The 112586-nt window shown below is 44.3% G+C and overlaps 5 protein-coding genes and 1 non-coding gene across 8 annotated transcripts; 2 read left to right on the top strand and 4 right to left on the bottom strand.

The window, feature by feature from the left end:
• Positions 1-4676: 4676 nt before the first annotated feature.
• On the bottom strand, positions 4677-4749 carry TRNAM-CAU (transfer RNA methionine (anticodon CAU)). Its single transcript has one exon. It is a non-coding gene; the product is annotated as a tRNA-Met (tRNA).
• Positions 4750-9278: 4529 nt separating this feature from the next.
• On the top strand, positions 9279-21049 carry FAM83A (family with sequence similarity 83 member A). Its single transcript, XM_053395369.1, has 4 exons — positions 9279-10119; positions 12582-12749; positions 15630-15754; positions 18917-21049. The coding sequence occupies exons 1-4, from the start codon at positions 9637-9639 to the stop codon at positions 19464-19466; spliced, it is 1326 nt and encodes a 441-aa protein (XP_053251344.1). The 5' UTR covers positions 9279-9636; the 3' UTR covers positions 19467-21049.
• A 3212-nt stretch (positions 21050-24261) lies between these two features.
• Positions 24262-33325, bottom strand: C7H8orf76 (chromosome 7 C8orf76 homolog). The gene is made up of 6 exons (XM_053395353.1): positions 33145-33325; positions 31693-31788; positions 30734-30877; positions 27841-28349; positions 26312-26444; positions 24262-25460 (listed from the first exon to the last, which is right to left on the bottom strand). Exons 1-6 carry the CDS (start codon positions 33259-33261, stop codon positions 25287-25289), a joined length of 1173 nt encoding a protein of 390 aa, XP_053251328.1. The 5' UTR covers positions 33262-33325; the 3' UTR covers positions 24262-25286.
• Positions 33326-44698: 11373 nt separating this feature from the next.
• ZHX1 (zinc fingers and homeoboxes 1) lies at positions 44699-55124 on the bottom strand. Its single transcript, XM_053395331.1, has 2 exons — positions 54664-55124; positions 44699-47847 (listed from the first exon to the last, which is right to left on the bottom strand). The coding sequence occupies exon 2, from the start codon at positions 47609-47611 to the stop codon at positions 45017-45019; it is 2595 nt and encodes an 864-aa protein (XP_053251306.1). The 5' UTR covers positions 47612-47847; positions 54664-55124; the 3' UTR covers positions 44699-45016.
• A 1771-nt stretch (positions 55125-56895) lies between these two features.
• ATAD2 (ATPase family AAA domain containing 2) lies at positions 56896-87073 on the bottom strand. 2 transcript variants are annotated; one of them, XM_053395326.1, is made up of 28 exons: positions 86658-87072; positions 84223-84365; positions 80893-80942; positions 80049-80217; positions 79215-79317; positions 78869-78959; positions 78090-78194; positions 77619-77736; positions 77080-77187; positions 75732-75840; positions 75405-75520; positions 74816-74990; positions 74648-74736; positions 73575-73734; positions 72570-72660; positions 71433-71741; positions 69829-69955; positions 68923-69109; positions 67819-68004; positions 67259-67394; positions 66930-67126; positions 65804-65963; positions 65428-65550; positions 64577-64729; positions 63002-63382; positions 62126-62259; positions 58741-58869; positions 56896-57545 (listed from the first exon to the last, which is right to left on the bottom strand). In XM_053395326.1, exons 1-28 carry the CDS (start codon positions 86868-86870, stop codon positions 57513-57515), a joined length of 4095 nt encoding a protein of 1364 aa, XP_053251301.1. In that variant the 5' UTR covers positions 86871-87072; the 3' UTR covers positions 56896-57512. The 2 variants fall into 2 exon arrangements, with proteins under 2 accessions (XP_053251301.1, XP_053251303.1); XM_053395328.1 differs by lacking the exons at positions 56896-57545; positions 58741-58869 and adding an exon at positions 58890-59293 and having other exon boundaries at positions 62044-62259; positions 86658-87073.
• Positions 87074-93074: 6001 nt separating this feature from the next.
• Positions 93075-103526, top strand: NTAQ1 (N-terminal glutamine amidase 1). Of its 2 annotated transcripts, XM_053395365.1 has the most exons (6): positions 93075-93489; positions 95505-95604; positions 97719-97769; positions 99159-99307; positions 101322-101446; positions 103277-103526. In XM_053395365.1, the coding sequence occupies exons 1-6, from the start codon at positions 93383-93385 to the stop codon at positions 103381-103383; spliced, it is 639 nt and encodes a 212-aa protein (XP_053251340.1). In that variant the 5' UTR covers positions 93075-93382; the 3' UTR covers positions 103384-103526. The 2 variants fall into 2 exon arrangements, with proteins under 2 accessions (XP_053251340.1, XP_053251341.1); XM_053395366.1 differs by lacking the exon at positions 95505-95604 and having other exon boundaries at positions 93436-93489.
• Positions 103527-112586: the final 9060 nt, after the last annotated feature.

Here is a 112586-nt window from a genome sequence, read left to right as displayed (position 1 = left end):
TGCATGCCATGGAAGATAAAACCAGATTGGAAAATACAATTTGTTGTTGTTTAGTCGTTTAGTCGTGTCCGACTCCTCGTGACCCCATGGACCAGAGCACGCCAGGCACTCCTGTCTTCCACTGCCTCCCGCAGTTTGGTCAAACTCATGCTGGTAGCTTCGAGAACACTATCCAACCATCTCGTCCTGTGTCGTCCCCTTCTCCTTCTGCCCTCCATCCTTCCCAACATCAGGGTCTTTTCCAGGGAGTCTTCTCTTCTCATGAGGTGGCCAAAGTATTGGAGTCTCAGCTTCAGGAACTGTCCTTCCAGTGAGCACTCAGGGCTGATTTCCTTCAGAATGGAGAGGTTGGATCATCTTGCAGTCCATGGGACTCTCAAGAGTCTCCTCCAGCACCAGAATTCAAAAGCATCAATTCTTCGGCGATCAGCCTTCTTTATGGTCCAGCTTTCACTTCCATATATCACTACTGGGAAAACCATAGCTTTTACTATACGGACCTTTATTGGCAAGGTCATGTCTCTGCTTTTTAAGATGCTGTCTAGGTTTGCCATCGCCTTCTTCCCAAGAAGCAGGCGTCTTTTAATTTCGTGGCTGCTGTCACCATCTGCAGTGATCATGGAGCCCAAGAAAGCAAAATCTCTCACTGCCTCCATTTCTTCCCCTTCTATTTGCCAGGAGGTGATGGGACCAGTGGGCATGATCTTCGTTTTTTTGATGTTGAGCTTCAGACCATATTTTGCGCTCTCCTCTTTCACCCTCATTAAAAGGTTCCTCCTCACTTTCTGCCATCAAGGTTGTGTCATCTGCATATCTGAGGTTGTTGATATTTCTTCCAGCAATCTTAATTCCCACTAGGGATTCATCCAGCCCAGCCTTTCGCATGATGAATTCTGCATATAAGTTAAATAAGCAGGGAGACAATATACAGCCTTGTCGTACTCCTTTCCCAATGTTGAACCAATCAGTTGTTCCATATCCAGTTCTAACTGTAGCTTCTTGTCCCACATAGATATTTCTCAGGAGACAGATGAGGTGATCAGGCACTCCCATTTCTTTAAGAACTTGCCATAGTTTGCTGTGGTCGACACAGTCAAAGGCTTTTGCATAGTCAATGAAGCAGAAGTAAATGTCTTTCTGGAACTCTAGCTTTCTCCATAATCCAGCGCATGTTTGCAATTTGGTCTCTGGTTCCTCTGCCCTTTCGAAATCCAGCTTGCACTTCTGGGAGTTCTCGGTCCACATACTGCTTAAGCCTGTCTTGTAGAATTTTAAGCATAACCTTGCTAGCGTGTGAAATGAGTGCAATTGTGTGGTAGTTGGAGCATTATTTGGCACTGCCCTTCTTTGGGATTGGGATGTAGACTGATCTTCTCCAATCCTCTGGCCACTGCTGAGTTTTCCAAACTTGCTGGCATATTGAGTGTAGCACCTTAACAGCATCATCTTTTAAAATTTTAAATAGTTCAGCTGGAATACCATCACTTCCACTGGCCTTGTTATTTGCAGTGCTTTCTAAGGCCCATTTGACTTCACTCTTCAGGATGTCTGGCTCAAGGTCAGCAACCACACTACCTGGGGTGTACGAGACATCCATATCTTTCTGGTATAATTCCTCTATGTATTCTTGCCACCTCTTCTTGATGTCTTCTGCTTTTGTTAGGTCCTTACCATTTCTGTCCTTTATTATGGTAATCTTTGTACGAAATGTTCCTTTCATATCTCCAATTTTCTTGAACAGATCTCTGGTTCTTCCCATTCTGTTGTTTTCCTCTATTTCTTTGCATTGCTCATTTAAGAAGGCCTTCTTGTCTCTCCTTGCTATTTTTTGGAAATCTGCATTCAATTTCCTGTATCTTTCACTATCTCCCTCGCATTTTGCTTGCCTTCTCTCTCCCGCTATTTGCAAGGCCTCATTGGACAGCCACTTTGCTTTCTTGCATTTCTTTTTCATTGGGATGGTTTTCGTTGCTGCCTCCTGTATAATGTTGCGAGCCTCCATCCATAGTTCTTCAGGCACTCTGTCCAGCAAATCTAAATCCTTAAACCTGTTCCTCACTTCCACTGTGTATTCATAAGGGATTTGGTTTAGATTGTATCTTACCGGCCCAGTGGTTTTTCCTACTTTCTTCAGTTTGAGCTTGAATTTTGCTATAAGAAGCTGATGATCTGAGCCACAGTCAGCAATTTGGTCTCTGGTTCCTCTGCCCTTTCGAAATCCAATACAATACTCACTGCTTAAAAACAAGAAATATAGACTGCACTGCCCCCATACAAAGCCATTTATAAATTTATTTTCTGGCCAGCTTTTAAGGCACAGCCTACCTAAGAGGGGCAGATTTAGGGCTGCCATATTTCAAACTGAAAATCCGAACAGAAAAGTTGTTGAGCTGCTTTTTTTTCTTTTTAAAAAATGGAACTGCCAACATGGGCTGCCATGTATCCGGACTGTCCTGATTTCCACCTGCACACTGCTGCCAATTGCAGTTTTCCAAATATACAGTATGGCAACCCTAGGCAGCTTACATTTAATAAAAGCAAACTGATTTTGAAAACTAACCATTTAAAACACAGCAATGCCACAAGTTTATTAAAACAGAAAAGCCAGCTTAAAATGACTAGAAACTGCAAATAGATGGGTTCAAAGAACAGGTTAACAGAGGTGGCTCAAACTCAAAAAGTTTTCTGGGTGTATTTTTTTTAACCTCACTTAAAAATTTGAAGAGTTTGGGCCACCCACACCTCAATAGGGAGGCGATTCCTTACTCTTGAAGGAGGGAGGGGACACAGCAGAAAAGGCCCCGTTTCTCCTGCCCATCAACATGCAGGGGAGGGGGAATTCTAAATGCATGGCTTGGTTTTGTGTTTTGAGAGGGTTGGTGCAAGGGTGTGTGGAAGGCGAATGAGAAAAGTTTAGGAGCTGCTTGTCTGAAGGATTGATGAGCAGTGGGTGCTTAAACCGTGGGCAGTGTGGCATTTTAAATTATGCTGATTTCTCTCCAAAGCAAAAGAAGGCAGTATCCAATACACCTAGGAAGCAGCAGGGTTCTTACTCATCAGATGCATGGGGCTTACTTTTGAGCAGGGTGGATAAAAATAAATGTATATGTATATATGTATATGTATATGTATATATATATATATATATATATATATATATATATATATATATATATAGTTTTTTAAATTTTAATCATATTTTTAAATTTTAAATTGGATTTTTAAAATAAAATGCTTTTGGAGGGAAAATCTTCCTAAAGATCATTTTCTATTTAAGTTACATTATGTTCAGTTTCTGTTAATTGATTCTCATTAAAACTTACAGATTCTGGCCTCACACAATTAACTCAAGGCAGTGTCAATCTACTCTTGGCAGAAAGCCAAGGTCTGCTTGACCTAGAAACTACTTACTCTGATTGGTTAACAACCAGCACTCAACTCTGTTATCTAGGAATGCTAGTTCAGTTTGGGTTAGGTGTGTTAGGAGTAGGAGTGCTGTGTATGGTTAAGAGAGAGAGAGAGAGAAAGAAAGAATTTATTTTGCTTTGTTTTGTATGCAGAAACTCTGCTGGTTTTATTTTTCCTTTTAATAAATCCTGTAAATAGTTATTCTGAGTCTAGCTGACTAGTCATTTCCACCTCAACTAGCTTCTTCACTGTGCAGGAAAACTCTGCTACGTTTGGGCTAAAGCCATTAGAGCTATGCCTGACACTTCAAAGTTCCATGACATTATAGTCCAAAGGCTATTCATCAGTAAATAAGGATTTGTTTTAAGTTTTTCATGTGTGCTAATTCAGTCTAAGTTTTTTTTAAAAAAAACCTTTTAAAACATTGTTTAACCACATCAGTTAACAAACATGGATACATATGCTATAATGTTACTGTTTTAGTTAAATAAGTTGTTCAAATTGTTATTAATGAAATGTTTTTTCTCTTTCCAATAAAGTACAGCAGAAAAGTTGTCCAAATATAAGCAGTTAACTTATTAAACCTCACCATAATTTCATAATTATCTGTATGTATTTCTAATAGTATAACCAAATCAGTAATTTTTGATATAACTGTAAAAACGACTTTGAAAATTTATTATTCCAAAAATGAAACCTTCATCTGGTTGTAAATATTAAGATCATACCAGCAAGGAGGAGTCTTTCTGTAGAAAAAAAAAAGATTTAAATCAAGCCTTACTGACTAGTGATTTAAATCGATTTGATTTAAATCAAATCCACCCTGCTTTTGAGTTAGCATGCATAAAGCGGCTGACATATTGCAAGAGAGGATCCTGCACATGTCTACTCGGAAGTAAGCAGAGGGGCTGCAAACTTCGATTTTAAATGCATCCTCCATAATGAATACTTTCTGGGGAGTCCCGTTGTACTCAGTGGGATTTACTTCTTCCGTGCACGTGCCCAGGATCCGGCCTGCAGGGATCCAACCAAATGCGAGCTGATTAAATAAACGAGTGGGGGGGGGGGGAGAGAGACATGCTCTCGCCTAAAACCGTCCAAGCAGTTTGCTTGGATTTCCGCCCCTGTAATTTGGATACCGTGCAATCTAGGTCAGTTTTGGTGCAGGTGAGGAGCTTCAGGAAATTTGGGGAGCAAAGTGCTGCAGCGAAGGTGTTTTGCAAGGGTTGGTAGTTGTTTTAAGGGTTCAGGAAAAAAAGTGCTGCCATTGCCCCGTGTGAGGCTCGAACTCACGACCTTCAGATTATGAGACTGACGCGCTGCCTACTGCGCTAACGAGGCGCTCGGAGCGGTGTTTCTGCAAAGGTCCATGTGAAACGGGGAAACACCCTCGACGTCAGCTGATCCTTCCTGCCCTGTAAGGTGGGGAGGGGGCGGAGACAGTGAGGTTTGCAGCTCCTGATCTTTGCAAGCTACAAAGAGTAGGGCTCTCTCCCTTCCCAGCCCAAAACCCTCTCTCTCTCCCCCACTGGTTTCAGATAAAATAAAATGCAAAACTAAAAGGATGGCCCTGAAATAAACAAATGCATTATGTTGCAAAAGAGCTGCCAATTCCTTGCTGCTCCAAATCGTTGCTTAGCAAAAATACTTCCAGATCAGGCAGATCTGCAAAGGAGCATGCTGCTGTTGTTTAATCCTGTCCGACTCTTTGTGACCCCATGGACCAGAGCACGCCAGGCACTCCTGTCTTCCACTGCCTCCCGCAGTTTGGTCAAACTCATGCTGGTAGCTTCGAGAACACTGTCCAACCATCTCGTCCTCTGTCGTCCCCTTCTCCTTGTGCCCTCCATCTTTCCCAATATCAGGGTCTTTTCCAGGGAGTCTTCTCTTCTCATGAGGTGGCCAAAGTATTGGAGCCTCAGCTTCAGGATCTGTCCTTCCAGTGAGCACTCAGGGCTGATTTCCTTCAGAATAGATAGGTTTGATCTTCTTGCAGTCCACGGGACTCTCAAGAGTCTCCTCCAGCACCAGAATTCAAAAGCATCAATTCTTCAGCGATCAGCCTTCTTTATGGTCCAGCTCTCACTTCCATACATCACTACTGGGAAAACCATAGCTTTAACTATACGGACCTTTGTTGGCAAGGTGATGTCTCTGCTCGGTTTAAGTACATAATTCGTTCCGGGGGTCCGTTCTTAACCTGAAACTGTTCTTAACCTGAAACTGTTCTTAACCTGAAGCACCACTTTAGCTAATGGGGCCTCATGCTGCTGCCGCACCGCCAGAGCACAATTCCTGTTCTCATCCTGAAGCAAAGTTCTTAACCCGAGGTACTATTTCTGGGTTAGCGGAGTCTGTAACCTAAAGCATCTTTAACCTGAGGTACCACTGTAATTCAAAAGCATCAATTCTTCGGCAATCAGCCTTCTTTATGGTCCAGCTCTCACTTCCATACATCACTACTGGGGAAACCATAGCTTTAACCGTACAGAACTTTGTCGGCAAGGTAATGTCAGCATACCTAATGGCTTTGTATCCATGACCAGAAGCTGCTAGGAAGTCCACGAGCCAGGATGTGCTTTTCCTCCCTCTCCCCATTGGAATCCGGAGGTAGACTGCTCCTGAGCGGGAGGCTCCATTGATCCAAGAGTCAGGGACAAGCTTCTCTTCCACGGCTTTGCTCTTCGCCTCCCCCCCTCCCTTTTAAAGCCAGCTACATACCTTGTGAGAATGAGCGACTTGCACCTTGTGTAGAATATTTTATTTTGCTGGTTCTGAATGCATAGTGGATGGAGCCCAGTTCTTGTAGGATATATGCAAGAGAAAGGATTCCACTATCCAATTATGTCAAATGCTTTCAGAAGATCTCAATGATTTGCATGGCTTTAGATGTCCTTAATGTTTTAAAAATTAAGGGGGGGGGGTGATTGCATTTTTAAATTTCGTTTTTGTTTAATTGCATTTTTATTTTTATTTTTCTCTTTTGGGAAGAAGCGCTAGGATAGATACTTAATATAACTACATCAGCAATAATAATCCTGCTTCCCCTGTCCTTTTGCAAGCCCCCAAGGCTGCTGGCCGTTAATGCATTAATGCAGGAGAGGAACTTTTGAAAAGCTTTTGTAGGATCTGTGGGAGACACTCAGTGCTGGATTTATGTGTAAGCTAAGCAAGCTATAGCTTAGGGCCCCACTCTCTTGGGGGCCCCAAAAAAATTTAAAGGGGGAAAGCTGGATGTACATTTCCAAAATATAAGATAAAAAACAAAATAAAACCTACATACAGCAACAGTGTTTTGTGTTGTGTAGGCTCCTATGATGTAAGTAATGGGCCCCGCCGGCTCCCTAAAATATCACTGGTTTGCTCATTTCTATATATAGGGTGCCTACATTCTGCATGGACTGGTTGCATGGCAACATGTGCAAATGGCTTTAGATACCTATTAGGTCCATATATTACCATATAGCATATATTCAACACAAAAAACGGCGACAATTTGTTGATGGCAAAGGACAGCTGGACATATCAAGGGCCCCATTCCCTTCAGTAGCTTAGGGCCTCATCAAACCTAAATCCGATCTTAATGACACTAATTGGAAAAGGACCACCCCCAGACCTTCAAGCAAGGGAAGGGGGAATTCAAATGTTCCTGAACTCAGAGCCGCATCATTGCTGAATAAAGGGGAAAGATTATGGGTCAGTGGGTGTGTGGAGAGCCTGTTTATAACAGTGCTGAGTTTTTGTTGTTGTTGTTGCTGTTTTACTAACGTTAAAATTGTTTAATAGATTATCAATGCTGTATTGATTAGTTAATATGATATTTGCTTTAATTGTGATGTTTAGCTTATTTTTTCAATTGCTGCTTTGTTAGCAGTGTCTTATATATTGAAATTGCTTCATTGGTGATTTATTGATTATTCTGTATTATTTATGCTGTATTGATGTTGTACTGAAACTAAGTTAGCATTGTACTATTGCTGACTATTTCCACACACGCAACTTTTCGTTCTTCTTCAGGACAAAATTCCATTTTCTATGCAGCTGGGGGTGGGGAGAAGCATTTGCTAACACAGCAGCTTTCTAGTCTCATGTCTTTTTTCCAATAGGTTTGCAACCTTCGAAGCATTTTTATGTATTTATCACAGACAGAGCCTCTAGGCTTTCCTTCAACAGCTGCATTACAGACAGCAATTGAACAGGCAAAGCATTTCCACCCCTGCCTTTCCATGCTGGGAAAATATTTAGCATTTGAATATTTGCCTTTCAAGCTCCTCTTAGGTGTAGGAAATGAGGGGAGCACGCCTAGAAATTCATATCTACTCATGGCTTTTCATTGCTGAGTAATTCATGATAATACAGCCTGCATAATACAAAAGCATTTTAAAAGACCAAACAAGAAAAGGCCCCAGTAATTTAGGCATATGTCATACACTTTCATATTTCAGCTGGTCTGATACGAGCCGACAGGCCGCTATTTACCCGTCCAGTTAATGATGCCAAATGACTCTCTCTCATGTAATTGCCTTTAGCAGGTTGCTGGCTAATTGCTTTTTTTGTTGTTCCTGGTGCAGCTGCAAGCAGATGTTCAGGGCAAAACTGTGGTTCGTTAATGTCAAGTTAACTAACTGGACCTTAAAGGCTGGTGCATGATTGAAAATGGCAGGGAAAGGATCTTCGTATATTGCTCCTCACATACACTTCTGCGCTGGGACTTTATGCTCAACGGTTTACAGCAGGCTGTGATAATTAGAATTGCTAAATGCCTTTCCTGTTTAAAACTGGCCTGCTCAAGTTGTGACTCAACAAGCCCACCCCAACCCTGTGTTGCTATTAATTACAATAACAATAAACTACTGACATATGTCAAACATAAATGCTCTTTATTAGAGAATAGACACATTTTCCTATAGTTTTATCCCTCCATGTGGTATAAAGGTAAAGGTAAAGGGACCCCTGACCATTAGACTCTGGGGTTGCGATGCTCATTTATTGGCTGAGGGAGCCGGCGTACAGCTTCCAGGTCATGTGGCCAGCATGACTAAGCCACTTCTGGCGAACCAGAGCAGCGCACGGAAACGCCGTTTACCTTCCCACCGGAGTGGCACCTATTTATCTACTTGCACTTTGACGTACTTTTGAACTGCTAGGAGCAGAGACCAAGCAACGTGAGCTCACCCCGTCGCGGGGATTCGAACCGCCGACCTTCTGATTGGCAAGTCCAAGGCTCTGTGGTTTAACCCACAGCGCCACCCGCGTCCTTTCCATGTGGTATAACCTTGTTTAAAAAATAAAATCAAACCAGATCCCCTATAACCTTAATACCAAGCTTTTATGTGTATGTGTGGAATAAACTTGCAACCTTCGGTGATTTAGTCTGGCCGTCCCCAAACTGGTACCCTCCAGATATTTTGGATGATGTTGCTGTTGGATCCCTAGCAATTGGTTATGCTGACTGAGCGAGCTGTTATGGTCCAACACATCTGAAGAGCAGAAAGGCAAACACTGGATGAATCGAGAAGGCAGTGAGTAGTCTTCAAAGTTTTGCTTTTCAGGAAACAAGTTTCCACATCTCTTGGTGATTCTCTAGCTGTGAACATCTTGCAAGGGAGCTGGACTAAACATGACCTGCACCACACCTCTTTAAATCTGTAGGTGTCTGTCAAGACTGAGCTATTTCAATTTTATTCAGAAAGGCTGCTTCTGCTTTCGCCTGAGCTCTGCCTTGCCTTGCCTGACTGAGTGACAGGAGAAAAGGAAATCAGTTGATGAAATCATAATTGGATAATGAGCATCTGGTGGGTTGTGGTTTTCCCCCCTCCTTTCTTTCTTGGTCCACCCACCACCCACTTTCTTGGGCCCCGAGGAGAAGGTGTAGCTTTCTCAGATGAGCAGACTCATCAGCTTGGGACACCTGGAGCATAATTGTTACCGAAGTGCATCTGCTAAGCTTGCTCGACTTCTTCTCTTTAGAGAAACACCCGCACTGTGGAATCGAGAAGAGAGGTGGTTAGGACAATTCGCCTTAGGCGCTGAGGGTTTGTATGTTTCTTCGCTAACAAATTATGCTCTTGACAAAAGAGAGTTTGCAACCTGGCACCTCCAGGTGTTGGATGTGGGACCCTACGCAGCTTGCAAGGGGTGTGTTGTTGTTGTTTGCCTAAGCCAGTACCACGCCAGGCCAGACCGGATCCAGCCCTCTGTTTGAGCGCATGGGCCTGGTGAAGAACCATGAATCGATCAAGGCACATGGGCAAGATCCGGAGGCGGCTGGAGGACGTCAAAAACTGGTCCTTCCGGCTGGCGAAACTGGATTTCAGTCACAACGAAAGTGTCCGGCTTGCCACGGACGCCCTCTTAGATGGGGGGCTCCAGTCTTATCTCAAGGCCTTGGACGAAGAAGGAGAAGTGGACTTCTTGTCCACAGTGGAAGCTCAGTACATCAAGAGGAATGCGAGGGAGCCTTACTACGCCAGCGACACGCACCCCGATGGCGAAGCCGGGCCGAGGCAGAATAATGACACCAGGTCCCTCCAGTCAGGGACGTACTTCCCTCTCGTCTCAGAGAGCAGCGAACCAGCTCTTCTCCACACATGGAGTGCGTCTGAGAAGCCCTACCTGAAGGAGAAGTCCAGCGCCACAGTGTATTTCCAGACAGATAAGAACAGCAATATCCGGGACCTCATACGCCGCTGTATCAACAAGACCAGTCAGGTATGGCGGGTGGGATTTGGGTGGGCAAATGGGCGAGCTTCAATATGCAGGCAGGCTAGGCCTGGAGAGGCAAGGATCAAGGGCTGTGGTGGGCAGGCAAGGAGACCCGGGTTCAAAGGTGCACTCAAGCTGTGAAGCTCACTGGGTGACTTTGGGTCAGCCACCAACTCTAAGCCCAAGCTGTCTCGTAGGGTTGTTGGGAAGATGATATGGAGAAAGGGAGAGCCATGTACGTCATCTCGGAGGAAAGGTGGGATAGGAATGCAATAATAAAACATTAAATGAGCCGAATGAAATAATAACAAATAAGCCAGAAGCTGTGTCAGAGTCCAGAGCTATTGTATGGTTTCTGATGTTGTGAGAAGGACGGCAGATAGCTCAGTCGGTAGAGCACGAGACTCTTAATATCAGAGCTGTGGGTTTGAGCCCCATGTTGGGTGAAAGATTCCTGCATTGCAGGGGGTTGGACTAGATGACCCTCAGGGTCCCTTCCAACTTTACAATTTTTATGAGCACAACATGTCAGCAGCACAGTGGACATTGTACCCTCTGCAATGCTGCAGGTCATTTGGGATATTAACTTATGGTCTCTGTGTGTGGTTTGGGAGCTGCATGGTCAGGGGAAAAACAATGCTGTCCAGGGTTGTAAAGACTGCGGAGAGCATAATTGGGTGTACTCTTCCCACCTTGTATCAAATCTATGCTTCCAGGTGTCATAAGAAAGCTGCAGAGATAGCGCAGGATAGTGCGCACCCCGGAAATGATCTCTTTCAGCTTCTGCCTTCTGGAAGAAGGTACAGGGTTATAAAGACCAAGACTAGCCGCCTGAGAAACAGTTTCTATCCAAATGCGATTTTGGTTTTAAACGCAGTGTAAGGTAGTCTCTATGGCATAGCTGTCAACTTTTCCCTTTTCTTGCGAGGAATCCTATTTGGAATAAGGGAATTTCCCTTTAAAAAAGGGAAACGTTGACAGCTATGCTCTATGGGAGTATATTGTATTTAATTATGGGGTATCAGAGTTTTTAGGGGGTTAACCAGGCTGGGATAGCAGGCATGTTGGTTTTTGAATGTCTGATGTAGATTTTTCAATTTCGTTGTTCTGTATGGGACACTGACAATAGAGATTATCGTATTGTATATAGGAAGAACCTTAAAATGAATCATTGTCTACACTGACGGACAGCAGCTCTCCAGGGTTTAAGGGAGGGGATGGTCCCAGCTGTACCTAGAGATGTTGGGGATTGAATTTGGGACCTTCAGCTGCAAGGCAAACGCTCTACCTCTGAACTCCAGTGTGCTCTGTTTGCATGGAAGCAGCGAAGTCCCCAGCCTTCCTTGCTTAATATGTGGCAGGAGGGGACAGATGACAATAATCTTTGGGAAAATCTTGCTTTCAGATTTATGGTTATCTCCTCTTACATTTTAACCTGAATGAATACAGAGCTTCCTTTTGGCAGAGAAGGACCTGGTATTTGCCTTTTCAGGAGCTAGCTAGAAAGGCAGTGGGGAGAGCATTCTCTGCTATAGCATTTTGCAAGGATTTTGCAGAGAATACACATGATACCTTTGAAGCACATCCAGAGCACGTTATTTCCGTCCAATAATTATGGGAGCTGTAGATCATATCACAGAGTTACACCTCCCAGAAGACCCTACAGTGCCCAGTATGTGCTTTATGATACCCATTCAAGCCATGGGTTTTGGTTTCGTGTGCTTCTTTGAGTTTACTGCGGCACCCATATGGATGGAAAAAGAGAAGGACGATCCTTTGCCATCTCTGGCCTCTGCGGTTTAAGCAGGACGCTATCCGCAGGCACTTGGACTTACAATATTGACCCACTTTGCAGGGCTGCTGGGAGGATGGCTGAGTTAAAGCTTGCTTCGAACGCCCAGCAAGTTCTGAATAAATACACTGGTACCTTGGTTCTCAAATGCCTTGGTACTCAAACAACTTGGAACCCAAACACTGCAAACCCGGAAATAAGTGTTCCGGTTTGCAAACTTTTCCTGGGAGCCGAGCGTTCTCTGTTTTGAGTGTTACACTTCCGATCTGAATGCCACACTTCCATTTTGAGTGTTACCCTGAGGTCTGTCTGTTTTTGCTTATTTATTTAATTTACGTTTTTGTTTTTGCGGCTCTTCTTTTGTGTGAATGTGTGGAACTCAAACTCAGTTCAGCTACTGATTGATTGCTTGTGTGATTGCAGTACATTGCTTATTGCTTTCATTTTATGTATCAATGGTCTTGTTAGATAGTAAAATTCATTTTGCATTACTTTCTATGGGAAAGCGCGCCTTGGCTTTGGAACGCTTTGGTTTTGGAACGGACTTCCAGAACCAAGGTACCACTGTACTGCCACTGGTCTGCTTGGCAGGTACGATGTTCCCAGGTCCTCAGAGTGTATTTCGGCTTGGCCTTCATCTGCCTCCCTCCCTTCCTCCTTCTGGACCCCATCCCAGGTCCTGGCTATCCTGATGGATGTGTTCACTGACACTGAGATATTCTGCGATGTCTTGGAAGCTGCAAACAAGCGGAGGGTGTTTGTCTACCTGCTGCTCGACCACAGCAACCTAAAGCTCTTCACCGAAATGTGCGACAAGCTCCATGTGGCCGAGGGTCACTTCAAGGTACTATTGCAGTCTCTTGTCCATCCTCCTCTCCAAGCCCAAACCAGCTTGAATCAAAACACAGCAATATAAAGGTTGTTCTGGTGCATGTGTGTTGTCTTGGCTTAGCTTGTTTTAAGTAAAGGAGTGGGGGGGGGGAACCTCGTCCTCGTTATTTTCTGACGGCCGCCAGCTTAGATGTCTTTAAAAGAGGACTTTTTCCCCTCCAATTCATGGAGAATCAGTGCAGATCCACATCATGCTTTTAAAAACACATGTTTAAAGCCAAATAATCCTGGGAACCACAGTTTTCCCCTCGTGGAACTACAATTCCCAGCACCCTTAACAAACTGCCGTTTCCAGGATTCTCTGGGGGTTGCCATGTGCTGGCAAACATTTCTGACAGTAAGAGCTGTTTGACAGTTGAACGGACTCCCTCAGTAGGTTGTGGACTTCATTGTAGTTTTTTTTTTTTTACGGAGGTTGGATGTCTACCTGTTGGGGATGCTTTGGTTGAGATTCCTGCATTGCAGGGGGTTGGAGTAGATGATCCTTGAGGTCCCTTCCAATTCAACAATTCTATGTGCTTTAAAAGGGACATGGGTGGCGCTGTGGGTTAAACCACAGAGCCTAGGGCTTGCCGATCAGGTCGGCGGTTCGAATCCCCGCGACGGAGTGAGCTCCCGTTGCTCGGTCCCTGCTCCTGCCAACCTAGCAGTTTGAAAGCACGTCAAAGTGCAAGTAGATAAATAGGTACCGTTCCAGAGGGAAGGTAAACAGTGTTTCCGTGCGCTGCTCTGGTTCGCCAGAAGCGGCTTAGTCATGCTGGCCACATGACCCGGAAGCTGTATGCCGGCTCTCTCGGCCAATAAAGCAAGTTGAGCGCCGCAACCCCAGAGTCGGCCACGACTGGACCTAATGGTCAGGGGTCCCTTTACCTTTACCTTTATGTGCTTTAAAGGTATGGTGCAGATCTGCCCTGAGGCTATCGGTGGTTGCCAACCCTGGTGGCTTGATACTGACATGGCTTTGTTCTACCTCTGCTGTCAGAGACAGTACACTTCTTGAAGGTGTACTCTCCAAAACCAAAGTCCTGCCTTATGCTGGTTCTGTTTCCCCCAGAAACCAACTTTAAAACAGAACTATGCTATCCAAGCTAGTGCCCATCAGCCAATCATGAGACAGTACACTTCTGATCACCAGCTGATGGAAACCACAGGAGGGGAAAACCCTCTTGAGCTCTGGTCCTGCTTGTAGTCTTCCTCTGGGTATCTGGTTGTAGTTAGGGCTGGTCCTATATCTGATGACGTGGCCAATTCAAGGTAGCAAATTATTTTGATGGGATCTAATCTTCCTTCGGCTGAAGGGCTGCGGTTCACCCTTGGCCAACCCTCAGAGCTGAAGGAACATAGCCACAGTGGGTGTGACCCAAAGCAGGTGTGGACCTTGGCACAAAACATGCCACGCAGATACAAACAGGACACGCGGCTGCCCAGATCAACTGCTGCTCATCGAGCGACCCATCTGCTGACTAGGAGGGGGCAATAAAGATACATGGCTCCCCCCTCCAGTTTTTGGACCATTGGCACAATTGCTGGGTTGGGTGGGCCTTGGGAGTAAACCACACCTGGATTAAAGGATGGCAAATCATCAGCTCTTGGGTTGTCTGTTTTTGTAGGAGCAAGGAGATAATATGTCAGGGAATTTGGCTAGTGAATAGATCAAGCCCTAAAATCTGCATCAGCAACATTCTGTACCCCTGGTTCCCACTTGTGCTTAACGTGGGGGAGAAACAAACCCTTGAGGAGGAGCTTGGAAAGCAGATCGATGGGAGAGAGCAATAGATGAGGTCAAATGCATACTTTATGGCAGAAGTGGGTTGTATGGAGAGATTTCCAGCCTGCAACCCATCAAGCTTCATATTGGATGCTTGTACCTTATATTAGGGATGCGGGTGGCGCTGTGGGTTAAACCACAGAGCCTAGGACTTGCCGATCAGAAGGTCAGCGGTTCGAATCCCCCACGACGGGGTGAGCTCCCGTTGCTCAGTCCCTGCTCCTGCCAACCTAGCAGTTCGAAAGCATGTCAAAGTGCAAGTAGATAAATAGGTACCGCTCCGGCGGGAAGGTAAACGGCATTTCCGTGCGCTGCTCTGGTTCACCAGAAACAGCTTAGTCATGCTGGCCACATGACCCGGAAGCTGTATGCTTGGTCCCTCAGCCAATAAGGCGAGTTGAGCGCCGCAACCCCAGAGTCGGCCACGACTGGACCTAATGGTCAGGGGTCCCTTTACCTTTACCTTACCTTATATTACAAACCCATTATATGTGTGCCGAAAGCCTGGGATGACCCGGCGTTTTGCTGCAGATCCCACTTGAAGGATAAAGCGTCAGGAGCTGGAATTTCACCTTCATACACCTGAAGGAATGTCAGATTTGTCGGGGAGATGGACTGTAGTGAGGTAGCAGAGGCAACTTGGAAAATATCTGAGGGGCTCCACATACTTTCATAATCCTCTGGCAGGAATGGGGCAGGTTTCTAGTGGAACTCAGAAGTGCATCAGAATGCAAGTGGTATTATTTACAAGTATCTATACAAGAGCACAAATAAATAATGGAAAAAAATAACAGCTTCCAGGGAAACAGACACGCTAGTCCTTTCACAGCAAAACCAACCAAGAATCTTGTGGCACCTTAACAATTTTTTTTAAGAAAAATGCATAAGTTTTTGTGGACTTTAGTCTGATTCGTGAGATGCACAATAACCATCAATATTTATGTGTCGATATTTTCCTCCAAGGAGCTGGTGGCTTTGTGTCATTTTAACCACACAACAACCCTGTGTGGTAGATCAGGCCGAGAGATTGTGACTAACTTGTAGCATTCTTTGATAACTTCCCAGAATATTTCCGTGCGGAGCGTCACAGGGGAGGTTTACTGCGCCAAATCGGGACGAAAATTCTCCGGGCAAATCCAAGAAAAATTCATCATCTCTGACTGGAGATACGTTCTGTCTGGATCATACAGGTAAGCTCACCTGCTACATCCATTCACCCCATTGCAATAGGGTTGTGCTCACAGCTGTCTTCTGCGCTGAAGCTTGTAGGAAAAATAACTTGACAGTTCATTTGCGCCGCTTGGCTGGTGAGAGGAACAATTTAAGCAGATGAGCAGCAGCAACTGCTGCCAGGCTACTACGCCTCCCTTGCTGCTATATACATTTTTTTTTAAAAAAAAGGATCTTCTATGTGACTATATCACAGGCATAAATATCTCTAATAAACATTAACTTACTAGGCTGCCAAATGCACAAGTTGGCCCGAGTGCTTCTACGTATTTGGGTTGCCAACTTATTAAAATAATGTTTGTTTACAAGATGCATTTTAATCATGACAGTTTTCAGTCCACTTCATGGGCAATCTTTCAGGAGAGCCCCCACCCCCCACCAAAAAGGATATGCTGTATCAAACAAGTAGCCCCATCATATTCCTAAATGCATACTTGAAGTAATAGCACAAAAACAGTTTAACACGTTGTTTAGTCGTGTCCGACTCTTCGTGACCCCATGGACCAGAGCATGCCAGGCACTCCTGTCTTCCACTGCCTCCCGCAGTTTGGTCAAACTCATGCTGGTAGCTTCGAGAACACTGTCCAACCATCTCGTCCTCTGTCGTCCCCTTCTCCCTGTGCCCTCCATCTTTCCCAGCATCAGGGTCTTTTCCAGAGAGTCTTCTCTTCTCATCAGGTGGCCAAAGTATTGGAGCCTCAGCTTCACGATCTGTCCTTCCAGTGAGCACTCAGGGCTGATTTCCTTCAGAATGGAGAGGTTTGATCTTCTTGCAGTCCATGGGACTCTCAAGAGTCTCCTCCAGCACCATAATTCAAAAGCATCAATTCTTCGGCGATCAGCCTTCTTTATGGTCCAGCTCTCACTTCCATACATCACTACTGGGAAAACCATAGCTTTAGCTATATGAACCTTTGTTGGCAAGGTGATGTCTCTGCTTTTTAAGATGTTGTTTAAGATACGATATTAAATTTGAACAGTTAACCCTCTGTTCCGACAGCCTTCATACTGGTGTCATTGTTTGTGCCTAAACTTTTGCAATCACTGCTTTTTTTGGGTAAAATAATAATAATGCAGTGCCAGTACTCATATATTGCTGAAAATGAGAGAGGTACTGGTAGTCTGTACCAGTGAGCACTGATGATGATGATGATAATAATAATAATAATTCCTGCTTGCAACCATAGAGGAGCGTAATTTAGAGGTGTACTCTCCAAAACCAAGTCCCACCTTATGCTGGTTCTTCTTTTCTCCAGAAACCAACTTTAAACAGAACTATGCTAGCTTTGGGCTAGAAGAGATCTTCACACCCAATTAATTTTCTTACAAACACACACAAATGCATGTGCCTCGTCATGACATTCATATGCGGCATTAAGCAATATCTGGCACACCTGCCTGTGTTTTAGCTATGCAAAGCTAAATTATGCAGAAACCTAAAATCTCCCCTCAAGCCCCCAAACGGTGCATGTTGAAAAACAGCTGGTGACAGTAAGAAAACAAGCTGAAATCGGGATTTTCCTCCTTTGGTTAAGAATGGGCAGAGCCGGTTAGGGGACGGGAAGCAGGCGGAAAAACCCTCAAGCTCTTGGGGATATTCCAGATCCCTTACAATTCTAGCCCGTTTTACTTGCAGAGGGGGTAAAGAAAGCAACTTTTATAAACCCATGCAAGCCATTTTCCACCCAGTTGCTCAACAAGAAGAAAACCTGGACACATGGAACTTCTTTAGTAAAATTGCAAGTCAAAACACTTTTTCTTATATAGCCTGGGCTAGCTCAACTGGTAGAGCACGAGACTCTTGATCTCAGGGACGTGGGTTCAAGCCTCGCCTTGGGCAAAAAATTCCTGCATTTCAGTGGGTTGGACAAGATGAACCTCGTGGTCCCTCCCAAATCTATAAGTCTATGACTTGACCGCTTTCCTACAGGCATCTGGTTGGCCATGGTGAGGGTAGAATGCTGAACTAGATGGGCTTACGTTCTTAAGTCCACATCAGTCCCTTGAGTTATGTGTAGAAGAGGCTATGTGTTGGTGCTGACCATTAAAGTGTTGGTAAGGTAAAGGGACCCCTGACCATTAGGTCCAGTCGTGGCCGACTCTGGGGTTGTGGCGCTCATCTCGCTTTATTGGCCGAGGGAGCCGGCGTACAGCTTTTGTGTCATGTGGCCAGCATGACTAAGTTGCTTCTGGCGAACCAGAGCAGCGCATGGAAACGCCGTTTATCTTCCCGCCGGAGCAGTACCTGTTATCTACTTGCACTTTGACGTGCTTTTGAACTGCTAGGTTGGCAGGAGCAGGGACTGAGCAACAGGAGCTCACCCCGTCATGGGGATTCGAACCGCCGACTTTCTGATTGGCAAGCCCTAGTCTCTGTGGTTTAACCCACAGCGCCACCCGTGTCCCTAAAGTGTTGGTATTGACCTGTAAAACCCTAAATGACAACAGCCCAGTATACCTGAAGGAGCTTCTCCACCCCCATTATTCTGCCCAGACACTGAGGTCCAGCTCCGAGGGCCTTCTGGCTGTTCCTTCACTGCGAGAAGTGAGGTTACAGGGAACCAGACAGAGAGCCTTATCGGTAGTGGCGCCGGTCCTGTGGAACGCCCTCCCATCAAATGTCAAGGAATAAACAACTACAGTGGTACCTCTGGTTGAGAACAGGACCCGTTCCGGAGGCCCGTTCACAACATGAAAAGAACGCAACCCGCAGCGGCACATCTGCGCATGCGCGGGTTGCCATTCGCCACTTTTTGCGCTTCTGTGCATGTACGAGTGGCAATACCTGGAAGTAACCCTTTCCGGTACTTCCAGGACGCCGCGGGATGTAACCTGAAAGAACGTAACATGAAACGGATGTAACATGAGGTATGACTGTATCTGACTTTTAGAAGACACCTGAAGGCAGCCCTGTTTAGGGAAGTTTTTAATGTTTGATGTTTTATCATGTTTTTAATATTCCGTTGGGAGCTGCCCAGAGTGGCTGGGGAAACCCAGCCAGATGAGCGGGGTATAAATAATAATAATTATTATTGCTATGCCTTTCCAAGTTGTTAACCTGGATATTTTCCCCATCTTTCCCCCGCTTTGCACCCAACCACCCACCTCCTCTTGCCTCCCAGCTTCACGTGGTTGTGTGGCCAAGTCCACCGCAACTTCCTCTCCAAGTTCACGGGCCAAGTGGTGGAGCTGTTCGACGAGGAGTTCCGGCACCTCTACGCCTTATCCAAGCCTGTGGCTGGGTTGAGACCTCCATCGCACACGTCCCTCTTCCTGCTCAACAAGAGCACGGCGGCCACCCAAGGCAGCCTCACCAACAGCAGCAACCAGGGCAGCCTCCGCACCCCATCAGACCCCTTCAGCTGCCCGTCGAACCACAGCGGCTCGCGAAGCAGGCAACCTCCCAAGGCTCCTGTCCGCAGCAGCCACCCAGCGTCACCATCGCCTCTCAGCAGGGTCCATTCTTTCCACGGTTACACCACCTACATGAACCCGCAGCCAAACGGCATCCAGGTCAACTACTACCACCGGCAATACATCAGCGACTCGCCGGCGGTCCTTTACAACAAAGTCAACATCTACAGGCCTATGAGGATGAGGCAAGAGGATGTCAAAAGGGCACAGATGAACCCAGTCTGGAGGTGCCTTCACAATGCCAAGCTGATTGGATGACTTGACTGGGGCCAGGGGTTTGCCGTCTTTGTGGGAATGTTTAGGGATGCGGGGGAGGATATATTGTCTAAGGTATCCTATCCCAACTTGTCTTTACAAGTTCAACAAAATCAGCAGAGTTAACATTCCCCCCTTTTTTTTAAACACACGCACAGCAGATAGCTTGCTCAGACTCGTTAGAGTCTCTGTAAATATTTCCTGGTATCTTCCCCGTTTAATCCCTCCTAAAATAAGACGCTACACAGACTTCGGTAAAGTATAAAACGTTTACTCAAAAGTAATCATCTGTTCACACAAAGGTTCCCAGAAGGCAGACTTAAAAGGTTAGAACATAGTTTAAATGTGGTGACTATCTCCTTATGGGAGAAACCTCCCCTTTTCTTCTCTTGGACTGGAGCTAAGGGTGCATCTTAGTAGTGCTGTTGTTAAGATGGCATCGATAGAGACAAGATGGCGCCAGCCTGTGGTTCTGGTTCTTTCTACTTCTTGAGAGGCCACACCCATCTCAAGTTACACATAGGAAGTTTCCTCTCAGTCCTGGAAAGCAGGACGTTCCAGCTGGAGGACTGAGACAGCCTTCATGTCTACTCTAGCAGTGTTGTGTTTGACTGCACCTGATTTTTACATCCCACAGTCTTTTCATCGCGATGAGCGTGAATGGTTTGAATACGGCGGAACAGTAGCCCGAAAGTGTGACTCGGTTGCTCTTTCCACAGGTTGAGAATCTCTGTTGTCTTTTTTTCCTTTAAGGTGAAAAGTGACAATCTCCTGGGTGGCTAAGCAACATGAGAAATACATCACAGAATTGCATTAGATGCCTTAGAAATGGAAATCTAGGGTGTGGGGGGTTGTGGATAAAAATAATCCTAAAACTATACAGTGGTACCTCGGTTCTCAAACGTCTCCGTTGACAAATGTTTCGGAACCCGAATGCTGAAAACCCGGAAGTAAATGCTTCTGTTTTTGAACGCGCCTCAGAAGTCGAACGGCTTCCGTTGTGTGTTTTTCAGTTTTCTCAATTGAATTTGTAGACAGTCCTTTGCGCCTCAATTTCCGAACTCGAATGGTCTTCCAGAATGGATTACGTTTGAGAACCGAGGTACCACTGTAGTAGAAAGCTGATCAGGAAGAGTATGCAGTTCATGATTTTGAGGAGTCTGTGAAACCAAACGCTGAGTTCAGTTAGATGTAAACAGACTCCATATTCATCAGTGGAGAATGAAATGCACCCTAAGAAAAAACCCCAGAGTAGACCTTATTCTTGCCAAACCCTGAAGATCAGTGTACAGGTCTAATTCGTGCACACACAAACAACTCCGTGCATGTGTGTGTGAGAAAGAATACAAGACCTTAAGATTGCATTTGAAAATAATCTTGAAGTCTAAAGTTTGTATTCAACTAAGTTATACTCAGAGCGGAGCTATTTAAAATTAACGGATCCAAGTTTGTTGTGCCCACCACTTTCAATGGGTCTACTCTGAGTAGGACTAACACTGGATGCAAATCACTGAGAACACATGAAATCTTAGAACTGCTCATGGACTGCACCACTTCAGATCAATGATGAGAGAATCAAATGAACGAATGCTCCTCAGTTTAATTTAAAAAATAATAATAATCCGTCTTTATAAACCAGTTGTCAGGGACTTCTAAACCTAGTCCTCTCCTGAATGTGTTAGCTTTGTAAAGGCCCCAGGCACCCCCAGCTCTGGTAACCCAGAGAAACGTTTCAGCACCTCTTTAGACATCTGTGTGAACTAGGCCAGATCACTGTAAATACAATCAGATGCCTTTTTATTCAGAAGTCCTACACCTGGGTAAATACACTTAGGGTTGCAGGATTAAGACTTCTTTACACAAAACCTAGGCTGAAGACGGTGCATTTTCTGCCCCTACGTATTCATCTATTCTGGGGGCTAGAGAAAAACATTGGGGAGGGGAAGCAGGGAGAACCTTGTTGCATTTCTAAGTGATGCTAATTTAGGCAAAACACCCACTCGCAAGATCTTTTTTCACCCACTCAAAAACCTGCAATCCCTGGTGCCGTATCCTTCTAGGTCGCTGGGGCTATGTATCCATGGCCTCTTCCTCATGTATATTGCTTTCATGTATATCTGCTCATTTGTACTTCATGTTTCAGCATATGCAAAATTAAAAAACCTTGCAGGAAACATTTCCGCCCAGCAAGCTGGAAATTTTTGCTCAGATGGAACATTCGGCATTGAATTCCACCCTATATATGTTGTTGGCACCTGTCTGTCTTGAGAGATAATCGAGTGCACCTCCGGGGGTGAGGTCAAACTGCTGTATTAGCAGCACTGAAGTGACCCCCTGGGGCGCAAGCCTGGGCATGTGTGTGTATGGAGGTCCTGGGCTGCCCAAACGACAAGACCCCCCTCTCCTTCTTGCTGATGTGGTCCAAAGATGTCTGGCACCAGCTTGGCTGCAGGAGTTGGATGGCATACACGGTGCCATCCAACCATCTTAAGCAGGGGTCAGCAACTTAAGGCCCATGGGAGGTTGTTTGACTGGTCCACGAGCCGCCCCCAAACTGAGCCGCCCGCTCGCACGCTGTGCTAAACCGGCGCAGCGCAGCGACTTGCTTCTGCGGCGCCAGAATTCATGTCTGCACATGCACAGACACCAGAAATCGCGGGTGCGCACACAATCCGACCCACGGAGGGATCTCTGCAGGACCGATCCGGCCCAGGGTAGATAAACCTTGCTGACACCTAGTCTTAAGAGACTCCTTTCCAGATTTGTGTAGGGTTTAATCCTTAGCCGTTTCTTCTCCCAAAGATACCCCACAAAAGCAGCGGAGGTTTAGGATCAGAGTTTTCTTTCTCCTAAATGGGCTCCTTTTCCAGGTTGACAAGCCCCAGCTGCCCCACATTTCCCTCTGCCTTTATGTAATAATAATATAAAATCATTAAAAACAGTGTCCACTAGCTGATAGGGAAACAAATTTTGGACGGCAGCTTTTTGAGCCACAGCCCTCAACCACGCCTGTTTTTACACTTCAGCTGCAGCCATGTTGGCACGTGGTCCCATACCTACCCTGAAAAAAAGTGAACTGTCCCTATTATTTTATTAGTATTATTTATTAAATTTGTATACCACCCTATACCTGTAGATCTCAGGGTGGTTACAACATAAAATCACAATATAAAGACACAAAATACATAATACAAAACAAAAACAACCCAATAACCCCCTTTTCCACAACACATTTAAAAGGGCATTAGATGTCAATCAGCCAAAGGCCTGGTTAAAGAGGAACGTTTTTGCCCGATGCCTAATATATGAAAAGTTGTGATGTAGAATGTCAAGGTAACTGGATCTCCCAGTCACCTGTTACCTGACTGTTTAGCTGGAAAATAGGAGGGACTGAACTATTAACTATCTTGAATGTGGACTATTCTGAGATGGGAAGCATAATACCGTATTGGCCCAGATATAAGCTGCACCTGAATATAAGCCGCACCTTTAAAATTGGGGAGAGAGAAATTAACAGAATATAAGCCACTCGCTTTCCTTGCTCTCTCCCTTCCCAGCCTTGGGGGAGAGGACAGGGGACTACGCATGAGGAGGGCGCCACTTTGATGCGCTCTTGGTTGCTTACCGTAAGGTTGCGAATATAAGCCGCACTTTAATTTTCCATGATCAAAATTTGAGGGGGAAAGTGAGGCTTATATTCAGGCCAATACGGTAAGGTACCCCTGCCCGTACGGGCCAGTCATGTCTGACTCTAGGGTTGTGCGCCCATCTCACTTAAGAGGCCGGGGGCCAGTGCTGTCCGGAGACACTTCCGAGTCACGTGGCCAGCATGACGAAGCTGCTCTGGCGAGCCAGCACCAGCGCAGCACACGGAAACGCCGTTTACCTTCCCGCTATAAAGCGGTACCTATTTATCTACTTGCACTTAGGGGTGCTGTCGAACTGCTAGGTGGGCAGGAGCTGGGACCGAAAGACGGGAGCTCACTCATTCAAACCGCCGACCATACGATCGGCAAGTCCTAGGCACTGAGGTGTTACCCACAGCGCCACCTGCGTCCCGCCAATACAGTAGATGTTGTTATTAGCCTGCTCTGATCTGGGGAATGACATGAAGCTGCTCACAAGAAGTTATACTTACAGAGAACCAACCTCTAAGAAGAGGATCGTAGCACATGCAAGAGACAAATGGGAGACAGGCCCCTGTTCAAGATCCCCCAGGGTTACTTTCCCACATGGACATCCCTTTTGCAAATGGGCAGGGAAGTTTGTCAAACCTTATTTGAGGCCCGTGCTGCTCTGCTATCGTTTCACGAAGCAGATCCATGTACTGGGAGACACAAAAGTGAATGGGTCATTGTAATGGTTATATGGGGTTGCTCGTGCGTAAGTTGCCGCCACTCCTGGCTAGGTTGCCTGGTTAAACCTTTTCCTGGCTGGACAGCCCTTCACTTCGTGGCTGTTTCAGTCGCTAGCATAATCCGTCAGTGGGCGTTTCTTGAACTTCTTCCAGCAAAGAAGTTCTTTGACGCCAATTCTACGCCTACTTTCCCTGCGCAGAAGTCTTCTGCGCAGGGTGGGTGTGGGTAGCGGAGGACCTGTGCTCTCCCCGCTGGTCTCCGGCGAAGAGTCCTGGAGCCCCCTCTCCGATTCCCCCATCCGCCCCCCTTTATCCCTGGTGTTACGCTGATTTCCTTCCCCAGCTGATGAGTTCCCTCTCTCCCTGCTGGGCCCTTCTCCGGCATCACTTGGGAGCCTTGCCTCCACTTCTGGCTCCGATGTCAGTTCCCTGACAGTCATGAACCAGCAGCATGGGAAATGGCTTGCTATGTTAGAATTCCTGCTCCATGATTGCAGTCATGGGATTGTTGTCTATCACACGACGGTGTATGTTTTGACTCCACAAAGTGGGAAGTGACGGAGACAGGATGTTTGGGTCACTGTGTTCCATGAAGTGGGACTATTCTCCTTTGTTCTTTTCTCTCTTTGCTGTCTGATGCTAGACAGAGAGGGAGCCATGTTGCAGTGCTCCATGTGTGTTTATACATAAATAAAGTAGATTAGCCAAAATGCTGAGTTGCTGAGGTCTGTCACGCAAGTTGTGCAAACTCTGCGGATCCCTAAGTGTGCTGATGTCTGTTGGCATCACTCGCTGTGGTGTTCAGGCTGAAGAAAGCTTATGAAGCTCCCGAACGAAAGACCAGAAGGGAGAGAACATGCCAGTCGGGCAAGTGTAGGCTGAACTCCTGACATGCCATTCATCAATCGCCTTGCCAAAAACAAGTTCATAACCTTCCCCATGCTGGCCAAGCCACTCTCATGTAACATTGAAGAGGGCAACCATCCCAGGCTCAGACAGATGGAATCAGTTTCAGGAGTGGAATTCTTCTCTGGCCAGCACAATCCTCTAGGCCAGGGGTCTGCAACCTTTAAGACAAAAAGAGCCACTTGGACCCGTTTCCGAAGGGAAAAAACTGGGAGCCGCAAAACCATTGCGACATTTAAAACAAATATATCTCCGGAGCCGCAACCTGACAGCGGGTGGGAAGGTGACGTCGGGACGGTGCGTGACTAACGCACGCACCGCCCCCATGTGACGTCACAGCCAGTACAGCGCCCGCCACAGTGGGGAGTGTCGGGGCGCACAATGCACCTCCTCCCCTCGCTAGTATCCGCCCCGGAGCCGCGGCAAAGGTGTAAAAGAGCCACATGCGGCTCCGGAGCCGCGGGTTGCAGACCACTGCTCTAGGCACTTACATACAAATCATCTTGATAACCAGGAAAAACCAAAAATGCATCCAAGAGTGTCCGTGCAGGCACACTGCGCTATGTGTGACAGTCCAAGTGTGGCAACTGGTCTCTGAGCTTCTGAAACCACTTCCTTTCAAATTCCACGGCAGTCACAGTCATCATGGATGCCAAGGTTGAAGCACCTAAGCATTTCACCTCTCCCTGAGCATCCTCCTTGAGCTTTTCTGGGACAAGGTCCTCTCCCATGACCTGCAGGGAAGGGAGGGAAAGGCGGGGTACATTAGCATGTAAGAAGAACCTGCTAGATCAGGCCAATGGTCCATCTAGTCCAGCATCTTGTCTTCACAGTGGACAACCAGGTGTCCATCAGAAACCTGCAAGCAGGACCTGAACACAAGAGCGCCCTCCCCTCCTGTGGTTTCCAGCAACTGGTATTCAGAAGGAAATGTGGTCCTCAGGCTGAATAGGGTTCCCTGGTCCTGAAATATCTTCAGTGGCTCCCAGTACGTTTCCGAGCACAATTCAAAGTGTTGGTGCTGACCTCTAAAGCCCTAAATGGCCTCAGTCCTGTATACCTGAAGGAGCGTCTCTACCCCCATCATCCAGCCCGGACACTGAGGTCCAGCGCCGAGGGCCTTCTGGCAGTTCCCTTGCTGCGAGAAGTGAGGTTACAGGGAACCAGGCAGAGGGCCTTCTCGGTAGTGGCACCTGCCCTGTGGAACGCCCTCCCAGTAGATGTCAAAGAGAACAACAAGTACCAGACTTTTAGAAGACATCTGAAGGGAGCCCTGTTTAGGGAAGTTTTTAATGTCTGATGCTGTATTGTTTTTAATATTCAGTTGGGAGCCGCCCAGAGTGGCTGGGGAAACCCAGCCAGACGGGCATGGTATAAATAATAAATTATTATTATTATTATTCTATATATTCAGCATGGCTTCTGACATTTTCTGGCAGGGGTGGGGAACCTGTGGCCCTCCGGATCTTGTTAGATCTTGAACTCTTATCCGTTCCAGCTACCATGGCAGGGGTTATAGAAGCTGCCGTCTAGCCATAGCTGGAGGGCCACAGGTTCCCTAACCTGGCAAAGAACTTCCACTCACCTCAGTCATCAAAAACAAGGCGTCGCCTTTCACGCCAAAGGATGTGATTTTGTCTTCAATTTCCTGCTGAGCCTTCAAGTTACGCTCTAACGCAAAGGAAGACTGATTCGACTGCATGAGCTGCAACAAGAGCCTGGAGGAAAAGGAAAACTAAAGCTGAGTGAACACAGCGGAGTCGTAAAGAGTTTTGACAGCCAAAATGAATACATGACAACGTTGTTGAATTTAAAGATTTCACAGGATGAGTTCCCAATATGGGAAGTTTGAGTGTTTTGCAGCGGAGCGATTTCTTTACAAATGTCCAAGTTGAAAAGAGTGTTAAAGAAAAGGTTCAAATGTAACACCCAAACACGGTTTAACACAATATCAAAACCATAAAAGAAAGATAAAAGATTTCCAGGGTCATGTCTCTTTCACCCCTAAGATAGCAATATGGATGATTTCTCCTGTGAACAATGTAGAAACCTGGACCAAAATTTATCAGCCAGGGTCATATGTATCCCAGTATCATAAGGTGCTCTTGCTAATACTACATGATTTTGAGCCAGTTGAGGCTTTGATTATTATTTTTTTAACTAATCACGTAAACCTTGTGTCTGTCGCAGAAGAAGTCAAGAGATGGCTTCACTCAACACCAACATATTTTTTTTAAAGTAGGTGACCTTTAGAAACCTTTCAGCTGATTGCAGTGCCCCCCTTGGTTTCAAGTGTAGCTTGTTTCTATGGTGTGCGATTTCCAGTGTGTATTTTAATAGGTTTCAGTTTCTAGTCTGACGTGTTTTCCTTTTATTGTGAGCCACCCTGAGCAATCTTCTGTTGGGAAGGTGGGATATAAATATTATTAATAAATATATGTCAAGAGGAGAACTGTATGTATTCTGCTAGAATGGGAAACAAAAGACGAGGAGGTCAAATCAGTCATGATCAAATGGGCACAAGATATAGGACATAATATACAATTTGAGAACTGGGAAAAACTGTGGAAGGTAGGTCTGAAATTTACAGAATGTTCTTTTTTGAAAGAAAATTACATGAAAATGATGTACAGATGGTATACTACACCAGTACAAATAGCAAAAATGTACAAAACCGAGTCAAACATATGCTGGAAATGTAAAGAAAAAGAAGGTACTTTTTATCATATGTGATGGGAATGTAGAGAAGTTTTTAAAAAAAGGGAAATGATACATAACAAACTGGAAAAAATGTTTAAAATGACTTTTGTAAAAAAAACCCAGAAGTATTTCTATTAGGGATTGTAAGACAAGACCTGCCAAAAAAAACAAAGAACTTACTTATAACATGCAGAGAATATGTGCAAAGAAACCAGAGAGGGGAGCTGAGGGAAGTCCTGGGTGGGGCGGAGAGGGAGGGGGGGAAAGGGAAAAAATATAATGTAACTGATTATTTGGATTGATAATTTGCTATGTTGAAATTGTCTAATTTTATTTTTTTTAAAAAAGAGGAGAACTGTATGGAATATTTTGTACGCACACAGTGATAATTTTACAGACAGTGTTGCACATTACCTTGCTCTGATGAAGGAAGCGCAAGCATATATCCAAAAATCTTTAGACCCTTCTTGTCCCGAGGAATCAGGCACAGCCGCCTTCGTCGCATGCAATGCCCCTGTCCTTCCCAAGGCACCAAAATGCCCCTTTTCTGTTTGGCGTTCCTCACAAGATCCAAAGCTGTTGTTTGTCCAGGGAGAAAACTGCAAAGAGGAACCCTTCCTTGAGCTGTCTTTTTTGCAGCACTGGGATCTGGATTCCTCTGCCGAAGCTTTGAGACCGTTGCCTGCAGTCAAGCCATCGGGGTGCAAGAGATCTGCCTCTGACAGAGACAACGGAGCTGGAAACTGTAGAAGTTTCGCATAAGCTTCAGCAAGCAGCTTCCAGTTCCCTGGGTGAAAGGGGTGCAACAAAATCAGCGGCTGTAAGCACCCAATTATTTCCTCGACACGCTCCAGAGTCTGGTAAATGGCAAGCTGTAGCCCTAGTACGGTTGTTATGTGGTCGGTGTTTGTTGCTCCTAGTCTCTGGCAAGAAAGAAAAGAAATTCGAGGATTAAAAGGATGCAGTATTGACTTTTTTTATTAGAATCTGGAAAGGGGGGAGGACATATTTTCTTGAATAAAGAAGCACCCACTCGGACGGCTTAAAAATAATATCCAAATTTAACAGGGCAAGAAGAAGCAATAGAGCTAACACCATGGCCATGATAGCACATAACGAAAAGCCAAAATTACTGCCTGAACAAGCTATTAGCTCACAGTGCCTCCATTTCACTTGCTGCCTGGCAGAAGCATGGGAACAAACCAGAAGGCCTTGCCTGATGAAATCTCTCCCCTCACTCTCCCCCTCCTGTGGTTTTCAGCAACATTGCTGCCTCCAACTGTGGAGGCAAGAGCACAGCCATGATGGCTAGTAGCCACTGATAGCTTTTACCTCCATGAGTGTGTCCAATCCTCTTTTAAAGCCACCCAAGTTAGTTGCCATAAGTGCCTCTTGTGGGAGTGAGTTCCACAGTTTACTACTACTACTACTAATAAATTTTTATTTATACCCCACCCTTCCCGGCTCAAAAACCGGGCTCAGGACGGTTAACAACAAATTTAAAACACTTAATTGTAAAAGCAGCATAAAATACAATATAAAAACATGAATAACAATAAAATTCAAAATTCAGAGATCAATTTAGGGGAAATAAGCATTAGATAATCCCCAGGGCTAGCTGGCTGAATTGGTCCTACTTGGGCCAGCGAGGAGACCGGGGCGAATTAGCTGTGGGGTCTCAGAGCGGGTAATCTGCATGAAGAAGTACCGTATTTTTCGCTCTATAAGACACACATTTTCCCCTCCAAAAATTAAGGGGAAATGTGTGTGCGTCTTATGGAGCGAATGCAGGCTCCTTGGCTTAAGCAATAGCAACGCGAAGCCTCCGAAGCGCAGTGGGAGCGCTCCCACCGTGCTCCTTAGCTTCGCGTTGCTTTCGCTGAAGCCTGGAGAGCGAGAGGGGTTGGTGCGCACCAACCCCTCTTGCTCTCCAGGCTTCAGGGATAGCCGCCTGAAGCCTCTGAAGCGCAGTGGGAGCGCTCCCACCGCGCTCTGGAGGCTTCGGGTTCCTTTCGCTGAAGCCTGGAGAGAGGGGTCGGTGCACACCGACCCCTCTCGCTCTCCAGATAGCCGCCTAAAGCTTCCGGAGCGCAGCGGGAGCTTCTGCTGCGCTCCGGAGGCTTCGGGTTCCTTTTGCTGAAGGGTAGGTGCCCCTTCAGCTAAGGTGCAGCGCCCCTTCAGCTAAGCAGGAGGAGAAATGGAAGGGGCTCGGTTTCTTCTGCCGCTTTGCTGAAGGGCCACTGCGCAGAGAGGGGGAGAATTTTTTTCTTGTTCTCCCCCACTAAAACAAGGTGCGTCCTATGGTTGGGTGCGTCCTATAGAGCAAGAAATACGGTATTTGCCCTGCACCTTCCAATATTCAGCTTCACTGGGTGTCCACAAGTTGTGGTGTTATGAGAGAGGGAGAAAAGCTGTTATATGTCCACTTTTCTCCATGCTATGCATAAACGTCTATCGTGTCATTTCTTCCTCACCTTTTCTATAGACTAAAAGGTTCCAAATGCTGCAACTTTTCCTCATGGCGGAGTCACTCCTTTTTGAGGTGAGATGACTTGCACTGTACACAGTACAGTGGTACCTCAAGTTACAGATGCTTCTGGGAAGTGTAGTTTACCCCTCAGAGAGCTACAACCCCCAAGCTACACTTCCCACAATTCCTTCAGGGAAGTCATGAGCTTTAAATATATTGTGTGTATACCGCCTCAGTCTCCCTCGCAGCCTAACCTACCTCACAGGGTCGCTGTGATGATGAAAGCAGGGAGAGGGATAACAAGGTAGACCACCTTGAGCTCCTCGGAGGAAAGATGGAATAGAATATATAATAATTTATAATAATTTATAGCCCGCCCATCTGGCTGGGTTTCCCCAGCCACTCTGGGCGGCTTCCAAGAAAATATTAAAATACAATAGTCTATTAAACATTAAAAGCTTCCCTAAACAGGGCTGCTTTCAGGTGTCTTCTAAAAGTCTGGTAGTTGTTTATTTCCTTGACATCTGGTGGGAGGGTGTTCCACAGGGTGGGCACCACTACCGAGAAGGCCCTCTGCCTGGTTCCCTGTAGCTTTGCTTCTTGCAATGAGGGAACCGCCAGAAGGCCCTCAGCACTGGACCTCAGCGTCCGGGCAGAATGATGGGGGTGGAGATGCTCCTTCAGGTATACTGGGCCGAGGCCAATTAAGGCTTTCAAGGTCAGCACCAGCACTTTGAATTGTGCTTGGAAACATACTGGGAGCCAATGTAGGTCTTTCAAGACCAGTGTTATGTGCAACAATTAAAAAAAGAGGGGGGAAATGGGGAAACTACCAACCAGCGTTTCTGCGATCTCCAAGGCTTCCTTGTGTCTCCCCAGGTGAGCAAAGCAACGAGCCTGGCTCTCTTGCACATCTCTCCGCATGGCGGCGTTGCTGGGAGGCAGCAGCGTGAGGCAGCCGGAATATTCGCACAGAGCCTTCTGAAACGAGATTTTGCAAATACCGAGCTTGAACTTAGTGCGACTCGGGAAGACTGAGTGGCCTGAGGTCTGTGCGCAACCATTAGGCATAAAGCAAGATCAAGGCCCAAGCTCTAGGGTAAGAAATAATCTTACTGCTGAAAAGGGGGACGGGGAACTTTTCCGTTCAGCCTGAGAGCCACATTCAATTCTAGGTAACCTTCTGGGGGCCACATGGCAGCGGTGGGTGTGGCCAGACGCACACCACTTTACTGTCTTCCATCAAGGCGTTGTCACAGTTCAAGGAAGAGGCGTTGTCACAGTTCAAGGAAGCGTTCCAGCCAGGGAAGATTGCTTGGGGGGGGGGGGACAGACCTTTTTTAAGGGCCATTAAGACTTGAGGGTTAGACAGAAAAGTGTGGAGTGTGGCATTTGGCCTCTGAGGTTCCTTGTTTAAATTCTAAAGTGTGCAGTCCTATACACCCTTACTTAGGTGCAAGTCCCACTGATGCGCACAGGATGTTGCTGTAGCACCAGGCTAGCACCCAGCAGGCATTCTGCCATCTCCCTGTCACCTTGCCCTTTACCAAATTCCTGGGACCAATTGCAGTAACACCAAAATATAAAAATGAAAGTGGGCAAGATGCAAAATTTAAACGTACAATTTTAAAAAAAATCAAAGAAAAACAGTGAGGGGAACCCTCTGATTTGAGTATTTATTTTATTTATTCATTCAAAAAAATGTCATGGGGATAAACGATATAAGCATGCTCTCATGTGCAAGATTTTATCATGTGCCTGAAACATACACATTCAAATAATAGTATCCAGAATACCTTAAATTCTCGCTGCTTGTATGCCAAATCTCCTCTGAATTTTTTAATGTTGACACATTCGGCATCATCCTCCCAGTCTGTTTCCTCACAAAACCACTGCAGGGAGGAAAAGGGGAGAAAAATCAGTTGTGTTGCTTGGGTTGTCAATCGATTCCATAAATATCAATTGACTCTTGCATGCTGGATACACCCATCCATCAGAATGACAAAGCAGGCTCTTAGTTATGAAAACTCATGCCAAAAGAATAAACTGCCTACATTTTCAAAGTAGGGATTGGGAGACTGTGGCCTTCATTCCCATCAGCTCCAGCCAGCAATAATCTGGTGAGCCACAGGTTCCACCATTCCTGCTGCAAAGAATTACAAGACTCTGATTTTACTCCCCCGCCCCCCACAACAGGCATACAAGGCTCTTTAAACAATTAGGAAGAGTCGAACGTTTTGCAAGAACTTTCTGAAGGCAAGAGCCGTCTGATGGACTGTTAGACTCTCCTTCATTGGAGTTTTTTAAACAGTCATCTCTTGGGGATTCTTTGGCTACAATTCCTGCATTGCAGGGGTTGGACTAGATGACTCTTGGGGGTCCCTTTACAATTCTGTGACACTGAGTTCCCCTCTACCTCATAAATCAGCCTTCCCCAACCTGGTCCTCTCCAGATAGGATTGCCACCTGTCCTGTATAATGCAGCATTGTCCCGTATTTCAATGTAAAATGCTATGTCCTGTATTGATAACAGTTTTGTCCTGTATTTCAGGTCCTCTTTCTCTCTCTCATTCTCTCTCTCTCTTCCTACCCTCCCCACCCCAAAAAAAGTTAGGGATCCTCTCCACATGCATATGTTTGAAAGGATGTGTGAAAGATCACACACGTAAGCTCTGGGTAGCCACAGGCAGGTTTACAAATGTGTGTGTGTGACAAATTCCAGAGAGGCCATCCTGTTAGGCTGCAATAAGTTGTAATGGATTGCTTTGAAGTCCCTGTGTTTTTAATATTTTGTTGGGAGCTGCCCAGAGTGGCTGGGGCAACCAGTCAGATGGGCGGCATAATAATAATAATAATAATAATAATAATATAATAATAATAATACAATAATAAATGATTGCAATAATAATTTTTTTAAAAAAATAACCAAATGGGGAGAAATCACCCCTCAAATGCCTTGCCCCACATTTTGTCAGAACAAAGGCAGCAATCTCCAGATGTTTCGGCTTACAATTCCAACCAGCTTCAGTCTGTTGGGAGTTTCAGTCCAAAGGTCAGGGAAGGCAGAAGCATGGACAGAACCTGCCCTGGGAGCTGCGTGGTTGGACTACCACCCATTTAAGGCCCATTTATAGCTTCCCCCAATGAATCCTGGGAAATGTATCTCGGGGGGAAGGGGTTAAAAACCACATTTCCCAGGATTCTATGGGGCCTCCTCCCAGCCTTTGCGCTCTCTCTCTCTTCCTCACCTCGGGCTCACAGCACCGGGGGCTGTAGCCGAGGGAAGGAGAGGCGGAGCCACGTCCCTTCCCCTCCCGGCAGCGCCCCTCGAAGACCGACTCCTCGAAGTCGAAAGGCAGCGCCATGCCGCCTTGGGAAGAGAGGCGAGCGAGCGCGCCGGAAGCCCATGCTCCTAGAGAGGGTCCCGTTTCCGGATCACAGAGGACGGCGCTGCGCCGCAAGCTAGACAGGCCTGAGTCTCGGGGCGGGCTTACGGAGACAACTCATAGACTTGTAAATGAAGTAGAGGCGTACGCATGGTGCGAGCTTCCGGGTCGGCTTGGGAAGGCATTCCTCGTCCGCTAGCGCTTGGAACGCGGCGCGGGCAAACGGAGGCGGGACTTGCGCAGCACCGATTGCACAGCATCTGTGCCGCCCTCGCCGCACTTACACACCACTCTCTTTTTGGTGTTTCAGCAGTTGAAACGTCAAGTGCGGATGGAGGAAGCCGGCTTGCATGCAAAACCAAACTCTGGATTTAGTCCTCGCTGCCATCTGGAGGGTGTTTTGCATCTCCTCCTCCGCTCTCTTGGGGTAGCCTCGACTTTCCTTGACACGGCCGGGCTGTTGTGAACTGTGGTCCACCCTAATCTGGAATATAGGGGGAAGAGCATTAGGATAGCATTGCTTACCAGTGGCCCATTTAGTCCGGCATCCTGTTCACATCGGCTGACCAGGTGCTTGTGGGAAGCCTGCTGCAAGCAGCGCATGAGTGCCAAGCCACTCTGCTGTGGGGGTTTTAAAGATGTTTCGTACACTGCCCTGACCTTTTATGACACGAGGGTACAGAAATAGTTTTACAACTTGTTGTTGTTTAGTTGTGTCTGACTCTTCGTGACCCCATGGACCAGAGCACGCCAGGCACTCCTGTCTTCCACTGCCTCCCGCAGTTTGGTCAAACTCATGCTGGTAGCTTCAAGAACACTGTCCAACCATCTTGTCCTCTGTCATCCCCTTCTCCTTGTGCCCTCAATCTTTCCCAACATCAGGGTCTTTTCCAGGGAGTCTTCTCTTCTCATGAGGTGGCCAAAGTATTGGAGTTTCAGCTTCAGGATCTGTCCTTCCAGTGAGCACTCAGGGCTGATTTCCTTCAGAATGGATAGGTTTGATCTTCTTGCAGTCCATGGGACTCTCAAGAGTCTCCTCCAGCACCATAATTCAAAAGCATCAATTCTTTGGCGATCAGCCTTCTTTATGGTCCAGCTCTCACTTCCATACATCACTACTAGGAAAACCTTAGCTTTAACTACACAGACCTTTGTTGGCAAGGTGACAGCTCTGCTTTTTAAGATGCTGTCTAGGTTTGTCATTGCTTTTTACAACTTATATATATTAAATTGAAATATTGAAATTGAAATACTTTATTGTCACTTGCACAACTTGTATACAGTGAGATTACACAAGCACCCCCCACTCAGCTCTCTTATTCTTAATTCCCCTCGTTTACTGACGCACACCCACCAAACCCGAAAGTCAGTTGCCCTGTTGTTATCTTTTCATTCAGCAGCCTAACAGCCCACGGATAGAAGCTGTTCTTTACCCTGTTGGTGCCACTAATCATGCTTCTATATCTTCTGCCCGAGGGCAGGAGATCAAGAAAGTGCCGGCCAGGGTGTGAATCATCCCTGAGAATTTTCCTCACTCTCCTGAGGCAACGTTCTTCCGCTATTTCATCCAGCGGATTCACAGGACAGCCCATATCATCTTGTGCTGTATTCACCACCCTCTGTAGGCACTTCCTATCCGTTGATGTCAAACCAGCGTACCACACCGTGATGCAGCATGAAAGGACACTTTCTATTGTTGACCAGTAGAAGATCATCAGATGTTGATTGACATTGTTCTTCTGCAACACTCTGAGGAGATATATTTGCTGCAGATCATACCTGAGTATTGGGCAAGCTGACAGGTGGAGGACATCCAGTGAAGCTGAACATGGCAAGATTCAGGACACACAAGTCAGACTATGGAACTCAGTGCCCCAGGAAGCAGTGATGGCCACCAGCGCAGATGACTTTAAGAGAGGATTCAATAAATTCCTGGAGGAGAGGGCTGTCAGTGGTGGCTATGCTCTGCCTACGTAGCAATGCTTCTAAATACCACTTGCTAGAAAACCACAGGTGACAGCAGACACAAAATTAAAAGATGCCTGCTTCTTGGGAGAAAAGCAATGACAAACCTAGACAGCATCTTAAAAAGCAGAGACATCATCTTGCCAACAAAGGTCTGTATAGTTAAAGCTATGTTTTTCCAAGTAGCGATGAATGGAAGTCAGAGCTGGACTATAAAGAAGGCTGATCGCCAAAGAATTGATGCTTTTGAATTATGGTGCTGGAGGAGACTCTTGAGAGTCCCATGGACTGCAAGATCAAACCTCTCCATTCTGAAGGAAATCAGCCCTGAGTGCCCACTGGAAGGACAGATCGTGAAGCTGAGGCTCCAATACTTTGGCCACCTCATGAGAAGAGAAGACTCCCTGGAAAAGACCCTGATGTTGGGAAAGATGGAGGGCACAAGGAGAAGGGGACGACAGAGGACAAGATGGTTGGATAGTGTTCTCGAAGCCACGAACATGAGTTTGACCAAACTGCGGGAGGCAGTGGAAGACAGAAGTGCCTGGCGTGCTCTGGTCCATGGGGTCACGAAGAGTCAGACACAACTAAACGACTAAACAACAACAAGAAAACCACAGGACGGAGAGTGCTCTTGTGCTTGAATCCTGCTTGCTGCTTTCCCACAGGCAGCTGGTTGGCCACTGTGAGAACAGGATGCTGGACTAGATGGGGCATTGGCCTCATCTAGCAGGGCTGTTCTTATCTTCTTGGTGGTGGTTCTGTGCATCGCAGCTGCGGCTCATCAGATTGTTGGGTACCAAGCATAGCAGTTATCAGCCACTAAGGACTTCCTGTGAACCAGTTTGCCAAGGGCTGAGACCACTTTCTCAAGTGGCTTCAAGATTTGCTTTGCTGCTGTGGATTTCTAATTCCCACTGGCACTCAGCAAATGATAGCAGCTGCTCAACAGCACCGTGGATATTTGAAGCATATGCAATCTTCATGTGACACCCCCCCCTCATTATCTTCTCTCCCTGTTCCTATCCCAGCAGAGTAGTGAAAGTTGGAATGATTGTAGAAGTGAGGAATTAGGGGAAGAAGAGTTTGGATTTGATATCCTGCTTTATCACTACCCGAAGGAGTCTCAAAGCGGCTAACATTCTCCTTCCCCTTCCTCCCCCACAACAAACACTCTGTGAGGTGTGTGGGGCTGAGAGACTTCAAAGAAGTGTGACTAGCCCAAGGTCACCCAGCAGCTGCATGTGGAGGAGCGGAGACATGAACCTGGTTCACCAGATTACGAGTCTACCACTCTTAACCACTACATCTGGTAACAAAAGCTAAGTGCCTACTGTGAGTTCTCTTATACCAGGCTTCCTCAACCTCGGCCCTCCAGATGTTTTTGGCCTACAACTCCCATGATCCCTAACTAGCAGGACCAGCGGTCAGGGATGATGGGAATTGTAGTCTCGAGACTTCTGGAGGACAGAGGTTGAGGAAGCTTGTCTTATACAGTGAGACACACAAGCGAGAAGCCTGGCCTTCAAAAAAAAATTAATACCAACCTATCACCCATATAGCTGTCGCAGGAACATCACAGGTACTGACTCCATACTGTGATGTGTGTCAAAAGTGTAAAGGCAGTTCCTGATAGTGAAAATGCCAGCAGGGATCCATAGCTAAGGAATGTCCAAGGCAACAGATTTGGATGGTAAAAAAGGTAAAGGGACCCCTGACCATTAGGTCCAGTTGTGGCCGACTCTGGGGTTGCGGCGCTCATCTCGCTTTATTGGCCGAGGGAGCCAGTGTATAGCTTCCAGGTCATGGGGCCAGCATGACTAAGCCGCTTCTGGCAAACCAGAGCAGCGCACGGAAACACCGTTTACCTTCCCGCCAGAGCGGTACCTATTTATCTATTTGCACTTTGACGTGCTTTCGAACTGCTAGGTGGGCAGGAGCAGGGACCGAGCAACGGGAGCTCACCCTGTCGCAGGGATTCAAACCACTGACCTTCTGATCAGCAAGTCCTAGGCTCTGTGGTTTAACCCACAGCGTCACCCGCGTCGCATGATTTGGATGGTAGTGATGTTATATTCTGAGGACTGGCCACTTTAGATGTCATTTGCATGGGAAGTGAGGAGCAGATGGGTCTCGTCCACCTGAGAAGGTAGCCCATCTAGGAGAAGGTAAAACCACCTAAACCTCCAGTCTTGAAGGATAACTTTGAGAAAAGAAAAGGCGAAGGAGTGAACCCTACACAAACCCAGAGTGGAGTCCCTTAGATGGTTGGATGGTGCCTTGTACCAGCCTCCTTCTGGCAACTCCTACAGCCAAGCTGGTGCCAAACGTATTGCTCTGCTTTCCTTTGGACCACATTAGCAAGGCCAAAAGGGAGTCTTCTCAGGTGGGCACCCCAGGACCTCTATACACACTACCCAGGCTTGCACCCCAGGGAGGTCACTTTGGTGCTAACAGAGTTTTGGCTTCACCCCTGGAGGTCCACTCCATTGTCTCTCGAGACAGAGGCCTACAATGTTTTGCATCAACCGACCTACAGAATTGCCGCCTGAAGTCTTTAATATAATGTGTTCCCTTCTGGATAGGCAATGTGATTTTGCTGGTCTATTAAGGCATTCGTTGCTGCAATTATGTTTCATTTTTCACTTAGAAGTAAGTGGAAAATCAGTGGAAGAGAATTGCTACAGGGTGCTCACCTTTATTATGAAAAGACGCAAATAAAATATGGACTGATTCCCCTCCCCAATTATCTCATAGCTAGCAAATGTCAGCTCAGCTCCCTGTAAAAAGAAATGCAGATGCAAAACTCTTTATAATGGCAGGTGGCTATTACAGCAGTGGAAATGGGTAATAATATATGTGTTAAAGGGCCTCATTTTGCAGTATATGAAAACATGTTAAACAAACTTTTGAAGTACAGTGGTACCTTGGGTTAAGAACTTAATTCGTTCTGGAGGTCCGTTCTTAACCTGAAGCTGTTCTTAACCTGAGGTACCACTTTAGTTAATGGGGCCTCTCGCTGCCACGCGATTTCTGTTCTCATCCTGAAGCAAAGTTCTTAACCTGAGGTACTATTTCTGGGTTAGCGGAGTCTGTAACCTGAAACATCTGTAACCTGAGGTACCACTGTACGGAAAATGTTAAGAATTACAGACTGATAGAAGATCACAATTGGCCAAAAGAAAAAAAGAAAATCCAAACACATTAAGATTATAAGAGGAGCAATCATAGCTCATGGGGGAGTTTTTGTTTTAATTACAAGTATTCAATAGAACCTACCTGCCACCCTATTGTAAACATACACAAAAACCAACTCAACCACCGAATAACAATTCAGTAGATAGCCTGATCCTTAAAACATGTTGCTGAAACATATTCTCATTGTTGAAACAATGGGGCCAGCACTAAACATATGAACAGTTTAGGGGGTGCAGCTTAACTCAGGAGGTGCTGGACTTCAACTCCCAACAAGACTTGTGGCAATGCTGGCTGAGGCTGATGGGCAGTTGAAGTCTAACAACATCTGGGCAGTTACAGGTCTTTCCCCCCTGATTTAGTGGCAGAATTTTGAGAAAACGCTGGTTAATGTTACAATGATAGAAGGTACAGTGGTACCTCGAGTTAAGTACTTAATTCGTTCTGGAGGTCCGTACTTAACCTGAAACTGTTCTTAACCTGAAGCACCACTTTAGCCAATGGGGCCTCCTGCTGCAGCAGCGCCGCCGGAGCACGATTTCTGTTCTCATCCTGAAGCAAAGTTCTTAACTTGAAGCACTATTTCTGGGTTAGCGGAGTCTGTAACCTGAAGCGTATGGAACCTGAAGCGTCTGTAACCCGAGGTACCACTGTATTCAGTGTGCCTTGCTAGGAAGACCATTCAATGGGCGGTCAATTTCACCAGCCCTTAGGCAATGGCTCCATTAAGAAACACATACCCCCAGTTAAAAATCAGTTGGCTGCAAGGCATGTACGAGTTTGTACATCCCAAGAACATGCTGGGAGGAACGTAAGGCTATCTGTTTGTATGAACATGCTTTCTGGCTCCGTCCTGCTTCCATCTTGGAGGGGGGACACACCACCAGCAAGCAGATATTATTTCTTTGTTGACATATTTGGCGCAGACTTTTTATTATTCCTGCAGCTGCCTCTGGGCACTTCTTCCTGGGTTGCCAGCCCTGTCGTGTTTTCTTCAGCTGTGTGGATAAAGAGAGGGTCCAGGTCTTTCCGAAATAATACAAATCTCTTAAAGCGACAGACATCTGCTCTAGAAGACAAGCCGTACCTACATACCAATTCATTGCACTGCAGATGCTTGTGTATGGAAGTCCATTGCAACTTCCACCATTTTTAAAAAAAGAAAAACTGCAAATCCTGATAAATAAGACACAGAAAATAGCCATTAAGTTTACTTGTTTCTAAGAACTTTTACTCTGTAAAATGTTTGGTCACTCAAAGCTATAAGCTTAAATCACATTATCAAAGAACACAGGCAGTTAAAGCCCATCTTTATATACCAAGAACATAGTTTATCGGTAGAAGCCAGATGAAAAATGGGTCACCAACTCTCCTCTCAATTAAATGTCTTCAAAACATTAAACTTCCCCTCCGCGTAGCAGAATAAAAACGGTCTGTATTAAAACCAGATTTTCCCCACCCTCCTTTGTACAAGTTGTCATTGAACCAGTCATATTACAGTGCAGAACCTTTGCCGTCTGAAGAAGTGTTTATTTTTAAAAAACTTTGGCACATCGTGGACAATCCAATCATTGTGGCATATTCCAGTCCTGGGGTTAGGTCTGTCCAGTTCTTTTCTTGCTTTCACAAAAGGACCACCATCATTCACAGTAAACCATAGATGAGCAAGCCTGCCTCTCCCGCCCCCCCAAAAAACTTGTTTTCACCTTCATCACTTTGGGAAGCAAGGAAGGGTGAAAACTGTGCACCAGTCAAGTAAAAATCCCAAAACTTTTGTAACAGCAGTGGGTCACCTGCTACTACAATAAACCAGGAAAAACAGATTTAGCAACTTGCTTAAATCTTTACTGGCAATTACCAAAGCACCATTCTCGTATCCCGAATAAATCGCAACACAGTAATTGCAAACTGCAAATCAGGATAAATAATATGCTTAGTGTACGTGCAGGAAAAGCGGCAGCCTTTCCATGGAAGAAAAATATGGGGACCCTTGAGGAGCTCAGTGCAATTCTCTCACCCTGTATTACACCCCAAAACATTTCCTAGGAAAAATAGCAAATTGCTGAGCAGAGTTTTTCCAGAAATTAGGAAGGAAGCCACTTTGAAAAAGAGCAACATAACAGGCAGCCCCACGCTTCATCTCGTCACAGTGCTGGTCGTCACCTCGCAACCTTGTGCTTGCAACGCTATCATTTTTCAATATTTTCCTTTTTAAGCGGAGTTGGGGAAAGCTGGGCTGTAAACATATGCAAGCTGAAACAACATCCTACGGGTATCGTCAGGCCAAAGAAGCTTTGCAAAACAAAACAAAACAAAACACCACCCCCATTTAAAAAACAGGAACGCAAACAGAAACGGCATCACTACATTGGAGGGCTTATTTAATCAGTGCTAAAATGCTTTTGCTGCTGGAAAGGGAAGCTGCTTGGGTCCCACACAACACACTTGAACAAAAATAGCAAACAAAAGAGATCTAGTATGAGCAGCCTCAGGCAACAGATCTCAAATACATGGAGTTGATCTCTCTAGTGCAGAGTGGACAGTTCTTTGCGAGTTCCCCATTGACCTCCAAGCCCTCTCCAGTTTTGGTTGATGAAAGAAGCGAAGACATGGACCTCTCTACGTGGCATTTTTTAAATCCATGTGCCCCTCTGTTAAACTTGCTCTTAAATTGGTGGTGATGCTTGGGGGACGGACATACATTGTCTCCTAATTTTCAAAAGCACCCAAAATGTCTTAATAGGTGGCCTGTAGTCTGTCTTCTCAACCAAGAGAGATTTTGACTCGACCTGCTTTCTGAACCAACTTGACTACATTTTAAATACATAGGCCTATTCCCAACAGCTCAACACAGGTCCCTCCCTCCCTCTCTCTCGAGATGGCAAAGTGTGAAACAGCCTACAATTTAACAAACAAAACTTGCCGCTCATAAAGAAATGCCACCCTCGAGAGAATTTATTTCCTATGGCATGCTGCCAGAACCAAAATAGCTTCAAAAACAAGTGCCAGTATCGAAGTTCGCTTCTACTGAACTGGAATCATAAGAGTTGGAAGGGACCCAAAGTCTCATCTTTAAGTCCCACCCCCTTAAAAGATGGCAAAATCCTTGTGACAGTTTGGTTTTAATTGCATCATTTTCACAATACTCTTTTTGCAGATGTGTCCTGGAGACAGGAGGTTTTTTTAACCATGCTGGGGGGAGAGACCGAAGCTCAAACCACCTGCTTCTGCTGTGAGGAGGGGAAATGTTTGTCACATGAAAGACTAAGGGAAAAATAATTTTGTGATTACTTTCTCACATTAAAAGCACAAAACACAGGAATCATGCCCTCTTGTGCCCTCTCCACAAAAACTGCATAAGTCAGCACCCTGAACGGTGTCAAAACCACAACCACCAGCCCCTGCGCATAAAGCATTGAGAGAAGGGATTGGATGTTGGAAACAAGTGAAAATGAAAAACCGGCTCCCTGTAAACCATGGTTTAAACACCAGCAGTCAGTCTTTCTGAAGCAACTCTCCATCTCCCTTCCCTGACTGGCTTTAACCATGACTTAGCATTTCGTATGTGCAGATGCAAAACAACAGTCCACTCATAAACCAGTTTGAAATGATAGTTTGGAATGAGCCTGTCCTAAGAAAACCTGGTTAAAGGTAAAGGTAAAGGGACCCCTGACCTTTAGGTCCAGTCGTGGCGGACTCTGGGGTTGTGGCGCTCATCTCGCTTTATTGGCTGAGGGAGCTGGCGTACAGCTTCTGGGTCATGTGGCCAGCATGACTAAGCCGCTTCTGGCGAACCAGAGCAGTGCATGGAAATGCCGTTTACCTTCCCGCCGGAGTGGTACCCATTTATCTACTTGCACTTTGACGTGCTTTCGAACTGCTAGGTTGGCAGCAGCAGGGACTGAGCAACGGGAGCTCACCCCGTCACAGGGATTCGAACCGCCGACCTTCTGATCGGCAAGTCCTATGCTCTGTGGTTTAACCCACAGCGCCACCCGAAACCTGGTTAACCTGGTCGGTGCACATGGAAGGTGCAAGGAGGAACACATATATTCAAGGCTGGTTTAGAAGTTGTAAACCATGGTTTGCAGGACGTTAGCACTGCCTCTGCATTGGACCAGGCCCGTTTGAAAGCTGGCTAATTTTGACAAATAATTCCAGTGCATGGTTTTTAAGCTGGCCTGTCAAAGGTTTGGGAAAAGGCAGCTTTCTGGAGGCTAACGCTGAATGCCACAAAGGATTTCCCCCTGGCAAGTTAAAGAAAATAAATAAGGTAAAGAACTGAACTGGAAAGAAGAATGCTTGGCTGCGCTGCAAAGCTGCAGAAGTAATTGGCTGCCTGAATTAGTTACCATGAAGTCTGGTTCAACTAGCTGTGCAAATTCATCTGCTTGAGCTACAACTGCAAAGGAAGACAAATGAGGCAACGCGGAACCACACAGGAGATTTAGCCACACACCCAGTGCTGGAAAGGCAGGAAATGTCACAATTTTAAACCGTGTATGAATTCAAACACTGGCAAAGCAAAAGGGGTGTAAAAATAAACCCAAAGTGTTCTTGTCTGGATCTCAGACTGCGCTCTCTCTCCAGCTTGCAAACCTGTTTCAAAGTCCCTAAATGTCCCGGGAAACTGTAAGCTCCCCTGTTAACTCATCTCCACAGAATTTGCAGGGCAATGTTGCTGGACCACAAGAAGGGTCAAGGAGACAGGCCGCTGGTTCCTTTGTTGTGTTCTTTTTGCTCTATGCCGCTTGAAGCACAGCACACAACACAAGACACCTTGGGTTCCGCCTGACCTTGTCTGCTCAGTTTGCCCGGTTGCAGGACTACAGACCCAGCGCAAGTTCCGCTAGCTGAGCTGCTTTGCTTGGTCTTATGTTATACTGGGCGTGGGACTTCAAATCCATGAGCTCCTTGATAGAGGGAATTTGGGAACCACTGTTCTTCTCAACCAAGAATTGGCAGTTCCCATCCAACTCTTGTCATTATTCCCATTCAACCCCTTACACCCATTTTGTGCCTGGAAGAAAGCAAATGGTGCCCCTTCTAAGCTGGCAAATGGCCTTCCGCCAGGGAGGTTAACCTGAAAATGGTGGCATATCTTGAATTATTGGAGTTGGAAGAAACTCGGAGGACCATCTAGTTCAGCCTTTCTCAACCTGTGGGTCCCCAGATGTTGTTGAACTACAACTCCCATCACCCCTAGCTAGCAAGGCCAGAGCTCAGGGATGATGGGAGTTGTAGTCCAACAACATCTGGGGACCCACAGGTTGAGAAAGGCTGAACCCCCTGCAATGCAGGAATATGCAGGCATTCCTTACAAGGATCAGACCTGCAAACTTGGGTGTTATCAGCATCACGTTCTAACCACTGAGCTACCGTGACTCACAGGATGCTTTTTGGCGTATTTCCCATGATAGACGGGATGCCAGCTGCGGCTTTCCAGATGTTGCTGAACTACAACTCCCATCATCTCTGACCATTGGCCATGCTGCCTGGGGCTGATGGGAGTTGGAGTCCCAACAGTATGTGTTCTACAGGTTGTACAGGCAGATTCTCCCCAGTCCAAGTTGCTTGATGGTGTGATGGGTGGGAAGAGTCACAATGGAGAAGAGAAGTAGAGGAGATGATGTCTAGGCTGGGAACTGCCAGGCTCCCCCAGGCTAAAGTATTTGGCCATTGCTCTTTAAAAACCAAGACGGTTGTTGTGTTTGTTTGTTTTTTTAAGCTTTGCTCTTTTCTTTAAAGAAGCCTGCTATACATATTTTTTGGGAACCTTTCTGTACGGAGGCAAGCCATTATTGTTAGCGATTTCAAAAGAACTGCACGGTCAAAGACAAGTTTTGGTATTGGCTGCATTAATCGTATCTAGTATTTAAATATGATATACACTGATTAGTTTTAATATAAAAGCATACTTCCAACCCAAGCTCCCTGAACACAGCTAGAGAGACACATTCAATAGGACTTCTGTAAACCTAGCACACAGGCTTCGGATGTAACAATGGTACTCCTTTTCCTCTATTGTCCTAAGAAAACACACAAAAACCGCAAGCCATCCTCACACGCTTTTGCTGCTATTTGCCCTTTGGTATCCTTTACCCCCAACCCATCTTGTTTTTCTCTGGAAAAATAAAATAAAATTGTCCTTCTGCTCAGAGGAAGGAAAATAGACATGCAGTTTTGCAACACGAAGCACGTTTTTCAAACATCGTTTTGCAGTTAATTTTCCTACTGTGGTTAAGAGGATTCTTTATTTTATTTTTAAAAAAACATCTGCACCCTTAAAGGATTTTTGGAATCAAACATAAGGCCATTAAACCAACAGTCCCTTATGTGGTGCAGCCTAGCCAGCAGAGATGTGGAGGAGAGCCAGATTTGTAAATTCCAAATCCCGGGACTGCTTGTTCACTTCGGCCAACCAAGGAGCAAATATGCGATTGCTACAGGAGTCAATGACTCATTTTCCCCCTTCCAAAAGTGGAAGGAATCTATAGGGGCCACCAGGACTGGAGGGACAGCGTCAATCATTTGGCACCACACAGCCACGCCCCACGCCCAAAGAACTGGAACCTCAGTCCGATTTCGAGAGCTTACGTCGAACGTGTCGAGGAGGCTCCCAGTTGTCGCTGTCGTCTGTTTCTTCGTCCTCCTCAGCCTCACCTTCGTCTTCGTCGTCCTGCTCTTCCAATGTCTCCTCCTCGTCGTCTTCCTCCTCAAACAACTCAAGGCCTAAGTCGGCTCTCCTCTGCTTCTCCGCAAACCACTCCCTGACCTGCTCGTATCCCATGTGCGATTTGGCCACCAGCTCGTCAAGGTCCTGCTCGTTAAGGAATTTGTGTTTCAGGTAATAATCCTTCAGGATGGCTTTTCCAGTTTTAAATTTGATGATCGGCGTCCTGTCCCAAGGCCTGATCCGTTTGTTGGCCCTTGGCCGCCCACGAGGCCTTCCCCTCCCTCGGCCTTTCGACCGTCCTCTCCCCCTCCGCCTCGAATAGCCTTGGCCATTCATACCGCTCGCGTTGGCCCCTTGGTAGTAGTAGTACCATTTCAAGCCGCCATTTTTCCAGGCGTAACGCGTGTCTCCAAACCAGCTAACGATTTCCGGCCGGGGGAGCTTGGTCTCTTCTGCCAACTTGTCGTATTCTTCCGCGGACGGCCACTGCGTCCGGACGAAGGACATTTTGAGCATGTGCAGTTGTTCCGGCGACTTCTTAGACAGCTTCCCTGACTTCTGGGCTCCAGTTCCTTCCCCACCACAGGCCTCAGCAGATGCTTCCTTCAAGCTTCCTGAATTACTTTCGGCCAATTCCTCGCTTTCGTCCTGCGGAACGTTCGGTTTTTTCTGTTCCGAAAACCAAGCATCAATCTCCCGCCTGGTCAGCTTGGTCTCCGACCGTATCCTGTTCAGTTCATCGTCTGTAAGAGCAGGGTTGTTGTGGAAACTGTCTTGGAGGACCTGCAGTTGCTCGGCAGTCTTCTCCTTAAATTTCTGGGGGCTGAGGTCAGAGGCATTCCACGACTGTTTCTGCTGCGGCTGCACCAGCGCTGAGGGCTCGTTCGTCTCGTCGCTCGAGTCAATCACAATGGTGCAGGAGTCGTTGTTGAGATGGTTATAGTGGTTGTGCTTCGAGTTCCTCTGGTTGTACCGGGTGTCACTGAACCACTTCTTGATCTCCCCTTTGGTCAGGCCCGTCGCTTTCATGAGCCGAATGATCTCGGAATCGAGAGGGAAGTGACTTTTCAGGTAGCTGATCTTCAGCGCCGTCAGCTGCTCCTTGGTCTTCTTTGTACGTCCCCCGACCACGTCCACGTTTGCCGCCGCCACCACCTCCGATTTGGTAAGCTGAGGGGCCGGGACGGCAGCCACCTGCTTGGTTTCGGTAACGGGCTGAGTTGCTTGCACCTGCGCTTTCTGCAACTGGGCCGGGTTCGGGACTCCGGCCACCGTCAACGCGATCGGGGCAGTTACCGGAAGCGTACCGGCACCCGTGACTTGTGTAAGCACCAGGCCCGGCTGGCCAACTATTTGGCAGGTCTGCAGAATGGAAGGCAGGCCGTTGCCGGCTGCCGAAATGTGTGCTGGGATGACCGTAATGGTCTGAGGGACAGTGTGCACGGTGCCATTGAACTGCTTCCTCCTTGCTTCTTCTACCTCCTCCGGCGTCCAGCTGACGCCGTGCTTCAGGCGCTGGGCAGAGAACCAGATTTTGATCTGCTCCTCGGTGTATTTCGCTTGCGTGGCTAGAAGTGCGATTTCAGACACTGTCGGGTACGGGAACTTGTTGTAGGTGTTGAGCAAGAGGGGGTTGTTATCCAAAGCCGTGTTATAGGTCGGAATGCTATTGATAGGGATCAAGACTTTAGAAATCAAGTTTGAGTTCTGCGGAGACGTGATGGTAGTAATCACTTGCGCAGGCTGGATCACTGTCGTGGGGTTCACAACCGTGCTAATGGTTTCTGCCGCCAGTGAATTACTTGGGTTGGGGTCCAAAACGGTAGGAGCCGGTTTCTCTACGATTTCCTCACACTCTGGGTCCGACTCAGCATCCTTCTCCTCTGCAGCACCATCCTCCGCCGCATTGTGGAACACGGCGATCCGCTTCGATTCGTTCTTATTCTTCATCCTTTTCATAATTGGGGTTTTGCTGATCGAGATGCCCGACAGATGGCCCTCGGAAGCTTCCGACTCCTCTGCTTTCTCCTCCTGGACGAAACTCCCATCGAAAGTGAGGTCGTTCACTGTCTGCTCAAAGATGGTCTGGTTGTTACGCTTCACCATGGTGAGCTTAAAGTTCTCCTCTCCAGGGTGGTATTTCATATTGTGTTCCGAAAGGGCGTCATACCTCTTGGTGACGAATTTGCACTCAAGGCAGACGTAGGAGGAGCTCAGTACGATGGTCGGGTGCTCAGAATCCACGTGGAAAGTAAACATATTGAGATCTGGAGTCTGGAACGTACAGTACTTGCATTCATAACCCCCTTCGACTTTTTTTTTTTGCTGATTGTCCGAGTCTGCATATTCTTGAGAGTCTTCGTCGCTCGAGATGCTCCCCGCTGGCGTGATCGCAGCCGGTGCTTCCTCCGTGTCAGAGACCACCTCCAAGTCTGGGTCTGGCTCACTCGCTAAGACCATGCAGGGCGTGGTGGATTTCCGTTTACTTGCCATTCTGCTGCGGCGAAGAGACTTGGCAGGTTTGAGTTGACGCGGCTCCTGCTCCGAGTCAAGCTTCCTGGAGGATTGTCTTACGATAATGGCTTTTGGTTCTCCGTCATCGCATGGCAGGTTCTCAGCATTATTCAGCCCGTTAGCAGCATCTCTGTAGTGCAACAAGGCAAGACGGCGACTTGCAGTGCAAAGGATAAAAGGACAAGCAGCAGCTTCTTAACTTCGGCGTCTACCACCTGCATTAAGAAAGAAAGAAAATTTTAAAATGCATTGCTTCCGTTGTGTGAAACCAAATGCCCTTGCACCTCTGGAATTATATCTTCCTGCTGACCCTTTCAATCCATTTTGGTTCATCCCTAACATTACAATTTGTTGTATTTGTTTTATGGATTTGGCATTGGAGCCCAACGTGGCCATACTTAGAGCAGACCCACTGAAATGAATGGGGCTTCAGGGATGACTCAACGGGACTAACGTAAGGTTACCAGACGTCCCCGTTTCCCAGGGACAGTCCCTGGATTTACAGATCAGCCCCCATGCAAAATCTATTGAAGTTGAAAAGTGTCCCCGGATTCATTGAAAAAAATCTGGTAACCGTAGACTAACACTCCCTTGATTTCAACGGACCTATCTCCAAGTATGCCTAATGAATTTTTAATTAATTTATTTATTACATTTGTACAGTCGTACCTCGGAATCCATTCCGGAAGCCCATTCAACTTCCAAAATGTTTGGAAACCAAAGTACGGCTTCTGATTGGCTGCAGGAAGCTCCTGCAGCTAATTGGAAGCCCTGTCGGATGTTCAGCTTCCTGAAAAACGTTTGGAAACCGCAACACTCACTTCTGGGTTTTGATCATTTGGGAGCTGAGGCATTTGAGATCCAAGGTACAACTGCATACTGAACTTAGTCCAAAGATATCAGGGCGGTTTGCAGTATAAAAATGCAAAACAAAAACCAACCAAACCAATAACCCCTCCTCACACAAACACATTTAAAAGGACATAGAATGTGAAATAAAAATCCAGGCATAGATTATGCTTCAGATACCACCCCACCCCTTTCAACCATTTGTTTAGCATAATTTTCAGCTAGATTATTTCTCTCTCATCAGTACTCATAAGTCCAGATCCAACCCTTTAGCTACTGTTTTACTAATATTAGCAGCACAGAAAGCTGCCTTATGCAGAGTCCAGATCAATGGGCCATTTAGGCCAGTATTGTCTGCACTGACTGGCAGCAGCCCTGCAAGATTTCAGACACATAGTACTTCCCAGTCCTACCTGGAGATGTTGCAGACTGACCAAGTGCAAATGATGTGTTCTACCATTAAGCAACGGCTCTGCTATGCTCTGCATCCTCCTTGAATGCTTTGTCTGGCTGGAATCTGTCCTTGACACAATGATAAGACCTCTTGGGTTGCCAGGACAGCAGATAGTGAGCAGTGTGCGAGTGGGTGTAGAAACCAGCCTTGTGCATAAGGACAAATCTTACATTAATTACTTCCCCCCACTTTTGCTCTGGCCCAAGCCCCCGCTGGTACGTTTGCCTAGAAAGTAACGTAGTCCTTGGATTAAAAAAATTTAGGGCCATGTTTCCCAAACCTGGGTCTCTTTCTCCTTTTGGACTACAATTCCCATCATCCCTGACCACTGCTCTTGCTAGCTAGGGGTGATGGGAGTTGTAGTCCAAAAACCGCTGGAGACCCAAATTTGAGAAACACTGATTTAGGGCATTTCCCCCAAACCACACTGTTGTACCGCTCAACATCCTGCAAACTCCTTGCTCCAGGCCAAGTACGTATAGGAATCAGAACAGGAAAGTAAAAAAAATACCCTGTGGGTTCATAACATTTGCAGGTTTGGTTGCAAGAACCAGTCACCAATTTTTATTCTAAAGCCTTACTCCTCTACCGCCACCAAATGGTTAATACACAAGATAAAGTGACCAAACTCCTAATTGTCACAATTTCTACTTATGCAGAAAATGATGCTTAGTACTTTTCAATATGAATCTGTATCGACTAGACGCTGTTTGCAGGTCAGTTTCTGGACCGATGTATGCATGAAACCGAGGACGCGGGTGGCGCTGTGGGTTAAACCACAGAGCCTAGGTCTTGCCGATCAGAAGGTCGGCGGTTCGAATCCCACGACGGGGTGAGCTCCTGTTGCTCGGTTCCTGCTCCTGCCAACCTAGCAGTTCGAAAGCACATCAAAATGCAAGTAGATAAATAGGTACTGCTCCGGCAGAAAGGTAAACGGCGTTTCTGTGCGCTGCTCTCGTTTGCCAGAAGTGGCTTAGTCATGCTGGCCACATGACCCGGAAGCTATACGCTGGCTCCCTCAGCCAATAAAGCAAGATGAGCGCTGCAACCCCAGAGTCGGCCATGACTGGACCTAATGGTCAGGGGTCCCTTAACCTTTACCTATGCATGAAACCAAGGCTCTGATTTTAGAAATTTGGAATCTGTGTATCTGAAGAAGTGTGCATGCACACAAAAGCTCATACCAACAACAAACTTAGTTGGTCTCTAAGGTGCTACTGGAAGAAATTTGGAAGTTGGGGGTGGGAGGAGGAGGAAGAGGGGAAACAGTTTCAAGAAACTCACCATATATAAGCTAGGAGCCAAATGGCTCCTTAAACTAAGGTTACAGTCACCAAAACTGGATGTCTAGTTGCCATTTTGGGGCAATATGGCTCTAAAGTCTTATTTTTCAAATGGTGGACTGACTGATTGATTCTCAGCTAAACATCTGGCTAGTTCAGACAACCTTGAGCTAAGTTAAGAACTTTGAGAACTTAAGGAAGAAAAGTCACTTGATCCAGGGACAATCCACATAGATATTGGCCTATTCCGACCTCTTTTTCTTAATGGTGGCACAGATCATTCATAACCTAAGAATATTCTTCACAACTGTGGGCAGGGCAGTAGGATGGGGTAAGTGAAGACAAGAAACAACAATTAACTATAATGTTGTTCACTGCTCCTGCTTAGGCTGCACAGGAAAAGCTTCTTGGTTCCTGAAATTCATTCTGACTGTGCAGATAAAACATAACTTCTACAGGATGAGGTTAGGTAAAGGTACCCCTGACCATTAGGTCCAGTCGTGACCGACTCTGGGGTTGCGGCGCTCATCTCGCTTTACTGGCCGAGGGAGCCGGCTTCTAGGTCATGTGGCCAGCATGACTAAGCCGTTTCTGGCGAACCAGAGCAGCGCACGGAAACGCCGTTTACCTTCCCGCCGGAGCGGTACCTATTTATCTACTTGCACTTGGACGTGCTTTCGAACTGCTAGATTGGCAGGAGCAGGGACAGAGCAACGGGAGCTCACCCCATTGAGGGGATTCGAACTGCCGACCTTCCGACCGGCAAGTCCTAGGCTCTGTGGTTTAACCCACAGCGCCACCCGCGTCCCTGCCACAGGTTGAGGTATTGGTGTGTAAAAACAGTAAAGATCCAAGGATCACCTCCAGATGGTGGAGATGTCAGGCCCATCCTGACACCCAGGCATCTTTACTTGGTCACAAGTGGCCGACAAACAGATGCAAAATGAGTGCTCTAACGCCAAGTTATTGTTCCTTCCCTAACAGGAGGAAGGGCATAAATTTGGGCAACTGGTGATGGCTCTGAACCCACCATCCATATCTCTCTTCCAACCTTCCGCCAAGAGAAGTGGTTCAGGATAATTCCACAAACAGATGAGCAAAGCCTTCTCATTAGATTTCTGTTGTGGGGCAGCAGACAGATGTCACAGAACAGCGGTTCCCAATGTGTTTCGTATTGCGAACCCCGTTTTCCAAAAGCCAAGCCATGGATCCCCCCTGCTTTTGAAAATGTTGGTAGTTTTTGTTATGTGAATGGTGCCACCATCCCTGCCAACCTGTCCCAGCGCAATACTGGGCTGTGCGTTTTCCAGACCACATGCCTGCATTAGTCACATAACACATGTGGTTTTTTGGGCACCGCGATCTTGCACAAGATGCATGTCTGGCTGCGATTTTGCACGTTTGGGGGAGCTGTGCTTGCCCCCCAAAAGAGGATGTCCCAGACAGTTGACAGGTATGTGCCATGGGGATCCCCTGGGTGGGTTACACGCCATGTTAGAAACTCAGATATATAGCCTCATCACCAAATGGCAGCTGAAAAACCTAGGTTGTGGTTGCCACACACAATGGTATGACTAGGTGCCATTCCTGCCCTCCGCCCACCAAAGTGTTTCTTATTATTTTTATTAATTTCATTTCTATACCACTTTATATTTTAAAGACTAAAATAATAATAAAAAATCCTTAGGGTCCGCACCATCAATTGGGAACCATTGTCATAAGTTCATCTAATCAGGACCTGCAGGTTAGATAATTTCACTGTACCACTTTAGAGATACCAAACTGCAAAGCTCACACTCCGTTTTATATATTAACAAATAATAAAATAATTGTCCAGTAGCACCTTAGAGACCAACTAAGTTTGTTCTTGGTATAAGCTTTTGTGTGCATGCACACTTCTTCAGATTCACACTTCTTCAGATGCACACGAAAGCTTTTACCAAGAACAGACTTAGTTGGTCTCTAAGGTGCTACTGGACAATTTTTTTATATATATTTCGACTGCGTCAGACCAACACGGCTACCTACCTCTGTTTTATTGCACTGGATGCATCTGACAACACAATGGTTGGTTGAAATCTGAGAGACCCATTAGGAAATGTAGGTGGGCCTCAAGTGGAGGTGGGGTGGGTGGGTGCTTTCCCCATCAAGTTCCATGGCAAATGTCCAGCGTAGCCCCAGAGGTCAAGCAAAGCCCAATATTCAATCTGTGTTCCTTCCTCTATACAGGGGAAACCTGTGGCCCTTCAGATGTCATTGAACCACAACACCCAGCTGCTCCAGCAAGTATAGCCAATGGTCAGGGATGCTGGGAGAGATAGTCCACCAACATCTGCAAGGCCAAAGGTTCTCCATCCCTGATCTAGAGCCTACCCACTTATATCAAAGCAAAGTAGAGCATTTCATTCAAACAGTGATTAAGGATGCCCAGTGATTTGAGGCTATTGGGTACATTGAATGCTATCATTTTTAACACCTCCCTTTAGAAGCATCCACAATTCCTAAGATTCCCTGTGGAGACTCTTACACTTTGGGACCTGTAGCTTTGTGGTGGTGGGGGGAACAGGGGTCTCCTAACAATTCTCAGCACCCATAACAAACTACAGCTCCCAGAATTCTTGGGGGGGGGGGAGCCATGACTATTTAAAATAATACCATAGTGCTTTGAATTGTATGGCGTCAATGTCGCCTTGGAGTAAACAATAGTCAGATGGACCAATGGGTTTGACTCCTATGTTGTTGTGTTTTTTTAAGGGGGTTCCCGTGTTGCTTGAAGAAGGGGACAGGAAGGCAGAATGGGGTGTCAGGAGAGGGTTAGGGAAGTGAAGCTGACAGCAGAGTTCTGGGAAGAAGTGGCAGATGCACAACAAGGGAAGAGGAAAAAAATCAAGGCGAGAGATGATAAAAGGTTTTAGCTGACTGGGCAGGCAGCTAAGGAACCCCAAAAGGTAAACCAGCCCTAGCAGCAAAGCACTTATTGCTGAGTTCAGGTGTTCTTTTGGAAGCCTAGGGGACTGTCTGCAATTATAAACTTATTTTAAGTCTCCTTAGAGACTCCAGCGCTACATCCATCTGTTCTTGGGGGCAGGAGGAGGAGCATCATCCAGCACAACGACAAGGGCGGAGATATTAGGCAGCCTGAAAAATAAAAATTTTCATGTGCTTGCCGTACAAATGGTGCTGTAGCGTAGATTTAATTCTAGTCAAAAGGAAAGAACTCTGCAGGCTTGCACACAATTCCACAAACCTCCAAGTAGTTAACCGAAGAGGGTAACTTGTTCACGCAAATTGGGCCTCTAAATCCTACGATTCCTGTACGCTTTCGTACAGTGGCTAGATGCTGGGAGGTCAGATTTAGAGGTTCAAATCCTTGCTTACTTACCCATAAAGCTGAATACGCTTGAGCAAGCCAGGCTTACCTCACCCTCAAGAGAGTTGTTGCAAGATCGCCCCAGATTCCACCCCAGAGGAATGGTGCAGCACAAATGTGACACATTTAATTTGGCTGGTTTAATTTCCCCTGTAGCCTGTTGGTGAACACACACATACAGCTATGCTCCCCCCACCATGAGCCACTCCCTCCTCAATGGATGTTGTAAGGGGCAAGTTAAAAACACAAAAAGCTCCCTTACTCCCAACCTAAAATACACACACACACACACACACACGGTTATCTGTACAATCTGTGCTAGATAAAATAATTGCACCCCGTGTTTTTTCAGGGCAAATGCAGAGAGAAATGGAACTGTCAAGGATCATTGCAGGATTTGGGGGTTTTGTTTTGTTTTTTTAAGTTAAGAAGCTCTCTCTTTTTCACCACAGGGCCCAAATTTTGACTACCACCTTCACCTCTCCGCTACCCAGTTTCCTAACTCCTTCAGAAGCACCATACAGCCCAAACACCACATGTACCCCACAAACAATAGAGGCCAGGAGTATTGACCAGAAAGCCACAACAAATATCGAAAGATTGCCACCAACAATAATATTTATTTTCCATTTGCGATGAGAGCTATCCCTTTAATGTGGTTTTCTTTTATTATTATTTCTAGCTACATTTCCCCAAATGATTTATCCTCCTAATTAGAGCAACCCCCGTTTTCTCACACAGTGCCCCACAAAAAAAACAAAAATAAAATAGGGGGACACCAAGCAGAAAACAGGGTTTCTCATTTCCTCGCCCCATGACTCCAAAAGAGTGTTTTTTTAAGATCTGAGGGACAATTAGAGGCCAGCTTGCATCTCCTAAATGCTAGCTCCGAAGGCGATGACTGTGGGACTGCTGCATGGAAGAAGAAAACGCTTTTGTAACTTAGCCCATCATTTCTTTCTTTTTAAAGTCTGCTGGCCATTTCACGCCTGTAGGGACAGCCACCCACCCCCACCCCTCTCGCCATCCCGCAACACTCACCCGGAAGATTATTAAAGAACGAACAAATCCCTACCTTGCAATATTTTGCAAGCAGCTTTTAGAGACCTCTGCATTTCTGCTTCTTCAGTGCAAGTCCGCCATCTTGCATTTTTAAAAAAAGAGAAAAACCTACTGCACTTTTTAGGGGGAGGAGGGGTAAGCGATGCTTTGTGAACTTTGAACTGGAAGCCAGCACTTTAAAGAATAAGACTTTAAAAATAAAATAAAAACAGAGAAGAGAAGCCCACCGCCCTCGCTCACTTTCCCCCCATGCAGCATGAAAATTAGAGGTTCGTTCCTCTCCCTCCCTCTACACCCGATGACATCAATGAATATTTTCTATTTAAAAAAAACAATAAAAGTGGAGGGGGGGAGGGAAGCGCCGCAGCAAACTGCGAATGTGTGCAAAAAGTATCACATTCGCCCACAGGCAACCCAGAGAAAGAAGCCGGAAGGAACGGCGGAGAAAGGGCGGAGCCAATGGAAACCCTGAAAGACGGTTTCTCTCCCCCCACGCCTTCAACTCCTCCCCCCCGGACTGTGGGAAACGAGGGAGTGGGTGGGGTCACAGCCCCAAGTTGCAAGTAGCGGACCCAACAGAAAGCAACCCTCTGATTGGCCCCGGAGAGACTTGGCGCTGGCCATAGGGAATCGCGCCGCGAGGGCAGGGGAGGGTGAAAAGCAGAACTGCACGTGACATTTTATTTTTTACTCAATGCACCTGCGTTATTTGCGCCACCTTCTTACGCACATGCACGAGGATCTGCCTTTTAAGTTTCTGAAAAGGAGGAGTGCAGCGGTTCAGGCTTTTCTGGGAATTCGTGAGCTGCTGTCTAGGGTGGTTAAAAAACAAACTGGTGGTAGGAGAGCGCTCTGCTCCCGCTGGCTGGCGATGAGCGCCCTGTTTTTTCTATATTCCATAGAATTGCAGAATGCAGGACTCTGTTGGTTGTCAGCCGCAGCAAAAATCAGGTCGGGTTTTGTTCCAGGTTCTAGTATTGTTGCTCAAGAGGAAAACACTACTGGCTTTCCCCACACCATGCATGTTATATACCTTTCATGGCTCCTTTTTTCTCTACTAAAAAGTCCCCAGTGTAGCCTTTCTCCGGCTGCTGTTTTCCCTATTGCATTCCCTATGTAAATAAAAACCCAGGCAGAAATACTAAGAGTAGTATCCATTGGCAATTATCAGCTGACACAAAGAAATTTGGCTGCAGAAGGGAGGCAATATTTGGAGATCCCTCCCTGCTGTGCCCCACACCCCTTCTAAATCTGTGGAGAGTCGTCCCCCCATCTCAAGAAGGTATAGGGCCCCCACAGGATGATTTGCTAAAAATCACTTCTCCCCATTCCACTGATAGGATTGTTTTCCATCAGCTCATAGGCATCACATCTAAAGTTTAAAGCTTAACTGTTAGGCCTACATCTGATTTCTTTTTCAAGGAAGTGTAAGATCTGAACTTGTAAGACAGGAAACAATGCCTTAAGAACCGCCTGTCTTCCTATGCTTTCTACGTATTTTCTCAAACTAGGACTGATTTTTCATGTGGTGCTCAGACACAGCACAAGTACAGCATATACAGAGAGCGTATTATATACGAGTGGCACAAAACTGCCATTTATCCCTTTGGCTAATGTGTTACCATAAACCGATCAGGCAAGGACACATACGCAAGTGGGATGAGTTGAAATTTCATGCCACCCCTCCAAAGTCTTCATTCAAAAACATAAACTCCAGCTTCCTCCGGACTCATGGGGAAAGCTGGGGGGGGGGGAGGGGATGACAAGCATCTGTCTAGCAGGGGTTTTTTTTGTAGCTACTACTAAGCTCCATCACAGCTGCATGAGCTGTCCCTGCCAAAACCCAAAGCTCCCTCAAACAGGTGCTCTGGAGAGAATTGTCTTATCTAGTCTGCCAAGCAGATGTTGTTGGGACAATGTTCCCCACCCAAATTCAAAGGTACTTCTGTCGTAACATAGTCACGGAGAGAACAGCAAGTGACCGGGTGCTGCCTATCACTGAGGCAACTAGCTTGCCTAGAAGCAGGAGCTTTAACACTTGTGGGACTCAAGGTCTTTCCCAGAAGAAAAAGATTTAATTGATCCTGACTAAGGCCATTCACAACAGTAAACGCAAGGTGGGGAGGGAAGCTGATAGGAGCTGGGATTTGTGAAAAAAGAGAAACTACAAACAGGAGAAAACAAAGAAGGGATGAATCCATGTCTTAAGCTGCAATAGTAACTTTAAAAAGGTATGCCAGCCAACTTTTAAAGAGTACAGAAATTTATTTTGTCCATTAAGATTTAACATATTCATATATTATACAACAAAGAGATTACAGATTGTATTAACAAGAGAATTAGTGCAGTGATAGAAATATAGATTGTGTTAAAAACTTGAGGAAATAAGAATACTAGAATGTCTCATCACTCATTTAAAACCCATGTGAGATTTTAGAACACCAACTATATATTTTTTTAATAGAGGTTCAACATATATACATGATTTAATTGAAAAACATTTTGACATAAATTAGCATGTATTCATTTTACAGAGAAAAGTGGTGTAATGTGTGTAAATATTTTCAAAACTTTAATGAAAACTTCCACCAAACTTCTTTCTTTAAAAAACACACATTAGCACCACAAAGTTACAAACTTATTTTTAAAGAGAAGAAAAAACCCCCAAGCATACTGTATGAAGACTGTTAGGGTGGACAGATCACTTGCATTCTTTAGTTCTTTCATCCAGCCTGTTCAATGTCTTTGGCTTTTACATCCATATTGAGTTGAATCAAGAACATTTAGGCTTCTTATATGCAGGTATTCGATCCCAAATTAATAGGGGATAACATTTCAAACTAGGAGATTTCATTAGCAGATTTAAGTAAAGGCTGCAATTTCTCTTGTCATTTCCTGAAAATGAATAATAGCATCAGTGACAAAACCGAACAGCATTTTATTAGGTACTTTTCTACAAAATGAATTTGTAACCTAATTATATTCTCCAGAAGTGATGTTTGCAGATTTACATTGTAAGCTTTCAGTGGAAAGAGCAGTCTCATCTATTGTATTTCAATTTAAGGTGAGGAACAATAATAGTTGGGAGAGTTCTTATTTTAGGTATTTTAGGCTTCATTCACATATCAAAATAAAACATTGTTAATAGCTTACTGTGAATGCACAGATTTGAATCACTTCCCTCCACGTGCTAGGGGTGGGGGGAGCAACAAATACCAGGGATTGTGTTTCATTTATCACACAAGCTAGCAGGCAGGAGCAAAGTAGGCTACATCACTGGACTTTAGTAGTTATGTTGTGCTTTACATTATGTTTGAACTAATTGCTCTTTTATAATACATTAAGGCCTAACACATTTCACCAAGAGAAGAAATGCCATGGTGCATCTGTAGCAGCAGAACTGGACACCTTCACCTGCCCCACCTATGACAAAAGATGTCCCTCTCACATTGGTCTCTACAGCCACAGCAGGTGCTTCAACCTTCCAACAGCTTGACCTCACCCCCAAAGGCACACTCCTCCACTGTCACAAGACACAGATGAATGCCAATGCCAATTTTACACCCCTGCATTCAAAATCTTTGGTCCATATTGTCTAGAACAGGATATTTAACAGGGGCAGAGTGGTGTGTCTGTGCATATGAAATACAAAATGCTTATTTAAATAGCAGCCGTATCTCCAGTTCTCAGTGATGCTTTAAAACTGAGGAGAATCTGTGGTAATGGAAAAGCATCCACAGGGAAAACCCAACTGCCATGGAATAACCCATCACATAAGGACACGATATATGCTAATCTGAAAGGTACTATAGAAGCCAACAGTTTGACATACGTAGATTGTAAGTAACACAAACATCTTAAGAAAAAACTGGCATGAATGACTATGACCTCAATTGAAAATTGCAACATGGAGTCAAATGCTTCAGTATATTTGTGAAGTTTGACTTACTCAGTCTGCATACAAAAAGGACATTAAAACAGACTAATGGAACAGTAGCAAACTTAATGTAAAACACAACAAATTGAAGTGTCTTGATATCTATAAAGCAATGCAATTGGATCACAAGAAAACACCCGTAACATATCATACCTGCAACAATTTGGTTTTGTCATAGTCCTTGCGATGTCGATAAATACACTGGCTGAGCAAGGCATAAAGTTTTTCCAACTGAAGTATAGTGTAGTTCCTACTTTTCTCAGTAACAGTTTTCAGCAATTCCTGGAAAAGATGAGTTTAAAACAATAACAATCCTTTTTCTTTATTCTATTAACCACTGATTGTACACTGTTGTAAAGAACACATTGAGACATGCGGTACAATGCAGAAGTCTAAGTGGCTGGTGCGTATAAGCATGAAGTATCTGAATTTCTCTATTCCCATTCATACTGCTACAAGCTCTTTAAAATTTAATTCCAGTTTGGGTCCAAGAAATACTAAGCATGCATGAATTTCAGTTCACTAGACTAGCAACAATGTCTTAACAAATGAGTTACAGCATTTATTTTCCAGCTGGGAATTGGAGCTCATTAGCAACAAAATACTACTTGAAGATAATTTAAAATAAGTTAATTGCTCAACTCATAGAAAGGAATTTTCTGCCAGTTTTGGCCATATTACCTGCCCCAAAGCATGCACCCATCTCCTGAACAGGAGATAGAAGGTGCCATTCAGAACATGCAATTGGGTAAATCTCCAGGACCGGATGGACTGACTTCTAGATACTACAGATCTTTAAAGGAATGGTTAGTGCAACCTCTGAAAGAAGTCTGTAATGAAATAATGCAGGGGAAAATGGCACCAGAGTCGTGGAAGGAAGCATATATTACACTGGTACTGAAAACAGAGACTGAAAAGACTCAGCTCAAGAACTACCGTCTCATATCACTGCTTAATGTGGATTATAAAATTTTTGCAGACATTTTAGCAAAAAGACTAAAAAAAGTGTTAGTGGAAGAGATACATAAAGACCAAGCAGGTTTTCTCCCAGGAAGATATCTCTCTGATAATGTGAGAAACATAATTAACATTATAGAGAAATTGCAAGAGAATATAAACACTAAGGCAGTTTTGATATTTGTGGATGCGGAGAAAGCCTTTGACAATATTTCTTGGACTTTTATGAAAAAGAACTTACAGGGTATGGGGGTAGGCCAAGGTTTTGAAAATGGTATAAGTGCAATATATTCAGAACAAAAGGCAAAATTAATTGTGAACAATGTGGTGACGGAAGAATTTAAAATAGAAAAAGGGACACGACAAGGTTGCCCAATTTCCCCATTGCTTTTTATATCGGTTCTGGAGGTTTTGCTGAACATGATCAGAAGGGACCAGTTGGTTAAAGGTATACAGGTCGGAGCTAGACAGTACAAACGGAGAGCATTTGCAGATGACCTAGTATTGACTATACAGGAGCCAGAATCTAGTACTAAAAGGGTTTTAGAACTGATTCAAGAATTTGGTCAGGTCGCTGGGTTTAAACTGAATAAGTTAAAAACCAAGGTTTTAGAGAAAAACTTAACACAAACCGAGAGAGAGAGGTTTCAGAATATGACAGGTTTAACAGTGGTCAAGAAAGTTAAATACCTGGGGATCAATATGACAGCAAAAAATGGGAACTTATTTAAAGATAACTATGAAAAATGCTGGGGTGAAGTGAAAAAAGATCTAGAAATATGGTCAAATTTGAAACTTTCTTTGCCGTATCGCAGCTATAAAAATGAATGTATTGCCGAGAATGCTGTTTTTGTTTCAGGCATTGCAAATTGTGGACAAGATGGATTGTTTCAAGAAGTGGCAGAGAGATATTTTAAGATTTGTCTGGCAGGGCAATAAGCCCAGAATAAAATTTAAAATATTAACGGATGCAAAGGAAAGAGGCGGATTTGCCCTGCCAGACTTTAAACTTTATTATGAATCAGCAGCTTTCTGCTGGTTGAAATAATGGCTACTTCTTGAAAACACAGACATTTTGGATTTGGAAGGTTTTAATAATGTATTTGGATGGCATGCATATCTGTGGTATGATAAGGTCAAAGCGCATAAAGCATTTAAAAACCATATTGTTAGGAAAGCATTGTTTAATGTTTGGATAAGGCACAAGGATCTATTGGAAAATAAAACCCCAAGGTGGCTGTCACCGATGGAAGCCAAAGCTCAGAAAAAGCTCAATATGGAGGCTAAATGGCGAAATATTGGGAAATTTTGGAACAAGATGGAGATAGATTAAAACTGCAGAGTTTTGAGAAACTAAAGAACAAAGTGCGAGATTGGCTCCATTATCATCAGATAATGGAGGCATATAATCTGGACAAGAAAATTGGCTTCCAGGTGGAAAAATCAAAATTAGAAACAGAACTGCTAGAACCCAAAATTAAGAATTTGTCAAGGATGTATAACTTGCTGTTGAAATGGAATACTCAGGATGAAACAGTTAAATCTGCTATGATAAAATGGGCACAAGATGTTGGACATAATATTATGTTCGCTGACTGGGAACAGTTGTGGAACACCAGTATGAAATTTACGGCATGTAATGCCTTAAGAGAGAATATTATGAAAATGATTTATAGGTGGTACATGACCCCGGTCAAGCTTGCAAAAATTTATAATTTGCCTGATAATAAATGTTGGAAATGTAAAGAAAATGAAGGCACATTCTTTCACCTTTGGTGGACGTGCCCAAGGATTAAGGCTTTCTGGGAGATGATATATAATGAATTGAAAAAGGTATTTAAATATACCTTCTTGAAGAAACCAGAGGCCTTTCTTCTGGGCATAGTTGACCAATCGGTATTAAAGAAGGACAGAACTTTCTTTATGTACGCCACAACAGCAGCAAGAATACTTATCGCAAAATATTGGAAGACACAAGATCTACCCACTCTGGAAGAATGGCAGATGAAGGTGATGGATTACATGGAATTAGCGGAAATGACCGGCAGGATCCGAGACCAGGGGGAGGAGTCAGTGGAAGAAGACTGGATGAAATTTAAAGATTATTTACAGAGACACTGTAAAATTAATGAACTTTAGAATAATGTTGGATTGAAATTAAGTGGTTTCTAGCTGTAATGGGTTAAAAGAATATGAAAAAATGGGTTTATAAAAGTAAAATTTCAAGATTACAACAATTTAAGAGTAAAGATTTGGGTAGAATAAAGAGGGAAACAAATTGCTGAGCTAAATAAATTGAATTGGAATACAAAAAAGAGAGGTATGAGGAGGTCCGAGAAACAAGTAAATGAAAAATAATGTGATGGAAAGGTTGATTGTTTTTAACAATTTTTATTCTGTATTTTTTCTCTTTTTTTTTCTTTTTGTTTTATTTTTTGTAATGTAAAAATCTTAATAAAAATCTTATAAAACAACAACAACAAAGCATGCACCCATGACATCTGAAGCCACACATTAACCTAATTTTTAGATGCATTTAATCTCTTATTTAGTATTCAGTAGGAAGAGAATGTGTACGTACATTAAGTTTTCCACGGTCAACAATGAGTGGCGGTGTCTGCTCTGAAAGAATCTCCATAGCTTTCTCAACACTAATGAGATGTTGCTGTTCCACTTGAGAACGCCTTGCACGAGTCATGCGAAGCATACATACATCTAGAATAACAAAAATGAAGCTAGAATAAGAACAACCAAATAATCTAAGGAAAATGAAAAACATGCAGCGGAAGCTGTTCGACAACGGAAGCAATTACTTCCGGGTTTTTGGCGTTCAAAAGCTGAAATGTTCGGCTTCCGAGACACTCAAAACCCAGCCCAAGTTCTTTCTCGCTAAAGAATATCATTTCCATGGAGTAGCAGAAACAGATTCAAACCAGAAGACTTTTAAAATACAACTGTTTCATTTTGTAATTTGATCTATCTATATAATATGTTGGCCTTACTCTAAGTTCTCTATTAAGTCACAATAGCTAAGATTTTGCCTGGTATTTATGAAACCCATTAGTTCTGTAACAGGGTCAACCCTGTGCCCATTTACTTGAATGCAATTCCCACTGAGTACAATAGGATTTACTCTCAGCTAAATGAGAAAATGTGTCATGCTAGGGAGTCTGTATCTGCAAAGTCGCAAGAAAGGTAACTTAAAAAACCCAAGAATTCAAACATAAGGTTTTGAACAAAAGTCAAACTTGCTACATTTGAAATGTCTGCTCCAATTAGCCTGGCATGATCAAAATTTCACTGAAAATTTCACCTTGCTTAACTGTTTTGCAAATATTTCCAGAGTTGTTGATGTGGTCATCTCACAGAACTGCATGTATGTGGGGATGGGAGAATAATTAAGTAACTAAAGGAAATTATGTATTCAGATAATGCCAACAGATGACTCTCCACTTACCATTAATATCCTTATTTAAATAATTCTCTGTTAGATCTCCATTACATCCTCTGTTTTGCTCTGAACAGTTAGTATCCTTGTTCTCCTCAGACCTACACTTAGCACCATTACTGGCAGATTGGTCACTCCCATTCTCTGCATCAGATTTGTTTTCAGAGCTATTTGTGTGCTGGTCTGGAAGCACAGCTTCCGATTCTTCCACTTCAGTTTGTTCCATGCTGGAGTCATGATTTCCAATGCATTCTTCTCCTTCACTCTCTACTTCATCTTGCTCTTCTCCCGGAGCTTTGTTCTCTTTATTGAAATGAGAAGTCTTCTTCCGCTTTGCTAGGTTACCCTGGCACCATCGGCTCTTTCTTCTGAGTTTTCTCTTTGATAAGGCTACAACAAAGGTATAAATCAAAATTTAAAAACATATTCAAGATATTAAAAATAGTTTCATGTTTCCTAAATAAACACAACAATGCTGTTTATGAGGACCAAAGTCTTCCTGTGGCGAAATGGGAGAGAGGGACAGGAGGTGGGCAAGTATGGGGGATACCCTGTGTCCTGAATGGGGTAACTGTGCCCCTAAAGGAACAGTTGCCCAGCCTGGGAGTCATTTGGGGCTCACAGCTGTCCATGGAGGCACAGATTAATTCTGTGTCCAGGGTGGCTGTCTACCAGCTCTATCTGGTACGTTGGCTGAGACCTGCCTGCGCAGTGTCTCGCCATAGTGGTACATGCTCTGGTTATCTTCTGCTTGGACTACTGCAATACGTTCTACATGGGGCTACCATTGAAGGTGACTTGGAAACTTAATAATCTAGAATGCAGCAGCTAGACTCATGAATGGCAGCAGATGTCGAGACTACATAACACCAGTCCTAAAGGATCTGGCTGCCAGTATGTTTCTGAGCACAATTCAAAGTGTTGGTGTTGACCTGTAAAGCCACAAACAGCCTCGGCCTTGTATACCTGAAGGAGCATCTCCACGGACCAGCCTGGACACTGAGGTCCAGCTTCAAGAGCCTTCTGGGAGTTCCCTCATTGTGAGACATGAAACTACAGGGAACCAGGCAGAGGGCCTTCTCACCAGTGACATCCACCCTGTGGAATGCCCTCCCATCAGATGTCAGATAGATAAACAACTATTTGACTTTTAGAAGGCATCTGAAAGCTGCCTTGTTCAGGGAAGTTTTTAATGGTTGATGTTTTATTGTGCATTTAATACTTCGTTGGGAGCTGATCAGAGTGGCTGGAGCAACCCAGTCAGATGGGTGGAATAATAATAATAGGAGATGGCACTTGAGACAGTGGCATAAAGTAAAGATATTCTGAGATCAGCATTGCTTTACACAATTAAAATTCCAGATTATGTGCGTTGTCCTTGCATTGGGCTACTATCCAGTTGAATTCTACTCAGAGTAAATCCACTGAAATTTATGGATCTAAGTCATGTCTATTAATCCCAATGGGTCTACTCTGATTCACATTGGATACATCCCATTTTCTCTCGTTTAAAGACAAGACTGACAACTTTAAATCAGTTCACAAATTGTTCGTTAAATAAGAAATAATGTAAGTAACACTTACCATTAGAAGGGCAAGGAGAGCTAGAATCCAGAGGCACTGGTTGGATTTTCAGTTTCTCACCAAATTCAGAATCTAGTTTCTTGTATTCCAAGGAGGTATTCTGCTTTGGCATTACATAATAGTAAGAAGGAGCGTATTTTGAGGAGCTGCAACCTTTAAAAAGAAATGAATTTTTGTAGGCATCTTTTATTAAACGTTACTGAACTATAATGATATTTTATGTTCGAAGATGAGGGGGTGTCATGGGACTTCCAGAGAATGCTGGGGAGGAGCAGGAACAGTCAGAGGGAGGTGGACAGGAAGTGACGGATGGGGAAGGGGGGGGGAGAGCCAGGAGGCGCAAAGGCTCTCCGATGCTGAAGCAGAGCCCCAGCACCGCACAGGAAGTTCCGGCACCGATGGTGAGGCGGTGCCTGTTCCATCTGCCAAGGAGAGGAGAGAGTTAAAGAGGAGGGAGAGAGACGTCCCATGAAACTTCCCCGCCTTTTCTGTTGGAGGAGAAGCCAGCGAAGGCCACTCCCAGAATCTGAACCGGAAGATTCAGACGCATGATTGTAATGTGCTGCCTGTACATATGTAAAATAAAGAACTGTAAATATCTCTGAGTGAGCAGAGGTGCTTATTGTGAAGAGCATACACAAGCCATCACAGGGGAGAGGGAGAATGTGGAATCCAAAGGGCTGCATTTAGACTTTTTAGATCTCCACCAGCACTGGCTCCTAAAGAATATGGGATCCTGGAAAGGGGAATTTGAAACAGTCTAAGGGGCTGCAGCAGGAAATGGAAATTTGGCATATTCTTCTTAGATAAACTATAATGTAGTTGCTTTTTGAGTAAATATTATAACACACCTCTTTTTTTGCGAGATTCTTGAATTTCTTCACAAAGTTGTTCAAAGTCTTCATCCATTTCGTCCTTAATTATTGCATATGCTGTATCTCTGAGAGAACAGGCTCTGTGTCTGATAAGGCGATCTAACAATGCACACACAAGAAAAATACTTTGTAGCAGCTTCATCAGTAGTTTCCATTATACTGTAACATTTATACTCCTTGCTGAACTACTTGGATTTATCGAAATAAAAGTATGTTACAACGAAAGAGTTCTGTAAAAAGAAAATACGGCTTCTAAAACATTAACTATCATGTAAATTTTCTGATTTGGGTATCACAGTAAGTTTATAACATTTTTTTTCTGTAAAAAATACAGTAGTATTTTTGTACTCACCTCCAGGGTCTCTGTCTGGATTATACTCTAATGCATTGCTACAGATCAAATCAATATCTTTTAGATAGTCTTTGGCAGAGAGATATTGGTGAAGGTCAATTTTTGAAATAACTGTTGAAAGATCCATTGGTTGTTTGATAACAGTAACATAGTCTGGTACCTACAAATGTAACATAAAAAACTTAGAAATGTCTCACTTAAGCTAGAAAACAGAAATCTTGATGTTTTTAAAAATGTTTGACATCTCATTATGTTGTTCTTAAAGTTACTAAATTTGCTTTAAAACTGTAACTTAAGTATCAGGATACTGGCAGGAAGCAGCAGCAAATAATTTGTCAATCAACTGGACTGCCTGTGACATGTTAAAATTCTCTCAATAAGATCAGATGAGGTTTAGTTCCTGTTATTGCCACTATAGGAACTTGGGTGCCTCCTACATGCCACTCAAGGAAAATGCTTTCCCTGTGCTCCTTTCCCCTTTGAGCATTGAAAATACTCTTTATATTTTGGACACCCTCCACCCAGTATTATAAGCTGTGCATACAAACAACTCCTTTTCACTCACACATACACTTTAAAAGTCAAGAGGCACTTTAAACGCAATAGGAGTGAACCATGGGCTAAATGTTATTTTTACACTGGAAGTGTTAAAACAAGTCCTCAGGGGCCAGCGACAGAGAGGAGGGTAAATGGAGGAGCTAGATGGGACAATGAAGGAGTAGTACAAAGGAAATTCACAATGCATGTAAGTAAGAGCTTGGACAGCATTTGTAAGTTATTTATGGCACCTTCCTGGCTCTGAACAAAAGAGATTTCTAAATTTGAAGTTTTTCAAACAGGCTTTGCCTTCCATTGCAATTTTATTTAATTCCTAGAAAAGGCAGTATCAGCTTTGGATGGCATTTAGGATGCCATTTTGTGTCAGTTTTTGATTGCACTTGTACAGCCTGCTAGATCCACATTAGACAAAATGATAACTACCTTACTACATCACAGAACATGTTAATTACTGCAACATAAAACATATATGTTCCAAATAAAGTGGCAGGAACATACAGAGATAATTACTTTGGGCCATGTCATTGTTTATTTATTTGATGAGCAGAGATAAAATCCTAAGCATTACCTCATGTAAGTCAACTGGTTTTGTAAAAGCTCTGAAACGTTTGTCAACAGCAAGCCTGTGAGTAACGTTTCTTAAGAAAATTCTGAGTTCACGTAAAGTATCTTCTTCTTGCCCCTCAAGTTGTTTGACCTCCTCTTCTGTTAGTTGTCGTGGTTCAGGTGCTGCTGCTACTGGTAGCACTTCTAGAGCCTGCAAAACTGGGGGGGGGGGGGGGAGCGGCAAAAGAAAACATTTTGATGAGTTAAAGTGCAGATATTTTGACTGCAGTTATTTTCAACATCCCATCACCTTTACAGGGCTTTCTAGTTTTATCTGTTGCACATACTAACCTGCTTTCTTTTTTGATGCAGGTTGTTTAGCAGCTTGGTGAAGAATTAAATTCTCAAAGAACTTTCTTCTCTCGTCAGCACTAGGCAAGCAGACATCAAAAACTTCTCCATACGCTTTGTCAAACAATTCTTGTACCTTAAATAAATGAATAATATTGAGATGTACAAGTTCTTGTGAGAAGGAATTAGAGTGTCGAAAGTGACAGAAAAGATCTGAGTTCCAGGGCTATTAAACTACTAATACTTAATACTAAGGATCTGAACAAAAAAAGTTTAGCTCAAAGCTTGGCAGATATAAATAAATCTAATTTCAATTTATTTTTACCTGAAAATTTACTAGAGTTGTGTTGGAATGCTTCTGTTCTGGAAGCAGTAATGGAGCACTGCAATTTTCTTGATAGCCTAAGTATTCCCTAATTGCTTTCATGTTTAGAAATATTTGGCAAACATTAAATACTCATTCATCTTTATTTATTATTTATAAAAGAAATCAAATGCTTAAGTTAGAAGAAGAAAACTCTGGATCAAAGATACCCTATGAATTCAATGACATAAAGTACCTCATTTGGCAAAGATGCATGATGTACATCTGATGTTGCAAGGAGCAAAATTGGAGCAAAAGATGGAATGTTCTGTAGTAGCGCAGTAAATGTAGCTTGCAGCGTTTGCCCAATTGTCTCCCACCACAAATGAATATTTGGAATGTATATTATACTTGGAGCTGTTCTCTTGGCTTCACATATTAACTAGTAAAATACAAGAAAATTGATCAGCTGACAGGTCATTAGCACATTTGTCCTTTAATCATGACTTTTTTTCCTGAAAGACACCAAAATCAATACCATTAACCGCTCCCATTCCCGAAATTTGTTAATTTTGGGACCAGCCCCCACCAGATTTTCTCAGATTCCCAAGATCAAAAAGGTACTTTTAGTTTGTGTAGTTACTGCCTGCCTATCTGTACTAAGTCCCAAAAATGGCTGATAGAACAGAAAAAAACATAAAGTACAAGCTAAAACAAAAATCTATAAAAACAGGAAGGAACAATCAGCATAATGCCAAATGTTAACAAATTTGCTTTAGCAATACACATTTTCTCAGGGGTATTTTCTGAAAGTGAGGAATAGTCACTTGACCAGACCCCTTTTCTTGACTCTCTCATTAATCTTTATTTTAATTCGTCACTATTTTTTGGAAGCAGTTGAAATCAAATATACTAGTCATCTGTTAAGCAGATTAATTATAAACAATTCAGATGCAAGCAGTACAACACTAAAAGATATGAGGCATTGTCTGAAGGAATATGTAGCAGCCCTGAAGTACCGTAAGTTTTTCTGGGTCTGCTGGGATGGAAATACTGCCTTGAATTCCATCATGTTAGAAGCATGATATGAATGAGCTAAAAAAACCCCAATGAAGCATGACTGAAGAAAAGCAGCATTCATATTGTCAACCACAATTATAATTCTCAAACCGTAGCCAAACTTAAAAAAAAAAAAATTCCTCTGGGGCAAAGAAGCCTCCCACCCACATGTGGAAGATGATCTGACATTCCAGTTCTCTAGAACTGTCTTCCACCAGAAAGTGGAAATGTTTTCAGCATTTGCTGAAAAATTCTGTTCTGTCAGCCTCACTTAAGTAGCACTACTACAAAGCTGAAATACCTGCGCACATGTTTCTTCAGGTGTTTTGGCACTGATTCCAAAGAGAATGGAAAGGTCTAGTGTATACACAGTGAACTTTTCCAAAGCATGTATCACTGCTGGAGCCAAATGAGAGGCTTGTCCAAATCCTGGTTCTCCTGCTATTAAAAGTCTTGGTCGGCAAGAGGTTGGCTGGTGATAAGCATTTCTATAAGAGATGAGAAAATTGAATTTTCCTATCATGAGATTTTCTTCCTTTGGGTTTCCTGGAAGGCACCTCACTTCCTCAGGAGGACACAGCCTATTGGAACCCACAGTCAGAGCCAACAAATTTTTATTTCTCTAGATATTTTTTTTGGGGGGGGGGGAGGAGCTGCTCCAAATCCCCTGAGCCAACAACCCCCAACTACAATACAAAAACACACTAAGCCCCAGCTTAATATAAATTAGCACAAGTAAAATAAATCAAGTGATATACAACATGGAAGGAAATAGGCAGGGATTTAGGGAGCTATCTCCCCCACACGTATGCCATTGGCAGAAGCTACAAAGCTATGGCAAAACAGAATCACCAGAGCTGATCCCAGAAATGGCACATGACTTGTGTAACAGAAATTCATAGTAAGAAACTTCCATTTTCTCCAGAACTTTCAGGAGGGCATTCAACATTCCCCTTGGCACCTGCCAAGCCCCTCCCCCCCCGTGGCAGGCAGAAGGGGAGACAAGGAGAAAGAGCTCAACCTGCCACCCCACTTTAAGGTAGGCATTGAAGGGAGGTCATTACAGAGTGACGGCCCACCTTTCAAGCTTCAGTAATGCTCATCAGGGAGAATGAGAGAGCAAGCATAAGACATCAACCACCTCAATATGAAAATAATGAAGCTTCCTTTAAAGATCAACCAACAACTGCAACCTTTTATCACTTACCTGCTAAAAATCAGGAACATTTCTTTTCGTTTATCATGTATTTTCTGAGAAGGTCCAGTTTCAGAAACTGGTAGTTCCTCTTCATCACTGTATAGCAAGTCACTGTCAAAAATCTGACCAGCAAAATCTTAAAAATAAAACAAAACTCTACATTATTTCCTTTGGAATATTGTGTCTTGATTTCTAAGGCCTGGTACTAATTGAAAGATTCCTGTCCTTGATAACATTTTATGTGCACTGAATCCAAGTGATTCAACTCTGCATAAATGCAGTAACCTAAAATGCTTAAGGAAACTTTACTAATGTCAAGAAGCCAAGTGATACTAAACAAACAGAATAACTCAGTGAATGAAGAGCAAATACAAAGGAGCTTCCTGACTGATAGCTCTGTCAGTAGACAATTAGACTCTTAATCTTAGGGTCAAGGGTTTGAGCCCCATGTTGTGGAAAAAAAATTCCTGCATTACAACTCTGATTCTATGAAATGCTGGCAGTGCCCAAATTCTGGAATGCCCTCCCCAACAAGGAAGTACAACACCAATACAATAACTATTTCAGCACCTTCCCATTTGCCCATGAATTTTGGATTATATTTTAGTTGGAATTTTGGTTTACTGTGCTTTTTAAGTTAATGGGTTTTAATCTATTTTTATTTTGTTGTATATTGTTGCACTAAATTGTTTATAGTCTTATCTTGTAGTTGTATACTGTATAAACAGGTTTTTTCATACTATTGAACCTATTATTGATGAAGAAATGTTTTAAATAAAATTTGCTATGATTCATGACAAAATGAAGCTCAATACAGATAAGACTGAGGCACTGTTAGTGGGTGGTTCCCTAGTCTGGATGGATGGGAGACTGCCTGCTCTTGATGAGGTTACACTGCCTCTGAAGGCGCAGGTGGTACTCCTGGATCCTTTACTGTTGCTTGAGGTTCAATGGCCCTGCTGGCACAGAGTGCCTTCCACCAGCTTTGGTTGTTGGCCCAGCTGTGCCCCTATCTGGACAGAGATAATATATTTTCTGTCTTCTGGGGAGTGGCAGAAATTGTTCTGTACCTTCCAAAGCCACCTCTATGTGTTCTGAGGTACACAACTGCTGTTCTGGCTCTTCTGGCCCAGAATCAGAAAATTTCTTGCAGGGTAGGAGTTTTGCGCCTCTAACCTGGGCATATTTCTTCCAGTCTCCACATTTGGGGCAGTTATCATGAATCTTCACTTGTTATCAGTTGGCGCTTATATGGATATTATTAGGATAGGTTACATAAGCAGGAGTCTTATGGTTTGAGAACTTACTACTCTTTCTAGACTGCAGTTCCCTTTCTAAGAGATCATTTTCTCGAAAGGTAGCATATTAGAGAAAATGTATTTGGCACAGAAAACAAATTTATGTATGGGTGAATTTATTTGCTAAATAATCAATCTGAAGCTTCAGTTCCTCACAAGTTTTAGTAGTTTTCTGTTTCTGGCTTGCAAAATAGAGTAATTCTTAAAGGAGAGGATAATTTCAAGTTTCAGTTCTGTACTGTATACCACATCAGATTAATTAGATACGATATTCACTCATCCCCCCCCCACCAATGTAAATAAATGTGCACATACCTGACTTCCCTTTCTGTGCCAGTTCTGCATGTGGAAAGACATTCTGTAAGACTTCCAGGATTCTTTGAAGTGTATTTTCAAGGAGTGGTTTGGAAATGTTGGAGAGCGCTTGGCCGGGTGAGGTCACTGCCCTCTGAGAAGCAGGTATGGTCTTTTGCATAGCCACCACAAAATCCTTAGCTGTTATGTTAATAGAAGAGATATCCAACTGCAACTTGACACTGCTGGTGTAAATCTGAGGATAACGTCGGCGCAAGGCACACAAAGCTGCTTCAGCACATATGGACTTAATGTCAGCTCCACAGTACCCTACAAAAGGAAAAGCACATCTGTATGAAATTATAGGGCCTGCAAATAGTCTTATAAGCCACACAAATCATGATTTATACAAAAGATTAAATAATTCTTCCTTTCTCAAAACTAGAGGTTATTTAAGCCAATTCCATGCAATATAAGAAACACAGATCATAAGTTGGCTATTTAAAACCATATTTTAATTAACTGGGTTTTTTCTTTTTTTCTATTACGTTTTATTGTAATTTATATTCGGTTTTAGTTGCCCTGAGCCCGGCCCTGGCCAGGGTATAAATAAAAATTTATTTTTCATTTATTATTATTATTATTAGCTATATCTTATAGAAGTTTCATATAGTGCTGATGTAAAGCTGATGCCTACCATGCATTTGTAACATCAGCCTAGTAGGTGTGCTACAATATAAAAGCAATCCCCCAAAGAATGGATGTGTTACTTTGCATGGCAGACATTGTTATATGTAGCAGTTGTATTCTTTGATTAAATAATATTCAACAACATTCTGTACACAACGTATTCCATGGCCACCGAGCATGCTCAGTCCTCACTGGACTGTTTCCAGGTTGTTGTTGTTGTTCGGGAGGGGGGGGGCTGTCCTAAAGACTGACTGTATTGAGACCTATGTTGTGCAGTGGGAGTAAAACACTGTTATACTTCATCAGAAATAGAGGGAACGATGGCATAAATGGCAAATTTCAAGGTGTTTTTTTAAAAAAATGCTCAAACCAGTGTTTTGGCTAGTAAGCATGTAAATAAAAAATATTGTTAAGAGGGTTCTGCAGAGATGGCAGAAGTCTATTTTCAAACTGTCATCATCATCTTACCAACACTTTTTTCAGCTAACTCTTCAAGGAACATCTCCGATGGCTTAGGCGACCATTCTCGGGTGTGAATCTTAAGGATCTCTCTCCTTGCCTAGAAACACAAACATGTATTTCAAATACATCTAGTTTCAAAAGACTACCCATATATTTCCCTTTCAAATACTGTATCTTCCTTTCTAGTTACAGTAACCAACATTTTCAGTATTACACTATTTGCAAATGTTCTGGGGTGGGGAGTTTTTAAATTTGGTTTTAAAAGGAAAACACAGAAAACAAGCAAAACAAAATTAAAAGTAGTAAGGAATTTGGAGATGGCAAGGAAAAAATGAACAACTATGAAGGAGTAAGGAGGAGTTCAGAAATGCTCAGTAGCAAGACAAAGCAAGGAGGGAACTAGAGGCAGACTGAAGAGCTGGCTGATGCAATCATTTTCCATCTTCTGACCCCAACCTGCCTGTCCTAAGCAGTGGGATGTTATTAAGGGGAAGTACCTGAAAGAGGTTTATAAAACCATGCATGGTGTAAATAATGGATGGAGCAGAGATGGCAAACGTGTGGCCCTCCAGATGTTGTTGGACTCAATCAGTCCCAGCCAGGATGCCTGACATACACTTTGTTTTCAACCCAATTCTAACCATGTTTCTCAGAAGCAATATTTTAAACAGTTATTTCAGGATAAAGGGCTTTCCAGGGAATTCAAAGTACATGGTGCTTGGTACCTTAATGTCTTAAGATTCATTTTTGCTATCGTAAGATTCATTCATTCATTTTTGCTATAGAAAACCAAATTCCCAGTTGTTACAGCAGAACCTGTATCATCTGGATGCATTTGGGATTTGTGAAGTGGCACCAGCTGTCTATGCCCACACTTTTCACATGTTAGTGTTCTCCACTCCTCTCACATTAGCCTACCAGAACAATTTCCAGTAGAAATCAACTTCCACCCCCAACCATAGACTCTGGGTAGGTTAAAGCCAAATATGCATGAAAAAAATTGAGTCTTACATCTTTATCTGGCAAGGTGAAAAGGAACTCTCTATCGAAACGTCCAGGCCTTCGCAAAGCAGGATCTATAGAATCCAATCTATTGGTAGCTCCAATCACCACAATCTCACCTCTGTTGTCTAAGCCATCCATCAGTGCAAGCAATGTAGACACGATTGAACTTTCAAAAAGAAAACAAAAATATTTTATCCACTGTGGCTTGGGCAAGATTCTGCTGGCACAAGCAGAAGGAAGAAACCATGGTCCTTAGCCCTACCTGCAATCCCTGTTGCTCTAGGAAACTGACTCTTGGGCCAGGGGACACTCAACTTTTTCATGTTTATGGGGCAGCATACAGATGAGGACTGTGTGTTTGTGAGAAATAAACAACCCTCATATTTTATCTGCAACTGGAAGGCATTTCGGCTTGTGCAGCAGTAACTTCGGGTCCAAGCCTGTATCGTTTTCTACTTACTGAAGAGATCCAATTAAAAGGAAACATTACTTTGTAATAGAAAGTTGTTCCCAACCTATAAACACTCACTGAAATTTCAAATGAAATTTTGACTCATCAAAGATAAAATAACTTATGTGAGAGTCAATTAGTTACATGGGGCAAATATTTCAAATGGGACAAAATCATGCCAGAGCTGCACTTTTTCAAGACCTGGCAGCACTGTCAAAATGTTCCACATTAGCAGATCTTATATTCCTGTCATGATGCCACATAGGGAACACATAAACCAGTTCTGAGAACTGGTATGAGAAACAGGATAGTGTTGCTGAACCTCAGATTTGTGCTCTAACACAACTCACAGAGTGTGTATGTGTGTACTAAACCAATGTTGCAGTACACACGCAAAAGTTTGCCTGCATACCTGGAGGTTTATGTATCATTTGCCAGGAAGAACTGTTACTAACTTTAGGCAATTGGTTAAATACAAAGGTGCTTTAAGCATATCACAAATTTAAAGCTTACAAATCTACAATGGAAACAGTGACTTGTCGTAAGAGTATTTGTACAAGAAGTAATGTATTCAGGGAAAAGATTCAGGAGATTTGAAGACAAACATAGAAAACAAACTAAGTTGTACCTGTGAATTTGATCTTGCCTACTGGATCGTACAGGAGCAAGACCATCTATTTCATCGAAGAATATAATTGAAGGACGCATCTGAAAGGCCTAAAACAAAAGCTCAAATGTAGAAATTCTGAAGGCGCTATACAGAATACACTATAGAGTAAGATAAAAGTATAATTACCTGATCAAATAATAAACGAAGCTGTCGTTCAGATTCTCCCACCCATTTACTGAGGCAGTCAGCACCTTTTCTCATGAAAAATGCTACTCTTCTATCACCTTTACTACACTCATTAGCAAGTGCCCTGGCAACAAGAGTTTTTCCAGTACCTGGCGGACCATAGAAGAGGCAGCCCCTATTAAAAGTATGAAATTGCAGTATTTTGGTTAGTAGAATGTTTCATAATTTTCAAAAGTATATCATACTTTACCTAATCATAATATAATTTAAGCTAACCTCATTAAATATGCTTATGAGTTTCTGTCTGCCTAAGAGAGATTTCATCCCCTCCCCCTCTTCTGGGTCCCACCAACAATTCATTTCAATATTCCTCTCTCCCCATTTAAAAAAGCAACTTGCATTCTGCTGGCATTGTGTTGAAAAAAATGTATGAACATGCTACATCTATGCAAAAGGCATTAACTATGCAAAAAGTAATCTTGTGTGGAGGGCAGGCTAAAAAACCCCCTAGCAATCATGAAGAGAAGATGAAAGTTTACAATTGGGGTAAGTTCACTGTCATCCTGCAAACAAAATGTTTGCTTCCTACCTTGGAGGCTGAATTTTGAATCTCTCAAACACTTCTGGATAAAGTAGTGGGAAAACCACCATCTCCTTTAAAGCTGAAATATGGCTAGATAGTCCACCCACACTATCAAACTGGATCTAAGAAGGAGAAGCAGAATTAACAAATGAAGGTCAACAAAACACAGAAGTGAATAATTCTTATTTAAGTCTTTAAAGAAAATTAATGGGTACTTAAATGAACAAAACAGCTACACAGCTCTCATTCAGGTTAATCAGCAAAACTTGAAAAGATGTGCTTATTTTAAGAGAGTGGTCAATAACAAAATGTACTAGGAAATTAAACACTCACTGAAGAATCTATTTGCATTGGATCAACATCAGCCAGGCTTGCTCCGATTTTCATTCGATCCTTGTGGATTCCCTTCAACTCATCTTTCCTAAAGTTTAGTGGAAGGCACCTAATTTGAGAATGAAGCGTTGTTTTAAGTAATAGAGAAGGAACAAGTTCATATTGAAACATGGAAATGGGGTTGCCTTTAAATTAGCAAAAGTATCACGAGATGTAGTTTCAAATTAGAAATCTACTCCATACTGTCTGTAAAAAACTGTAGAATCTACATTAGCTAAACATAAAACAGTTGTTATGAATATTGTGGGTGAAATTCAATGCTGTACAATCATTCTGTCCGTGAAAGCATTTCTGCTTGCCAGACGGAACAATCTCTCTTCTCCTTCCACCACACTTTATTCTGCCCCCCCCCAAACACTGATTTCAAAGGGTGCAGGGGGGGGAAGCCCAGTTGAACTAGCATGACTCATTGTCCTGCCTCATGCTAGTGCAATTATTAAGTCAAATCCAGTCCTGTGTCTCCTCTAGTATCATCTAGTATCCAGATCAGGGACTCCCAAACTGTGATTTTAAGTTAAATTCAGGTGGTTTGTGGTGTGCCTGTAAAAGTAACATTAAAAATCATGCAGCATCTAGTACACGGGTTCCCAAATTTGCACCTCCGGTATGCCCCACAGAGAGCATCAAGGTCCATAAATAGCAACACCCTAGTGGACCCGGGCCCTAAGGAAGTTAGATTAGCTTCAACCAGAGCCAGGGCCTATTCAACACTGGCTCCGGCCTGGTGGAATGCTCTGTCTCATGAGACCAGGGCCCTGCGGGATCTGATTTCTTTCCGCAGGGCCTGTAAGACAGAGTTGTTCCGCCTGGCCTTTGGCTTGGAGCCAATTTGATTCCCTCCTTGCCCCCTCTTTCTTTTTCTTTTTTCCTCCAGTGATGAGGCTGCATTTTAATATTTTAATGTTGTATTTTAATCTTGTTTTTAAGTTGTATTCATTCAACTTGTTTTTATTATTGCTTGTTAGCTGCCCTCAGCCCTGCCTTGGCTGGGGAGGGTGGGGTATAAATAAAAAATTATTATTATTACAATTCCTATCATCCCTGACCATTGGTCCTGCTAGCTAGGAAAGATGGGAGTTGTAGTACAAAAAAACAGCTGAAGGTCAAAGTTTGGGAAACCCTGATCTAGCACAACACATACAACTGCCACAATAGGCAGAAAAAGTAGTCTGCCAAGACCCTCAGCAATTTTTAGGTGGTCTACTGAGAAAATGTTTGGGAACCACTGAGCTAGATAATAACGTATAATATGTACATTGTTATTCCGAGTCCAAAAGTTGCAGGATACCTGCTTAATGCTTTGCTCCGACTTCGTTTCCTACGCCTTTCAAAGCGTTGCTCGTCATCAGAAGAAGATGAAGATGTAGAATCACTATTGTGAATTGCATGTTTTCGTCTGTTTTAATTGGAAGACAAAATCTGTTAAGTAGTCACTGTGAAAAATTGCACAATTAATTTACATGGCCAGTTAAGGCATCCAAATTATTCCATGTATCAGCAAAGTGGGTAAGCTGCATGCAGATGTGTTTGGTAGTAGATCACAGGCTCCCCCCCCCCAAAGAAGCTCAACAACTTTGACCTGAACCCCCCAAAAGGGGGTAGATCACTGCCAGTTTTTAACTCTGAGTAGATCGCACTCTCTTGGGAGTTGGCCACCCGTGCTCTACACAATTTGCTATAGATGAAGAAGTCATAACAGTAAGTACAACTGAAGGAAAGTGCAGCTGATTTGAAACCATATAGCCAAGTCGTTGAGTAAGTCAGGAGGAGAGAAAACATTCATGCACTGATAATACTGGAGCATTAATACACAACAAATCAACAAACCTGTTAATCTTCTTACAATAAGGACTCCTTGATCCCGTAGGGCTGAAGGAAAATCTTCGTCTCACTGGAGAAGCAGCATCTGGATAAAACAATTTGGGCTTCCTCTGGTGCCTTGGTTCTATTAACAAACACCAAAGTAACAACAGTTACATGTTTTCCCTTACATATTAATTGATGAGAATATAAAATGTCAGAATTTGGGAATACCACGGACTTATATGTTAAGTTTAGTTCTAACATGAACTAAGTTTGTGTTTTCATTTTTGGGACAAGACTTCTCAATCATTCAAAGTGGAAGATTTTCTGGTAGTCACCTAGTGAAAACATGTATAATTGTGTGGCAAAACGTAAAGACAGCCAAAACAAAGCAAAAACAAAACAGAGGTTGATATACCAAAATAACGAAGCTTTCCAAATATAATATGCAAGGGTAAATAAACTCCAGGGAAAGATGGTATAGTGGACACCTACTTTCTGGTGAGGCCTGATAATGCACAACTGTTTTCCGCTGTCTAAGGTCGTAACGCTTTTGATTATCTTCTCCATCTTCATGGTCTTCACCTTCTTCTGAAGATTCTAAATAACAGAATTCTCTTTAGCTTAAAGAAAGAAACTTACTTGACTTACAACAGATTCTGGGACTGTAAGTGCAGTTAGACACTGCCAGTCTTGGATTAGGAATAACAGCTTCACTACAGTAAAAGCTATTACAATTTGTTGTTTTAAGAGACTGCAATACAGGCATCCCCAACCTTCGGCTCTCCAGATGTTTTGGCCTACAACTCCCATGATCCCTTGCTAACAGAACCAGTGGTCAGGGATGATGGGAATTGTAACCCAAAACATCTGGAGGGCCGAAGGGTGAGGATGCCTGCTGTAATAGCATCTCCTCAGAAATCCCAATAAATTTTGTGAGTTTAGGACTACAAACTAAATGGATTTTTGGAGTAATTAACTACCATCTCCACGTGTCATTTTCTAAATGTCTAAGGCGAAGGATGTTTCTATAAACAAAAAGGTTCCCCATTGTGTATACAAGTTATGTTGGTCTAATTTGTATTTTGTTTTACTGAAAAACAATAAAAACATTTGGGGGGGGGGAAAGGTTCCAAAATGAAGCATAATTTTTATCCTATTGAAGTATACTAATTCACCCACTCAAAACCTAAAAGTATGCTGAAATTGTACTGCATTGTATTAAAATAATAAAACAGAATATTGCTCTGAAAAGTTAAAAGTAGCACAATAACCTGCACTTCCATCTTGGTTATCAGTGGTTTCTTCATCAATCCTTTGGATTGCTCTTTTTGGTTTTCCTCTTGAGTACACATTAAGGTTTTCCTAATAATAACAAGTGAAAACATGTAATTCAAGTCATCCCATGACACGTATCATACATGCAATGAATCTATCAACTTTAAGGCCAGCTCAATAAAAGTAGCAAAACACTATGGAATAAATGTTTAAGCTTTCTATCTCCATCCCTCTTGCTCAGGGTGTAAGCAAAGCTGAAGTTAAAATTGCAAAATACATATTTAAGAAAGAAAGAATAATAGCAAGAAATTATTCTTTTACACAATCTGTATATACATGTACCTCTTCTCCATCATTAAACACTCCAAGATCCTCCAAATCCAGCATTCGTCGCCGACGCATCTTCTTCATATCATCCATTTTTTGTAGTACAGCTTCTGCAGTGCTTGACAAAGTGCAAGATGTAATCAAACACAACATGAAAAATATTTTAAAACACAAATCAGTTAAACAGAGCAAGCTGCAGTGCTGCGCTAACAGCTTATGGGAATATGAAACTAGCTCGCTCGCGCGCTCTCTCTCTCTCTCTATATATGCAATTTTATTTAACATTAAGGTTGAACTAAAAGATTTACTCATATTTTGAGTGCTTCTATACTATTTTTCATCATATTTGGCATCAGGACATTTCACATCAATAAAAATATATGGTAATAATGGAACATGACAACATCAAAATAGTAAAATTCAATAAAAATTCCCACCCAGTTTCATCTGCCATGTTTATATTGTAAGCTTAATGATAACAATAGTAATATTGAACTTACAATATAAACCTGGTTGGTTGACAGAGGGCAGGATCTTTTAAACTGAATTTTAGCAACAAGTTTTATGACTATAGTAACAATATAAACACTCCAGTAAACAACATAAACAGGCTACTATGCAGAGCCACATGTACACTCAACATAACTATTAAGTCCCATCTTTCCACTACAGAACATTTTAATCCCTGAAGTTACTCCTGTAGTTATAGAGCTATCCAGTATAATACAAGAAGCTGCAATCAGAAATTACAAGTGGGGAAATACCATGTTTCAAAAAATTTTCATTTCCACCACAGTTGTTCAAGAAAATGCTTTCTCAAGGCATTTTGACACTATAAAAAGTCCTTACTTTGTAATAAGCTTGTCAAACAAAACGGACTGGTTCATAGTACTAAAGCGGCTTCGCCTAATTCTGCAACTGCGGCGGACTTCAACATCCCCATTTTCTTCTGCAACATGTTCACCAGACTTCGAATTTATTCCTGTTTTCAAAGACCTAGTGACACGAACTACAGTTCCTATGTTTTCAAACAAACAAACAAACAAACATTCTTTTCATTAGTCTGTTGGCTTACATAAGGAACAGATTTTTACACATTATTCTTTGGCGTTGAGAATTGTTTCACAAATAAGTTTAGTATTTATGCAGTAGTCCTAGGTACTTCTTATGATGTCAATCATGTATTTCTGTGAGGTTTTTCAAAACTGATGTTTGGATGCAGTATTTCTGGGAGCAAAGTAAAATCAAATCCAGGAGCAATTGGCTCTCATTACCAAAAGAAAACATTAAAATTTAGCATCAACTCTAAAATATCTGAAACTCCCCTTGTTCAAAAGTGTTATCCTGACCCATTCACCTTGTTACAGCTGCCCTGTCACCTCTGCAAGCCACCCTCTACCAATGGTAGAGGGGTCCTCTGAAATGGTGCCTGACGGGACACATTCATTTACCCTATCTCTAAAAATACAAAAGGAGCAATAGGTATTGATAAGAGGCATAGTTTTAGGTCAGATCATTCTTGCTACAGCAGAACACAGTGCCTATGAAAGCTATGGAATGTCCTTCCACTGCAAAGGTACACAAATGTCAACCTTCCCCAGGCTAGGAGGTTGAATGGTATCAGTGGTGCACTGAATCATTTTACAACTCTACATTTCTATAATTCACAAGATTTGTATTTTACTAGATTTACCATATTCACAATCTTCATTCTTTTTATCTGCTTGTTGTCTAGCCAGCTGCCTGCACAGAAACAAATAGATTCAAAGTTAAGACTTCACCAATTTTCATTTGGCTCAGTACTGGAACTGAGTTGAACTCTGGGACCTGCAACTCTTTAGGGTTCCAAATATGTTCTTTTTCCAGAATACTCCCATTTTCACCCATCCACCAGCTCAGTTCTCACTAGGATATTTTTGTTCTCTCCCGCCACCCAAAAGGAAAATTTGTACTTATGCAAAGCTTGAGGGAATGTTTTAGTTTCATAAGGACTGGCGCTCTTGAGAATTTGAATTTGCTTAGTTTATGAAATCCTTTTTATTTGTTCAATTTTCAGTTATAAAAAGATCAATTCTAAAAGCTCAAGTTAACAAAAGGTAGTGCCAAAATCATTTTAAAATGTAATGTTGCTTGGACGCTAAGCCTTTCTTTTTTTTAAAAAAGCGAGTTTTTAAAATTGCTTATAACCATAGATCTCTACATGATTAGTAGAAAAGCAAACATTAAAAACACAGATTAAAATTAATCAGATAAAATTAACACCCCAGAAATGCTTCAAATAAAAATGTTTTTATGGTATGCCAAAACCCAGTGTCAGAATCTTCTCACCTCCACCAATGGGTCTTGCCTCTGCTAGAAGGGTAGCATAATGCATGAGCTACTATGCTAAATGCTATCTTCTGAGTAAAAATAAATCTGATATCTAGAGCGGGATCCACCACCAAAAGGTCAGCCCTGAAGCTCTATGACCTAGGCAGCCTATAGGGAGCGAGGTGCTCTTTAAGATACCCTGGTCCTAAGATGTTTGGGGCTTTGCACGCTAGTACCAAAATTATTTGTATTTTTCCAGTCTTACTACATTTCTGTGTTAACTGTGGAGATTGCCCTCCACAAGCTGCAGTATAATTCTGGGGTATTTAGTACATAAATAATGCATTTTAAATGTAAAACATTTTAATAGTTTTCACTGATATAATAGCTGTACTGCAATTTCTTTTCAATGAAGCTCTATTCTGCCAAGGTGTAGGAACTATTGGTGGCTGGTTCATATGTTCAGAGAGACTGTGTTCATTCAGTTCTAGAGTGGGTTGCCCTATTCCACAAGAATCAGGTGTGTAGTTTGAGGATGATTATAAATCCATTATTGCCATCCAGTGCTCCAGTGGCATGTAAAGTACAGTATTTTGGACAGCACCAGTTACAGACTCTCCAGAGTAGATACATCTTGGCCTCAGTTATTAATTCTCCAGTAAATTCCAGATATGATTTACTGCAACATGCTCTTTTATGGGGCCTTTGAAGACATCTGAAAGTTCCAGTTAGTGGAGGACACAGCTGTTAAAGACTGCTAAAAGGAACCAGGAGGTAGGATAATAATCACACAGTTTGAATTTGCTCCCTATTACATAAAACTTCAGTTCAAAGTGCAAGGTACTTATTTAAAAGCTCTACCCAACTAACAAACCAGTATCTACTAAGAAGTCTATTCCTGGATCCATCTGCCTGTGTGTCAAGAATTAGACCTGATACCTTTCTCCAGATACCCTCACCACTGGAAGCAAGGGGAGTGGCAAACAGGAGATAACCTGAAGCTTGCCTAGCTCCTACTTTGCTGTAAGTTTAGTACCAGACAACAACCTCCCCTTCCTTCAGGCTTTTAAACCTATTTTTTTATTTCTTCTAAGATGCTGCAAGTTTTTATCCTGTGCTCTTATGTTTTATTTCTTTCACATTTGCACTTTTTACTATTTAGTAAACTACTTGGAAAATATTGATTGGCCGCTGAAAAGTGAAAGATTTTAAATAAATAAATGTTCTAGTTCATATTGCTTACAGTCAATTTGCTTGGCATTGGCCAAATTCTCATGTGATAGTCATAAACCATTGCTTACCGCATGAATGAATCAAGTCAATCGCTTCTCCTGGCTTTACGAAACAAACCACCATCTCTGGCTTAGAATTATGTTTGAACACATTCTGTAGCAAAGATTTGTTCTTGGGCTTACTGAATGTGGTTTGTTGCATTGAAACAAACTACAATCCTAACTTCACCATGGATTGTGGTTACTTTTCAGTGCTAGCTGGGAGGAGCAAAATGGGGCACAATTCACTGGTGCATCATAAGCCAAGGCCCACCATATGTCAATGGAGTGGCTGCCTGTCCAGATATGTATGTCATATACACAATACTTAGTTAACAGGAAACCCTAAAAGAGATAATCTTTTCACATGATGGTAGTAGAAACGTATGATCATTCAAGAAGTCCAAGATGTAAATACCGTATTTTTCGCCCCATAGGACGCACCTAGTTTTTTTTTGGGGGGGGGGAAATAAAGGGAAAAAATTATTTTCCCCCCAGGTGCGGGGCTGGGGAAGCCCGAGCTTCCCCCGACCCTAGAACAGGCTGCTATCCGCAAGCCGTGGGAGAGCTGTGCGACTTCACGCAGCTCTCCCACGGCTAGCGGAGAGCTGCGTGAAGCTAGAAGCCTGGGGTGTGCTGAGCTCAGCGCGCCCCAAGCTTCTGGGTGCAGGCAAGCTCTCCGCTAGCCGTGAGAGAGCTGCGCGAAGCCGGAAGCCTGGGGTGTGCTGAGCTCAGCGCGCCCCAAGCTTCTGGGTGCAGGCAAGCTCTCCACTAGCCATGGGAGAGCTGTGCGAAGCCGGAAGCCCAAGCATCTGGGTGCAGGCAAGCTCTCCGCTAGCCGTGGGAGAGCTGCGCAACTTCGCGCAGCTCTCCCGCGGCTTGCGGAAAGCTTCCTGAAGCCTGGAGAGCGAGAGGGGTCGGTGCGCACCGACCCCCCTCGCTCTCCAGGCTTCAGCAAAACCCTGCACTCGCCCCATAGGACGCACACACATTTCCCCTTCATTTTTGGAGGGGAAAAGTGCGTCCTATAGGGCGAAAAATACGGTATTTAAATCTTAAAGTATATAAGCCTGTGCCATCATCCTCAAGCAATTCAACCAAGAACTTCAGTTGAAATCCACCTCAGAAAAGCTGTAGTTTCTACACCACAATTTTCTCTAACAATGACCAAAGGACAAATTTACTCAAGAAGACAATTTCCAAGGCATGGAATACAAATAGCAATCAGCATAACTGGGCCCACTTAAGTTCTGGCAATGTGAGGTGCTCTACATGCAGTCAGATTTGTAAGCACTAATTTACTCTGCGGGGAGCACAGCACGTGTATAAAAAAACTCTGGTACTTAAGAGTGTAGGACTTAATAAACTAGGCTACAAGTAATACAGGTAGAACATAAAATGATCTTACAAACATATCTGCAAGAAGTAGAAAAAGTTATTACCTTGTAAAATGTTTCCTGTTAATACCATTCTCACTCAGCATTGTCACGCTTTTGTCAAAACTAGAGTCTGAATAATGTTGATTATTTTTCCTCATAGATCTTAAGGAATGTAAATGTTCACATTCTTTATCTGAAGAAAACTCCTGAAGAAGTAAAAACCAATTAGGAACATGCACATTGTACTATTTGCTTTTAATTTTTGTGTATTATTGTATATTCTAATTAAGGATGCTTTAATATTATTGTGTATTTTAAATAATTATGGATGTTTGAATAGTTGTAAGCCACTTAAAAGCCAATTTGACATGTAAGTGGTATATAAATTAACAACTGACAAAAACCTCTCCATATTTTGTGATTAGTAGTTGCATATCAGCTCATCATTTACATTAACTGAAAAGGATGTGACTGGCACTCCAAAGATCACACATTATGTTTTAAATGTACTGCCTAAATTAAACTAACTAGTTTACGATAGAAAAACTGAATTGGAAGGATACTTTTGGATCACCCATGGTGTATGTAAAATCGGAAGGATTATTAAGGCAACTAACAAGAGCATGAAACATCAACTGAAAATTAAGAGATGAAAGCATTCAACAAATGCTCTTCAACTGCACACAAATAGTAAAAAGCCATATTTACAAGTAGATAGATATATAGTTAGATACACACATACATCCCGAAGTTCCAATGAAAAATTGGGTCTGTTCTCCACTATAGTCATGGCATGACCCACACAGTTCTATTCTGTCCCTTATGATATCTACATTAAAATACAAGTGTGTGATAGTTTGGAGGTTTAAAGTCAAGAACTATTTCTCCGTTACATCTGAGCCAAGATACCCAGGAAATGCAAAACCACCAGGCAGGATGAAGTCAAATAAACAGATTCAATTCAGACAAGGCAGGTTGTTGGTAGGTTGGTAGGTACTCACTGGTACTCAAGACCACTCCTGCCTGAATGCTAGGTCATGGGCTGTATTATGTTCTACTCAGAATAAGGTTACCAATTTTTTTTCCATGAATCCGGGGACACTTTTCAACTTCAGTAGGAATGATAGGATTTTGTCAGGGGACTGATTTGTAAATCCGGGAAACGGGGACATCTGGTAACCTTAACTCACAATAGACCCACTAAAAGTAATAGGCATTACCAACTTACATTCATTAATTTCAGGTAGGTCTGCTCACAGTGGAACTGACTTGGCTACACTTCCAACCAACAGCCACATTAACATCACCAAGAAAAAAGCTATTGTTATCTACCCCACTCTTAGTTTGATCAATGTGAGCAACCGTGCTGGATGGGGGGTGTGTGTGTGTGTGTGTGTGTGTTTGCATGTTTGAAAGACTCTAAAGGAGCAATTGAGTGCCAAGGTGAGTAAAGGCAATGAAAGATAGCTAGAATCAGAGAAAGGGGGGAGGGACAGGGCCACTGCCCAACTTGGAGAGATGTTTAGAAAGGCACTGTGCATGACAAAGGAAACGAACAGGGCAATGATATACCCTCTGGGCAAGTCAAGCCCACAGCCTGCTGTTAAAAAACCCGCTTCCAAGACAAGCTCGAGGGGGCGGATTGCTCAATTTGCTGGAAGGCATTGTCATGCAAAGGAGCTGAATCTTAGGGCGAGTTTCGGGACACATAGTTCAAAACTCGTGGCACTCGCTACCATGCAATATGGGCGATTGAGGCGGGCAAAAGGGGGATTATTAAGCTTGCCCCCCCCCCACAAACCCTGTCTAACTAATGGCTGTGCGCTTTGGGTTCCCTGTGCTTATCAACACCAGGCTGAGTGGGGACAAGGATGACGGACTAGATGGGCAACTTCGGTTTCTAATCCAGAGCCGTTCTCCCTACTCTTAAGACTTCGTATCTTCTGGTGTGTGGAAAAAGCAATAAATAGTATTTACAAAACAACGACTTCCCAGCTTCTGGGTCACCCTCCCAAAAAAACCCCCACATACAAAATGAATGTTTAGTTTTTTCAATCAATCAATCAAACCTTTATTGCATTAGCATACAGCCATAGCAGGATAAGACAAAAATGCTAGAGAGAAGCAACCAAACAAAATTCAAAACGATATTACTGGCATTATGACATTTTGATTGATTTAGTTTTTTGTCCGAAACTTTCAAGATTTTCACGCAGCGTTTCGCCGCTTGTTCTGAAACTTTTGCTGCCCAGCTGCGTTGTTTTGGTGTTGGTTTTATCGCGCGCTCCGGTTTTTCTGGGCAGCTGCTTCCAAAGCCTCTAGTGGCAAGGAGCAGCAGCCGCCAGCAACTTTAAAAAATAGTAATAATAATGAATTCATTACACATAAAACAGCCTTTGCCGCCTGAGGGTGGTCCCTCCTGAGGTAGGAATCTGAATCTCCATAAGGGACTTAATAAAAGTAGAAGGTGCGCCTCCCCCCCCCGGTTTTCTCCTCACCGCGACGGCTCTCCGGGCCTTGTCTCCGCCGGCCGCTGCCGAGGAAGCCGATGGGAGCTCCAATGAGAGAAACTCGGAGCTCGTCTCCATCGCGTCGTAAGGCGACGCCGGCGTTGCGCCCCGTCGGCCGCCGCCTGAGTTGCTGCCGCCGGCGGGAGCGCCGCCCGGGCCTGGACGGCTAGGGCCGCCCGAGCCGCTTCGGAGCATCACCATGACCCTCCCGTCGCGTCGCCCTGACAGCTGGACGAGGCCTTGGCCGCCACAGACGAGGCTCCTTCGCCGCCGACGAATTCTGGCGCCACAAACCGGGAGGAGCCGCTTCACCCAACCGCCATTCGAACCCCTCCGCACCTCAGCGCCTGCTTCTCAACCTCACGGTGGGAAAGGAAAATACAAAACCCCTGCCAAACCTCCTAGGCTCTGAACTACTTCCCTTTTCCTTCCCTATTTCTAGTACAGAACACTTTTAAAAGAAAAATCCTAAAGGCTAGTGAGTTCGCCGCTGGACAAGTAGTCCCAAACCGGCGGAGGGACACGGCGCTCTCTTCGCTGTGTTTCTCCCCCGGAGTTTTGGCGCGCGCGAAGTTGTTTTGAGAGCCCGCTCGTCCTCCTCCTGCTTCTGCGTCGTGATTGGTTGGCGGGGCCCGGCGCGCGCGGCTCTGCCTCGCAGGCTCCTCCCACCCCCACCCCCCCCGCTTCAAATCCCGCGCCTTCCCGAGGCCAGTTTGCTGCGGGAAACAAAACCGCGCTCAGAGTGTGGGTTTGGAGGGGCCAAACTTAAAAAATACTAACAAAATAAACATTGCGCAATAACTAGGAGCGCGCGCAGCCCTTGTTGCAAATGCCCGATTTTTTAATTTATTTGTTATATTGCATGTTATATCTGTACTCGCCACTAAACAGTTTTTGCTGGAAGGGTATCCTGTAGCAACACAAACACCGGCCCAAAGTATTGCATATCCTAATTAAGTGCATTGCGGCGCAAAGCCTTAAAGCGGTCACCACGGTGGGCAGGAACCGCACCTTGGAGAGACGGAGCAGTATTTTTTCCAGCCAACAGGCTACTTTTTAAAAGATCCTGTCCGGGTCGGAGCGATCCGCCGCCAACTACTACGAAGTAAGCTGCTGGCAAACGAGCGAGTGCAGGAATGCAAACGCTTTTCTGTAAATAAGATGCAAGAGGCGGTTGCTTTTCTGCAGAGAAAACCCTGCCTAGCAGCACAACCAGCGCCCTTTTCCCCCCTATTCCGCTTACCCGCGAGTAAGCTCCTTTGAGCAAAGCGGGACTTGCTTCCAAGCCAACAACATGCACGCACATAGGAAAAAAGCATGTGCAATGCATGCTCGCCTTCATAAAACAAGATAGATAGATAGATAGATAGATTCTTTATTGTCATTACACACGTGCAACATTGCACAAGTGCAACGAAATTGGATGCCATCCCTTAAAAACAACAAAAGCAAAACAACAACAACAACCAACAAACCACATTCCAGCCACACCCACACCCATCAATCTCCCAGGTCACACTATCGAGTTACAGCATTCAAAAGGGCCACAGCTCTCGGGTAAAAACTGTTTTTCAGTCTATTTGTCCTTGACTTGATGTTTCTATATCTCCTGCCAGAAGGCAGTAGTGCAAACAGACTGTATCCCGGGTGAGATGAATCCTGCAGGATGTTGTTTGCTTTCCTAAGACAACGGGAACCGTACAATTCTTCCAAAGATGGGAGAGGTTGACCAATAATCCTTTGTGCTGTGGTTATGACCTTCTGGAGCACCTTCCTCTCCCTAGCTGTACAACTGGAGAACCAAGCACAAATACAGTATGTAAGAATGCTCTCTATGGAGCCTCGGTAGAAGGACACCAGCAGTCTCTCACTCAGATTGTTCTTCTTTAAAAGTCTGAGGAAATAAATTCTCTGCTGGGCCTTCTTCACCAGAGCAGTGGTATTTGCACTCCAAGTCATGCCCTGATCGATAGTTACTCCCAAAAACCTGAATTCCGCCACCCTCTCCACCCGTTCCCCATTGATATACAAGGGCTGAATGTCCGCCTTTTTTTTCCTGTAATCCACCACTAATTCCTTGGTCTTAGCCGTATTAAGAGCCAGATTGTTCTCTCCACACCAAACACAGAGCCGCTCCACCTCGTCCCGATAGGCGGACTCATCCCCTCCTGAAATGAGCCCTACCACCGTAGTGTCATCAGCAAACTTGATGATTTTGTTGCTGGAATAGGTGGCTGTACAGTCATACGTATAGAGAGCATAGAGCAGGGGACTCAACACACAACCCTGTGGTGAGCCGGTGTTAAGGCTAAGGGCTGTGGACATATGTGACCCTACTCTAACCCTCTGAGAACGTTCTGACAAAAAATCCAAAACCCAGAGACAGGTGGAGTTGGAGAGTCCAATCGCCTCTAGCTTGGACACCAGTCTATGGGGGAGGATAGTGTTAAAAGCTGAGCTAAAGTCCACAAACAGCAGCCTCACATAACTCCCCGGCTGCTCCAGATGGGACAGAGCAGCATGGAGAGTAGTGGTGATAGCGTCCTCTGTGGATCTATTTGCCCTGTATGCAAACTGGTAGTTGTCAAAAGTTGATGGAAGACAGGAAATAATATGACGGCGCATCAGTTTCTCAAAACACTTCATGATGATTGGAGTCAGTGCAACTGGTCTGTAGTCGTTCAAACTACTGATTGTGGATTTTTTAGGCAGAGGGACAATAGTTGACGACTTCAGGCAGGGTGGGACAATAGACTGGTGTAAGGACTTGTTGAAGATCTTAGTAAAGACCCTCGCCAGCTGATCCGCACAGCCCTTCAACACCTTTCCAGTGATGCCATCAGGTCCAGCCGCCTTCCTCGGATTCACCATCCTCAATACCTTTCTCACCTCATGCTCCTCTACCGTGAATGAGGGGCCCCTATGGGCTGGTGGCTGTAATACCGGCGTCTCAGGTGGCTCCTTCTCGAAGCGAGCAAAGAAGAGGTTAAGCTCCTCCGCCAGCAAAGGGTCACCGTCGACAGCACCAAGGTTAGGTTTGTAGTTGGTAATGTGCTGAATCCCCTGCCACATCTGTCTTGTGTTGTTGCTCCTTAAATTGTCCTCAATCCTCAGCCTATAATCCCGTTTTGCCTGTCGAATACCCCTCTTCAAGTTTGCTCTTGCCACACTGTAAAGCTGCACCTCGCCTGACCTGAAAGCCCTGTTCCTTTCCCGCAACAGGCCCTGGACCTCTCTATTCATCCAGGGTTTCTGATTGGGATAAAACCGGATGGATTTGTTTACTGTGACAGTGTCTGTGCAGTGATTGATATAGCACAGAACTGCCGCCGTGTGCTCCTCCAGGTCTGAACGATCGAAAATATCCCAATTAGTTCTCTCAAAACAGTCCTGCAGCTGGTGAATAGCACCTTCAGGCCAGATTTTAACAGATTTTAATATTGTGGGAGCCCGTTTCCTGAGTGGGATATATGCTGGTACCAGGAACAAAGACATATGGTCGGACTGGCCCAAGTGTGGCAGCTGTAAAGCCCTATAGCCGTGATTTACATTCGAATAAACTTTATCTAGTGTCTTGTCCCCTCTTGTGGGACATTTCACATGCTGATAGAGCGTTGGGAGCACTGTTTTAAGTTCTACATGGTTGAAGTCTCCCGCAATGATGTGCACAGCTTCAGGATACTTGTCTTGCTGGCTGCTGATAAGGCTCTGCAGGCATCCCAAAGCCAAGTTGGCATTGGCATCTGGTGGCACGTACACACCAGTTAACATAACAGCTGTAAACTCCCTAGGGAGATAGGCTGGTCTACATTTAACAGCCACATATTCCAAATCCGGTGAACAGTGACTGCCCACAGTCTTAGAATTATTGGACCAGCATTTGTTCACATATACGCACAGCCCCCCTCCTCTGGTTTTTCCGAAGTCCATGCCTCGGTCATGACGATGTACCACCCAGCCTTCCAACTGAATAGCTGTGTCTGGTATGGACGGTTGAAGCCATGTCTCAATGACAAATAAAACGCAGCAATCTTTTACAAGGCTGTTCTTTGCTGCCTGCAACCTCAATTCATCCATCTTGTTGGCAAGAGATCTCACATTGGCAAGAAATATGCTGGGGAGTGGTGGTTTAGATGGACTCCTCTGTAATCTTACCAGGACGCCAGCCCGACAACCCCGCCTTTGCCTCCTGTCTCTACGCCGCCTTCGCCTCCTCCCTGGAGGCATAGTAATCCATGGAGAGCCCGGCGGCCTGGCTACTCCCACCGGAACGTTATCTGGGCGAAAATAATCAGCTCTTACAGCTCGTTCACACTGTAACCCGACCTTCAGAAGTTCCTGCCTGCTGTAAATCTTTCTTGCCCGGTCAGACATACTCGGACCAAGCAAAAATAATAAAAGTGATAAAAACAAAACAAAACGCTAAGGGAGAGCACTAAGCCGCAGCGTCTATGCGCGCCGCCATCTTTGCATTATAAGAGGGGCACCAAATTGGGGGGCTTTTAAAAGCTGAGAGAAATTCTTGGAGGACAAGTTGCCCTAACGCTCCTCATTACCAGTGGCTGAAAACCGCAGGAGAGGCTCATGGACTCAGGCCTTGTTTTGGGTTTCTCATGGGCATCGGATTAGCCACTGTGAGATCAGGATGCTGGCCTAGATGATGGGTCATTGGCCTGATCCTGCAGGCTTTTCCAAACGTGGCTCTTCCCAGGAATCTTGCATTTCCTTTATCCCTGTTGCCCTAGACTTTAACACGAAGGACGCCCTGCCCAAAAGCGTATTAAAAGACGGGAAGCTTTTCTCACCGATCCCAGGTAACTTTCGGAACAGATCCCAAATGGAGATGCTCGCCTCTCCTGGATGGAAAACCAGCCTCTTCTCTCCAGCCCCGAATCAGGTCTCAGGTCAAGTCCCCAGACAAGACCTGCAAGATTTTCGCTCCCTTAAGGAAGAGGGCGGGGTTGCCCTCATCTCTTTATCGACTAAGAATTTGACCTCTTATGTATTAAAGCACTTAAAGGTGCTCTGCATATTCCTCCCTTCCAGAATGGGCCACGTCCACGCTGATTGGATCTTATGCATTTAACTGGATTAATTTGTGCTGTTCATTCCTGCAGTTTTGGCCCCGCTTCCTAAAAATACTAGGACACAACACACACTACCCTTTATTCATGATAAAAAGTTTGCTCTCCATTAATAGTCTCGTGCCTATTTGATAAAGTGGGTCTTTACCCCCTCCCCATGAAACTGGGCTCCACAATACAAATGTATGTGTTGTTATTTATTAAAATATTGATAACCTGCCTTGCAGCACAGGTCTTCTCATAAGGCAGCGTACAAAACAGCAATAGGAAATCACATCCACAGTTGAAGATGTACAACTCCACCCCTCTAAAATAAATTAGCAGCAAAAGCACCAATAAAACTCAGCGATTAATAAAATGTGAAGGTGGAAATGCAAGCATACTGAATGCCCTTTTAGCCAGGCGTACTTAAACGAAGGATCATGCGTTGCGAATAAACATTGGGCACACATCTGAAAATGGCAGAAATGAGAACAGCCCAGCTGAATCTTAAAAGCTGGCAAATTCAGGACGGAATTGGGTTTCCTGGATTGGACCACAGTCCATTTAGAATCACATCATTGTAGAGGGGGAAGAAATCCCTTGGGTCATCTAGTCCAATGCCGTGCAATGTAGAGGGAAGGGCCACATAAGGCTTTTCTGTTGTTTCTGCAGCCGCTGACCCGCACACAGCCTTGAGTTCCCATGGTGCGTCGTTGCGCTTCTCAACAGGTCCGCGGAGGACCTTAAGGTCCACAAATGGCAACGTTTTGGAGGTCCCAAGTCCCAGGGTGGTTAGGTTGGTCTCAACTAGGCCCAGGGCCTTTTCAGTACTGGCCCCAACTTGGAGGAATGCTCTGTCACAAAAGACTATAGCCCTGTGGGACATGACATCTTTCCGCAGGGCCTGCAAGACAGAGCTATTCCGCCTGGCCTTTGCTTTGGACTCAGTCTGACCCTTATGCTTCCGTCCCCTTGTGGTTTTGACTTTTAAAATGAGACTGCATTTTAAATTGCATTTTAACCTGTATTTAAAATTGTACCCCCCATTATGTTTTTACAGAAATTTTATTGGTGTTAGCCGCCCTGAGCCCGGCTCTGACCGGGGTATGTATGTATGTATGTATGTATGTATAAATAAATAAATAAATAAATTTTGGGGGGAAAACATTGCATCGGAAGCGAGACTTGCTTTGTGTAATTGTGCAGGATTGAAACCCTGCATCCAGGGCCGTCTTCTCACTAGACTGGCTAGGCAGCAGCCTGGGGCGCAGTACTGTATCGTTGAGAGACAATTTCATACAGATTACGGTAGTTTTGGTGACGAACTTATTTGGGGCGGGCCCCCGAGCAACAGCATGCATGCAAAGCAAGGCTCGGGGTTAGCAAGGGCAAGGTGGTTTTGCTGAAACCTCCCACCAGCTTTTGCCGAGGCTTCCCCCTTTCGTGCACAGCTTCTTCGCTTCCCTGGGATTTCCAATCTTGGCAACGCTGCCGCGTTTCCCGGGGAAGGACTTGCTTGCAACACAAGCCGCGCGGCGCTTCCCGGGTCTGTCTAAGCAGCTGCAGCGGCGGCGAAATGCACCAAGCCTTTCTCCGGGAAATGAGCCCCGCACAACCTTCCCCCTTGCTAGCTGAGTGAGGCTCCGAATGGATCAGCCAGAGCCGGGTCTTGCAGATGCGGCAGCTGCAGCGCCGGCTGGCTATGAGCCCGCGGTGCCTGCTCGGCCCGGTTGCGTCTACACCGGCTGCTACTGGTAAGAAAGCATGCAACACGGGGGGAGAGGAGGCGATTGCTGCAGTGCTCCTAATAGAATAGGACATAAGGACCACTTTAATTCTAGAGCATCGCAGCTCTGGAGAAGATCGCAGCAGCTGCTGCAACCTTTTCCAGAATATCTGGAGCTCTCCAATATATCAGAAGCTCCTCCGAAGTTGATGTCTGGAGAATTGCTTCCGCAGAAATCTTCCCCTTAACGCCAGTGCAGGAAGTTGAGACAGCTAGTGGCCGGAGGTTGTGGAAATTGTAGTTGATTGATGCTGGCATCTGTCTGTCTTGAGAGACAATGGAGCGGGCCTCTGGGGGTGAAGTGAAACTGCTGCATTAATAGCACCGAAATTACCTCTCCAGATGACAAGACCTGCCTTGCTGACATAGGTTCACTCTCCTTGAGGTTACCTGATCACTGCATGCAAACACCCCACATTTCATTGGGAAGTTATGAACTTCCATCAGCATTGTTGTTGTTTAGTCGTTTAGTCATGTCTGACTCCTCGTGACCCCATGGACCAGAGCACGCCAGGCACTCCTGTCTTCCACTGCCTCCCGCAGTTTGGTCAAACTCATGCTGGTAGTTTCGAGAACACTGTCCAACCATGTCATCCTCTGTCGTCCCCTTCTCCTTGTGCCCTCCATCTTTCCCAATATCAGGGTCTTTTCCAGGGAGTCTTCTCTTCTCATGAGGTGGCCAAAGTATTGGAGCCTCAGCTTCAGGATCTGTCCTTCCTGTGAGCACTCAGGGCTGATTTCCTTCAGAATGGAGAGGTTTGATCTTCTTGCAGTCCATGGGACTCTCAAGAGTCTCCTCCAGCACCATAATTCAAAAGCATCAATTCTTCGGCGATCAGCCTTCTTTATGGTCCAGCTCTCACTTCCATACATCACTACTGGGAAAACCATAGCTTTTACCATAGGGACCTTTGTTGGCAAGGTGATGTCTTTGCTTTTTAAGATGCTGCCTAGGTTTGTCATTGCTTTTCTCCCAAGAAGCAGGTGTCCATTAGCATACCTGGAATCAAAGGTGTGTGTTTGGAGTGGGCATAGATTCTGGTAGAAATAAGAAGGGCTCCAGAAAAAAATCTGCTGATTACATTAAACATTAAAAGTGATTGGATCAAGCTTTTCAGAGTGGGACATGAAAGTGGAATGAGGAATAAACCCTGTAAAGAATGAGTTGGGGAACCTCAAGAACCCTGGGGCAATTGTGGCTCTCGATTGCCCTGAGGGGACAATTGCTGTCCTCAGTCTGATCCTTGAAACTCTCCCTCACTGCCCATGCTTCTCATCCCAAATGTTTTGGCCTAGTCAGAATGTTTCTTTGAACCCTGATAGTGCATCCTGCTTGCCTGAATGGAGGATAGAGGTGGGGGTTTGTATTTGGACACTAGGTAAAGGTAAAGGTACGCCTGGCCATTTGGTCCAGTCGTGACCGACTCTGGGGTTGCGGCGCTCACCTCGCTTTATTGGCCAAGGGAACCGGCGTACAGCTTCCGTGTCATGTCGCCAGCATGACTAAGCCGCTTCTGGCGAACCAGAGCAGCACATGGAAACGCCGTTTACCTTCCCGCCGGAGTGGTACCTATTTATCTACTTGCACTTTGACGTGCTTTTGAACTGCTAGGTTGGCAGGAGCAGGGACCGAGCAACAGGAGCCGACCTTCTGATCGGCAAGTCCTAGGCTCTGTGGTTTAACCCACAGCGCCGCCCGCTTCCCTATGTGGAAACTAGCCTACTGTATAAAATAAAATCTTATATTCATTGCTTAGACCACTTTTGTCTCTGAACCCTAACACCCCACTAGCAAGTGGACCTCAGAATCTTGTCCGGAAGCGAGTGTGGGTCTCTCAGGCCGGGAAGATTCCCTATTTAAAAAACAACACAAAGTCCTAATAATCAATATCACTGAATGCATGCAATGTTGAAATTTTATTACTGGGGAGAACGTGGAATGGAAATGTAGTAGGTTGTGTTTATCTGTTTTCTCTGTTACAGTGAGGAAAATGTGTGGAAGCTTTGTGAATACATCCGAAACCAGAATCTATACCCTTTAGAAGAATTTTATGCAGTTTTCATTTCCAATGACAGGAGGATGGTGAGTTGCGGCATTTTGAACCGATTCTGAAATGCGAAATGACATTTGCCACGGCAGCATCAGAAGCTGGGTTCTATGGAATATATGTGATAGCTTAAGTGGCTTATTTGCTATTGCATGCAGAATAGGATCCTAATGGTTTTTTTAGGCTGCAATCCTATACCCACTTCTCTTGGGGGTAAGCTTACCTGAAATCAAGGGGACTTTCTTCTGAGTAGACAGGCCAATTGGAAATAGGGTTTGAAAGACAATGAAGATCAGCCCCATGACCATTACTCCTGCCTCCTATTTTCTTAGTGGCCAACCAGATAGAATCATAGAATTGTAGACTTGGATGGGACCCCAAGCTCTATGCGGCCTAGGACCCACGTACCTACGGGACCGCCTCTCCTGGTATGCCCCGCAGAGGACCTTAAGGTCCACAAATGAGAACATTTTGGAGGTCCCAAGTCACAAGGTGGTTAGGTTGGTCTCAACTAGGGCCAGGGCCTTTTCAGTACTGGCCCCGACTTGATAGAATGCTCTGTCACAAGAGACTAGGGCCCTGCGGGACTTGACATCTTTCCGCAGGGCCTGCAAAACAGAGCTGTTCTGCCTGGCCTTTGGTTTGGACTTAGTCTGACCCTTATGTTTTCCTCCCCTTATACTGCATTTTAAATTGCATTTTAACCTGTGTTTTAAATTGTTTTTTTTCTTTTTCTCCCCCCCCATTATGTTTTTACTGAAATTTTATTGGTGTTAGCTGCCCTGAGTCCAGCTCTGGCCGGGGAGGGCGGGGTATAAATACAATTATTATTATTATTATTATTATTATTATTATTATTATTATTATTTCCAACCCTTCAATGCACATATCTCAGCTAAAGCACCTATGACAGATGCAAACAGGATCTGAGCGCAATCTCATTCTCCAGACCTGTGGGTTTCCCAGCAACTGGTATTCCAGCCATGGAAACAGAATATATCCATCAGGATTAGTAGTCATGGATAGCCTTATCCTTCCTGAATTTGTCCAGTCCTCTTTTTAAAGCCATCCAAGTTGGTGTCAATCGCTCCCATCTTATGGGAGCAATATTTCATCTATGCTCCCTGTGTGTGTTCTGTTCAAACCAAGTCAGTGTTTTAGTTGATATTGACTATGGTTTGTTCAGGTCAGCCAGTTTCAGAGCACGGATGATGAAACCAGCTTGCTTGAACGTACGAACCGCAGTTTAGGGTTTGGACAACATGCTAAGATGAGGTCAATCTAAGTGGGAGCAGAAACTTTTAGAAGACATCTGAAGGCAGCACTGTTTAAAGGTAAAGGGACCCCTGACCATTAGGTCCAGTCATGGCCGACTCTGGGGTCGTGGCGCACATCTTGCTTTATTGGCCAAGGGAGCCGGCGTACAGCTTCCGGGTCATGTGGCCAGCATGACTAAGCCGCTTCTGGCGAACCAGAGCAGTGCACGGAAACGCCGTTTACCTTCCCGCCAGAGCGGTACCTATTTATCTACTTGTACTTTGACATGCTTTCGAACTGCTAGGTTGGCAGGAGCTGGGACCAAGCAATGGGAGCTCACCCCGTCACGGGGATTCGAACTGCCGACCTTCTGATCGGCAAGTTCTAGGCTCTGTGGTTTAACCCACAGCGCCACCCGCGCCCCTGTTTAGGGAAGCTTTTAATGTTTAATAGGTTATTGTATTTTAGTGTTCTGTTGGAAGCTGCCCAGAGTGGCTGGGGAAACCCAGCCAGATCGGCGGGGTATAAATAAATTATTATTATTATTATTATTATTACTACTACTACTACTACTATTATTATTAGCTTTCAATCGGCTCATCACAGCCACCCTGGAAGGTGGAGAGGGCAGGGCGTGAGTCTGAGGTTCGCCGTGAAATGCTAAACTTGAAATGGCTAAACTACGTTCATGTTAGGAGCAAATCTTCCTTGGGTCCTCAAGAGCTTTTCAGGCACTCGGCATGGGGATATTTGGGTCTCATCCTGTATTCCAATGAAAAAAAATCTTAGCTGCATCAGATATTTTTTTAAAGGCTAACTCAATGGCAGTCTGAACTCTTTTATGTTGGTTTACCGTACTGAAATGCAGTCACCTGTTCTCTGTAATTCACAGGTGCCGCTTTGGGAGCAGCAAGCAGGCATGGTTGGTCAACCTGTGATTTGGGTGAGGAAATTCAGAGCTTCTATGTTTAATATTACAATTGCCCCTTCCACTGTTGCTGGAAATGGAGTTTTGAAGGAGTTCCCCCCCTGTGTAGGCTTGACCTAAGAAGGACAAATGTCTCTGTTCCTTTCTTCTCATATGCTGTTTTTGTACAGTTTACCTCGGTAAAGTATTACCTGTTTCTTCTCTCTCTGTCTCTCTGGTCTCTGTCTGCTTTATCCTAGTTGCTCTGCTAACAACTGTTACTTCTACTTTTTTTTTCTTTTTAAATGCACCTATTACGTTAAAAAAGGTGTCACTCTAGAGAAAGAGAATTCTGTCACCCCATTTCAACCTCCCTGCATAACCTACAGTTAAAAAGCTGTAGATATGTCTAGATTTTACCCAGTATTAGGCTAGAGGCCTGTTTTAAAGCACTTAATTCTAATGCAATTCGCCCAGTCTAAAGATGGCTGCTCCTCATTCAAATATGTGACATGCTCTAGGCCAGTCAATGAAATATGGCCTTGCCAGGAATTTAAATATATGTATTGTGTGTCCATGTCCAACACACTAGCCAATGCAGTATGATATGAATCCTAATTTATGCTCCTTGAGCCAGAGGTGGGAAACTTGTGGACCTTCAGATGTTGCTAAGACTACAACTCCCATCATGCCTGGCCATAGCTGGGACTGATGGGAGTTGGAGTTCAACTGCGTCCGGTGATATTTCCAGGTAAATGTATATTCTGACACCACTGGGTGGTATTCAGTAGCTGAGATTCCTGCATTGCAGGGGGTTGGAATGGATGACCCTTGGAGACCCTTCTGACTACTGCCTTTCATCCTAACCTACTTGTCAGGGTTGTTGTGAGGATAAAATGAAGAGGGGGAGAAGGTAAAGGACCCCTGGACGGTTAAGTCCAATCAAAGGCGACTATGGGGTTGCGGCGCTCATCTCGCTTTTCAGGCCGAGGGAGCCGGCGTTTGTCCACAGCCAGCTTTCTGGGTCATGTGGCCAGCATGACTAAAAACTGCTGACCATGACGAGGGCCAGAGCGTTCGGAAACGCCGTTTACCTTCCTGCCACAGTACCTATTTATCTACTTGTGCTGGTATGCTTTCGAACTGCTAGGTTGGCAGAAGCTCACCCCGTCATGCGGATTCAAACCGCCGACCTTCCAGTCGGCAAGCCCAAGAGGCTCGGTGGTTTAGACCACAGGGCTCAAAGTGTGTACTACACCAACTCGATTTCTTGGAGGGGAAAAAATGCAATGTTTTTTTAAAAAAATATTTTTTAAAATTTGATTGTATATGTTTTTGAATTGTTTTATTCCTAGATGGAGACTTCTCTCAGCCATTTGTCACAGATTCTTACAGTTAAGAAGTTGTAATACTGTCTACTTACAGGACTACCATGTTGTTTTGCTTCATGTGGCCAGCGGAGACCAGAATTTCATTTACGACCTCGATACTTTGCTGCCTTTCCCTTGCCCCATCGACACCTATATTGAAAAGGCTTTTAAATCAGACAGCGTTATTCATCCAGAATTTCAAAGGTGAGGGCAGACATTGCCTGTGCAACTATAAAGTCATACCTCGGGTTAAATGTGCTTCAGGTTGAGTGCTTTTGGGTTGCGCTCTGTGCACATGCGCGGAAGCAGCAAATCGCCAGACGTGGGTTGCATTCACTTCTGGATGCAAACGGGGCTCCAGAATGGATCCTGTTCGTATCCAGAGGTACCACTATAGTAACAACCAAGATTTGGGCCCACCCAAAACTGGCATGGCGCATTACAGGTTTAGTTGACTTCTGCTGAACTGCATTTCAGGCAGTATCATACCACTCTAAATCATCATGGTTCCCCCCCCAAAGAACCCTGGGAACTAGTCTGTTAAGGGTGCCCATTGTTGTTTAAAAAGGTAGTAAAGGGACCCCTGACCATTAGGTCCAGTCGTGACCAACTCTGGGGTTGCGGCGCTCATCTCGCTTTATTGGCTGAGGGAGCCGGCATACAGCTTCCGGGTCATGTGGCCAGCATGACTAAGCTGCTTCTGGCGAACCAGAGCAGCGCATGGAAATGCCGTTTACCTTCCTGCCGGAGCGGTACCTATTTATCTACTTGCACTTTGAGGTGCTTTTGAACTGCTAGGTTGGCAGGGGTAGGGACCGAGTAACAGGAGCTCACCCTGTCGAGGGGATTCGAACCTCCGACCTTCTGATCGGCAAGTCCTAGGCTCTGTGGTTTAACCCACAGCGCCACCCGCGTCCCTTCCCATGGTTCTTAGGCACCCCCTATTCTCCTCCCGATCCTACAGTTCCCAGGTTTTTACAGCCAGTCCTTCTTCTCAGGGAACCCTGGGAATTCTAGCTCTGTGAAGAGAACAGGGGGTCTCCTAACAGCTCTCAGCACCCTTAGCAAACTACAGCTTGCATAAATGCTATACAGGTAAGTGGAATTGTCATAGAATGTTTTTGTTTTTCCTCTTTTTATATTTCAATTCTGCTCATCATCATTTTTGTAGATCGTGGATGTAAACGATTTGGGGGCAGTGGGAGGATGGGATACCTTCCATAATCATAAAGCAGGCATAGGCAAACACTGACCCTCCAGATGTTTGGGACTACAATTCCCATCATCCCTGACCACTGGTCCTGTTAGCTAGGGATGATGGGAATTGTAGTCCCAAACATCTGGAGAGCCGGAGTTTGCCTATGCCTGCCATAAAGCATTCTATGGCACCAACAGATTTAGATGCTCCTGTTTTGTCAATAATAATAATAATAATAATAATAATATTTATAACCCACCCATCTGGCGGGGTTTCCCCAGCCACTGTGGGCAGCTTCGAACAGGATATTAAAAGCACAATAAAACATCAAATATTAAAAGCTTCCCTAAACAAGGCTGCCTTCAGATGTCTTCTAAAAGTCAGATACCGATAGTTACTTATCTCCTTGGCATCTGATGGGAAGGCATTCCACAGGGTGGGCGCCACTACCGAGAAGGCCCTCTGCCTGGTTCCCTGTAACCTCACTTCTCACAGGGAGGGAACCACCAGAAGGCCCTTGGAGCTGGACTTCAGTGTCCGGGCTGAACGTTGTGGGTGGAGATGCTCCTTCAGGAACTATACAATGATAAAGCAGGCTTTTGCCTACAAAAACATTTGCAGCAGTGCACTTGTTAGTCTCTTAAAGTGCCACAGAGAGAGAGTCACATGGTTTCTTTTGCTTCCAGGTCAATTCTATGATTTCTACTTGGATGTAAGCCCAACTGTGATCAGTGGGGCTTTATTCTCATATAGGGCTCTGCGGCCCTAAGGTGCACTCCCTTAACCTGAAAGTTAAGCCCCATTGCATTGTGATTTAAACCAGATTTCAAAAATGTAATTTGTGTGTTTAAAGTGGATTTCCTTTTAAAACAGTTCACGGTTAACTACATTTGAGGAGCTTGATGCCTAACGATCCATGTTTGGTCCAGCTGTAGCTGAAAATACTAGGAGCAGAGTCAGCCCTGATGTTTCCATTGCGGACTATGCAATCCCCGTCACATAAGTGTTTGGCTTGTTTAGAAAAGTCCGGTTGGTTCGAGCCGACGTGTACCTGAAGACGTTTGCTTCTGACCGATCCCACATGAAAGATGCCAGCGGGAACTGGCAAAAGCCGCCTCCGTTATACCCGTGCATCGAGACCGCAGGTAAGTTGTTTTAGACTCCCGCTACACCTGCAGTCTTAACATTCCCTTCGCAGGCTCAAAGCATTTTATATATTTGACAGCATGGACGCATCTGCATTACACATCCAAAGCAGTATCACACTGGTTTAAACAGTCCTGGCTCCCACCAAAGTATCCTGAGAACCGTAGTCTTAGACACTGTTAGGACACTCTCAGTCCCCTTTGTTGTTGTTGTTTAGTTGTGTCCAGCTCTTCGTGACCCCATGGACCAGAAAACAAACGGACAATACTACTTAAAGCTGCTTTCAGATGGATCCATACTTTGAGGGGGATTTTATATTGAGATAGGGGTGATTATTAAAATGTGCCGTAAAGTTCCACCAAATACCCCTGCAAAATCTTCAAAAGCTCTTTGGTTCCCTGCCGCACGTAGAGATGATTGAGTTTTCCCATGGCTGCAACATGTACAACCTTTTTCGAGTCAGTTATTGCTGAAATTTCCCTCTTAAGTCTTCCCTTCTTTTTAACAGCCCACCCTCTTTGCCTCCAGATTTGCTGGTTTGAGCCTGTCCAGAGCATGGACCCGATGCCTGCCAGCGCACCTGTCCGTGTCTCCCTGTAGAATTAGTCAGACCATTGTTCTTACCTAGCTCAGCATTTTCTACAATGAATGGCAGTGTCTCTCCAGGTTAGCAGACAAGGGTCTTGAGCGTGGGACAGATGCTCTTGTCAGATGCCGAAACCTTCCTACCAGCAGCCAAATTGCCTAGAGGTGTTTTAGGGGTCTGTTTAGGAACCTCCATCATTCAAATATACTTTTTTTAAAAAAAAATTTTTTTATTGGTTTTACAAATACAAAGTACAAATAAACACAAACTAGTAAAGAGATATCTGTATAAAGAGATTCTCTGAATCTCGGGGCTCCCCCCCCCATTCTCCCCATGGGGTCTCATTTTAAGAATCTGCAACTGCATATTCATATATAACTCCAATTTTTATATCAAACCATATTGTCCTTTTTTTTATACTACAAGTGAGTCAAAATCCTGCTCTTGTTTCCATCTGCTTTTCAGATGGTCTCCTAGATAGCTTATAAGTTTTTTCCATTCTTTTATTAAGTTTTTATCCTCTTGGTTCCTGAGTTTTCCTGTCAGGCTTTGCCATCTCGGCATATTCCATCAGCTTAGTTTGCCATTCTTCTCTGGTAGGGACTTTATCTTCTTTCCAACTCCGAGCTAATAACACCCGGGCGGCTGTTGTTCCAGACATTAAAAAGTCTTTTCTGCTTCTTCGGTAGATCGGTACCTGTAATTACTAATAAAAAGGCTTCTGGTTTCTTAACAAAAGTTATTTTCAACATTTTTTTCCATTTCATTATGTATCATCTCCCAGACAGCTTTCTGGGACACTCAAATGTACTCTTGACATCATTGGTGTTGACCTTTAAAGCCCTAAATGGCCTCGGCCCAGTATACCTGAAGGAGCGTCTCCACCCCCATCGTTCTGCCCAGACGCTGAGGTCCAGTGCTGAGGGCCTTCTGGCGGTTCCCTCACTGCGGGAAGCAAAGCTACAGGGAACCAGGCAGAGGGCCTTCTCGGTAGTGGCGCCCGCCCTGTGGAACGCCCTCCCATCAGATGTCAAAGAGATAAACAACTACCTGACATTTAGAAGCCATCTGAAGGCAGGGAAGTTTTTAATGTGTGACATTTTAATGTATTTTTAATCTTCGTTGGAAGCCGCTCAAAGTGGCTGGAGAAACCCATTCAGATGGGCAGGGCACTAATAATAATAATAATAATAATAATAATAATAATAATAATTTATTTTTCTCTCTCTCTTTTGAAAAAAAGACTTCAAGATGAACCTGGATGACTTCATCAGTATGAATCCAGATGTTGGATGGGGATCTGTGCTATCTCTCCCTGAATTTGTGCAAGGGTTCGGCAGCCAGAACTGATTTTTGACTCACGGCGAAGAAATCCTTTTGATGAGCACCATTCCTATTTATTGCATTCAGGTGTTTAAAGTTGGACTAATCGTACTGGTTGCATTTGGGCGGGGGGAAATAAAAGAAAATGTACTGAATGGAATAAAACCTTTTTTTAAAAAAATTAAATTAAATATATTTATATATATTGAGAGGAGCCAAAATAACATAGGAAGACTAGATTGTTGGTCCATTTAGCTCAGTACTGTCAACCCTGACTGGCAACAACTCTCCAGAGTTTCAGACTAGGAGCTCTCAGACATGCCAGTGTTTGACTCCGGGAACCTCTGCATACATTACGCCATTTTTTCTTGTGAAATCCTTCATGTTCTAGATTGTTCTATCTTCTATCGGCAGAGGAGCCCCCTGCAGGACACAAGTGAAGCCGCTCAGGTGTGGGCAATAGGTAGATGGGTAAGGATGCTTTGAGAGGCACGTGAGAAGGGGAAAATATAAAAGAACTGCTTAGAATATCCATATCAGCAGATTCTGCCTAAAATTGGGAGGCTCAGTCGCAATATCTCCAAAGCAAGTACAGTCATACCTCGGGTTAAATTTGCTTCAAGTTGAGCGCGTTCGAGTTGTGCTCCACAGCAACCCGGAAGTAACGGAGCACGTTGCTTCCGGGTTTCGCCACTTGCACATGTGCAGACGCTCAAAATGACATCACCCGCATGCGCGGAAACGGCGAAAAGCGGTGCGCGCGTGCGCAGACGTGCCGTCACTAGATACATTTACCTCTAGATGCGAACAGGGCTCTGGAACAGATCCCATTCGTATCTAGAGGTACCACTGTATTTAACCTGAAACTGTTCTTAACCTGAAGTACCACTTTAGCTAATGGGGCCTCCCGCTGCCGCTGCGCGATTTCTGTTCTCATCCTGAAGCAGAGTTCTTAACCCGAGGTACTATTTCTGGGTTAGCGGAGCCTGTAACCTGAAGCGTCTGTAACCCGAGGTACCACTGTATGTGGAAAGCTGAGCTACGAAGCTCCTTTCTGTAAAGGCAAATGCTGTGGCAAAGAATTTAGCAAATTGTAAAAAAAAAGGGTCAAGACATCGGTAGAAAAACGATGCCAGTAATTCCCAGCTGATTGTACCAAACTGTGCACCCACCGCTGCCTTGTTTAGTGGGATAAATGATCTCACCTAAGCCAGCACAAATTGACGATGGCCAAATGATATTCTCATTTAGATCTGAATGTTCTCAACCAGAACCCGGGAGCTCTTTTATTACATTTACACCCCAAGGCTGGAAAAGAGGCTGTTTATTTTCATACATACGAAAAATGTCTTGCATTTTGAGCTGCACCATGAATTGGATGTCTATAGAGGTAATAATTGTTTTATTACTATTGCATGCAATTAACGTTTTGAATGCAACTCGGAATTCTCTCTGGGTGCAGATCTACCTTTAGCCAGCAGAGTGTGCTTTTAGCATTGGACAAAGGGCAGCGCAGATTGTAAGATTTTCAGAGGCTTGGATGCTTAGGGCTTGCGGATTTTTGAAGTGTTTCAAAAGCCAGTAAAGTTTATGTGACTTGAAGGGACAGCAGGGAAAAGAAATTATGTACACCACAGGCAAGGAAGCCTCTCTCATCCTCCCTTCGACGAGCTTTGAAATGGGAAAAGGGCAGACAAAAAGAAGTACTTATCCACACATCACAAAACTCATTCATTCAATTAACCGAATTGCCACAAGATGACCAGTAGCTCAGACAGCTGTAAAAAGGAATAAGTGCATTTTTGGAATGCATGTTATGTTGATCAGTAGCTAGTAGCCGTAGTAGTAACCAGGCATGTCCAAAGTCCATTTCAGGGGGCCTAATCCGGCCCGCCAGTCGATTTAATCCGGCCCCCAAGGCAGTATATGTCCTGGGGTAAAATCCTAAAAAATGCTCAACAACTTTGGGGTAAAATTTTAAAAAAAGCTTAGCAACTTAAGCTCAACAACTCCAATCCTAAAAAACCCTCAACAACTTTTGGGTTAAATCCCAAAAAAGGTCAACAACTTTGGGGTAAACTTGTAAAAAAAAAAGCTTTGGTCGGCCCTCATGCATGTTCACTTCATCAAATCTGGCCCTCTTTTAAAAAAGTTTGGACACCCCAGTTAAGCGGAGTTGCAGTACACCTCTGAATACTGAAACTTCTTAACCTGAAGGACTACTTTAGCTAAAAGGGCCTCCTGCTGCCGCTGTGCCGCCAAAGCACGATTTCTGTTCTCATCCTGAAGCAAAGTTCTTAACCTGAAGAACTATCTCTGGGTTAGCGGAGTCTGTAACCTGAAGCGTATGTAACTTGAAGCGTATGTAACCTGAGGTACCACTGTAATGCGTTTGGACGTTTCGGTTACCAAAAACTGAATAAAATTAAGTGAAGTGGAGCTTTCCCACGGGGACTAGAGTACAGGAATTAGCATGTGGGAGCAGCAGTAGAAAACAGAAATGTGTGTTCGTATGTGAAATCCCTCTGTGCATTGCAGAAATGTCATTATTTTGGCAGCAGCAACCCACTTACTCTTCCCTTTAATGAGCCCTTTCTTAAGTAAACATGTTGCAGACTGCATTCCTTTGGTGTGTGTGTGTGTTGGATATTTCCTGCAACTTCCAAATACAACTCAAAAACTAAACACTGCTCAAGTAGGCTGTGGACTCAGCAGAAAGAGAAGGTTTATATCTCCACTCATTCTACAATGCTGGGTATTTCCTGTACTTCCCTCGATCTCCCCCATTCCATCACAACTGTCTAGACGCATCTCCAAACTACCATTAACCCTGAGTCCCGTCGTTGTGTTAAAAATAGCGGATGAATAAGCATGAAGCTTGCGGTGACGGGAAAATGGTAGGTTGCACTTCAGTACCCCACAAGCCAGCTATTTTGAGGAAAGAAACATTTAATTTGCAAAAAAAAAAGCACCTGAGGAAATTCTGAAATGAGTGCAGCAAAGCATGCCTCGTTGACACTGAGGCTGCAAAATGAGATTTCAGCAGGAGACCGATTAGGATTGTGGAATAAAGTTGTTTAGTCGTGTCCGACTCTTCATGACCCCATGGACCAGAGCACGCCAGGCCCTCCTGTCTTCCACTGCCTCCTGCAGTTTGGTCAAACTCATGCTGGTAGCTTCGAGAACACTGTCCAACCATCTCGTCCTCTGTCGTCCCCTTCTCCTTGTGCCCTCCATCTTTCCCAACATCAGGGTCTTTTCCAGGGAGTCTTCTCTTCTCATAAGGTGGCCAAAGTATTGCAGCCTCAGCTTCAGGATCTGTCCTTCCAGTGAGCACTCAGGGCTGATTTCCTTCAGAATGGATCGGTTTGATCTTCTTGCAGTCCATGGGACTCTCAAGAGTCTCCTCCAGCACCAGAATTCCAAATCACCAATTCTTTGGCGATCAGCCTTCTTTATGGTCCAATATAGTTAAAGGTAAAGGGACCCCTGACCATTAGGTCCAGTCATGACCGACTCTGGGGTTGCGGCGCTTATCTCGCTTTACTGGCCGAGGGAGCCGGTGTACAGCTTCCAGGTCATGTGGCCAGCATGACTAAGCCGCTTCTGGCGAACCAGAGCAGCGCACAAAAACGCCATTTACCTTCCCGCCGGAGCGGTACCTATTTATCTACTTGTACTCTGACGTGCTTTCAAACTGCTAGGTTGGCAGGAACAGGGACCGAGCAACGGGAGCTCACTCCGTCACGGGGATTCGAACCGCCGACCTTCTGATCGGCAAGCCCTAGGCTCTGTAGCTTAACCCACAGCGCCATCCGCGTCCCTGGATTACTCTGGATCTGCACCAAAAGTCTTGATTCAGTTGATACTTTTCAGGGTGGGGTAATGCATCTTAGGCATTGGTTTGGACAACGATCCAAACACACACACACACACACACACACACACACACACACTCCAACTCCCAAGAGTGCACTTCACATCTGACACAATGCATATGCATTTTGTACAAGTGCGGAAATATCACATATAACACAGTCTGACTTAAGGGTTGCAGAATGTGAAATGCAGTTGGCAAATGCTGATACGTTACCTTTGAAGCTACAGAGCTTCTATCCTAATTTCTCTTCTGTGAACAGGACAGGAATTAGGGCTTCCAATCTCTGCTTTTCACTCTGTAGCTCCCACAAATTCATAGGAGTTGCGGACTGCTGAATGATGGGGAAATTGACAGAAAGCCCTCCCCTCTTGCATGAATAAAAGAGCCTGTAAAACTTGTATTTAAAACAAGTTATTTTAGGGAGGAAATCCCAGAGAGAATTGTTAGTTGTTTAAAAATACAGTGGTACCTCGGGTTAAGAACTTAATTCATTCTGGAGGTCTGTTCTTAACCTGAAACTGTTCTTAACCTGAGGTTAAGCTAATGGGGCCTCCTGCTGCCACTGCCGCACAATTTCTGTTCTCATCCTGAAGCAAAGTTCTTAACCTGAGGTACTATTTCTGGGTTAGCAGAGTCTGTAACCTGAAGCGTCTGTAGCCCAAGGTACCACTATAACCAACCAACCAACCAACCAACCAACCAACCAAATAAATAAATAAATAAATAAATGTTTTTAGTGTTTCACACATTTGGGGACAGATCTAGCTCTTCGAACATTTCTTTATAAGAGTGAAAGCAAGCATCTTATTTCTTCAACAGCAAAAAGGGTTTTGTCTTTTAAAAAAAAATAATGCAGAAGAGCAACATTAAGAGATTTTCAGCTTATCTAAAACTGTGAAATGTTTGGACTGATATGTAAGAATATGAGAAGACCCTTGGCAGATCATGTCAAAGGCCCATCTAGTCCAGCATCCTGTTCTCAGAGTGGCCAACCAGATTCCCATGGCTGTTGTGATTGGGGAGCAATGGCTTAAATTCTGAAGAATGGAGACGCACAATGCATTTAAGTTGTCCCCATAGCTACGTGAGCATGGGAGCAGGGAGAGAGATAAAAGGGAGTGAAGCAAACCTTGGGACGTGGATCAAGCCGGGGCAAGTTTGAGTCAAACAAAGACAGGGGGAGAAAATACAACATTCATAATTTCTGAACATTTTATTTATAATTCAGTGTCAAAAAAGTTTACAAAATATCTTTTTACATCGCTGCTTGTTCCAAACAGTTGTAAAAATCAAAAACGGCTGAACATGCAAGAAAAGAATGTGCGACATTTATATGAAAAGATTTTCAAGCACCCCATTATACACAAAAAGGGTTTCAATTACACAACAAGGTATGCTTTTCAACCTCTGAACCACCCTATCGAGCTACATCAAAGTAAACCTCCTTTAAACAAGTAAAGTTTCCTCTTTTAGACAAATATAGGCAGCTATATATTCTTAATGGCAATGGAGTTCTTTAAAAAACAACAACTTGATTTTCTTTTTTTTAAAAAAAGAAAATAATTCATTCTTGAGCTGGCCTATTGGCATGACGTAGGGTAAATATAACCTTTTCTGTCAAGACAGTACGTGAGAGGGAAAAGGGCAGAAGGAGCCGGAGGGCCAAACGGATGCCTCTCCCTTTCCCCCAGTTTCTGAACAATGCACGATCCTGAATGAATGGAACAATTCTCATTTCTATAAGGCAACGACGGAGAGCTTTTACCAGCCCTGCTTTACAGAGGCTGCAGCTGAACTCCGCTGATACCAGCATGCTTTGTCGTGGCATCTTTGGTGCAGCACAAGGATGGGCAAGCTGTGGTCCTTCAGGAGATTTTGGATTATCCTTGACATGCTGAAAGACAACAGGTTCCTCATCTCTGGTGTACAGCCACAAATCCCAGCCAAAGTACTCTGGAGAAGATCTGATGGTAACCAACAAGGTCATTCTGGAGTAAAGGGTTCTGAGGGCTTTCCCCAATGTGGCATATGCTACTAATCCCAAACACCCAAAAGCAAAGATACATTGAATGTGAGGATGGAGGCCCCTGGATGTAGGAATGCTACAAAGGTCTTATGGCTGTATCTTCAGGTTGCTGTTCTCCATCCCGTGAGGGATGGAGAAATCTATCCATTTTGGTTCTCCCAAGTTTTCTTTTCTTTTCTTTTTTAAAAAACCCCCCTCAAATTCAGTTCTCCACCCTTCCACAACATTTTGCAATTCTTTTTTTTAAAAAAACACCTCATGAAAACTCACCAGCATTTCCATGCTAATTTCTCCTAATAGATGCATACACCCCCCCCAAATCAATTTCCACTTAGAGAATGTATTTTCGCACACATTGCTTGGCTGGAGAATCGCGCTGCAAAATTTTGGAAAGGTGCAAATTTCTAAAGATGGCTTTGTTCCAGTTCACGTATTGCTTCAAGATATTTGTTAATGGGGCAAATTTGCCTTTAAATGCTAACTGGATTGAATTGCTCCCCAATTCCTGGCTGCGGTTAAGGGGGGGGGAATGCCTGGAAAATATGTCTGGAACAGGGAGAGAATTCTTTTGGAAGAGATTTGTGGAAGTGTACTGAGATTGTCATTCTATTTGCTGGATGTTCTACAGAAGGGAAACCTATGGTTTTATCCTCTCAAAGAGAACAAACCTTACCCATTGATTCCAATAAGAAGAAAAGCCAGTTAAGGGCCAGTGAAAACTCCTCACTGTCCCAAGGTCATGTCAGGAAAATGACCCATGGCACCCCTCCTCTAATTCGCCTCTGCCTTTTCGTCTTCACCATCGGAGCTCCAATTTGGGGGGAGGGGAAGCAATAGCACAGGCATAGGCAAACTCGGCCCTCCAGATGTTCTGAGACTACAACTCCCATCATCCCTGACCACTGGTCCCGTTAGCTGGGGATGATGGGAGTTGTAGTCCCAAAAACATCTGGAGGGCCAAGTTTGCCTATGCCCGCAATAGCACCAGTTCTTTCCACGGTGGCTGGGAGGAACCCCCCCATCTATCGAGAGCAGATTTCCCTCTCTGCCCACAGAATATGAAATCAGCCATATTGTATGGCCCTTGGGACACTCCGAGGAACCATAGGATTGTGCACCCAAGTTCATTAACCCTGAAATCAATGGGGCTTAAGTTCATCAGGATCAAGCCCATCGCCTTCAAGAGGTTTTCCCGACACTACATCACATTTTGCAGCAGTACTCCTCTACATTCCCAGAGTTAAGACGCTACAGATAGAGATTGTTCAATGGGTGAAAATCCAGCAATTGTATGTTCGTTGGACATAAAACCTGTACAAAAGACATAAGACTCAGTTCTGACGATGGAATGAGAAGGGTGCATTTTCCAGACACATCAGCACCTGAAAGCTAAAGGAGCTCTTTGTCACTTTCCAGTTGGAAAACGTCTTTATGACTGCAGTTACATTTAAAAAAAAGGGTTCAAAAAACAACCTTGTCAGTATTTTGCCTCACGTATGTCACAGGCAGAACTCCAGAATGCTTAACAATTTTTCTAAAATAGGGGTGGAGGGGGAAAGAGCTAATCTCATCTGCAAAAAAAAAAAGGGGGGGGGGAGCGTGACTTTAAGTCATAAAGGCATCACATTGACAGCAACTCATTGTTTTCGCCAACGAGTCAGCTAGCGAGAGGAGTGGTTTCAATTAAATAGATGGGTTTATGGCAAGATGCAAGAAGGGTCGTTAAAATGAGCCTTGCGACAGGTTGCACGGAAATCTGTGCCAACATTTCCCCCTTCGCCCGCCCGTACAACAAGTGGATGGTTTCAAGCCCAGGAACAACTCGTCAGTTTTACGAGAGACTTAACTGCACTTGGAAAGATCCTGGTTTGTTTCAGCTTAAGCCATCCAGGGTCAGATAAATCTGGTAAGGAGGCAAAGTTAGTTAACTGTTGGGATGCACTCAAGAAGGAGTTTGGTATTTGAAGTTGTACAGTACTACAAACCCACAGGTATCCATCCTACAGGTGCTCCAGCATCTGATTTTATGTCATACAAACGAAGAGTCCATACTTGCCAACCAAACTGCTCCCAAAATGGTGCCATTGAGGGTTTTTGGTCACCTGCATGCATGTTTTTCGACACATGAAAGAGATTCTGATTCATCCAATAGCTAAACAATAATATATACAAGGTGCATACAAAACTCCCCCAAACAACGGGTGGAATAAGTGCTTCTCTAGTATAAAACTCACACATTTCGTAAAAATCAAAAAAAGTCCTATCCTAATATAAACCAGGAGAATTTGTTTGCCGGAGGCTAGTTTGGATCTAGGTAATGCTCGATAGGTCCAGAAATGTTACCCTACCATTTTTATTTTTATGGGCTTCATAATAACAAATCAACATATATATGTAAGCAATCCCTTTAGTGGTCACTGGCGCCCATTGGTACTGGTAGGGCAGAAGGCAGGGAGACCAACAGTAGGTGGCGCCAGAGCCCATGACAGGCACAGCCAACTCATTCCTGGTTTGCCCCCATCCTCCCCGCTACTAAGTTCGTAGCAATGCTGAGACCATGGAGGAGGAAGCCGATAGCCAGTGGATGCAAGTAAGAAAGGAGTTGGAATTGGCTGAGGGAAGACAGGATGCTGGTGGGACAACATCCCATTCACCCTAAGGGACCACTGAATCTCCCCCCCCTTTCATTCACGCATCGTCTAAACACCAAAAGCCACTTTCTGCTTACACTCAGACCCATAATCTACTCTCCTAAACTATATAGGCTGCTAAATTCATTTCCTGAAAGACCCAACCACATGGCAAACGTATCAGTTCCACAACAACTTATACCAACTCCTCGCGTCAACCACCACCAACGCCTCTGCTCTCAGTTCCCTGTTCCAACCTCACTTCATTTCCGCAACTTCCTGGCTCCAGCAATGCCCCTGAACAACCCTTAGCGTTGTTAAAAACCTGTGCTTCTATATTAAATCTTAGCCAAAAAAAAAAAAGGTATTTTATGCACGTACCCTGCTGTCAGACTGTACCTTTGTTTTGGTTTACTGCTTTGAATAATACCAATAAAATGATCGCGATTATTTGAAATCTTTTACATCCCTGCGCGAGGAATTTCTCGTGTGTTTCAGCACCAAACCCGATACAGTATATAGGAGAAGCAGCTCCAAAGGAGAAACGTTTTCACACGACACGGGGCAACTTTTGCCATGTTGGTTCTTTGTATAATGTAGCTCGTTTGAGCGCAGCTGTACCCTTTACACCATGTGTGGTACCAACATAGGCTAAGCACAGATACATGTGCCTCACAGGGGTTCAGACATTCTT

This window comes from Podarcis raffonei, chromosome 7, assembly GCF_027172205.1.
Source record: "Podarcis raffonei isolate rPodRaf1 chromosome 7, rPodRaf1.pri, whole genome shotgun sequence".
Classification (NCBI taxonomy): Eukaryota; Metazoa; Chordata; class Lepidosauria; order Squamata; family Lacertidae; genus Podarcis; species Podarcis raffonei.
This window is presented reverse-complemented; position numbering and strand designations above follow the sequence as displayed.

Coding starts and splice junctions, on each gene's coding strand:
- FAM83A (XM_053395369.1), top strand. CDS start 9,637: ATGAATCGATCAAGGCACATGGGCAAGATCCGGAGGCGGCTGGAGGAC. Junction 10,120..12,581: donor GTATCAACAAGACCAGTCAG/GTATGGCGGGTG, acceptor ACCCCATCCCAG/GTCCTGGCTATCCTGATGGA. Junction 15,755..18,916: donor GTTCTGTCTGGATCATACAG/GTAAGCTCACCT, acceptor CTTGCCTCCCAG/CTTCACGTGGTTGTGTGGCC.
- C7H8orf76 (XM_053395353.1), bottom strand. CDS start 33,261: ATGGCGCTGCCTTTCGACTTCGAGGAGTCGGTCTTCGAGGGGCGCTGC. Junction 28,350..30,733: donor TGGAGATCGCAGAAACGCTG/GTTGGTAGTTTC, acceptor CTTTCTTGCCAG/AGACTAGGAGCAACAAACAC. Junction 25,461..26,311: donor CCTTGTTTTTGATGACTGAG/GTGAGTGGAAGT, acceptor CCTTCCCTGCAG/GTCATGGGAGAGGACCTTGT.
- ZHX1 (XM_053395331.1), bottom strand. CDS start 47,611: ATGGCAAGTAAACGGAAATCCACCACGCCCTGCATGGTCTTAGCGAGT.
- ATAD2 (XM_053395326.1), bottom strand. CDS start 86,870: ATGGTGATGCTCCGAAGCGGCTCGGGCGGCCCTAGCCGTCCAGGCCCG. Junction 72,661..73,574: donor TCACCTTGCCAGATAAAGAT/GTAAGACTCAAT, acceptor TTGTGTTTCTAG/GCAAGGAGAGAGATCCTTAA. Junction 62,260..63,001: donor TTTAAATAAGGATATTAATG/GTAAGTGGAGAG, acceptor TTGTTATTCTAG/ATGTATGTATGCTTCGCATG.
- NTAQ1 (XM_053395365.1), top strand. CDS start 93,383: ATGGATCAGCCAGAGCCGGGTCTTGCAGATGCGGCAGCTGCAGCGCCG. Junction 93,490..95,504: donor GTCTACACCGGCTGCTACTG/GTAAGAAAGCAT, acceptor TCTCTGTTACAG/TGAGGAAAATGTGTGGAAGC. Junction 99,308..101,321: donor ATTCATCCAGAATTTCAAAG/GTGAGGGCAGAC, acceptor TGGCTTGTTTAG/AAAAGTCCGGTTGGTTCGAG.